Here is a 122,151-nt window from a genome sequence, read left to right as displayed (position 1 = left end):
AGACTTTCATGTTCTCTTTTTTACTTAGGATAGATTCTTTGATTTTATGGGTCATGGGATATTTATGAGACTTTTCCAATTAACCAGATTTAGTAGATCAATCCATTTTCATTTTGAGAATGTGATTCCAAGATCCATATTTTATCTAAAAATTTAGAGAATTAACAAAGAAAATTTTGAAGGTTCTCAAGTAGGATAAGATGGGTGTTCCCTAAGAAATTTTTTGTGTGTGCCAAAATTTAAGTAACACGACTTCTTAGAACACCCGACTAATCCTCAGGGCATATGCAACCCCATTCCCCCACCTCCCACCCCACCAGATAATTTTTGAGATAAATCCCTAAAGATGATTTTTAAAGGGGGATTTGAACTCAAGACCTTTGCTGTACATTTAAACCTCCCATAATAAGATTTTATAAAAGTTAGGCAACTCTCGATGAAGTCTTAATTGCTAATGAGTGCATAGATTCTATAATTTGTGTAGAGATCCATGAGTTGGTCAATAAATTTGACATGCGAAGGGTCTTACGATCAAGTTAACTGAGAGCTTCTAGACTACTTATTGGGTAGGATAGATTCTGAGTTGAAGGTTAGATGCTAAATTTAATTTTGATATAATTAATAGTTTATGTTAATTACTTTAGAGATATTTATCTCTCTGATACCAAGGTTTTAGGTGTGGGGCCTAGGGCTATAAATGGATTGAGTCTAGGTCAATCCGATAAGGATCAGATTGGACCCCAAACTGATCCAATAAGAATTGGATTGAATCCAATCAAATAAATCTGATTTGATTTGCAAAATATATATATAAATTTCATATTTGTAATCTGTTGAAGTGTCAATTTTCCTCCACTTTTAAATGTGAGATACCCTACTTGTCTTCATGACTCTCATGTAATTATAAGTATAGAACGTCTGATCTATTGGTAGTCATAGTGATCCAAATAAGTGAGGTTGACTCTTTTGCTAGCATGATTTGTCGTGGTTTGGACAATAAAGTAAAATCGTAAATCCTACCTAACACTTTAATGTCCTGTCATAATCAATCTGATCGAATGATCCAAATGATTCCATAATCCAAGGCAATCTATAGTTTACTGGTTAATCTTTTAGGATTTAGCCTTGAGTGTAATTCAACAAAGACTCTAGAAAATGGAGACAATTTATTTGTTTTGTTTTGTTTTATTCTATTTTTATTGGGCACTCTCGTAATTAACTTTCTTTTTTTGTTCTACGTAAAGGGGATCTTTTCCATCTATAATACTTAAAAACAGAAATTATGGAAAATTTAGACATACCTCTCCTTCCTTTGATGAATATTTGAGATACACCCAATATTTGCAAACTGATGACATATCCTTTGATTGTTGGTTTTCTACGGAAGATGAGCAAAAATAACCCAAATGTCCTCATTTTCCACCTCTAGTAATTGGCACTTGTTCTCTATAAAATTTGATTATCAACATGATTTTTTTTTCTTATTATTTTGACTTTTAAACCAATTAGGATAAAAATTAAAAATCTAATTAACTTTGTCAAGTTAACTAAGAGTTTACGATAATAAGTTTTTTTTAGGTAAAAAAATTAAATCTTTGAAAAAAAAAATCAAGAGTTTCTATTATAAAATTGAAGCTGAGGGTATTTGAATCATTTTCCAGCAATCTCTCATAGAGGACTATAAGTTAAAGTGTTATCTCAAATATTAACCAACATCGAATCCAGAAGTATGAAAAGCGATTTCTAGACTTGACGGTATGGAACTAAAGCCAACAGAGGGAGTAGGCATACAACGAAGCTAACAATAACATGACTACACTACATGAAACTACACTTTAAGGTACGTACTACACTTTCTGTTAGGCCTCCGCCTTCACCTTTGTTTTTTAGCAATTCTGTGACGAGACCATTCCAAGTCCCTGATCGAATGTCAGGCAATATATCGAGAAGACGGTGCTTCAAGACGGATTTTGAAATCCTCTTTAAGAGGATATCCCTATAGATCCGAAGAAAGAAAAGATCTTTGTCCCTCAGTCATTCTGTTTCCTCTCTTTCAAATCTTACTCTCACGTAAGGAACAAGATACAGTCATAACAAGAACAAAACATAAATCATCCAAAAATTTAAAAAGTTTATAATATTTTGATAGAACTGTTGTTTTCACACCAATTTTTATTAACGCCACATCAATTCCTATGTAAATCACCAAAGAATTGAACATAGTTGGTGTGGCAATAGAAACCCTAGTTTAAGTAGGAGAGAGGATTCGCTTGGTTGACCCTAATGGCTATGTTGTACACGACTTGATCGGATAATTAACCCATGAGTACAATTATTACATCAACATCATCTGCTTTAATCATTGTTGTCGGTGATTCGGTGTATCGTACTTAAAAATTAAATAGTTCTCATATAAGGTGAATGAATGACACATGGACGGACTGTTTGAAAATAGGTTATCGATGACTCGGTGTATTGGACTTTAATAATATTAAATTGTCTCATATCAGGTAAATAAATGACACGTGGTCTGCTTTGAAAATGGGGTTAGGGTTGGAGACCTGCCCCCCTACTTTCTGAAACATATTTGACTATTTGAGGCGAATATCAAGTGCCAGAGAATATTTGGTAAATTTGCTTTTTTGACTAATTTTATTAGTTAACAAATATATATATATATATATTAATGAAATGTGGCACAATCAGACTGTCTAATCATACTTTTTTAAAACAACTTTGAGTTTGATTGAAGCAATTCCCCTATAGTTTCCTCTATAAAACAAAACATGCAACGTTACGAAAGGGACGTAATAAGAATCATGATTGATGATTTGGTTGTCTTGGCTCAGTCACGAATCAACATGACTCTAACGAGTCGTCTCGATGGCTCAAATTATTATTAATTTACTTTTAAGATGAACCTTAAAGAAGAAGTAAAGAAGAAAGTAAATTGCGATAATGATGTCTAATCTCGTTCACAAATGATATTGAAATGACACGATCACAAATTATTTTTAAAATTATGATCTTGATGCAACTTTGGTATGTATATTGTCAGGTCGAACTTGGAATCTAACCCAACTCCAACTCAGGTTTTAAGTTACTTTACCTAAATCTAACCCATTTTTCATTCTTTAATGTTCAGCCCAAACCTAGTCCAAGGTACTTAATACTCAAATTATACCCTAAAATAAAATTGGTTCATATCTGTTGCAATTATCGGACATGCCTATTTGTTGCAATTATATAACAAAAATCCCTTATTTTATCAAGTTTGTTATCGAACAAATCTTTACTTTATGAATTAGGCTAGCATAACTAGATTAATAAGATTTCTAATCTTACAGAGGATCTTTAGATTCACATGGATTATCAAATTTGGATTTGAAATTCAAAATCACATACTTCTGGATGCCCTTAGTAAGAAAGAGATATAAATCATATTTTTGGATGCCATAAAATTGATGCGATTAAGATCCACTCCAAGGTATGTTGAGTAATAAATTAATGCATCAATTTGAATTTTATGACATGGATCCTTACTTCAAGGTCTGATGAAGTAACAAACTTGATAAAGTAATGTTCCCATGGAGTTGTTAGAATTCTAGGAAATTTTTGTAATAAAAATGCAATAGTTGAGTTTGCCGGGTAAATCTCTCTTCAATAAATTTGATTTGACTAATATATATATATAGGATAGCGTTCAATGGCTAACTTTTTGGCAAAACATTTTTCAAAACATGAGTTAGAAGTTTTGGAATGGGTTGATTTTTGGTGAGGATGATCTCTATGGTGAGGAGATCATCCTCACCAAAAATCAGCCCATTCCAAAACTTCTAACCCATGTTTACAAGTTAAAAAATTGTGGATCGTCCATTTTTTGTAAATTATTTTGATGGGGTTAGAATTTTTGGAATGGGCTGATTTTTGATGATGATGATCTCCTCGACCAAAAATGTTTTGCCAAAAAGTTTGCTAAAAAGTTTGCCATTGAACATGACCCATATATACATATAGGGTCCCGTTCAACAACAAACATTTTGGCAAAACATTTTTCAAAACATGGGTTAGAGGTTTTGGAATGGGCTGATTTTTGGTGAGGATGATCTCTACGGTGAGGAGACCAGTCTCACCAAAAATCAGATCATTCCAAAACTTCTAGCCCCAATTTACAAGTTGAAAAATCGTGGATCGTACATTTTTTGTAAATCATTTTTTATGGGGTTAGAAGTTTTGGAATGGGCTGATTTTTGGTGATGATGATCTCCTCACCGTAGAGATCATCCTCACCAAAAATCAGCCCATTCCAAAACCTCTAACCTATGTTTTGAAAAATGTTTTGCCAAAATGTTTGTTGCTGAACATTTCCCATATATATATATATATATATAAGTCAAGCTTGGTACAATTTTAATGTTAAAAATTATAAGTTATAGAGTAGCAAAATATACATATTGATACAAATTTTAAATATGAAATTATTTAATGAAGAATTATAAAATATATGAAATTAATACGTGTATCCAAAAAAAAAATACTACATCTAAAACTATTGTTTTTATGCGAAGTTTAAACATCCTATTATTAATTTGTTGTAGAAAATGAACCAAAAGAGATTCAACTCAAAGTAAGAATCATTTTCTTTAAAATGTTATTCCCTCCACACTCCAAAGTGTAAGAAAACTCAACTTTTAAATAAGATTCTAAAGAATTGTTCGAGGATACAATAGTCAAATCTCCATACTCTTGCAAAAGTTGGTAATTGCCCAAACAACTCAATCAAATTACTTACCAAAATGTAATAAAAAGAAGAAAGGTTTATAATCTTTGTATGTAGGAAAATTATTAAAATTATGTACTTTGAGACCATAGATTTATTTTTAGGAAAAATTACTTAAAAGTACCATGGACAAAGAATTTTTTTTCTAATTAGTCCTTGAGTTTTGGGTGGTTGCTTGATTGTTCATTTAATAAATTTTTTGTTTCTTAATGGTCCCTCAACCTCATCTCAGCTTATAATATTTTTGAAATACCCAAACTACCCATTTTTTCATCTTCTTCACTACTTAGATTTTCCAACAACGATTCCAATCATTTCGACGATTTTATTTTTATTATCGTAAACGACGAATGGAAATGATATATTTCTAATTGTGGACATTTATATGTATTTTTTTTTTTTCGACGATTTATAACAAAAAATGAAGAACACAGTTGAAATTCAAAAAAATATTATATAGTGTTAAGCTCACCATTTTTTATTTATTGTCGAGTTCAACTTGTTTATTGTCAAGCTCACCAATTTATATTGTTGAGTTTGACAATTTAAAAAAAATTGTTGAACTCGAAAACAAAAAAGGAACCCACCAGTTTTCATTTGAAACACTTTTTTTGTCATTTTGGAATGTTGCAACCCTTCGTTAGACTAACATCAACTATTTTGAACATGAGCAGATATGATTTACCTAAGATCAAAGCCCTTAAACCAAAGGCCAATTCCTTCGAGCATGATTAAATCTATTTGATAAATAATCATTTCATGGTCAAACCCCTTTGCTCTAAGATTCAGATCCAATCAGATTCCTTGCAAGCTATCCAAGTCTTGAAGGGTAGGTGGAGTCCCCCGTGGAGTGTTATTTACGTGGTCTTTGCTATAAGGAACTTGCTTCACAGATTTAACGAAGTTTCCTTCTCCCACGTCTTTGGAGAGGTCAACAGGACTACCGACATACTTGCTTCCTATCAGAACAGCTTAAATTGTACTTAATTAGATTGTGAGCTACTCTCTAATGACCTTATTTCTGTTATTTTTCACGATGCCTGTGGTGTCCCGATTATTCGGTTGTAATTGGTATGGGTCTGCCTTAACCCTATTGACCTTTTTAAAAAAAAACAAACGTTGCCTATATATTTTCAATGGAGCTCTCTTACTCCTTTCATATGTGGAATTATCTTTTAGAAGTTAATTTACAAACTTAGTAAACGTAGGATAATGCCCGTCAACTTATCAAGAAAACCATTGAGCACAAGATATAAAAGTTTTAAAAATATGATGAGACGTAATCGAATTTCTCAAGCAAGTACATCTTGTTTTTATTTTTTGGTTTGCCTAAATGTCATAATAAATTAGGTGAATCTAATGAAAATAATTAGCACACAACAAATATTGGGCCCACAAATTTATTGGTACGTGATTCATTGTATTCCATGAATTCATAAGCATACTGCTTCAAGGAACGTAGCTGTTAACATAGAGCTTAATGATGGATATATCACCTCGAGAGATCAATATTTTCGCAAAATTTCAGAATGAAAAATGGATAGAAGCTGTAAATATTACATACATAGTGATCATAGCCACCTTTTACAAAACGATTGAATCGAGTTAAATGAAGACATGGCTTTAGATAGAATTGAATGGAGGAACAAAATTTGTTCAGCGGACTTGAATGATGATGAATATTGTTTCCATAATCATGATTCATGTTTGATTACAAGCAAGATAACCATCCTTGATTTGAGCTTATGACTTGGAATAATTTCAACATTAACTACTGAAAAAAAAAAAAATCAACTACACTAGGGATTGGTGTTTGGTGATTTAGTAATCTTAGTGAGAACACGTGTCAGCATTTGGTTGCATCTTTCATGAGTGAAGCCTTCATGTGCAAATCTTACCTGCTTTTGAAAGCTAGTTCTCTTTGAAGAAGTCAATTTCTTCAAATTTTTGCTCCATGTTAGCTTCTTCACCAACTTGGTAAACTTTTGAATAAGTCAATTTAGCATAAATAGATATTTACTCTCTCTCACTCTCTCTCTCTCTCTCACACACACACACACAGACAAGTCATGTGTGGAGTGTGGAGTGTGGAGTGTGGAGTGTGGACTGTGTTTTGACTTTGAGGTAAGGCTGTCAATGGATCTGTCCGTAGCAAGGTCGATTTGGGACCAATAGACCTGAACCGGTCCGAAAAGATTTGATTTGGATGATTGTTGGGCTTTTATATTGGAGCTTGATAGTAGGACCCAAAATTGATCCGATAACTATTGTATCAAGTCTGATCGGATCAAATTCAATTTTATATACAAAATATAAATAAACTCCATCTGTTCAAATAGAATGTGTATAATATGACATACATCCTTTCTAACAATTTATCCAGACCCAATCAGATTGAGATACGGTTCATCCAAAACTAATACTTATTGGATAGGATCCTTATCAAAACCCAAATCCTTGATCCATAAGCAAAGTTATCAGATTGGATTTTGGGTCTGATCCGATCCCTATTTGGAGGTATGTGGTGGTCCGTGGTCACTTGAAAAGACGGTTAAATTGATATGATTCAGATCGGATCTTAGTATTTGGATTTGAATCCAATTAAGTAATAATTCGGATTGAGTTTGGATCTGTTCCAATCTAACTTGATGAACAACATTTATAAAACACATAATAATATTTTTCACATTATCAAATTGGTTCCGTATCGAATCAGTTCCTTCTCATGTCCCAAATACTTGATCCATAACCTAGCTACGTTAACGGATCAGATTTGGATCTGATCCTATCCATTGACAGCCCTAAAATCATGTTAATACTTAACAGAGCTAATTAAAGGCCAAAGCTACGTGCATGAGTTCTTGGAGCAGGTAAAACCAAAACTTAAAAAAACATCATAATCATTAACAAATGGAATGAGTCAGCTCAGTAATAATAACAATTAAAAATACACTGAAGTCTAGTCAGAAATTTGACCAAGTGATTAGGCTATTTTTAATAATTTTCTAGAGAACAATTTTTACTAATTCATTTTAGAAAATTAAAAATTATTTTAAAATACTTATAAATTTAATATATATTTATTCGACTCAGCACTTGTGAGTTGTTTGATGGATATTACAGTAAAGTTTTCTATTTTACAACTATGGTTTAAAACACGCCTTCGCCTACAGAATATTAGTCAGCCAAATGGGGTTGGGGAGATGAATATCACAATAACCACATAATATTCCATTTTAATAAGGAAATATTTTGTCTGATATTTTAAGAGTGTAAGACAAAATTTCCCATAACTGGATTATATAGCATGATCCCTTCAAAAAATCCAAAATAATAAATAAAACCCATTAAACAAAATGGGCCAAGAAATTGACATGGTCATTGCAATCTCTAAGTTATTCTGAGAGGATTTGGTAGGGAGAGCAGCAGTTTTGAGCCCTATAAATAGAAGCAAATACCAACCCAACATTCTCATCACTAAGAAATTTCACTTATAATCTAAAAGACACCTTGAGAGCTTCTTTGAGTTCCATCATGGTCATGGCTATAGTTCTCCTATCTTCTACACTTACCATTGCTTATCCAGGTTTCAATTTTAATTGGGGTGGTGGTGGTGGTTACGGTGGAGGGTATTTTGTATTGGAATAATGTCGTTTATTATTAGTTTTCTATCTATTTCTATGTAAGGGCATTTATGTTTATTCATACATTAGTTAATATAAATATCTGCCTAACTCTCATTATGAGACTCGACAATTCTCTTTTTACAATTCTTCTTGGTATTAGAGTCTTAGGGACCCATCGACGACTCCTTGGGTTCCTCCACTTCGATTTTAGGATCTTGAATATCTGCCAAACTCTCATTATGAGACTTGACAATTCTCTTTTTACAATTCTTCTTTTTGATCTTTCCCCGAGTTTTTATCAATATTCATGTTCTCAAGCTAATGACATTGTCATGTTAGTCCTGGAGAAGGCCATTGAGAAAGAGCCTAGGATGGCTGCCTCTTTGCTTAGGCTTCACTTTCATGACTGCTTTGAGCAGGTTTTGCAAAATTAAATTATACTTATTTTTTTATAGAGCATTTATATTGTTACACCAACTTTCTCTATAACACACCAAACAAATGAAATTAAATACGTTTTTAGGTTAAGGATAGTGATCGAGCAAGAAATCGAAAGTTGAGTGCATTAGATGATGATGATAATCGAAGCAGTTTTATTAACTTTCAAATTATGGGTTTCAGGGTTGCGACGCATCGGTGTTGTTGGACGACAGCTCAACAATAGTAAGTGAAAAGGAATCGAATCCAAACAGGAATTCTATTTGAGGATTAGAAGTTATTGATGAGATCCAGGCTAAGTTGGAAGAGGTATGCCCCTCAGGCTGTCTCTTGTGCAGACATTCTTGCACTTGCAGCCCGGGTGTAACGGCCACATCATCTGTCACCTAGAGTTAGGTGTAAGCTCGCCCCGGAGCTACCCGGGAGCACTCATGTAACAGTATGTAAGGCTCGTTATGAAGCCATGTCAGCCCCCGTACCAGGGCATATCTGTTAGCTTAGGGTACGTGTCAGCCCCGTGCCAGGGCACACTTGTTAGCTTAGTGGCATTTTCGTAATAAGGGAGTATGACCGGCCTCTACTTTTGATGTTTCCTTCTGGAAATCTAGTAAAGACTTAGCATACACTTTGTAGGAAGGGTGTCAGTGCTATCCCAATCCCCGGCCTACACCCACGTTGTTGAAGCCCTTGAAGCCCAGCTCCGTGGAGGTCTCGCGTGTCATAGGATCATCATTTGCTTGTAACGCATCTATTTGCTTTTATACCGCGTTACACCGTGTAATCAATATTATATCAACAAAGTTGCCTTCGGGCTTTATCTCGTGTTGCCTCATTTACTTGTTTGCTAGCTACGTGTGTGTGGTGTACGATCATTTTACAGGCTTGCAAGTGGATTTGACCCCCTTGCGCCGCACGACCCCGCTTCGAAAGAATAGGGCCGTGACAGTTGGTATCAGAGCAGCAGTTGTTTGAGCATAGTTGGTATTCCCCCTAGCTATTCCCCGAGATTCCATTCAGTTCACGCGAACGATGGCAAGAGGAACTACTAGTACCGCGGACCAACCCGCTCCAAACACACCACCACCACGTACAAACAAGGAACGCATCGAGGTATTGGAGGAAAGGATAGGTATGCTATCCGGTATTGTTGATGGTATTGCGCATTTAGATGATCGCCAGAGCACGCTGGAGGAAGGATCCGAGACATTCAGAGCTAGAGTGACAGCCCTCGAGGAAGATACCCGAGACAGTCTAGCTGTCTTACAGGAACAGATTACAGAACTCACTACAAAAGTAGGCCTCCTGGTCCGCGCCGTCGGTAACGAACGACCTACCAATAGTGATGCTTCTCCCTCGCGCTTGCGAGTCCCTGAGCCACGTACCTTCGATGGTGTTCGCGATGCGAAAGAGCTCGAGAATTTCCTGTTCGACATGGAGCAGTACTTCCGTGCAGCTCGTCCAGAATCCGAAGAGGTAAAAGTAACAATTGCTTCTATGTATCTTGCAGGTGGCGCCAAGCTATGGTGGCGGACAAAGTACACCGAGATGGAAAGTGGCCAATGTTCCATCGATACATGGGAGGACCTCAAGAAAGAATTGAAGCACCAGTTCTTACCAGAGAACGTGGAGTTCATTGCCCGCAGAAAGTTGAGGCAACTCCAACATACAGGTACAGTTCACGAGTACGTCAAGCAGTTTTCCGCCTTGATGCTTGATATCCGTGATATGTCAGAGAAAGACAAGCTGTTCTCATTCCAAGAAGGACTCAAGCCTTGGGTTCAGACAGAACTCCAACGGCAACGTGTGGAAGATCTCGCGTCTGCAATTGCAGCAGCCGAGCGGTTGACTGATTATACTCCCGCGGGAGGGAGCCAACAGTATGTACATCCTCAATCGAAGGGTTACTACCAGCAACCTGAGTACACAAAGAAGTCTTCGAATGGCAAGAATGGAAGGCATAGAAAGAGTTCCAGTCTGGGATCATCACGGAACTCCTCTCCTTCACAGAGCAGAAGTACCTCGCCAGTCAAGAGTCGTCACAAGCATGGATGTGTTTTGTGTGGTGGGCCTCACAAGACAGTCAAGTGCCCACAGCGAGCCAAACTGACTGCACTATTAACTTCCCAGAGTGACCCTAGTCACGAGAGTACGAGTGGGCGAGATTATGAAGATTCTCCTCACATGGGAGCCTTGCATCTTTTGAATGCAATGAAACAGACATCTGAGACTCAGAATAGCCGAAAACGGAAGGGTCTAATGTATGTCAATATTGAAGTTGGTGGGAAGACCACCCAGGCAATGGTTGATACAGGAGCTACTCACAGCTTTATTACCCCTGCAGAGGCGAAGCGTCTCAATATCCGGTTCGATAAGGGTTCAAGCCGTATGAAAGCTGTAAACTCCCAAGCCACTCCTATCCAAGGTTCGGCCAAGTCAGTGTCCGTCAAGATAGGTACATGGAAGGGTAAGCTTGATTTACTCGCAGTTCCGCTCGATGAGTTCAGAGTTGTCATTGGGATGGATTTCATGCGACAGAACAGGGTTGTACCGATGCCATTCGCCAACACCTTGGGCATGCTAGGTGAATGTCCAAGCTTTGTTCCCGTCTCCACAGGCAAGGAAGAGGGAAAGTTAATTTCAGCCATTCAGGTGAAGAAAGGGTTGAAGAAAGGTAAGCAACGGTACCTTGCTTCCTTGAGAGTTGAAGCCGAAGAAAAGGACCATAGTTCAACTCTCACACAGGTTACACAGGTTTTAGCAGAAGTTGATGATGAGATAGCGAATTTGCTTCCGAAGACACTACAGCCACGTAGGTCGAATGATCATCAGAATGAATTGCTACCTGTTGCCACACCTCTTATAGAGAGGCCTTACAGGATGAATCATCCAAGACTAGCTGAGTTGAGCAAGCAGCAGTATGGGACTTCGAGACGTTGTATCGATTATCGAGCAGTGAAGAAGATCACCATCAAGAACAAGTATCCTATCCAGCAGAGTGCCGACTTGTTTGATAAGCTTGGGACAGCCAAGTGTTTTTCAGAGTTAGGTCAGAGATCAGGTTACTGTAAGATTCAAGTTGCAGAAGAAGCCCCTCAGCCATTTAGTCAGAGTGTCAGCAAGAATTGTGATGTACCTCAGAGTGTTGTCAGCGTCAGAGATTCAAGAGTCACAGGAAAGTTATGGAACGGACCATGCAGACTACTTAGATTCCAGCTTGATTTTCCAGGCAGTGTACATCAGCAATCAGTTTGGCCAACGGAGAGATTCAGTTCTGCGTTGGAGTATTTTAGGCATCTTGCCAATGCCGATCATCCGAATTGGGCGAATTTGTTCAATTCCACCATTCAGAAGAACTCTTCCTCCAACAAGAGTACTTTTGAACTTATATCAGGCCAACAGTGTTTAACTTCTCACACTATTGTTTCAGGCTACAGGAGACACAGTCCAAGGACGTACAGGTTTGCTAAACTCTGGTTACCGTACAGGTTACATAGCATCTACTCTGTCATCCATGCAAGAAGTCTCAAGCCGTACCAAGCAGATCAAGGAGATCCCGCGCGCAGCATTCCAACACGTACCACTTCTCATTCAGCTTTTCAGCCAGAGCGTGTTGTCGACAAAGTTTTTGAAGACGTCATTTCAGCAGCAGTTCCATCCAGCAACAGCAGCAGCAGCACGTGGAGTACTTCGTCACACAGGACATGCCAGAATTTGAAGCTACACAGGAGAGTGCAGAGAACCTACAACCTTTCAAGCAGCAGATTGAAGAGTTCGCCAGGTCAATGCGACGAGGACGTCTGCAGAATAGGTGGGGGAGACTGTAACGGCCACATCATCTGTCACCTAGAGTTAGGTGTAAGCTCGCCCCGGAGCTACCCGGGAGCACTCATGTAAGTATGTAAGGCTCGTTATGAAGCCATGTCAGCCCCCGTACCAGGGCATATCTGTTAGCTTAGGGTACGTGTCAGCCCCGTGCCAGGGCACACTTGTTAGCTTAGTGGCATTTTCGTAATAAGGGAGTATGACCGGCCTCTACTTTTGATGTTTCCTTATGGAAATCTAGTAAAGACTTAGCATACACTTTGTAAGAAGAGTGTCAGTGCTATCCCAATCCCCGGCCTACACCCACGTTGTTGAAGCCCTTGAAGCCCAGCTCCGTGGAGGTCCCGCGTGTCATAGGATCATCATTTGCTTGTAACGCATCTATTTGCTTTTATACCGCGTTACACCGTGTAATCAATATTATATCAACAAAGTTGCCTTCGGGCTTTATCTCGTGTTGCCTCGTTTACTTGTTTGCTAGCTACGTGTGTGTGGTGTACGATCATTTTACAGGCTTGCAAGTGGATTTGACCCCCTTGCGCCGCACGACCCCGCTTCGAAAGAATAGGGCCGTGACACCGGGGCTCTACTGTACTGATAAGAAACATAGGAATTTAAATCCTATTCCTTGGCAATATATATAGATATATGGGTCTCAAGGGGCATATTCTAATCAAGTTGTGTTGCTATGGTTAAACAGAGTGGTGGACCTAACTGGGATCTTCCATTAGGAAGGAGAGACTCAAAGACAGCAAGCCTCAGTAGTTCCAACAGCAACATTCCTGCACCAAACTCAACTCTCCAAAACCTAATAACTTTCTTTAATAGACAAGGCCTTGATGAAGTAGACCTTGTAGCACTCTGCTGAGTTGGTCTCCCATCCCATTATATAAATTACTTCTCTTTTGAGGCAAGCAAACCCTATAATTTTCAATTCATGACCATGGTTTTAGAACTCGGCCTAGTCCAAGTCTAACCGGGTCAAGTCAGAACAGACTTTGACTCTACCAAAAGCTGGTACAAATCACCGAATCTTTCTAAAATCTCAACTGGTTTTGTAAACTCAGCCATGTCAAACGGTTTGGGAGGGTTTGACTCATCCAAGTCGGACTGCAATGGCCAGGTCTACCAGGAATCAATGGGCACCAATCCGACCCGAAAAAAAATCAGTTTTTAAAACCATGTCCATGACACTTATGCATTCAAAGTTTCAATCTTGTTTTTCTTGAAGGGAGTCACACTATTGGGGTGGCAAGATGTGTGGCCTTCAGGCAGAGACACTACAATCAGAACAGAGGTAATCAACCAGATGTGACTCTAGAGAGCACTTACTACAACGGTTTGAAATCAGTTTGCCCTAAATCGGGGGGTGATAACATCATCTCCGCCTTGGATTTCGCCTCTCCTGCCAAGTTTGACAACACCTACTTCAAGCTGATATTGTGGGGAAAAGGGCTTCTCAATTCTGATGAAGTGCTGCTAACAGGGAATGGAGGGAAGAGAATGGAACTGGTTAAGAGTTATGCAGAAGACGAGGGTCTCTTCTTCAAACAGTTTGCAAAATCAATGGTTAAAATGGGGAACATCAGCCCTCTCACTGGCTACAATGGAGAAGTTAGGAAGAATTGTTGCCAAATTAACTAATAAACTGAGCTGCTATATTGAACCCTAGTGTCAGGAATTGGGTTTCTGTTTTTTCCGTAACCAGTATCTGTAATTGGGTTTCTGAATCTCCTCATTCGTAACCTCCTTGAATGTTGATTGAGTATGTCGTTTGTACTCTTAAGAATGAATCGGGTTGTCTTATTTCCCCTATGTGTGTGTGTGTGTGTGTAGGAATAACTCTAAAAAGTCCGTTGAAGATGATTATTAGAGATTCCCGTATTAAGAATGATCTAATTTTAAAGCCCAAGTCCCCAACAAGAAGTACAATTAATGACAAAAAATAACCACTAAATATGATTAATTGTACCAAACAAGCCAAATTGCCAGGTAGAAGAGACTATTATAACAATGTTAATTCTAGAATAAGTGGGTGATGGGTCCTAACAGTTGATGAATTCTGATAATCTCTTGAGAAAAAAGTAGAAAAGAAGTAATGGCAAAACTTAAAATCTGATAGTTGATTCAGATTGAATTTAGATCGAACCGTATTTTCTTTCACTGGTTCTCTGTGTTGCTTGAGAAGAAACGGGCTGGCGTTCCCACGAGGCTTGATTAATGAAGGTGCTGTTAAGGTCCTCTACTCTCGAGTAAGCTCCTCCTCCGCTAACCTAGTTTTTTGGAAATTAAAAGATGATAACCATGTTGGGTCCGAAACTACGAGATTAGAAACCTTAATAAGCCATAATAGATTCTGAGAAATAGAGTTATTCTGTTGAAATTAACACCACTTACAGCTTCCAAACAAGCTGATAGAATTGTCATGCCTGGCAAAGCATCGAACCCACGCTGCAAATAATAAATTCAAAATAAAAAATTGTAGACAAGGTAGTCCATGATATCTGAAAGCTGCAAAAACCCAACTATACTGCTTTACACACTCATGTAATGATGATAAACATAAATCAGACAACCAACCTGGTGTTCCACTCGTGTCTTATAAACGAATCCTCCACAACAAAATAGTGTTGACATCACGATGAATCTGCTTGGTGCCGATATATGCAAGCATCACGACCAAAACAGGGAATAAACAGAATGGTACCAAGATTCCAACGAAGTCCTAACAATCAGTTGTTTCTTTATAACCTACAGAAGACATATATGATGCATCCAGCTACATCATACACAATGCAGCTTACATCCTACACAAGGCCCAAAAATTAGTGTAGGGTATATTGTTTTCTGAGAGCTGCTATTGGCCCCCCCAACTTTTACTTATTACACCCCAATTAAAAATAAAGAAATAAGTGAACGATTGAGAACAAGTAGAAGTTGGGTGCCAATAGAAGCTCTTTATATGAGCCTATTGTAAACCACTACTGAAATTATTTGAACGTGTTATAATGTTGAGATAATAATTTGAATCAAAACGTTGCAATGTTTGAATAGTGTGTTTTAATCTTTTATTGGGGTGTGATAAATAATTTAAGAAATTGGGGTCTAATAAGTAAAAGTTGGGGTGCCAATAGCAGCTCCCTATTTTTTTATTTTTTGTATGGCTAATATGAATCATGACCACATATTATATGGTCCTAATTGATGAGTTGGTAGATCATGTGTAATGTACATGGCAGTGGGGCTGCATTGCATACAATACATCTGCTAGCATCATATATTCTCCGCAATCTACTTCAGGGAATCACCTGAATATATAATAGAAAACAAATACTTAAAAGATGGTTGAATATGCATACATGCAAGAAAGTACTCCAAATGTGGCCCATCCTCTTGTAGCATCAGCTTTATTATCCTGTTTGTATTCTGCAAATTTAGAAAAACCAATTTAGGGTCTGAAGCACATCGAAATTGAGACTTAATGAAGTGGAAGACCACTTAAAAGTAGAAGATACAATAACTTTAGGAGTTAAAGATTGATTAGAAATTAGATGGCAATAAAGGAGAGACTAATATCAGCACTAGTTCCCAATTAATTATATCATCTCCCCCAACCTCGATCTTAGAAAACATGCCACAAAGACTTATTGTATGACAAGAATCTCTCTTGTAATTTCAATTAGAAGAATCAAGAACTTCGGAAATAAAAAAAATCAGTATGTGGCGATGCCAGACTTGGATGATTAACTTCAAAGACTCATCTGTACCAAGATGAGCAACAATCATCCTTGTAAAACCCTTTCTGAAGGAAATAAAATCATTGAAAAGGATCAGTAAAGCTAAGGACTTTCTGGATTTAATGAAATAAAATCTACGCCAAACACTCATCTTGCAGATACTGCTAAAATGGCTGAAGCATAATGGGGACAGAATTTATCTTCACAAACAAATTTATATAATCATACCCATATAAAATTCCTAACAAATCAATGATTTCTTAATTATATATACTTTTTTATTTTTTCAAAGATATTTAGATTATTTAGGTTAACCATCCAGCAGTAACAGTGAATAACTCATGCAGGTCATTTATCAGATCATTAGAGTTTGCTCGTGCCTACGGCACGGTCATCCTCTTTGGGAGTTAAGCGGGTAAAAGAGGAAAGACAATAAAGTTGTAGAGTTATTATTGGAAAAGGGGTAGAAGGGTAAAGTTGGAGGAGTATTATTGGATAAGGTAAGAAGAGAGAATAGGCAATAAATTTGAAGGAGTATTCTTGGAAAGGAAGGAGAGAAAAGGGAATAAAGTTGAAATTGTTCATCAAGATGTGTGCAAGATTGATTCTGAACTGCTCTTTATGGGGGATAAACATTGGGGGCAGATAACCGTTGTATTTTATTATATAAATTACATGAATAATGTAGACCTTCAGCACCATTGAGATCCCACAAAAAACTAGAACAGATCAACGAGACCAACCTTCACCAAAACTTAAAAGAATGAGAGAGAATAGTAGGGATGCTCAATTAAGGTGATGGAAAATAGAACTTACCACACATTTTAGTAAGAGTGAACTCAATGGACTCATATCCCTCCACCGGGATAGAAATGGCAACTTCGTATGGAGTATCTCGGGCCTTCTCACCTGCAAATAGTTCAAATGGAACTCCAGAAAATTGTGCACCATGGAATAGATAAATATATCAGAACATCTCATATCAACCCATACATCTCCAATCCACAAACAATACAGTTGGTGACAAAGTTGTTGGTGGGCTCCCACTTGCCCCTGAGCCTGATAACTTAACCTCTAGGCCTTTGTTTGGATTAACCTGTTACAAATAAAAAACAAGAACCAAAAATTAAAATTAATAGAAGCATATAATAAGTATATATCAACCGTAATGATGTCCAACCCAGCTGGAAAGAACAGACATATAGTTACCTTAATAACAGGTTTACCCACCAAACTGGAAACAGTAGAAATTGCAGTCATATAAAGAGAGACATGAGTCTGTTCAGTTCCAAAGCTGCAAAATTTGAAAAGTCTGAGATAAGTATGGCAACAATGATAATAGATTAATAGTAGAGTTCCTAACATTAAACCTGAATTTCTTAATCGAGAAATAGAAACCTGGAAGTTTACGTTATTCAATCAATGAAGCAAAGATAATTGCGTGAGATATCCTATACCTGAATTCATGGTGAAGCTTTTCAAAACCCAACTGAGTCATTCCATTGTAAACCTACAAATCCAAGGAAAGAAATGTATCTCAATGCCTATGAAGGTTACATTTCAAACTTGATAAAATCAGCCACAGCAACTTGAGTTCTTACCAATTCCCATGACCGGGGATGAAAGCCAACAGTGAAACCCTCAAATACCCGGGGACCTTGTTTCTCGCATGGAATGGCAAGCTCAACAAGAACCCTGGATTCAAATATTAGAAACATGAGTACATCCGTAGAACTTGAAACAAAGAATAAATTAGTTAATATAATGTAAAAGAAAATCGATTAATGATAGGTGCACGATAGAAAGCAAGATAGTTTAGGAAGATAACAAATAACTAATAAAATCGGTTGGATAATGTAACATAAAAGACTAACACTAATTGCATGATACAAAGAAAGATGGTAAAATAAAACTAACATGCAATTAATAAATCAGCACATTTTTTGAAGGTGCCGTCTTGCTTAGTTGGTAAAGTCTATGGATGGTAATACCCTAGACCTGGGTTCAATTCCCGCATCAGAGAGTTACTAATCTCACTAAAACAGGCCTATCGATTAAAATATATACAATAAAATATGTCCATTATTATTTTTTTTTAATAAGTAAATCAGTCCATTAGCATAATATGAAAGACAATAGACAAAAAGTAGTTGCATAAGGCCCTGTGGTCTGTGTTCCTCCACAGACCATAGCAACAAATTCTATTCCTAGAAAACTTTTTGACAAACAAAATTCCAGGGGAGGGGGGATGCACACTATTTTATAAGAAATCTATAAAATGTAAGTTTTGTTTATTAAATTCAAAATGAATGTATCGTAACTCCACCCGTGTGGTGTTTTACACAACATTGCCGGTTCCAAGCCCTGATAAAGGATGAGGATTGCATCAGGATATTATTTTGTAGCTTCTGCCAATCAATTTCTTGAGGTATCATGAAACTTTTTGGTGAATTTTTCTAAGTGGAGTCCTCTTCTCTGCTGTTTCTATCAAACAGAAAAATAAAATTAACGAGACCCTTAAGATTCTTTTTCCAATGATGAAATTAGTGAAATTAAAAACCCTTCTAATAGTTGTGAATATCTCAGAGAGCTTCCATTTTTGCAAGCTTTTCACCTTATTTGTAAGTATTTAACGGTCTCTCTGCAGAAAGGCTCATAAAATATTCAAATGACACGTTCTCTTAACTTCCAAAATTATGAATCTACAGCAAAATTTAAAATAATGCATTAATAGTAAAAGAAGCAGCAGTTATTCAAGATGGAACAAAAGGTTACCCCAACATTACTTGGTAAATGAAGAACCCATGATGCATAATGAAATAATAAATACACATTTAGTCTGGATCAAGAGAAAACCTGCACGTTGACTCGGATGTTACACTGCATATGCAGCCAAGTTCACCTGACAGAAGCAACCAATATATACCTAAAGTTGTGAGCTTTCAAGTTATAGAGCCTTTAGATGTGTGATTTGACTGCAAACGATACCTTAGTCTACTCTGTACCAGTAATTGAGTATGAAAATTTTTAAGTCTGGTTTAAGTTCCTAAAATTGCATTTTAATATACGGCTCTGCTTTTATACTTCAGCTTAAAAAATTGTTGATTCTATGAAATATAGAAGAGGTGGGGGAATGCACATTGTTAACAAGAAAAGAATGACATCCATAGCAAACTCAAAATTGTCAACGAAATTAAGTGAAAACCTCTTCTGCATTTGTAAAAAACAAGAAAAAGAATCATGACTCCAAAGGATTTCAGCAAATATATTGTTTTGGCTTGCAAAATGGTGTTAGTTTTGAAAGTGGAAATGGACTACTCAGCAATCATTCATGATATTTAACTCCCGAAATAATGAATCCCAGTGGAGCAAATATATCATCTTAACTACTGCAGCAATAGGAATTATAAACATAAACCATAAAAGAGAAGGCCCACACACCTTTACATGCTCCACTCAAACAATTTCCACATATAATATTTACCTGAAATTACATAAAGATGTCACAAATTTATACATAATTCAATATCAAGAAGGTCAACACACAATATTACAAAGTCAACTGTATAAATTTCTTGTCAATAAGGTAAACTGTTAAAACCCCAACCTGAGCAGTACGCCCCATTTTATCAAAGGTTTGCTCACAATTCATCAGGTCACCATTGTAAAAACCCTGGAGTTGCAGAAAATATTGAATTTCTTAAGACATTAAAACTTAAAATTCAAGTCCTAGAATGAAGAATGTCAACACATCATCATCATCATCATCATCATCATTATCACCAAGCATTTCCCAAATATTGGGATCGGCAACATGAATCACACTTTTCTAGACAAGATTCATTCATTTTTCAATCAATGTTGATAAGCCAATATAGAGAAATACATACTGTACTTTTGTATAAGTACAGTTGAAAATAGTTTAGAGTAGGACCAATCAAGACTTACTTGAACAAAGTTCACATGCCCAGAGCCAGCTACAAAATAGTTGAAAGTATCAAAACGACCAAAATCAACATATCCCTGCCCAAATATAATACATTCATACACATTGAGAATTTGATTAGATTTCAATGAACATTAACGAAAGCATTAAGTATTTGTTCATGAAGCAAAAAAAAATTGACTAGGTAGCATTTAAATCATGCATTGCTTTAAAATTGTTCTAATATGTGGTTTTCTAGGCCCTGCAAAGACACTTTGTATCCTAAAATCGAAAACCATGGCACATCAGAAGCTTGGGAACTAGGTTGGACCATCCAGTCACTACCTCTGTACCAAGATGTGACAACTCCTCATAGGCTGCTTCTGATACATGTCAGATTTTTGTTTCCGAAAAACCCACCAGAGACTAAATTTGTTTATTCTATTATTTGTTTTGTATTCTTCATATGTTATTTATATAGTTAGATGTACGCATGTTTGCTTATCAATATTTATATCAGGTCAATGACGCATAATTATCCTTTGGGTCCACTTCAAATGATGCTCTTCATTATGCACTGTCATTTAAGCAAAAGTAATCTTGTGAGGGCACATGGAGAGGAAACTACTGGATTCCCAGTTACAACTGGCCTAAATCCAAGATCAACTTTGAATTCATATTTGTTTGCTCGAGTCATATGCAACAGTGTATATTGATGTGTGTTATTTACAAATAATGTATTATTAGTTGATGAGACTATAAAGGGATTAAACACAAAAGCAGAATTACGAAAAGAGATGTGGAGTCCAAGAGCTTTAGAATAAGTATATTTAGGAACGACACCCAAGAAGAGGCACCAATAAAACTAGAAGGAAAATTTTATAAGACGTAGTAAGGCCAATCATGCTTTCTGGAGCTGAATCTGAGTGGCCAAGATTCAAGAAGTATCATGTTAATAAATAGAGTGTAACATAGATGAAGATATTGAGATGGATGAGTAGAAAGACTACAAAAGATAAGATAAGAAACGAATGCCTTCGGGAAAATGTAGGAGGGACTTCAATAGGTGATAAACTAAGAGAAAATTGACTGAGATGGTTTGGGCATATTCTACAAAGGCCGATTATATCCGCAATTAGAAGTATTCAAGTTTAAGGTCCTAAAAAAGTGAGAGAAAGACCCAAAGGAACATGGATGGAGAAAGTGAAAGCATATATTAACTCACTTTCAATAATAGAAGACTTAGCTATGGACAGAGTAAAATGGAAGAACAAGATTCGTTTAGCCAACCCAAATCTTTGGGATAAGGCTTTTTTCTTGTTGCTGTACCAAGAAAAACCAAGTACCTTATATCATATGCCACTACAGAATGAATATGAACTGCACCTAAATCACTAAGAGCAAGAACCATGGTGCTGAAAACTGAAGTTTTTGTGATTCACAAAAATAGAAAGTTGTAAAAGAATCAGAATAAGTTGAACTGATTCAATAGATAAGATTTCTGCTTTTTTCTTATCATAAGGAGTTAAGGATATCGGTTCCCTCCTTAGAAGGGAGTAGGGAAAGTAAGCACATTTCTTTTCTTTTCCAGAAAATTTAACTTCTTCCATTTCTGACTTTACATTTACTTTCCTTAGATAAAGTGAGAGAAACCCTAGTTGAAGCAACAGGTTGCCAGTGTTATTAGGATAGTTTTAAAAAAAATTCTTAAACATACTACTTAAACAGCCAAGAATAAGCAACGAAAAATAGGTGATAAATGGTGATGTGGATTACCGTCTGTGACCTACTCTCCACATCTTTGCAGAATCGAATGACTGTGTCAAAGTCCTGCAGAAAGGGAAATGCCATAATCTCTAAATCTTTTGGGCAAGAAATTAAAAGAGAAAACATATATATTTTTTTAAAAGCACATTTGCAAAACAACAATGTACATTTGTTACATATAGTGGAGGATGTCACCTTCCCATCATATTCAAAAGGATGGCCAATCCAACTAGTCTGAATTGAAGCTTAGAAGGAAACAATTCCATGGAAATTGATAATTCAGAATTCAAATTGAAGCCACTGTCACAGTCTACTAGGGTCATTACTGGCACATTTAGCTTAGAAGCAGAGGGGTAAAGGCCCACCAATCAAATCCCACATAGAAGCTCTCTTGTGCAAACATAATTGATCAAATGATTGTATCAATCTGTTTTAGGACATTATTATATAAATTGCAAATTAATGAAACACATTGGATAGTTAATAATTTGCATCTATGTAACAAAGACAAGGATACCAGTGCCAATGTCTGAAACAAAATGTTAGACACACTAACCCCAGCATAGGTGGGAACCAAAAAATGTAAGAACTCAAGTGTGGTATGAAGCATACGGAAGCCCAGAAAACGTAGGCACTGAGATTATCAAAACAATTATTCCACAGCAAATCTGACCCAATTTTTGTAGGTTCATATGTCATCGCTCCGATGAGTAAGATGAAGAAGTGTACTAATATGTGTACGAATATTTTGAATAAGATTTGTCTGAAGAAGTGTGTTAATATGTGTCTGACACATGAATAGAAGTTTCCAAAAAGAAGTGACCTAATCACAGAGCTCTAAATTGGTTAAAATTTTGGCACAAAAAAGGAGACAAAGTGTCCTAAGTTCGGACTCACTAAATGGTGAGCACCACCCATTACATGCAAAGAATTGGGTATTAGTTTGTCCTGAGTATTGTCCTTTCTTAAGCTACTCAACTAGTCGATGATGGGTGTAATCATACCAGCACTAATGCATTGGATCCCACCAGAACTCCGCAATTAAAAAAAGAGGGCTTCTATTGCTACACCAACTTTTACTAACAGCACTTACATATGAGTTGCGGTGTTGTTAGCAAAAGTTGGAGTGGTAATAGAATCTCTCTGAAAAAATTCTCAATAAATAATAATCAATGATATACAGTGTTGTAGGATACAAAATCATATATGTGACTGGTATTATCAAAGGCGTAACAATTGGAACTCGGTACCACAATCGAAGAACCCCAATGTACTTGGAGAGGGACAACTGAAAAAAAAAAAAAAATCATATAAGAGAAGACCAATTCAATGGAAATAGAAATTCCACATAATAAAAACAAACAAAATAGCAAGACTTACATACAAATAGGGTTATACCCAAAAGGTTGAAATGATACACATCCAAAGGGTTTCCCTTGCTCAGCATTTCTGCCAAATTATGTGACATTTTAATGAACCATAATAATTCAATGAGCTTAAAATATTACTAGAATTTCTACAACATTGCTTGATTTAACAGAAGATACGGATTTAAACAGAATTGAATTTTACAACATTGCTTCTCAGCTTTATTTCGAAATGGATTACAGCAACATCAATATCAAACGAATTTAATCAAATAAAAAGTTTAGGTAGAATCCAGGGTAGATGGAATCAAAATTTCACGTATTTCAGCAAAAATAAATAAAAAAATCAATCCAATAGATATACCAGTACGTATTTTTTTTTTCTGAAACAAATATAAATAAATCTTTTTAGATAATTAATTAATTTGGGGAAAAACGTACTGTAGATTCGACAGTGTACACTAGATTTAATTTGTGTTTTTTTTGGATCAAATCAAAGAGGCGAATGGAACAAGTACCTCAAGAGTTTTTCCGACTCGAAGAGGAAGAAGTTGCAGTCTTAACTGTTAGATTTTTCCTACTCGCTTCGTATTATTTGGAGGTTGGTAAAATTACAAAATTATCCCTTGGTGGAAAAAACTCTCTTACAAACCTGGACACCCAAAGACTCGGCCATTACTTGCCTCGTGTAATTATATTATTTTGGTTGAAAATTTCATTCTTGGAAAAAATGTTGTCGTTAAAAAATTGAAACAAATATTCCAAAACCTGGGCAATTCTTCTGAAACAATCAAAGTTAATTTTGGGATGTTATATTACCACTCCAATATACTGTAATCATATTTCACTCTAAATTTGAGGTGTCCCTTGGTTTTGGTAAATAATTAGAATACTTCTCCATTTTTCGAATTAATGAAATACTTTCTTGACTTCGGTCTTGCAATAAAGGCTAACAAAAAATGACCAAGACACCCTCATCTTCAATATTAGATACCTTCATTCTTTTCTCAAAAAAAAATTCCATTTTCTTCGAGGTCTAGGATAATTTTTATTTTCAACTTATTGAACCTCTCTAAATTTGTCTCCAACCATTCATCTTAGACTTATTGGCAAAAATTCCTTAACTAATTTTTATTTTTCAAAAATCTATCATCATCAACCTCTCCTAAAACCCTATTTTGTTATTAAGCTTCGATGGTGTAAAGAGTTAGACTCCTTAGATTGAAAACAAGGGTAACACATTTTATGTCATAAATTGGAGATGATAGGTTTTCTTTTTTTCTTCTTTATTTTTTCTTTTTTTCTTCTTTGGGGGGGAGAGGAAGTAGCAAACGAAGGCATTTCAATTTGATCTCAATGGGGAGCGAAGACGATAGCATTTCAATTTGATCTTGATAGGGAGCGAAGACTATGCTGCCGCACAGAAGAAAGTTTGCATATCATGTGGGGGCACGGCACCTACTCTCTTTTTACCATTTATGGTTTTAAAATGCAAAGAAGGCAAAAGATAAGTAAGTTAGTATCACAACTGATTTACTCAATAGAAGATGAGATCATGAGACCAAGCCAAAAATGGATTTGATTTTCTCTTCGTGACCGTACATGCCCCATGCAAGGGAGATACCTTTTACAAAAAAACATAAATATGTTCTATTAGGACTTCTGTCAATCTAGGATTTTCTGGTTATCAAGCATGGGAAGTGAAATACAATTTGAATATGCATCACAACCTGCATGCATAGATCCAAACGGCAAACTAACATAAACACGCTTCTCAGCTTCCCAATAGCAGAAGCTAGTAACATTCCCAAACAGGGCCTAACGCTGCGAAGAATCACTTTTGGGTTTCGATGGTCTGATGTTGGGGTTTGTGAACCACGTCGTGTAGAGAAATTGCTTATGAGGTCCCACATGGTTGCAGATTAGCCGAAGCTTCTGCCTCTCCCTCATCCATCTCAACACAATTTTCATGTGCCGTTTGCTCGTCAATCCTCTCAACCCAACTTCCTGAGAATAATTAAACCAATTTTGTCACTCAAATTCACGGTAAACGTCCATAAAATTGTGGATTTTATATAAACAAACAAAGCCTGTGAAGGTAAAAGATATAAATCAGAGCATTTACAACCTTGATTAACAACATGATTCACTGAATCAATCACAAAACTTATAATAAAGGATTATTTTCTGTCACATATCTATTATAATTTCTCGCATGTCTCCAGATATTCAGATTAGGTGCAAATTTTCCCAATTCGTGACCTACCACACATTCTTTAACAAAATAAGTAAATGTTTCTTTCAGATATGAATAGTGATTGTATATCCGACCATTATAGGTATAATGGTAGATACCCAGGACCAAGTTACGATTATTTCTTTTTCTGCCCTCATGTTGAGCTTCTTGATTTTTCCCAATAAATGATTAAGCTACAATAGGATCCAAATTCAAAGAGCTCACATGGCATAATTTACGAATATATATTCTCTGAAGAACAAAACATATTCATTAAGAGAAACAAATATCAATCAACAATAAACGAGGCATAAAATTAAGTTGACAAGAAGTCCATAGGGATGGGTCATTGTGTTCATCTTGTCAAATTGGTGCACACACCGAACTATATGAGAGAGGAGCAAACAAGTAATCATTTTTTTTCCCTTGAACTTATACACAATGATATGTAGGGGCATGACATGTTTCATCGATGTCTGGTCCAGATGTTATCTTTGTAGATGATTTTGGTAGGTTTACCTGGATTTACATTTTAAAGAACGAGTATGGTACCTTTCATTGTTTCAAAAAAAAATTCATATGTTTGCAAAAGGAAACTTTCAAGATAGAGTTCGATTTTCGGAAGACGGATGGTGAGGAGACAATCCATTGAAAGAAATTTTTCCAGAACATATTTTGCTGTCAAGCAAAAAGGGGATGACCATTGACTCATTCTTGGTAGGAGACAGTTTGGAGAGAGCGTGGGATTTTGATTTTAGGAAGGACTTTAATGATTGAGAATTGAGTAGTGTGGAGTGCCTCTTGGAGGTAGTTGATACAAGTATTACATTTTGTAAGGAAGATGATCTTAGGTTATGGGATGGTACAAGAGAAGGGGGCTTTATTGTACACTCTATATATATGGCTGAAATACCGAATTCGACTACCATGTTCCTTGCTTCCACGATTTGGGGTACAAAGGTTCCCTCCAAAATTTCAATCTTTCTTGGCAAGCATCCTTGGGTAGGTTAACCACTATGGATTAACTCATTAAAAGAGGTTTGCAAACGCCAAATTGTTGTGTTTTGTGCATGAGAAATCTAAAAACGGTTGACCATATCTTTATGCATTGTGAAATAGCGAATCGGTCGTGAGGCCATTATCTTAGCCTTTTCGGTATAGAACGTTGTTTACCGTGTACAACTTGTGGCTGTTTTGGGGGTTTTTCTTTTCGTCATTCAAATCGAATCTTGTGGAACCTATTGTCATTTGCCCTTTCTTGGAGTCTATAGAAGGAAAGGAAATAAACAGGTTTTTGAAGGAAAAGAGTCATCTTTTGAAGAGCTCAAGTTTAATGTGTTGGTTACTTTTCCATTGGGGAAAGGTTTTTCAAGAGTTTAAGGGCATTTTCTTTGAAGATTTTGTTGTTCGATGAGATTTCATTTGTAACTTGGGAGATTAGTTGCCGCTTTTGCGATTTTCTTTGTTTTTTCCCTCTTTTTTGATAAGCATTGTAATTTTGGGACTGCTCATCCATCTTTGTTAAGAAATTTTAACTTATCGAAAAAAAAGATAATCAAAATGAAAGGGAGAGGGAGGATTTCAAATTCGTGCCAACATGGGATTTCTCATGAAGAATTTTGTTCTTGAACACCTGCCCAAAATGGAGTAGCATAAAGAAAACATAGACACATATTTAACCAACAAATTCTCTCACAAATTAAGATCATAAAGGCTATAGATGTTATTAAAGAAGGGAATAACAAGTTCATAGTTTTATGTCATGTAAATTTTGAGGACACATTTTTATTTTGATGGTACTCCCAACGCACCAACAACATAAGAGAAGCACTTCTCCAACTCAGTTGGTGTTCTTTGGTCACCAACTTAAGAGAATTCTTCATTGACTCAACCATAATAAGTTTTAGAATCATCAAAGCCATGCCACACAACAAAACATCCTCCAAATCAGTTCATTTCTCATTCATACAACCTCCAAGTTCACTACTCCATTAGCAATGATAGCCAATCTTTTGAAAATTATTAAGTTCTTGAGATTCATAAATCTAATGGTGTTTATCGTTTCCCTTCTTTCTCAAAGACTCAGAGGTCGAAATGACCTGCCAAGGCAAAAAGATGATATGGAAGATTAGGACCGCTCTCTCTCAAAGAACACCCCCCCCCCCCTACATTCCTTAATAATGGATGCCTGCTTGAGCTGCAAATCCCGATGTTGAAAATAATATGTTGGGAATTTTCCTTTTTATATTCCAACACCCTTCCATTCCTTTCTTACAAAATGCCCAACAGATGCCTGGGTGTGCTCTCTTAGTAAAGGCTGAAATATACCAGCCTTGACAGACTTCTAAGACATAATCGGGCATCTTCCAGCCCATATCAACATGAAGAAGAACGAAACAACAAATATTGTGAACCAAAGGGCAATGAAGGAACAAGTGGTCCATAGATTTTCAAATCAACAATGATTATTTTCCTTGAGATAATAAGATGGCTGACAATCATGATCTTGTCTAGGGATTTAGACCATAAGAGAAAGGGTTGATAGAAACATTTATCACTCCCTTGCATAAAGATCCAACAAAAAAGGTTCCCTCTCAAACCATATCCAAGTTCACCAATCCCTTCTTAATTCAACTTGATCACATCACTTTCTAAACTACCTTTGCTTTTAGAAATTCTTTTTTAGTTCCACTCTCTTCTTCAAGCAGTAACCCATCACTTTTCATTCCACAAGAGCTTCTCATCCCTTCATAGTTTCGTTAAGCCAAAAAGCAAACATGGCAAGATAGGAAAAGTATGGGAACCCACCACCACATTCAACCATGCATCCATAGATGAAAGATGGACAGGTGCCTCGAAAGAGGAAATAAACGCAATCAAGAAAAACTGTAACTTGTGAACTTGTACCAAGCCATCCGATAAAAGTATTGTTGGGTTGAAATGGCAACACAAAATCAAACTGAAAGTCGTTGGTACAATTAAAAGTTTCAAGGCAAGACTGGTGGCAAAAGATTATACCAAATAATATGGGTTACATTACAATAAAACATGTAGTCTTGTTGTAAAACCTAAAAACATTAGATGTATTAAAGCATAGCTTCTTGGTCTTGATTAACTACATATGAAAATACGACAAACACCCTAGTATGATTTGAAAGTCTCAATGTGCTTGATTCAAAAAATTCAGTATGTTTCTCAACGAAATTGAATTTCAAAAGATACTCATTGTGCAAACTTAAGACGCTGATTATAACCTCCTTGTGGTGTGTTGCTACCCTACATACATTTTTGGTTGAGTTCCTTCTTGGAAAGTTGGGATACTCATTACACATCGAGAGAGATGATGTGGTCAAAAGAAATATCCATTATGCATGTCCCAATCAAAGGACCAAGTAGCCGATATTTTCATACAATCTCTTAAGTAAGGATACTCGTCTTTACCCATTAAGAAAAATGTCAAGATAACAAACATTGTTAGCTTGGGGAGGATTGTGAGAAGAAACTAGAGAGATTCTCCAAACTTTCTTGTGCACAGTTTCCCTGTTCAAGTTTTCACTCATTCATCAAATTTTCAATTCTTTACATACCATTATTAGAAGGTAAAGGCGCAAGATCAGTCTTCTCTCTCTGAACATTGTGTAAAACAGAATGATGTAGATGTTCTCTCATCGTATATAAGTGGGTTTCCTTTTATCATGTTCAATGGAACAAAAACCATCTACAAGACCCAAAATTCAGCCCAATCCCATTTCTTCAATCACATAAAATATTTGATGCAAAAAAAAACACCCTCACCACCTCCCACCCATGTTCACAAAGTCAGGGTACGGGTTTAAAACGGTAAGAGAAAACTTTGGAAAAAACGTTGAAAACGGGAAAAAATGATGAAAATTAAAAATTAACAAAATATATTAAAAGTTACGATATATATATATATGGGTCGGGTTCCGTAGACACATAAAGCTACTCACATTGCGACACAGTGTTTTGTCTTATATGGGCAAAAATGTTTGGAATGGGCTGATTTTTTGTGAGGATGATCTCTATGGTGAGGAGATCATCCTTGCCAAAAATCAGCTCATTATGAAACTTCTAGCCCCATGTTTACAAGTTGAAAAATTTTAGACCGTCCAATTTTTGTAAATCAATTTTGATGGGGTTAGAAGTTTTGGAATGGGATGATTTTTTGCAAGGATGATCCCCTCATCACAGAGATCATCCTCACAAAAAATCAGCCCATTCCAAACCTTTTTGCCCATATAAGACAAAAATGGTGTCGCAATGTGAGTCGCAATATGGGTCGTAGGAACGTCACCCTATATATATATATATATATATATATATATAATGAAAATTCACAAAATCAAGTTATTATCATGAAAACCCATATTTTTTACATTTATGAATCACCAAATTCTATTGTGCATCAAATCCCACATTTCAACGAGAGAGAGTGTGTGTTTAATTTTTTTTCCTATGAAAAAAAGGGGAATAAAACGATGTCTTTTGTTACAAATGAAAAAGGTCACATTTTTTAATCGTCTGAGATGCAAGACGCGAAAAAACACCATTTTTTTGTTACTATGCACCCACACACAATTCAGCCCAAACCTCTTTCTTCAATTACACAATATATTTTGTTGTGAAAAAAAAAAAAAAAAACACCATATACACAGAGTTAAATTCTTAAACCAGAGATCCTAATACAGATTAAAAAATAAGAAGATATATAAAGGACAACTGAGACCCACTCCATAGAAACCCTCAATAAACACTATGTACCTCCAAAGTCCAAACCCTACTCTACTTCTACAATCACGCAAAATCAAATCAGATTATAGAAAAAATTGATGCAGAAAAGCAACAAAACAATAAATGAGCAGAAGCCCAATTTAAAAGTAAAATCCATTCTACATCTTAAACTAGAGATTTCCAACACGGATAACAAACAACAAATCCATCTCATGAGAAACCTCGATACACACAATTTCCCCACATTTTAGCGATCACCCATTCCATAAAACTACAGAAAATTAATGGAGAAAAAACAAAAGAAGAAAATTAAGGGACATGTAAAGTACCTTGACGTGTTCCCAGGTGTCAGCAATGGAGAGAGGGCCATGTTCTTTGACGATGTCGAAGATCACTCGTGTTATGGTCTGCGTTTGCTCTGGTGGCGTCTTCAGCTCTATGGGTTTTAGTTTCGGCTTCGGTTTCTTCGCACACAGCCTCACTGCAGTGGCAAACATCCTCTCTCTCTCTCTCTCGGGGAGGGAAGGCAGAGAAAAAAATACTTGTTTGATACATCTTGCTGCTTCAAAACTATAAAGACACGCTCATAAATAGTGCCACGTGTCGTAAATGAATGACAGCGGACGACCTCATATTCTTTGGGATAAGAGGCACGGATGATGGATGGTATCACCTCGTGATCATAATGAATTAATCATATTATTGAGGTACATTTCAAAAATAAAAAGGAGTGCAACGACCTTGCATAAAAACTTGAGGGGGACATTGGTGTCTCACGACCAGGGCTATCAATGGGTAGGTTGAACCCTAACCAATAACCAAGCCCTGAACTCTAAAGGGGTCATGGTTTCAAAGTTCGGTTTGATGTCTCATCTCGTCTGTGTACAGTACGAACTTTTTAACTCGTGTAGAATGATTGATTTACTTATATTTAAATTAACGCAATTAGTTTTTTTAATAAAATACATTGTAGAACATGTTTAGTCTAAAAATAATATTTTATTGATTAATTAATATTTAAATTCTAACAAAATTAATTATTTTAATTAAAATCTACAAAAATCCTGATTGACTCTGTTGAGTTTTACTAACTAGATCAAGATTTTCAAAATATCATCCGAGATATCTCACGAGATGATGTGAATGCTAAGACACCTTGTATGTCTGTATTGTTGTTGAACGAGAGCGAGATGACTCAGGTAAATCATCTTAGTCTTGGACGAGATTTAAAATCACAAAAAGGGTAGAGCATAAGCCAATTAATCCCAATCCGTTACCTTGTTTAAGTGTGAACCACTTAAATTATTTCTCTCTTCTATTCGTAGAATATAATTTTATTAGAGTTTATCAATGCCTATGGCATGGGCAGTAAAATGGTAAAAGAGGAAGGATAGTAAGAGTTCCCCCTAATCTTATTAAGTTAGTACTAAGGGTCATTGGGTTGCTCACCTCTTGGCCACCAAAAACATGTTCCGGTGCTTCAAGGTTGAGGAGGATGAAATCCTATGGATTTTGACCAAAAAAAAAAATATATATTTTTCATTATTGAATTTCATTTGTAAGTTTTGGAGTTATGTGAAAGTTCGGTAATCATCTATTTTCAAAGCTTTGGATGTATTTCAAAAGAGAGACTGATCACTTAGCTTGGTTTATGCTGTCTTCTGATCTAATTCAATGGTCCCCCCCTTTGTATAAGAATTTGAGTCAAATTATTAAGAGAGATGCCTCTGGACAAATTTTCTTGAGTATGTAATGTTTTTTTTGTTAGTTTAATATAGCTGGTTAGGGGTTTGCCTAACCCCCCAACTTACCTTCTAAAAAAAAAATTTTATTTTTTAATTTTTTTACTTTTTTGGTTTGGATTTAAGTTTTTCGATAAAACTTTAAGGGCTGTGTGTTGGATTTCTGATATGATGTGGTAATCCATTTGAGTAAAACGACTCTTAGTAAGGTTCAAATCTTACAATGTTAGTAAGGAAGGGGTTTCACTAATCATAATGGTAGACTTGCGATTTTTTTTTTTAAGTGACGGGATGCAACAAGTACCAAGTCCGAGAAAAATAAGGATTCCTTATCCCTGGGATTGGAGTGCAATCAGTATCTTGGAGGTGTGCAACTAGTCAGTCCCATAATAATAATAATAATTTAAAAAAAAAGAGTTTTTTAGATTGGTGAGGCAATATAACATCTTTTAACAAAGTTCAACACTTATTTGTGTCTTTCTTCTTTCCTGCGCTACAAGCAAACTAGTTTGCATAAAAGCAGCGCTCGAGAGTCGAGAGAGAGCTGATCTCCATACTTAGAATCTGAAAAGAAAGATGGAGGGAGAAGACGCAGTTCGTCGAAGATCCGCAATCGCAGAGTACCGGAAGAAGCTCTTACATCACAAAGAGATAGATTCCAGAGTCAGATCAGGTCCCTACCAATCAGTATCTCATAAACCCTAGCTGTTTTCGATTTCTCCCGATTTGTTTTTTTTTTAGTTGTTTTTTTCTTTTTCTTTTTTGAAACCTTGGGTTTTTAATGTTGTCAGTTACAGTTGAAATAATTACTTGTTCATGTTGTAGATCTTACTCGTAGCGTCTTGAGAGAGATTTATTTGAGGGATTTGTTTTGGAACGAGAAATTAATTGAGTAAATATGGGGGAAATTAATTTTTAAATTTTGCGTTTATAGGTTTCAAATCACAAACCATAATTTCGAATAAAAGGTACCTAAGTCATGGGTTTCGTATAATATGGAGACTACCATTCAATATTTACATGTCGAATCACATTGATTTAATAAGGAATATAAGATAACTTAAAAATCTAACTAATAAAAAAAAAATTAGGATTATTTTTTAACCATGATTTATTCTCTAACCCCCCCCCCCCCCCCCCTTCAAAAAAATAAATAATAAATAATAAATAATAATAATATAAATAAATAAAATGTGGGTTTGCCAACTGATCCTCCCTCGGAAAAAAGTTAACTCACAATGCAGGAAGGAAAAGTGATAATCAATTTGCGCATGTTTAATACGATTGTGTAGGATGAACTTGACTGCAGGGTATGTGACTTGGAATTGCACAATATAACTCTTGTAGGGAGGAGTTGAACATACATTGTCATGTAAAATTAAAATATATTGAATCTTTGTGATATATCTAACAATAATAGACTGAGATCTATATTCAACTTGAGCATTCGAGAGTGAAACCGTGGTTGCTTCTTGGATATCCAAGAATTAGATTTCAGAAAATGAAAATAAAAAGTCACTTGGGAGTAGAATGACAATCGTTTGTACTACCTGTCCATTATGCATTAGAAAGGTTTGTGAGAGAGAAACCATGACCTCATTGAATCTGAAAATCCAAACCCAACAAACCTTTTAAGATATCAAAGGATACAAATGTACCGTAGTGTATGCATGCATAAATTGATTGACTATTTCACAACATAAGTGATATCGGGTCTAGTCATAGTGAGGTATTGAAGGGTACCCACAACACCAGGTAAGATATGATGTTTAAATAGAATCACTATCATGAACTAAGAGCTTGAAAATGACAGTGGAAAGTGGTTTAGCATCTAACATTTGCAAATTTTGCGAAAGGTTGATAGTATACTTGATTTGAGTAAGTGTGACTGTGGAAGGTGAGCATATGAATTCCACGCCAAGAACAATGCAAAATTGCAAATCAATCGATCCTTTATGTTGAAATGCTTGCCAAGATTATCTTTCTAGGTCAAGAATGGTTCAACCAATAGCTCAAATAGGATATCATGATATAATAAAACGTTATACATATTAATTCAATATAAAAAAGACTTAAGGAAAAATAGGTTTTAATGTGTCATCCTTGGAAAACTCTTGCTTAGATGGTCCCTTGTTCTATCTCTCCTCACAAGAACTAGTTACTCTTGCTCCACACTCTCTCTCTATTGTCTAGTCTAACAAGGCATCCCTACTATTTTATTTTATTTTTGAACATATTTTTTATATATATTGATGTCCTAGAAAGTTCATAATTGGATTTTATCCTGGTAAAAGTTGCGGGTGTCATCATCTATGAATCTTGCTTTTATTGTTCTTAGTGGTCGTGTATACCTTATTGTGTTATCAAGACTATTAAGTGTGCTTTTATGTTTGCCAAAATATCAAATTACCTTTCCATGTTTTCTGAATTTTATCGATATTCCTATAGTGACATAATGTTTCTATCTTTTACATGTAATTCCATTTCACAAAAATCAAATTTGCATAAATATTGAAATTTATTACTTAATTATGAAGAAGTTTGGTGTGTTAAAACAGTTGTAACATATTGCACAAATGGAATTAAAAATACAAGTGTCTATCAAACTGTCTATAATGTTGAAACCATCATATTTGACTGGCTATGAGGGGACTATTAAAGATGATTAGGTAGAGTGGGGATGTGGTTTAAGGAGAATCATGATCCACGTCTCTCATCACCAAAGGTGTTGTGGATACCAATTTGTGTAATGTAAAAGGTTTGAATGGATGAGCCCAATGCTGTAAAATTGGAGATTTGGAATGGAAGGAAAAGATATTCTGCAAATATATGAGGAAAATACTTCCAACTATAACTTGTATGGATTTCTTTGCTCGAGGTTTGGCCATGAGTGTAATAACGTTCAACTGGCTTCTTAACAACAAACCTTCAGTTAGCGCCTCTCTCTCTCTCTGATGTCTTAGGAGATGTTGAGTGTGTTTTATTTTGTTTTGTAAGAAACCATTCAGTGGTATGCACCTCAGTTTTTACCTTCTATATACTTCGCCCATTATGTGATTAAAATTAAGTAAAACTGGAAATATGCAGTGAGGGAGAATTTGAGAGCTTCAAAAAAGGAGTTCACTAAAACTGAAGATGATTTAAAGTCCCTTCAGAGTGTTGGACAGATCATAGGAGAAGTTCTCCGTCCTCTTGACAACGAGCGCTGTAAGTACTCATGCTCTTCTGTATCCACAGAATTAACTTGATATTAATATCCAAAGTTTTGTTCTGGTAGATTTTTCCTTGGTTTGGTCTGTGCCTTTTCTCTCTTTTTCATTTTTCTTGTTTAAGTCACTAAAGAATTTAGATGTACTTGGAGAACCATAATTAGCTTCTCTGTCCGAGTTGTAAGCCCTTTATCTTACTACTTTGTTTGTGATGTTTTTGGCCAGTGAAGTTGGGACCAACTGTCAACCATCTAACAAACTGATAATTGTGTTTCCAGTGATAGTTAAAGCAAGTAGCGGTCCAAGATACGTTGTTGGTTGCCGTAGTAAAGTGGATAAAGAAAAGCTGACAGCAGGAACAAGAGTTGTTCTTGATATGACAACTCTCACAATCATGCGTGCCCTTCCGCGTGAAGTAAGTGATGGTGTTTCCTGTTTTGAAGCATTAAGAAAATTGGAAAATTAAGCAGTCGATGGTGTGGGTCTAATGCCACCAACTGTAACTGGGTTTTAGTTCCTTTTGACAGAAGAGGAGAATTTGTTGGGCCTTTTGATATGTATTTGATTTGACATTGGTCTCAGGTTGATCCAGTTGTCTACAACATGCTTCACGAAGATCCTGGTAACATTAGCTACTCGGCTGTGGGCGGATTGTCCGATCAGATACGTGAACTGCGGGAATCTATTGAGCTGCCTCTTATGAATCCCGAACTCTTCCTTAGGGTAGGGATCAAACCCCCAAAGGTAACTCTTATGCCCCGTGTTATATTTTTAGAATTTATTTTTATCAGTTTATCATCAATAGCACACATTGGAGTTCTCATGTTTGCATCTACCTTTGGGTTTAAGGTGGTAAAAGAGGAAAAATAATAATGTTGGTGGGGTATTATTAAAAAGTCTTTGGGGGTAAAAGAGGAAAAATAATAAAGTTGGAGAGGTACTAATAAGAAAGGGGGGAGAGGAGGAAAGAGAATAAAGTTAGAGGGGTAATATTGGAGAAGTATAGAAGAAGAAAGATAATGAAGTTGGGGGTATTTTTGGAAAGAGGAAGAAGAGAAAAGGTAAAACCTGTCCTCGAGATATGTTGTTTATGAGGTATAAATCTTGAGAGAGAGAATAGGACCCACCATTGTGTTTTATTATATTAATGTGTTTTGACAATTAAGTTCTTACTCTCAGTTATTTGTTGCAGGGTGTTCTTCTATATGGGCCTCCTGGAACCGGCAAGACTCTATTAGCCAGAGCCATTGCCAGTAACATAGATGCCAATTTCTTAAAGGTACATATTTTATCTTGGGAAAAAGTCTGCCACTTAGAGCATTTATTCACTTAATTTTAGTAAAAAAAATGTCTTCAACTTAGGTTGTCTCAAGTGCTATAATTGATAAATACATCGGTGAAAGTGCGAGATTGATCCGTGAGATGTTTGGATATGCTCGTGATCACCAAGTAAGCCTGGATTTTTGTTGATTTTCCTTTTCATTAGTCTGATATTTTATCCAAAACATGTTCTGATATTGGGTTTTCCCTGTCAAGCCTTGTATTATTTTCATGGATGAAATTGATGCCATTGGCGGCCGTCGATTTAGTGAGGGAACAAGTGCTGATCGTGAGATACAGAGAACATTGATGGAGCTGCTTAATCAGCTTGATGGATTTGATCAACTAGGGAAGGTACACATCGTGGCTTTGTAAACCCCTTTAAATCTGGGTTACCTAATTCGCTATTAAGTTACCAAACTGGGAACCGGTTGGAAACCAGTTTGCGGTACGGTTTGCTCTTGATTCGTCAAATGCAGCAAACCTAACCAACCTCATCATTTTAAGTTAATTTTTTTACACTCCACTCCGCATATTGATAATATTCAATAAATCCCCATAAATTTTGAAATTGATAGCATGCCCCTTTGACATTTGTCTTTATTAATAGACTAATGGAAACTGACCAAATACCCTCATCTTCAACCTGTAAATAAAAAAATCCTGATTCCCCCCCTCCCCCCCAACAAATTTACCATCTTCAATAGCTTTTTTTTTTTTTTTTACCATACTCATCTCTACGACCTTCAAATACCCTCATCTCTGTCTACCCCTACGAACTAGGTTCATTCTTGACTGGCGAATCATGACCCACTAACCCAAATTCAAACTGAGCAAACCCACAAATCAGGTAACATAGGTTTAAATAATATGCCAGTTGATTATAGGCAGTTTTAGATTGTGCTAACTACTTTATTTCATTTAATTATTATTTTTTGGAAGTGTTTCATGCTGAAATGCAAGATCTCATTGTCGTGGAATGGGTGATAGGTTAAAATGATTATGGCAACAAACCGACCTGATGTCTTGGATCCAGCACTTCTCCGTCCTGGCCGACTAGACAGAAAAATTGAAATCCCATTGCCAAACGAACAATCGAGAATGGAAATCCTAAAAATCCATGCTGCTGGAATTGCCAAACATGGCGAGATTGATTATGAAGCGGTTGTAAAACTTGCAGAAGTGAGTCATGCTCTTCATCTCTAGGAGAAGCACTTAGATGTAAATCTTATTGGCTTTTTGTCACATCGGTTACCTTAACGAATATTGTTGACTTTTTCCCTCTATAGGGATTCAATGGGGCTGATCTTCGAAATGTCTGCACTGAAGCTGGGATGTTTGCTATCCGTGCTGAACGAGATTACGTCATCCATGAAGATTTTATGAAGGTAAGTCTCTAGATATAATTTGGAATAATTTTAGCAGGTTATGGGAGCTCACTTTACTATAACAGGGATTTTGGTGAATTGATCAAGGTTGCCCTAGTGGATAATATAATATATAGACAGGTTGGTTATTTTATTGATTGTTTGCTAATTTACTCTCTCTACTCAGGCGGTCCGAAAACTCAATGAAGCAAAGAAGCTCGAGTCAACTGCACATTACAACGCAGACTTCGGGAAGGATTAGTTGGAAGACAAACTTTTCGTTCCATGCTTTAAAGCCATGGATGCTGGGGCAGTGCATCTTCTTTTCCCCACCAAGAAACCTTTGATGTTGGTTTTGTGCATTAACTTCATGACATGTTTGCGGATATTTGATTAAATGATTTTTTTTTCATGTAAAACAGAAAGTATTATGTTTGAATTATTAGGGGGGAAAAATAGAGTAAAAATTCAGGAAAGAAGTTTGATGGTGGGAAAAGGTTTATGTTGTCGCCATGTCATACTGCATCTACATATGCTGATCAGAATCATACAAGTGAAGACACCCCATATTTCAGTTTCATCTCATTTTCAAAGGGTCCAACTTTTGAAGTTGCATTCACTTATTTCCCAAACAACAAATCCTTTCAAATTCTCACGTACACCACCCTAATAAATTTGGTGGTTCTCGCCTTTGATATATGTATCATATTAACAATTTCTTGATGGGATTCTTAAAAAATTCCAATCAAATTCATTCTTTTTTATAGGTAAGTTGGTGAAAGCGGCGTTTTAATGGTTTTACCACTTGTGCAGACTTTACCACCTCACTGCGGTGGGTTTACTCCTCGAGAATTGGAGAACATTGGGTTGAAATCCTATTCTTGGATTCTGCATTGCTCAACTAAATCTCTTTAACCATAATTTTTTCAATTGTATGGTGAGAATGGCAAGATCTGACCCCTGAATCCAATGGAACGGAATCTGCAAGTCTTTGTCCCAACAAAAGGGGCCATCAATTTCAAAGGTGTAATTTTTCAGATGCGCTTCAGCCTTGCCAACTTAAGCTCCCCTTAACTCCTCGGCCCTCCTATAAAAAATGTTCATGAATCTTGTAATCCATTGAATTGGGAAGTGCTTGATTTCGCCAATCATAAAATCAACGAAAATGCCCAGAGAGTCATAGAGCTGCACCAAGACGGCAATACTAATTTCTTTAGGGGAACGTGGTTGCAGTGTTGATTGCACTCCAAACTAATGCTTGTTTTTCAGGGTTTTTTTATAATTAAAAAAAAAAAAAATCCATTCTATCCCAACTTTGCATTAAAGAATATTGCACCAATATTGAAGATAAAGAACTCACTAGTAGGAGTTCCTGCAAATTTTACACCAAACCATAACCATAGCTCCTATATATTTTTACTGGTTCAGAAAAGCAATGCCATATTGCCACTTTCTGTTTTTTTTTTTTTAAGTGCAATCATAAAAATGGAGTGCTAGTGATTGTCTTTTTTTTTAAAATGCTGGAGTGCAACCAGTACTAGGTGATGTGCAACTAGTCAGTCCCAACAAATAATCAATAACACCTTTGTAGCACCAAAAACACCACCTCTCCTAAAACCTATCTTCACTCCTCAATAAACAATCCAAACATGATACATTCATCAGAGACCCACATTTGAGATTTTGCGACCATAAAAAGAAATTAAAACAAGCCCTAAATTACCTCTAATAAAGACAACCACCACTAAACAATATGATTAGAAACCAAACTACATAGCTAACCAAATTACAAATATTGCCAAAAATAACTTTGATGTGTTACAGGAGAGAGATTCATGTGATGACTTCTCTCAACATATATGTGATGATCGCTCCCATTTTGTAGCAGCAGTTGCAAAACCCACCCATGGAGACCATAGTCCCTGCATCCTTAACCAACATTTGGTCGTCAAACTGTTTCAGCATTACTTGAGACTTACAAGCACAACACTTGAGGAGGTCAGATAAGAGATACAGCCACTTATGGAAGATGCCTTGACGTCTATCATCAGATGTCCCTTATAGAAGCAGGGGTGCAATATCGAGCCGAATGTATGCCAATGCTTTCTTTATAATCATTTACTTAAATGTGTATTATATGTATTATATATGACTACAAGTGGCTTGAGGTGCCACACTTCCTTTGATGGAGGCAGTGTACTCGCAGATGACTCAAAGATGCTACAAAATGGAGAAGGAATAAGTTAGTGCAAGCTAAACAATGAACAGCAGCAAACTCAATTGTGGAATAGTAGAAGAAAATTTTACTTCAGAATTTAGGTTTCCTCCGTTATACTGAGATCCGGTCGTTCAGACACAAGATTGACAAAAATGGGTTTTGAAACCAACAAATAGGAAAGCTAATCTTGCAATACCCTTCTCATTTTTGCTGAATTTTTTCAAGATGTATTTTTTTGTTTTTACAGGGGGATAAAAACTAGAACTAGATTCTTAAAAATGATAAAGTAAGTGATATCTCCGAGTCATGACTGTTTGAATGAGACCAGTGTGAAGAAAATGTCAGGGGATCTGAATCATGAAAGATGCTTAGACTCCCTGTTATTCAAATATTTGGGACAAAGAATTAAGAGATGGGTGTAAGCTCTTACCAACAATTCACTCCTTACGATATCGTGCCCAGAACCCCTTTCTTCTAGCAGGCAACTCATTCATCAATAGAGACCTAGTTGACTTAGATCCAAGCGAAAAGTGCCGCTTCAAGAAAGGCCTCCCAAAAGAGCTCCTTGTGCTGGAACTGGGCTCCAACTTGGGACCTTTTCCATCTGTTCCGGTACTTTTCCGATGGTCAGACAAAACAGAATCACCATCATGATCACTATCCACCACACGATTTCTTGACATCCAATTACTTCTCGACTTCAAACCCGCTTCCGCTTTTAAACCCTTTCCAGACATCCTCAAGGCCTGCTTCTCTCCCGACGTACACACTGGGCAAGATGGATCATACCTATCACGTTCAGATGTCACGTTCTCCAAGCACTCTGTGTGGTACACATGCCCGCAAACCAAGACAGCAGCAACTGAGAGCTCATTAGCAGTCCATGAAGATCTCTCCGCCAAGAGTTTGGAGCACACACCACATGTTTGAAGATCAATGGAGGGAGAAGCTAAAAGCCAGCTGTTGGATCGGGTTATTTTACCACGGACAGAGTCCAAGGTCTCACTGTCTAAAGACCACCTTTCTCTTTGAGAGGAGGCCACGAGCTCAGAAAAAGTTCGCATAGACCAACCATCCGAAGACCCACATTGGGAGCCCATTGTTAAGTCATTGCTGCAAGTTGAAAGAATAAACGATTGCCTTCCTTCGGACATAGAGTTGTTAGGTGACTTCAATCCCAGGATTCGGCTATCCGATATCCCTCTCAAGGGTTGGCGCCCTGGTGAACGGTGGGCATGTCTTGAGGGGGTTGAGTCAGCAGGAATTTGGTAGCCCTGAGAGAACGAAAGGTCTGATTTGGACGAAGATAAAGATGAGGTTGAAGGTATACAAAATGAGGGTTTTGATGCCGATGGACCTGCAATTGCTGATGACTCTGTTAAATCCTTCACCTATACAATAATCAGAAGATGAAATGATGTCAAACTAAAAGCAGGAGATACAGAAATCATCTTCTAACGGAGGAGTTGTTCCAATTGGTTCAAACTCACCTCTGTAGAGAAACTGCTACCCATGGATAGATCTGTTCCAAACATGTGTAAAAATATCAGATGCAGCACACAACATGACGAGATACAATATTTGAAACTAATATAATAAACTTCATTCTTTATGTTTCATAGCAAAAGCATAATATTAAACAAAAAAGAAACAAATATAATGAGGGCATAGTAAAGAAAGCATCCAGAGGAAAAGCTCAGTCACTCATTATTTCTTTAGAAATCCGAAGGCTAAAAACCATCAGAACTATAATGATGGCAAAAAAACCAAATTTTTAGGCCAAAATACAACACCCGTAAGTTGTAACCTAAACAAGGAAATCTACATGTCATGATAGGGGATAAGGAACATATTCTATCTGAACGCTGATGTGCATCAGTATTGGGCATTTAAATCCAATATTGCAGGCTCTCAAAACCAGCCATGAACATTAAAGTAAAAAATGCTTATATTCAAGTCCAAACCTATAAAAGTTAGTGATTGTATAATGGTGAGGTGTATATATCTCAACTTGTAATGGGGGAGTTCTAAATTTAAGGCATCATATTTCACCAGAAAATTCCACTCATGATAGGAGAGCCATGAGTTCATCATTATCAAAACCTTATCCCAAATATCTAGATTCAGATTGCATGAATCATGTTCCTCCGTTAAATTCTATCAGAAGGCATCCCTCTCTATCTCTATCTATCTACACGATTGCCTCTCAGATCTCTCTCTTTCTCTCTGTCTCCTCTCCTTTCTCTTTCTTTCCTATCTTTGGAAAAATATGAGAACGGGAGGGTATACCTAATTAGAGTTTAACTTTGCTAGGTGGGAGAAAACCCTTTCTAGATTAAGCCACACATTTTTTTACTCTCCAACCAAATAGGTACTGAAAGAAATTTCCACCCCTATGAGCTAAAATGAATCATAAGACGTTGAAGGTGAGAACATGACAATATAAAAACAGGGCTTAATTACCTATAAAAAAAACCAGGGGTTAAACTAATATCATCATTGAAGCCTTATCCCAAATAAAGCACCTTGAGAATATTCACATTGAAACTACCCACCCAACTTGAGGTGGCATAAAAAAGGAGAAATTTAATTGTACAATATATCCACTGAATTCTACCATGAACCTGTCCTCCAAGAATTATTTAACATCACTAAACGATGAAGAAGATAAGATTTTTATTCTACCAAATCGTGGAAATCAATTGGTTTTTTTTTTATATTTACATTTCCCTTGTCAGAAAAATGGAAGACCTTAGATGTATGTAATAGATAAACATCTATCATTTGATAAAAGTAGACTTGACATTCCAAACATTTAAAAACCTAGAGTGCATGGAAAATACAAATGAGCCATACATTTTTCTACAAAAAATGGAGGAACTAATGAGAGAAAGTGTCAATTAATAAAAAACACTGACCTAGAGTGCCAACTCAGGACAACATAAGCTGACAACTACGAGTTAATCAATTCATCACCTGTCACAAATGCATCTATGTCAAAGCATGTTAATATGCAAGACACTCAGACCCACATTCATGCAACATAGTTTATAATTTTATATAATATATCTAGACACACACGCGTGCGCACACGCACGCAGACACACCCAACTTATTATCTATGATAATTGCTAGTCAATATATTGAAATACATAGATTCATAAGTTTCACACTGGTCAAGAGTCATAATCTGATAGATGTCCACCAATGGAAGTTCACACCTAAGAAGAATCCATGCAATATAGATGATAATATAAAACCTCTAATTGGAGAAATAAAGGAAAAAATGGCATCCTAAACATAACATTACCTGAAGAACAAATAAAACAAATGGTTATTATGTTTCCTATTTTTATTTTATTTTATTCTCTCTCAAGCAAATTAAATAGTCAACCGATGAGAAGCATGGGGCATAGTGGCCAGAGCCTCCCTCCAAAAAGGGAGAGGTTTGGAGCTCAAGCCCACTTGTTAGCCACACACATGGATTTATCCCGGCTTACTTGGTATGTGTGGTTTGTGGGGTATTGCATGTACCTGGGGGATTTGTGCGAGATATGGTGCTCTAAGAGGCCAGTTGCCTCGCCCTACTAGGCGGGACCACTGGTCCGGACAACCCCGTCATAAAAAAAAAAAGGGAGTTAAATAGCAAACCAACGAGACGACATCCTGATTTTTGCAACAAGCATCAACATCCCATGACCATGGGTTCAAAATTTGTTACAGCTTCTTTCACAATACAGCAGTACAGATTGAAACACAAGGAAACACAAAAGGTTTTCTTAGCACATCAAAACAGAGATGGATTTCACATCAAAACACAAATTAAGGTAAGGAAAATGACTGTCAGATGAGATTTACATTTCCAACTAATTTACTCATACTTCTAGGACAAGATGTTACAGTAAAAAAAAGAATAAAGAGTTTCTACTCCAAAAAACTGACCTGAAGCAGGAGTCGTTTGTTCGTGAATAGGGGACTTTTGCGATGAAGGTATTTGAAAATTCTCCAGTGGACTTCCTCCATCTGAAATATCTTCTGTTTGTACAGCCATCCGACCCTTAATCTCCAAGCCAACATTCCGATTGATTCCATGGGAATACCGATCAGGGAGATTCCCTTCTTCGCCTGCCACACGCCCTCGATTATCCCATCTGAAACTCCAAGAAGGAGAATACCCAATACTCCTATGCAAAACTTCATTGTTGGTTCTGTTCGGAAGAGTCCTGTTGCTCATAGCAACACATGAACATGCGGATCCCATGTTCGCTCATACAAATACCAAAAAAAATTTAATCCAGCTACCAAGAAACCCAAAAAACTTTCAATTTCTTATATAAACCCTCACGCCCATTAATTGTACCTGTAACGAAGTAAAGCAGATATAATTCAACAAGAAGGCAATCAAGAAGGAGAGAAACAGAAGAACAGCTAAGCACCTCATATAAACAGAAACCACCCAACTATCTGCAACTCTTCACTTATCAAATTGCTGAAAATTCTAGTTTTTGAGTTCTGAATTAAAAGCCTTGAAAGATAATCTCCCAAGTAAACAGAACCTGATATCAGGACTAAAAAGGGGGGGAGGGGGGAAATGAACCAAGTCACCCACTAAAATTAGAATAGAAACCCAAATACAAAACCAAAGCAGTTGACAAAAATCTGTACTTTTCCCAAATACCAAGAAACCAACAGAGCTTTCAATTTATTATAGAAATTCTCATGCCCATTATCCACGAAAAGGTATTCACTTCCAAAAACCAAAAACCTCATATAATCAGAAACCACCCAACTATCTTCAACCCTTCACTAATCGAATTGCAGAAAATTCTAATTTTTGAGTTCTGATTTAAAACCCTTATAAGAAAATCTCCCAAGTAAACAGAAACTGATATCAGAACTAAAAAAGGGAAATAATGAACCCAATTAGCAACTAAAATTAGAATAGAAACCCAAATACAAAACCAACTCAGTTGCTAAAAATCTGAACTTATCCCAATCAATCAAAAACAAAAAAAGGTCAAAAATCAACAACCAAAGATAAAGAACAGGATACGTTTCTAAAACTAAAATTCAATCTCCTTAATTTGTGATTATAATTCAACAAGCAGGCGATCAAGAAGGAGAGAAAACGGAAGAGCAACAAAAAAACCTCATGTAAACAGAAACCACTCGACTATCTTCAATTCGACTAATCGAATTGCAGAAAATTCTACTTTTTTGAGTTCTGTATAAAAACCCTAATAGATAATCTCCCAAGTAAACAGAAACTGATATCATCAGGATTTAAAAAGGGAAATAATGAACCAAATTAGTTACTAAAATTAGATAGAAACCCAAATACAAAACCAACTAAGTTACTAAAAATGAACTTTTCCCAACCAATCAAAAACAAAGGTCACAGGAAATGTTTCTAAAACTCAAATTCAATCTCCTTTATTTTAGAATTCCAAGATCACATCGAACCTTATTAAAAATCGAAATACAGTCAAATCTCCATTAAAGTTAAACAAAGCTAACTTCTTAACTAAGGTAAACCAATTGAAACCAGACAAGAACAAAAATCAGTAACCTTTACCTAGATTTCAATCTCATATGCTCCTTTTTTTGAGATCTTAACTGAAAGTTTAGACTAGATCCCTAAAATAAGAAGAATTGAAACAGTACTAACTTTCTAGGTCAAAATCAACCGAAATTCATGGCGGAGAAAAGCAATGACATTAGAATCCGTCATTCCTGTTCAAAGAAAGCTATAATTTTTTCTATAAAAAATAAAAAACGAAAGTTAGATAAATTCGGATAAGCAGACATGAGATATTTCGTATAAAAACAAAGAAAAACAGAAAGTGACGTGATCGAGATCCTACCTTTCTACTGTTAGGGTTTCCCAAATTCCAATCGATCGATCGAGAGAATTCTAAGAATTATTTAAACTGTGATTCAGAGAGTGTTTGTTTTCCCGGCAGTAATGGCGTCGTTAGTTTTGACGGAGTTAAAGGTGGCGTGCACTTGGGGAATTGTGCCACGTTTGAGATTCTACTTTTACTAAGCCGCCTTTTTCTCTCTCTCTCTCGATGAAACAGTAAAAAGGAATGAAATAAGGATTTCTGCAGAATGCGTAGTGAGTAGTATGCATTGCTCCCTGTTTTACATGTAATCACTTAAAGCGGGATGATTGCGAGGTCACAGAAGTGCGTATTTCTCACCAAGCGTAGGTTACAGTGTAAATGTCTATACTTTGAAGTGGGCAGGCCGCTTCAACATTTTGATGCAACCCTCTCCATTTGATTGCACGTGACATTTTTTTAAGGAGGTGTTTTAAATTTAAAGAAAAATATAAGGACATGAAATAAATTTGAAACTCCATGTGTCTTCTTATAATGATACAGTTTGCCTACTTCAAAGATTTTTCTTAGTATAGCATGTCTTCTTGGAATTTCAATTAGGTCTGCTCACATGATTGTAAGGCTTAAAATGGGTCGGATTCAAGTCAAATCTTAATATGTCTAAATTTAAATTTTTTTCAATTTGGATCCTATTAATTAAAATCATGTCCAAATCATTTTATTTTCACTAAATCCGAATTGGTCAAGTTAGAGAAAATCACATTATCGTGTTAAAGATTTGATATTAAGGAAAAAAATGATTCATTAGGTGATAAGTTGATGAATCATTTTCAACATTTACGATTAAGTTTAAAAAGAAAATTTTTTTTTTCTTTTGATTTTGAATTTTTTCATGAAACCTACAAGTTTGTGTTATTGAATTGTTAATTTAATAATTTATGTAGACCTAATAACCCTTAGTAAGATTTGAAATAGTCATGATATCGTAATTTATAAAGTAAGGTTTACATCAACAAACTTGATAAGAGAGGCTAATTTTTGTAATAAAATTATAACAGACAGGTCTGCCCGGTAAATATCTCCTTTTATTAATTGGATCCGACATGCTATGGTATTCTCCTACGGGGTTGGATGTACTACTGGAGTTATACGGATGATCCACACCATATAAAGCTATGCGAAACCCGAATCTCGAGGGAACGTGGACTGTTTACATGGTAACTGGTAAGAAGGCAATGCTGTAGTATTCTCCTAAGGAGGATAATACTACCATTGTTATGCTTTTTTTAATCAGATTATAAGGCGTTGGGTGCTCCTTATTTTCGTGGCTTACACGTATTCTGCTCTATGGATATAAAATGGGACCCACATAGCTTTTTGAGTGGTCCCAAGTTTTCCTCCTTATTAGTAACCAGTGCATCCGTGGACAATACAGATATTAATATGCCACGTGGCCTTAGGTCGCAAGTAGATATTATTGTTATAATCATCGACTTAATATCTTCTTTCACACGTACATCACCCATTGTGTTGGATTTGTTTTTTACTGCAAATTAATGAATTAGGGGTGTCATTGGAGCCGTTTCGATCCAATAACATTTTTCCAGCAAATAGGCCTTGACCAAATAAAATGAGAGAAAATAAGTAAATTATATTATATATTTTATTTAAATATATAAAATTTATTTATATTTTTTATATCAAATAAGATTTTATATTCTTTTTATTTGAATGTTATCCAATCGAATTAAAATCTCATAGTGAGATCTGATAAAAATTCCAGCCGACAAGAGTCTGATATGACTTTTGTCAGATTGTTTCCAAATTCGATCCGATCTATTGATAGTCCAAGGATCCGACTTTGAATATGAAAAAAGAGAACCACGTGGTACATTCTTGGAGGTCCACTGTACCCTGATGGACTTATACAATAAAAAATTAATTTGCTTGTTTTTTTAAGATTTTTCTAAACTCAAACACGTTTGATGGTATGAATCAAACGTACGGTTGAGATGGGATCAAGTTATGTTTATTACAAACCCGTTTGATTTGGAGATCTCTATGAAATTTTCTCTCACATTCAGCCGTTAATTTGAGAGTTCGTCAAACGTAATTTGAGGTTAGTGTTTTGCCTTTTGGGGAGATGGAATTGACGATGATGTGAACGGGTTGCCACGCAAGGAATTCAGTTTTGAAAGAAAAGGTAAAGATGTAAATTCGTAATCAAATGAGGGTGGTTGGACGATTTTCCATCTAACAACCAATGAGATAGTGACTTGTGAAAAAGACGTATAGTTTAGAATTAATTTCCCAAAAAGAAATAAAAAGATGGTGGGGTGATTTAACCCATCCCTTGATGTGTTTGGTAAATGTTTGATAGACCTGTATTTTCAAACCGATGTCTTATCCACCTTGAACTCGCTCCTTTCTAAGGTCTGTTTGTTTCCGTTGAAAATCAAATTCTATGAGTTTTTTTTTTTTTTCTTTTTTTTTTTTGAAAAATAGTAAAGCGGGAATAAGTAGCGTGTGAAAAATGAGTTCCATTGTTTGATTGCAAATAAATGGGGAGCGAAGAGTTAGAAGAGGAGAGAAAGGCAGCAGGATTGCCTATCTAGGCAATCCCTATCCCTTGCTTAAAATGGAATAGTTGACTAAGATTTTGTTTGGCTCGTGGTATCATTTCAACTATAAATAGGACTACAACTTGAGCGAACCCGAACTGTCAAATTGAACCTGATGGCTTCAACTCAACCTTGGGTTAGGTTTAGGCACAATTAGCTAGAGTTTAAGCTCGAGTTTGGACAAAAAATAAAAACACCATCGAATCATATTGGGTTTGGCCATAAGCCAGATTGTCTGAAATCGAACTTTTTTCAATATGTTTGAATCCGAACTTAATATTGTTATAATTTAGAAATATTTTTAAATATTCATGTTTCTTTCTCATTCTCAATTCACATTTCAAACATTAATTAATCACCAATATATATATATTTGCATACTACTTGTTTTTTATAAGTCATTATTATTACTAAATTATCTAGTATTAATGAGGAATGAGCCAACCCGACTTGGGTTGGGCTTGGGTTGAGTATTTTATGCCCAAAGTCAGGTTGGGCACGGGTTGATCTCTAACCCAACCAAGCAACCTTAACTACAACCATCTTTGTAATCAAGAGAAGGTTGTTATTTTCTATGATCAAGGACATAAATCTATTTTTTAAAAGAGTTTACGGGATTGATTATATGTTGCAAAGATTCCTCAACAAGGAAGTGACAGAGGTGGAGTTGGGCAAATCCCTTATTTTGGGGAAGAAAAAAGATGAGGAGGACGACAAGAGAGAATGCTGTAATTAGCATAATATAACTAGGTTGATAACCTTATGTTGTATATCTTTGCCAAATAAGAGCAAGTAGTCTTAAGATTGGGTAGCACGTCTAGAATCATAAATGGTTCGAACAAATCCAAATTCCAATCCTTTTTCATTTAGATAATTTTCAATTTGGATAAAGAATTTAGGTTCCAATAGACCCTGATCTAGTAAAATACGAGAAATTATGTAAATAATGTTATATATTTTATCCAAATTAAGGCTGACAATGGATCATATCAAACCCATAAATCCGATCAATTTCATTCTCATAAGATTGAGGCTGCATGGATGATATGGGTTCCAATGGATTCAACAGGTCCAATATGATAAAATATGAGAAGTTATGTAAACCATGTTACATATTTTATTTAAATGTATGAAGTTCATTTAAATTTTATACATCAATTGGATTTGATCCAATCTAAACTTGAACCTCAAATCCATTGTTATTGAAATGGATTTGGATCCTAATATTGAGATTAGGGCTGTCAACAGATGGATATCCGATCGGATAGTGTTATATCTGAATTTGAATCCGAAATTTTTTAGTACTATCCGAATTTGAATTCGAATCCGATCGGATATCACTAACGAATATTTGAATTCATATCCGAATAAATTATCGGATATCTGATATTATCTGATTCTCTGAAATCTACAATTCGAAAATTAAAAAAACAAATAAAATCAAATGGATTTTGAGAGAGAGAGAGATTTCGATCGGTTCGACCTATCAATGGACGTCGATGCCGAAGGTGAGCTGCTGATAGAGATTCCGACAGTGATCGCGAAGGGTTGAGATCGTGGAAAACGATGAGGGTTGATTCGGCCTTGGCAGTCACCGTTAAGCTTTTGAGAGAGAGAGAGACAGAAACTTCGACACCAATTCGACCTGTCAATGGATGCCGATGCCGAAGGTGAGCTGTTGAGAGAGAGATTTAACAGTGACTTGTGTTATCGGCTGAAGAGTGAAGACGATGAGGGTTGTCCAATTAAAGACGATGAAGCTTGAAGACAAGTACTATCGGAATCTTAAGAGATTCCGTCGGGGTTGAGATCGTTGAAAAAGATGAGGGTTGTCGGTTACTGTCGGGCTGAGATCTGTTCGATGTTCGATCGTTGAAGAACATAAGAGGCGAACTTCGACAGAACTTCATTGTTCTAACTTCTAACCTAAAGAAAAAAATGAAATAATATTTATTTATTAATATTTTCGAATCGGATATTATTGAATTCGAATTCATTTATATCCGAATTCGTATCCGAAACACTATCGAATATTGAAAATTATTCGAATCCAAATTTGATATCTGAAAATTTCGGATAATATCTGATTTTTCGAATTTGAATTCGGATTTCGGCTACCCATTGACAGGCCTAATTGAGATACAATAAAAATCTGATCCAACAAGGGTCTAATCTGATTCTCCATCCTTTTCAAATCAATTCAAAATTGATCCGATCTTAAATCGGATTTATTGATAATCATAATATATCTTCAGATCTTTTAAGATGCAAATAATCCCTACGATCGCATGTCTTAACTTATAATAATTTCCCAACATGCAACAAAATAAATCAAAAGATTCGAACAAACGACCATAGAGAGCAAACCCCAATTACTAGTTTTACTATCGAGCCAAACCACCCCCGATAACCTTATTTGGTTTCAATGGATTTCTGCCAAGTGGCAACAAATCTTATTTTATTTTATTTATTTAATAGTTTCCAGGTATCATAAAATGTACAGACCAAGTCTGAGAAGAAGTTAGGCATTATCAGGATTACCTCTTACCATATTGGATGTGAACAACTGGGCTGCCATGTACACTTTTGACGTGGATGCTCCACTGATTGGATGTTTGCATGCATAGATAAGCTGTCCTAGACAATCGTACACCTACTTTTTGACAGTCTTTTTCGAAAGGTGGGTCTTAGGGCTTTGAGAGGGGTTGTTCCCATTAAGGGGATACTGCTACAGGAGTGAAAATGTCCTCATCTAGGAAATGACTCACATTTCCAAACATCAAACAGTCCCTAAACTGTATGACATAATCTAAATAAAACTATACTTCATCTAATCTCATTGATCCCTTGTAGGGATGTCAATGGATTGGATCATACCCAAAGCCCAATCCAATTAGATAAATTACGATTTGGTTGAGAATGGGTTTAGTTAAGGTTCGATTCGATAACCAATCTGACAAGGGTCCAATTCAATTCTTATCAGATGGAAAACACCAAATTGGATAACTTTTTGGGCGAAAAGATTTAATATCAAAGCAAAGGTAAACACTTGGTACTTTGGTATATAGGCATAGAAATTGGTAGTAATACACATTAAGATACAATTACTACAAAAAAAGCATATGCTGATACATGCCACATGAGATAATTAATATTTAATACACACATACCTTCTTCTAACTAAGAAGATATACAAACATATATAAATTAAACATGTATATCACAATGATACGAATCGGGAATTGTGTAGAACTTAATTAATATATGTATGTATAAGTGAGGTATAATTCACTTGGATATACTAAATAGATTATTTTGCTCCTCAGTTGGGTATGAGCTTGAAAGGTGGCTTGACAAGAGCTGGTGCAGGATTGTAGGTTCCATAATCTTTAGTGTTAACTCTTAGAAGCCTCTCATGAACGTCAACTGCTTTGTCACGGTGCATTGACTTGCTTGATATGTCCTAACAAAATAATTATTGGATCATAAAAATTTAAAGAAAATGTGCTCTTGAGAGAGAGAGAGAGAATTGCCCATTTTAATATGTGAAGTCTATGTATACTCTAATCTTCCCATTCTTCTTTGGGATTGCCACTATATCGACAATCCACTCGACTCATAAAAAAAAAAAAAATAAAAAAAATAACAATAATTATCATATAAGATATTTATAAGAGTACTGATAATCTAACTTAGCCATGTGGCAACTCAATCGACTTACCTGACGTGACAGGCTTGGGAACTGTAGATGTACTCTCCTCAGGATACAGAACTATGGCTCCTCATAAAAAGGTGTAGTTTTGTATCTTGAGGAGAGCACATCTACGATTTGTGAGCTTGTCACATCAGGTTAGTCGATTGAGTATGCCACGTACCTAAGTCAGATTATCACGACTCTACTTATAATACCTTATTAGTTCCACTCATTTTCATTGTTGGTTTATCCATAAACATCCATTGACGACCTGCAAAATCAACTTTAATGTATAAATGGTGAATTAACATATTTCGTGTCCTTCTAATACGATTACTATAAAAAAAAAAAAAAAAAACTTTGAAAAATACAGTCTATTATAATATTAATTTGCTTGAAGAACAATTTTTACCTTCTATATTAAAACTACCAGTTTTATACTTCAAAGTGATTGCTACTTCTAAGATAAGTTAATTACTCAATATTCTTTATTATCTAGTCTCATAAATCAATGAAAAGAAATTAAAAGAAGGTTTTTTTACTCCAAATTATGGTTTAAAATCTCATCTTAAGGCAATATTTTGGATGGGGAAAAAACTACAGACAATCATGATCAAAACATTCTGAGCTATCTGAAATATTCACTAAACATTCAATGTCTCATGGTCAATATCTCGTTTCATTCTTGGCTGAAATTGGAATGTCTTGGACAAAACATTCCAATATGATCCAACTTTAAACCTTGCTCAAGGCTGGAAGACAAAAATGAAAAAAAAAATTTCTAAGGTTGAGAGTGAGGAGAGACGAGAAATTAATAATCAAAGATTACCAAATAAACCAAAGTTTCTAACCTAAAAGTTGAAGGGGTTGAAGATAATGGATTTTGTGGGTGGGGGAAAAATAAAAGGACGTTGACAAGACGTTGAAAACAGATACTTTAGTCATTGATAGATGACCATAGTCAAGGGGGTATATTGTCAGTTTGAAAATGCAGGGGTATGTCTAATATTCACCAAATATTAGAGGAGAATGCCTAAATTATCAAAAATTTTTAAAAAAATTATATTTCTTCAAATCAGAGGATGCGTGAGTAATCTTAGGTGCAAGAGATTCATAAAGACCAACCTGCAAATGAACTTGAAAAAAGTGATGCAGAGATGAGAAGGAAGAGTAGAAGGATTTGCTTTAGAACCATGTTTTAGCTACTTTGAGCAATCTTGTTCTCTCTTCTCTATCAACAAATTGAGTAAAAGAAGCTCTCTTTCTATATTCCAAAGTACATTATCTTACAAATAGTGCACTCTCTATGGCTATATGCTTTATGGATATAAAGATTCAAAAAATTTAAAAAGGTGAGAGAGACCACTTTTTTGTTGTTGGGGGCACTAAGTCTATTACGTTAGTGGATTAATATAATTAATTAATTAAAGGCTATGAGTGTGGGCCATAGTAAAAATTACTAAACTGCCCTTGTTTTTTTTTTTTAAATTGTACATAATATTGCTTTACTTACAATTGACCAAAATTGACATTGTTCTTTGAAGAACCCAATGTAGACATTCTCAATATTTAGGGTCTTAATACCATAATAGACTAAAATAACCATCAAATTGTGTGCCTCCCTCCACTGTTTCATCCAATTTAAAATTTTCTTGAAAAATTTAAAACAAAAATGATGAATATAGCTTTGTTTGAAATTAAATTTAAATAAGGAACAAACTCTGTTTGAAAACAAAGAATGATAATATCATCTTTTCGTTGCATGAGAACACTTTGCAGATTATTTGGCTAACTTTGAAAGTTCTTGAATTATTCTAAATATTTGAATAATCATCAAAGGGTACTTATGTGATTTACGTTAGTAGCCTAATTTATATAAATTCTTTATTCTAATACAATCTTAAGTGAGGCGCCCAATAGATCGAAAGGAGAACTAATAAGCCAAGAAGGTGCCAACTTGTCAAGTTGGTAAAGTCTTTAAAGTGCTTAACACAATAGACCTTGGTTCGAAACCTTAACTTGGAAGGAAAACAAAGATGCCACGATGGTTCCAACTTGCCAAGTTTGTAAAGTTTTCAAGTGTCCGATACTGAAAGCCTTGTTCAAAACCAACCTTCATCATCAAAGTCTTATCCCAAAGATTTGGGTTGAAAATTTTTGTCGAAAATAACAAAATTGACAAATTTAGCTAATATATAAGAGATCCTTAATGATACTTTAGGCACTTTGATTATTTAGCAAGTAAAGATGCTAGAATTAAACCATCTGTTTTCTTATGGTTGAAGTTATTTCAAGAATGTACATATTTATTTTCTTACAATTTTATATTTAGATGGAGAACTATTGTAAAGGAAGATGGCTAAGTTGGTAATTTATTGGGATAGATCTCTTGAATAATGTTTTTTTTTTTTAATTATTATAATAAATTTATATTTTTATCAAAAAAATATTAATTATATATAGATTATATTTGCAATTTGACTACTTTACCTAAATATTGGAAGATAAAAAAGGGTCTTAAAAGAGAGTTAATTAGTTTGGTGAGCATAAAATAGGTTTGTGGATGGATAGTGCTTTGGATTACCCTTAAAGACAAAGACAATGAACCAAATACCACTGAAAGGAAAGGAAAGGAAACTGGTGGAGAGAATAAAGAGGAGCACTACTTAGCTTTAAAAGAACAAAAAATCTTAATTTTTTGCTCTCTTTAAGATAAAGTGAAGTTAAGAGTTAGAGACAGCTCCCCTAACTCAAGCAATCAATCCTATTGTAGTTGAGTGAGATCCTGTGCTCCAAGGAGTAAGATAAGAGACTCTAGATCTCTTCCTTTGCATACCACATGGTGTAATCATTTTGGTGGATCGTTGATCTTGAGCATTTCTCATCATTGTCTTCGAATTGTTCTATGGACTTGTTCCAAAAGCATTAAGGTCCATTCCATAAATATATCTAAGGAATAAAAGAGCGATCCATTTTGAAATGTCTTTCACATCCAAGTATCAAAACTCGATTACATCGATCCTCTTTATTTTTGAATGGCGGTTATATGTATGTTCAGATGATGATGATCAGCTATAAATTACCAATCTGATTGATCTTTCATTTTTAAGTCCAGCTAAAGCTGATCCAAAGTGTTCCACATGGAACAGAGAGAGACCTGGAGTAGCTTTGTTAATGTACTCCCTTAAATTTATGATTCATATTCTAATCTTTTATAGGGGCTCCTTTATCTGTGTTGGACCACTGTCAAAGTCTAATGATCATTAGCTTATTATTGTATAGTGTACTTGGAGTCAGTTTTGGGATTGAAACCAAGTCCTAGATGGAATCTAAGTAGGGGTTGCAATTTTATCATGACTTGAAAACGACATGAAATTAATGATTTTAGATCAAACCTAATTGGTTTTGGATCTAATAGTGTCAACTCATCTAACATAATTATTAAATGGGTTAAGTTTGAGTTAGTGGCGTCAACCCGTTTAATCAGTTTTCACATGTTTAGTTGTTTTGTAATTAATGTATAATTTTAAATATATCAACAATTATTTAAAAAAATTTTTAATTACTCATTTTTAATGATAAAACTTTATTTATATTTTGTGATACTTAATTTATGTTGACAGTTATTAATTTACAATTATGTGACTTTATTTTTGATAATGATATTTTTTTTAGTAGTGTAAATAGAATTATTTTGTGATACTTAATTTATGTTGACAGATATAAATTTATCAAACAGGTTATATATGATTCAAGTCAGGTATACCTATTTATAAATGGGTTGGGTTTGGGTTTAATTTTTTAATGCAATTATAAAATGGGTCGGGTTCGGGTTTAATTATTTAATGCAATTATTAAATTCATACCTTTACCTTAACATGACATGACCCATTGCCACTCCCAGATCTAATCTAATTTTCTAATTTTCTAATGTTGTGTTGTGTCGAGTGTGAGAACACATTTTGGGACTAGGGCTGTCAATGGATCAGGTATGGGTGGTCGGATCACTTTCAGATCAATTCAATAATCCAATCTGAAACTAATATGACAATTGTCAAATTGGGTTTTTATCAAATCTCAATATTAGGATCCAAATCTGATAACAATTGGATGAGTTCCGGATCCAAATCCCATAAAGATTAATGAATACTATTGTTATTTAATTGCTTTCACATTACTGTAATGATCATTCCCTAAACCAAAAGCATGATGCAAGGAAACTAGGGGCACATATAGCTGCTAATGGGCTGGGCTCCACTAATTGGACCAGATTGTTCCAGGCCCATTACCCTATTTATTTTATATTCCCTTGTTATAATTTTACAAAAGAAATTAGGCCAAATGTAGGGGTGCCTTTTATCCTGACTAATTTTTAAAGAGCCAGCCCGATCCATCTCAGCCATCAAGGCTAAGCCGCTAGGGTATGTATGATTTTCGTTACGCCCAATCATCTGGACTACGTACATGATCTGATCCATTGATATCTCTAAGCAAACATGATCTAGGCTTCGGTCTAGTAGGGCTGTCAATGGATCGGATCAGACCTGAAATCCAATCTGAGTCCTATAACTGTAGATCTGGATCAAGGATTTGGTTTTCGATAACGATCAAATTGTGTAAGAATTTGATTTGGTGATTTATCAGATTAGTTTAAGATCAACCATCTTTCGATTCGATAGGGATCCGAACCAATAATGTGTTTGAAATATATAAATGATGCTTATTTAAATATATGATGTATATTATATTTTATAGGGTTGGGATCCGTTGACTCATAAGAATGACTCATGAAAAAAACACATGATCCTAGCCCTTTAAACACAAAATCCAATGGTTGTTATTTGTGAGTATCTTGATAACACAAATCTCGGAGATACTTATCTCGAGGATAAATCTCAATCATTGGATTTTGCATATAAAGGGTAGGGATCTAGCAATTAGATCCAAACCTGATCCGTTGAAAATCCTACGCAGTGTATAACATGACACCAACCCTTTACCTGCAGAGCCTGGAATTGGGCCTGCATTCGAAGCCCAGTATTCCCATACAAGATTTTGGGCCGAATCATCTGGAATGAATTAAGATAAGGCCAATGGGTTCGACACAAAACCCAGCACACTCTTTCTACACCAAAAAAAAATCTGATCCATTATTTCAACTTTTGATTCTAGCATGTTTATGTCCATGGACTTTATTAACAGGCCTTTTATTGGATTTCTAGCCCATGATAAAACTTATTCAAATCCAATGGTTAGAAATCACCAATTTGGCTGATTTTTGGTGCTTAGATTTACCAATGGACAGATCTTACTAGTAGTGTCAATTTGTCTTGAAAGCTATTATTTTTGGGGAATAATTTTCCCCTAACCACTAAGCTCTCACTAAATTGTTAGGTGCCTTTAACACGCACCATATTATATGATGCATTTTATCCACCTTTATACAATACATCACATCTCACTAACACAAAATATTCAATTAAATGTAACTTGTGCTCTTCACACCCACCACCAATACTTAATTCTAATACAACAAACCACCCTTACCCCTGTTTTTTAATCCAATCAACTATTAAGTGGAAACAAGAACAAAATCACAATCAAAGGCTAGTTAACATTATCACCACAACTTTATTTAATTACAAACCCATTTAAAACTACCAACTCTCCACTACATAAAACCAACAAAGAAATACCAACCCATGGGTTGCCTAAGTGGTAAGGACGAGCACATGAAGTGTGGGTTAGGCGCACGTCACGGGTTCGATTCCTCCCTTGGGTTTTTCTCATGATTTAACTGGGGGACCATGGTGGTGGGTTGTTGTAGTAGTCCTCCCGAGATTAGTCGTGGTGCTCGCAAGCTAGCCCGGACACTCGGTTAGCACACAAAAAAAACCAACAAAGAAATCCCCTCCTACCCGTGTAAACCTTTTCACCGATGGCTGACCACAAACTTTCATCATCTCCAATTACACTAGTAAATTCGTTAACTAATTTTATCATACAATCAAATTGATTGTTAGGACTGGCAATGGGTTGGATAATATCCACTTACCTGAGTTATTTGGGTATGGATTCAAATTTTTTATTTTAATAAGAATTTGGGTAAATTTATCCACAATTATTTTTACCTGAATATTTTTGAGGTCAGATATGAATATGCGTTTTACCCAATCTGAATATCTGTTTATTCAAGTTTAATATAACAAATTCACAATAAAATATATGTATAATCCAAAATTATGATTTTTTCATCATCTTCGCAATGAGGTATATACATCTGACTTGAATATCCGCTTAAAATTTAGGTACAAGTCAGATATGAATATCCTTTAAAAAGGTGAATAAATAGTTGAATATGGATATCTTTAGCATAAGTGAATAAAAAATCAAATATGGATAATCAGATATAGAGTTGGATAAGAATATGGAAATAGCTTCACCCGACCCACACCCGACCCATTGCTAGCCGTACATATCGTACGTGATGGGAGTAACATGGATTAGATTGCATTAAACAAATGTGATTATTATTAGGAATGGTTGTGGGAATAGGGGGAGTGTGTGGGTAGTTTTTTAATATTTTTAGAAGAAGTTATGGGCAACTAATATTAGGAATCTTTGTATTTAAATTATCTAAATAATTAATTTGAAGAATTATCAAAGAAAGGTTGAGAAGTCCTTAATTGGATTTGAAAGATTGGCCATCTCAAATGGGTTTAAGAAGTCTGATTTGTCTCGAATCATATCTTTCTCTATCTCATTAATTTGAGGGATCATCTAGAGAAATATCGAGAAGTCCTTAGTTCGATTTGGAGATTGACCATCTCAAATATGTCTAAGAGGTCTAATTTGTCTCTAATTATATATTTCTTTGTCTCTTTCCTTTTTTCTTATATTATTTGTGATTTTTTTGGGCTAGGTACATGATACAAACCTAAACACTAGGACAGTTAATGAATCATACTAGACCAAAAAAATCCAAGTTAATAACATCGGATTTCGATCAAGGATACAAGTTTCCGATGAGAATCCAATTTGATAACCTATCCGATTGGCTTTGCATCAAGTATGTTTCTATGCCATATCAAATGTGGGAAAGTGTATAAATTTTCCAATCTGATTCTTATAGGCTTTGTCTCATATCAAACTCAATCGGGCCCATTGATGATGCCTTCTTCTTCTTCTTTTATGAGCGAGCGAGTTTAGTGGGTAAGGTGGATTTTCAATGCAAGTCGTGACATAAATGAAGAGTCATGATTTTCTGACTCGAAAATTTTCACTTGATCTATACTCGACTGACATGGCAAGGGCACATAACCATAGATCTTTTTCTTCGGGATACACAAGGAAACGATCAACAGTTTCGTGCCCATTGCCACATCAGCCGAGTACAAACCGAGTGAAAATTTTCGAGTAAAAAAATCATTAGCGATAGATAATACTCATGGACAACATAATTTCCTTATCCCTTTCTATCATGCAATAAGACCTAAACATAGAAAAGTATAATAACTTGATTTCATCATCTTTTCTCCCTCTTTGAGATAGCATGCTTTCATTATCTCTAATTACAAATATAATTTACCTAATTATCCCTTTCTATCATGCAATCAAACCCAAACATAGAAGAGTGTGATAACTTGATTTCATCATCTTTAATTTTCTCCCTCTTTTAGATAGTGGGCATGTCACTGAATTACTATACGGCCTAAAATTCACCCACTTTTTTCCCTCCTATTATTATTTCCTTCTCTTCTCATTTTTCCTCAAATTAGCAATATATCAAGTAACGGCAATTAAAATACACATCTAGGGATAAATCCTAGAGATATATGATAAATCCTTCGGATACATGTTTATCTCAATCATTGGATTTTGTATTTTAACGATCAAGATTTTGTGTCTTTTTTTTTTTTTTCTTGATTCATGGGATATATTAAGGTATGCAAGAGTTGTCCATGAAAATAGACTTTAAAATCCTGTTTGGAAACATCAAATTTTGGTGATTATGTCCAGGTCCATTTCTGTTCAAGGGTTGTTCCACACCACTAATTGTTGGTTGCACACCAAACTTAAAACATTTTTTTTTTGGGGGGGGGGGGGGGCGGTGTTTGTAGCCTCTATTTTAACCTACTAATTGCACTTACGGTTTAAAGCTTATTTTTTTTCATGCAGTTTTGTATTCTCCACTTCGCTTGTGGTAGAGAGCTTCTTTGTAGAAAATCTTTGCGACTCTCCTACCAAATTTTTTTCTTTATCATGTTTCTTTTATAAGTCATTCAACTTTTCAAGGGAATCAAAGTATTTCTTGCAAAATGGTTCTAACATGTACAACTTTGTAAATATGGTTCCCAAAATACTAACCATTTCTTGCAAAAATTACTGAACCTATGGGCATGGTTGAGGAAGAAAAAGGATTACAACATTTTTTTAAAAATTATTTTTGGAGTGTAATCATCCAAAATGGAGTGCAAAGGTTTTTTTTCTTTTTTTTTAAATTTAGGGAGTGCAATTAATAATGGTTGGTGTGCTACTAGTTGGTCCTATTTCTAAACTATTGGTTGATCATAAATTAGGTTTCTAAGCTGTATTTTAATGTAATCATGCAACAAAATTATTAAAGCTCTCTAGTTGGCTGTTTGGTTTTGTGACACTCACTCCACTTATTTTTTACATGATTTAATTGTGGAAAATTTTGGTTGTTTATATTAATAAATGATCATTTGATTTGGTCATGTTCAACAAAGGTCGATCATGCACCCACCTAATTAGTTAAGATATTTAAGTTGAAGATTTTAAAAGAGCGAGAGAAAGATTTAAAAGAATGTTGATAGAGAAATTGAAACCAGATATGAACTTACTCCAAGACTTGACTTTGGACAAAATAGAAGAGAGAACAAAATTCATTTAGCTGACCCCAACCCTTTCGGGATAAGGCGTTGGTAATTTACATGATATTCATCGGTTGTATTCTTTTCCATCATTGTTTGACTTTCTTATATGAGGATAACGATTGATAAATTAAATCAATACTAATAAAAACGTTAAACACTAGACTATGATCGAAACGAAAGAGTTTTTCTCCTTGCACTAATTTATCGAAGAAGATAAGATACAAATGGACAAATTGGGGCATGGAAATCAACAATAATGATAAAAAATTAATCTTCAATCATTTCCTTCTAAGTTACTAAATGTGTGTTTTTTTTTTAATCTAATCATATTTCAGATGTCTTCTTTAATAAATTATTGACTATTTTATAATTTTGATAGTTGAAATGTTATTAATTTTGACTATCATAAGGGCTATTGGATTTAATTTAATTGTAATACAAATCACCGTGAGGAACCACTAAACAAACGCCTAAAAGAGTATGTTTATCAATGGATCAAGTCCATATCGAACCAGGCTCGATGTGGGACCAATCCAATAATGATTAGATCCCATCCTCTAAGGATCGGATTTTATAGAATCTCAAAATTAGGATCCAAATCCAATCCAATCCAATAATAATTAAATAGGTCTAGATCTCAAAAATCTGATATGAGATACAGAACCTAAATAATTAAACAAAATATATGATATAAGTTACATATTATCTCTATTTCTCTTATTTTATTTAATTGAGCCCCTATCATGATTAAGGGCTAGTGGAGATGGTAAGGGTGACTAGGTGTGCTCCCCAGGTCACACCTTCGAGTCTTATGCCCCTCCACTTAAAATTGGCTATATTTATATGTTAAACATGTGTTAGGGTGGTTGGTATATGCGTAAGAATGACAATGGGTCGGATAATACCCATCTACCCGACTCATTAGACCTGAATAAATTGGATATGGATAAGATTTTTCTATCCAATTAAGAATTCGGGTAATATTATTTGATACCTATTTACCCAAAAGTTTTGTACAATCGGGTATGAATATAAGTCATATCCTACCTGATTACCTGACAATCAAAGATAATTTCATAATGTATATATGTAAATAATTAGTTTTTTATTATATAATTTTTTTTATTAAAGTAATAATAACAATAATAATAATAATAATAATCAGACGAGAGGGTAAAAATTTGGGTGACCCAAGAATCAGTTAAGAAATCAGGTATGGTCATTCACTTAAAACTTGGGATAAAAATTTGGATTTTAGTATTATCCTAAAATTCAGGTATGGGTATGTATGTTTTAATTCGGGTATGAATTCGGTAGAAGTCTCACCCGATCTGTTGCCAATCCTATACGTGAAGCCCACCAAAGCAAAAAAGAGAAAGAAAAGAATTGAGCCCTTATCAGGTTGGGATATGATAGATCCAAAATCGATCTGATAGGTTATTAAATCAGTTCTAAACAAAAACAAGACTTCCAATGGATTGGATTTTGGATCTGATCTGGACATTGACAACCCTACCCGAGAAAGAGAGAAAATAAAGGATAAATATTCAATTATGTGATGCAAAAGTTAATATTTTTTACACTAGATCCCCCACTTTCTTTATGAAAACACCTCCAATTATGCCAACTTCATCCTGACCCAATTAACCAAATCCACTTTGCTGCACCATCTTCTAATACTCTCTTACAATCATTTTATCTTTGATGGATGCTTTCCACTTAGATTTGAGTGGAACATTAGTAACCTTCACAATCATGTATTTTTCATTAATATTCTTAAAATGTAAATATTTTATAATCATTAGCAATATAAGTTTACTGGAGTTTGATCAAGACTACGACAAAAGGAGAATTATTAAGAAAAGGGGGAGAAGAGGAAGACAATAAAGTTGGAGAGGTAACATTGAAAAATGATAAAAGAAGAAAGATAATAACGTTATAGGTATTTTTGTAAAGATGAAGAAGAGAAAAAGTAAGAAAGGTAAAATATATCCTTGAGATACATTGTTTATGGGTAATAAAATCTTTTGAGAAAGAGAGTGAGACCCACCGTTCTGTTTTATTGTATAGATGGGACCGATTGATTGCAGCACTTGGTATTAATAGTATTGCATCACTCAGAAGGAAAAAAAAAAAAAAAATCTTCATTGCAGTTCATGTGTATGATTGCCCTAAAGAAATATTAAACTTATTTAGTTTTCTATTAATTCTTCTTACTCTTCAAACATGTCCCAAAAAAAAAAAATGCTAAAAGATTGTGATTAGAAAACTGACCTAATAATATTCTTGATCAATCAAAGCCACACTTACGTCTAACTAGGGGGACCGGATGGGTCAAGACTGGAACCAAGGCATATAGGACTCTCCCTTGAGCACATGCAACGCCCACACATCGCACCCACTAGATAAGTGAGGGAATGCCCTCGTGGGTGGCCCCAAGGAAATATTGCTCATACTGGGTATTGAACACAGAACCTATGGATTCTCACTGCTTATTTAATTTGATATTGTCAATGATTAATTTTCAAAAAATTTAAAATATTTAGAAGGATTAAGATAAAAATAAAAAAATAAAAAACAAAAATGACTAAATTTAGGTTGGTGTGCAATTGACAAGTTGTGATATCCCGAATTTTATGAATAACTTTTTAAAATTTTAAAATATTTACCAAAATACCATTGAACAATGATGGTAATATCCTTACATTTTTGAACCAAAAGCAATATAGAGTTGCTTTTTTGAGGAATTTTACAAAGAAAAAGACATAATTTTGAAGGCTTGTGAAACCTCCAATTTATCTTTAGGGCTTATTATAAATAGAACCAAAACCCTCTCTTTAATCCTCTCCAATTCATCAACAAACCTCACCAAAACCAATATCAAACCATGGAGAATTTCAGTCCTCAAACATGTCTAAAGAAGCAACAATGAGTTGTTCAGAAAGAGAGAATCCCATGGGTTCTTGAAGCTATCAGTCTCAAATTCAATATTACTTGCATTCAAGTAATTGGTGATCTCATTGAGAGACTGCAATCTGTGGTTCAATTCTCCAATCTGAGCCTTTAAAACTGAATTTTCTGATTCAAGATTCAAGTAATGTTGAGTGATGATGTTTAGGCTTGTAAGAATCTGGTTGTTCTCATTTCTTAGTTGAGACACATGAGCTGTTAGATCATCAAAGTGTTTCTGTTTCCTCGACCTCGATCGCTTGGCGGATTCTCGATTGGATAACATTCTTTTCTGTTTCTTTTGATCAATTATAAGCTTGAGATCCTCTTCAGAACCAACAGAACCTGAAGAAATCGCCATTGTATATTTATGGAGAAAGATCAAGAACCTCAACAACAACAAAAAAACTTTCTACTTGGATTGAAGACTAGGTCGCTAGGAGAAGATTAAAGACAAAGACCCATATATTAATTTTTAAAAATTCAACATCTAATTTTATTTTTTAAACACAGAATTAAGGAGAAAAAAATGGATATTTCAGCTTGGATTGGAGAGGAGGAGAAGATTAGACACAGGACCCAAAGATTAATTATTTGAAATTTAGTTGAGAGAATAGTAGAATTCTAGATAGAATTTTCTGGTTTTGAGATAGAATTCATGAAAAAACATAGAACCAGTAGAGAAAAACAACAGAGAAAGACTGAACAAGATGGGTCCTGAGCCCCTGTGTGTAGTTTTTCATAAAACCGGCAAGAAGGATTTCACATAGAATTAAGAGATAGGAAAGATTTTTTCTTTTTTCTTTTTGAGAGAGAGAGAGAGAGACGGGGTCAATGGAACAGAGTCAAAACCCAATTGAAATGAGGGGATGAGATAAGAATTTGAAACAAAAAGAGGATTTCTGCACTAACCCAAGGATCAAAAACACAAAAAAAGAAAAAAAAAAAAAACACCAAGATCTGACAAACGGGTTTTTCAAATTATAATCTGAAAACAAGAACTAATGTTCAAATCAGAAATTCTACACCATAGCAAGAATCGAAGAAATCAGAAAGAGAGGAGAATAGCCCAAACTCCTAATAAAAAGTCTCTAGAATCTCAGATCTATCAATCAAAAGAGTGAAAGAAGAGGTAAGTAAAATCTCAAGATCTAAAGGGAATAGAAGAGATGAAGAAGAGGGTCTTAGACTTAGCAGAGGTTGGGTTTTATAGAACCAAAGAAAATGTGCGCGCGTGCGCGTGTGTGTCTGTGAGAGAGAGAGGGCATTGGAATATCCGAATATCCACCGTAGAGGTGACGCTATGGCATGGTTTTAAAACTTGGTTACGGTCTCGTCTCGTCCAGGCCCGATATTAAGTCTTATCGGATGAGTTTTTCGATACATTTGAGATTTCTCATTCAAAAAATTGAATGTGAGTCCTAAATCTCGATCAAAAGAGTGACTTTGTGAGTTGGTCTCATTTAGCTTTGATACCGAGTTAACTCGGGTGATACGTCTCAATCTCAGACAAGTTTTAAAACCATCCTCCATGGTGTATTCATTTCTTGGGAAACAATCACTCAATTATTTTTAGTAACCCATCATTATTATAAAGTTAAGGCTTAATCTCCATATTCAATATAGATTCCTGAATAAATTGGTTTTTCAATTATTCACTTTGTTTTCGTAGCCCCAACTTTCCCCTTCGGGCAGGTTATACAGCCACTCTAAAACCTGATTTATGTTATCGGGTAAATAAAAAAAATCCGAATCTTCTTATCTCAAAAAGTTGTTTCTTATTTGAAATGAAAAGATTCACATAATGAACTTCATCTCCAGAGGCCCAATTAGAACAAATGACTCTAATACTTCAAATGATTTTAGGGAGCACAAAAGTGACATGTATTCATTTGGCATCTTCACAAGATCATTCTCAATTTTAATAAGATGCAAATAGGGTGCAATCTGACATGCGCTGTACTTTTAATACATTATCTTTATAGAAAAAATTATTTATGTTACTTGGAAGACTCCTTGTATATCATTTTTCAGACCATCTAGATTGTATGAGTAAGATTTGAAATGTAAGTGTAGAAGGAAAAGTTAGTAAAAATGCGTGAAGTGTGAAGCATTCCGAGAACTGCCTGTAGGTGGGTGTTAACTTAGATTAATCAATATTTATATGTTTCGATACAAAAATAAGAAATCCAAAATAAATCAAAACTACCCTCAAAATCCTCTTTGCCCTCAACAATGTTAGAAATCAAAAGATATTCCATATAAATCTCTTGTCATTTTCCATTCTACCCTCAAAAGTACTTCACAAACTTTATAACATAATTTCTTTTTTGCCTTAAACTTATTTCAAAACCCCTCCAAACAGAAGAAGAACTAAAGAAATTTAAGCATCCGAGGTGTGGGTTAGAATAGGTTTTCTTCAAGTACTTTTGCATTCCCATATCCCTCCTCCACTCTATTTGTTTTATTTTTTATATAAATTTAGGATGTGATGAAATACTCTCCCTCACCACCGATAAGTTGAACTTCAACTTGTGCATGGAATATGCAAAGTCGTTTGATCCAAAGGGTGAGGGTTGAATCTCTTCCTACCCTTTTCATTCTACCATGCATTATGTACACACATTCCACACACACTTACCATTCATGACAGTGATGATAGAAGATTTTCCCTTTTATAGGGTGAACCACTAATGTCTATGCATTCTTTCTTGAGGCCATGTCACTAAATGAGTTCCACCAATGGAATGTCCTTAAAAATTTAGGCCAGCTTCACACTACCCTCATGCATACATTCTCATGGTGTATCAATGCTAGGGATGGTCTTCTCTATAGGATGAATCCCTTATCTCTGACACTAACATCAACACTCCTTCATAAGCCGAGGACATGGCTTCATACACGTGCACACATTCACACTGAACATGCATTTCATCTTCATCTTTATGTTCTTTCTTCCAAATATTTTTAAAATTGTCAATTTAACAAAATAATCACCTTGGGGTGGAATGAATGGGGTGCTTAACACCTTCCAAACTCTCTAACTTCTTACCTAGACTTTAGGTAAATTATGCCTTATTCATACAAAAGTCATTACAATGTCACACCATTTAAAAAAAAAATGATAACTACTCAAAATATATATATATATACGGTAACAAGATTTTTCTTAGTAAAAAATCATGTTGTTACAACATAATTACAATGTGTTTAGTAAAGATATAACTTGTTGATTTATTTTTTCAAAAATTAAAATTATCTTTTTTACCAGTATTATATTTTTAAGAGAGAGAGCTCATTTTAATCTCCAAGACATGGTTTGTATGGAAAACTTATAGAACTTTATATAATATTTATTAATTTAAAATGTAGGAAAACATTTCTACAATATAAAAATAATTTGTTTCAAATACCTACGAGTACACTTTAGATAGAATCTAATGATTTCAATTTAAATTAGTTTGATTCCTTTTAGACTCGACTCTAATTGAGTATAGAAGAAAGGGATCCAAAACCAGGTTTTTTTTTTTCTTGGGAGGGGTGGGAGGGGGATAAAAATTTGATGACGAGGCCATATATGACATTTTTTTTAAATTATTTTTCACAAAAACTCATCGTTTGAAGACATGTATAAATTACAAAGAATTAAAATGATTTATAATTTTTATATTACAAATTATTATTGGCTTGAGATCACTAGACTCATGAAAAGTGAGTAATGATATTGTTAAGAACTCATATGTTCACACAAAATCCCGATAATAAATATGTGAGATCTAACCATTAGGATAAAAGATATATCCCAATAATAATTTATGATTCTCTAAGATAATTTTCTACCCCTAGATCTCATGTGTCACAACCAGATTGTCTACCAACATATGAGTTCGCTTTTTACAAGTTTATCGATCCCACCCCATTATTATTATAACAATTGTTGTTGTTGGTGTTGTTGTAAGTATACCGAACAGATATGAATCTCAACGGATTCTAAATTTGGATAATGAACACGAATCGGATTCTAGAATCTAAACGAAGTAGGGATTGGAAAGTAGTTTTGGCATCCAGCTGGCGATGATAAATACACTGGGAGTTAGATTACAACTCAACTCCGGAGAGTATATAACTCCCAGAACGTTGACCGTCAAGTAGACTAAAGTATAACTGTTTTTATATATATATAGACAAACTTATGAAGTAAGTAAACCCCTCAAATTTGAGTTGTACCACGTGACGACTTAGAAAAGAAAACGTGGGAAAGAAGTTTCCTAGAAGGAGGGTAATTTCGTCACTAGTTGTTAGTCCATGCTGGTTATTGGTCACAACGACTACAAGGAGAAAATAATTAGGGTTTTCTGGCGATATTTTTAGGGTTTTTTTCTTCTTCTTGATGTGGTTTTGAAGTCTTCAACGAGCTTTAACTGTTCAATCGATCAATTTCTCTGGTAATTATTTCTTCAATCTTGTGTTTAATGATTTTTTAATTTAATTTCATGTATAATTTCGAGGAAATTGGAAGCTCGATGTATGTAAAGAGGGAATTCTTAGTCGTTCGTGAATTACTTGAATTCTCGTTTTGGTTCTTTAATTATCACTGTTAATAGTTAGATTAATGTTCAATCATGTTGGTTTATCTGGTTGTAATCCAAATTTGCGTTGATTACTTGTTTCTCTTTGAATTTTAAAGAATTTGATGCGGAAAAAAGTAAGATTTTATTGCCTAGATGAATGTCAGGTATCCTAACTGGACTAGACGCCCTTAGAGCTGTTAATTTTTTTTGTGAAAGATTACTGATAGCTTGTGTAATTAGTTTTTACGGTGATAATTGCCACCCTTTGATAAAAGTTTGGGCGGTTCTTGACTAAATGTGTTTTATATCGGCATTTGAGCTCTAAGAATTATTAAGATAAGGCCATAATCAACAAAAACATGATTTTTCTGGTTTTATCGTTTTTAGTGCAGTTAATCTTGTAAGTTATTAATGGTGTATACATTATTAACTTCTATTACAATTTGGGATTGATGAAGATAATTAGGGTTTTTCTATTATTAAAATGAGTAGTTGAAGATCCTAAAAGAGCTAGAGGAAGACCCAATAGAAAGTGGAGGAAGATTGTGAAAGTAGATATGAAGCCATTCTCAATGATCCAAAACTTGACTTTGGGCATAGTGGAACGGGGGAATAGGATTCATTTAGCTGAATCGCTGGGATAAGGCTTTATAAGTACTACTCACATAATGGATTTCAATTCCAATTATATGGGATTTTACTTCTGTTTTTATTTCCTTAAGTATGCTAATTATTGTATTGTAGTGAATCTTGTGACATATTTAAAAGCACACTTATAAGTATCCCGGTCAAAGGATCTTTTGTAGCATAACCACATGTTATTTCATACTAAGTTCTTGTCTAGTTGCTAAGAATGAAACCTGAAAAAAATATTTTGTTCATTAAAAACCTTTTGCCTTTTTTTCATTTAGAATTCTGCAGTGTTTTGTGTCAACTTCGAAATTATCTAAATAAATTTTCTGGGAAAAAAAAAACAACCAAAATAAAAACTGCTGTTTGGGTGATGTTGCTGGTTTAAACCTTCTCCAGATTATTTTTTTCTGGGTGTAACCATATGACCTCCACCTTTGTAGTTTCCCCTTTACACTACATTGCCCTCCCCAAGCTTGGATAAATGAGGAGGGTTGTGTCAGGTTGGCAGTCGGTGTAAAAATCCGCCACCCCATAACATGAATCTTGATGAAACCTTCCATTTCATCCATGCTAGGGTATGCCCCGAAAGTGAACAAAATTCGTTTAGCTGACCCTAAACTTTGGGATAAGGCTTTGTTGTTGTTTTTCTCAGATGTAAATATAAGGAGCTTTAATGTTAAAAACATTTTGTGGTTATAGTTAAGTAGTGAATAGTGATAACTCTATATTCTTAATCATGGTAGTCACTCCTTTATTTTATGTTCGTAAGAAAATATTTTTAGTAGTTAAATTTTCCATTTCTCCTTTCTTTTCGAGTATATGCAATACATGGGGTTTTTCATTTCTTAGAACTCAAATGGGTTTATCTAGAGATTGGGTATTTATCCAAACAGGAGAAATCTTCATTGCTATATTGGGAAACCATTGAAAGCTTTGGAGAACCTTAAAATTTTCCTATAATTCATTGACAATGTTTCTGATACCTAACAGATCTTATCTATGTGCTTAGTCATGAAAGTGTTGGGTCTAACATAATAATTCTTTGATTACTAGCTCAAATGGAGTATAGTTGATTTTAGCTACCAATGATTGTTCTGTTTTTCTTTTTTCGTATTTTTATCTTTTGGGAGCTGACCTTCTGGTTTAATTTCTTTCTCTAAGATGAATACATAGCAACATCTCTGTACCTCATTATACTTGTCTACTTCTATGCAGGAATTTTGTCGGTGGTCTCACAGTAGATTCTCAATTGGAAAAGCAAATTCAAAAGTTCTGTATTTTCTTCTATTCCAATAAAAGAGACAGCCTCCATGGCTGTACGGCTTCAGTGCTGTACATCTAAGTGGTACTTTACTAAAAGAGAATTAGAAGAACTTTCTCTGTCGGGAAAGGATGGTATTGACTTTAAGAAAGAGGCACAACTACGGAAGTTATACTGTTCATTTCTTCAGGACCTGGGCAGGAAGCTTAAAGTGTAAGCCTTTTCCTAACAAGTTATTACGTTAGTTTTAGAGAGCTTCTATTGGCACCCCAACTTTTACTTATTACTCTCCAATTTCTTAAATTATTTATCACACCTTAATTAAAGATTAAAACACGCCATTCAAACATTAAAAAAGTTTGGTTCAAGTTATTACTTTACAAAGCATTATAACACATTCACACAACTTCAACAGTTGTTTACCAAGTTTCTAGTGGCACCCCAATTTTTCCTTTATTCTCAGCCATTGACGTATTCTTTTTTTATTTTAATCGGGGTTGTAATAAGTAAAAGTTGTGGTGCCAATAGCAGCTCTCTAGTTTTATTTGGATTGTAGAAAGAGAGATTTATACTAGTTCAAATAATTTCATCTTTCTTGTGATAATCTCCTACATGCTTTGCTTGAGTCTGCGCCATTAAAAAAAAAAACATTCTGTCCTTAACTCTAGTGAGCCATATTCTTGTTGCATCGAATTCTCCCGTCTAGTGAAAAACACACTTGTTGCATCTAGTTTCTATTGCAGAAGTTGTCACAAGTGATTAATAATATACTTTCCGTTCATCTTCTTCAAGAAGTGATTACTACAGTGATATGAATCTGTTTTTAATTCATAGGACTGTTTTCATCAAGTTGTAAATCACTGAGATGCATTTCAACTTAAGTCTTCTACCTATTTCCGATACTTATTCTAAATATGCTCCTTGCTAATGTTCGACTGCCTTCTAGCTGTATAAAATGTCATACTCATTTGAAGATCCCTTTTTAAATATTTAATATTATATGTACCTTTGGGACTCTGACATAGAATGCATCTAGCCATGTCTTTCTTATCATGTTTGCTATGTGGCATAAAATTTCCGTATTCATTTCACGCTTCATCTAATTTCTTAGCAACTTAGATCTTTCATACAATCATGCAATAGACATGCTGATAAATGATTGCTTTTATTGCAGACCCCAATTAACAATAGCGACTGCAATGATGTTATGCCATCGGTTTTATCTGCGTCAGTCTCATGCAAAGAATGACTGGCAGGTATGTGTTATATACTATTATGAACTTACACTCTCTCTCATGGTTTGGGAGATTAGAATATCTACACTACACTATAGGTTCGCTAGTTGCCCTTAATGCTAGTTTATTTGGCATTTGGAAGGAAGGCTCCAAATCTACAAACATCAACAATAACAGCAAAGCCTTATCCCAAATATCTGGGGTTGGCTAAATAGATTCTATTCCTCCATTCCACATCCTCAAAAGTTTAAATTCAGAAAAAGTTTATTGCATTCAAACTTTTGAGGTTGTGAGAAACTTTTTTTTTTAAAGTTTTGGAATCTATAAGAGTTCGAATCTAACAAACTTCTTGTACACCGCATCGTACATTAGAAACTCAGTGTACAGTAAGTACTTGTAATCTGTCTTCCTTCGATTATTGACTTTATTTTCTTCATCCCAAGATCTACGAGAATTTAAAATGGGAAAAGAATAAAAAGGCCTTCTAAAAATGCCATTAATTCACTTACCATAAGGCATTGTATCATTGTTTCAATAACAAACCCATCATGACATAAAATCCAGAACTTGAAAATGTTCTTTGAGACTAGATTGGTTATTTGTTTTTGTTTTTTTCACGTGGTGAGTTTAGTACTTTTAGAATTTTAGATCTAAACACCGCTCATTCTGCAGACGATTGCGCCAGTAAGCATGTTTCTAGCTTGCAAGGCTGAAGAAACACCCCGCTTGCTGAGGGATGTTGTTGTTGTGGCTTATGAAACAATTTATATAAGTGATCCTACCACTGCTCAAAGAATCAAGCACAAGGTATGGGAAATACGATGGCTTTTTAATATGGGTGGTCGCATTCCTAATGTCTTTCGAAAAATGATTTTTATTTTTATTTTCTAGTTAAGTGTAAGGTTGTATTAATAAAAGGAGGTTGCAAAAGAGAAAACCAAAGGAGGAGGCTGAGATATAGCTCCCAACCAAAAAGACAAAGAACACCAGCAATGGCACTACATATTACACATAGAATCCCATCTAAACACAAAATCGTCAAATGAAACGCCCAAGAAGTCCTTGCTCAACTTTGACCAAAGGTAGATGAAGCCCATAATTTCCATAAAAACACCTTTGAGGACTCCTTTCTTTACCCTGGAACATCCTGTTATTTCTTCTTTCCGAAGTCCCCAAGCAATGGCCGGGGGAAGAATAGCCCGTAGGTGCCTTTTCCGGAAGGTAAATAAATTATAAGTTCACCCTTCTAAAAGTGAGAAGAACTTTTGAGGTAAAACCCAAATTATTTCAAATTGAGAAAAAAGGAGTGACCAGATTTCCCGAGAAAAGGAGCAGTGAATTAAGGTGTGATCAACAGATTCCTCATCACTCTTGTATAAGGGGCAGAAATTTATGCCTGCTTTTCATGTATAGGTTGTTTATGAGAAGCAGAAAGAACTACTCTTAATTGGGGAGAGGCTTTTACTGGCAACAATTGGGTTTGATCTCAATATCTCGCATCCCTACAAGCCACTTGTTGCAGCTTTAAAGAGATTGAACGTTTCCCATAAAGACCTTGCAAAGGTGGCATGGAATTTTGTGAATGATTGGTAAAACAGTCTTTTACTTGGTCATTGAATTTCTTGTTCATGTCCTTTCTTTGTTTATCTTTTTGAAGATATAAATTGTGTGTGTGTGTGTGTGACATGTAGGATCCGGTCCACGCTGTGCTTGCAGTACAAACCTCATTTCATTGCAGCTGGTTCCCTGTTTCTTGCGGCTAAATTTCTCCAAGTGAAGCTCCCTTCAGAGAGGGGAAAGGTTTGGTGGATGGAGTTCGATGTTTCACCTCAACAATTAGAAGGTTGGTTCTACATATCCTTCCTATTCATGTTTTTTTTTCTAGAGCTTCTATTGCCACACCAACTTTTACTAAAGGCACCCCAAGTTGATCCTAACTATCAAATCTATTGCATTGTTTTGTCTTTTGAGGATTTGAAAGATCTATTGTCATCGGAAAATGAATCCTCGTTTTGTTGCACCTAGGAAAATTAAAGAGTGTTGGTTTTTAGGATTGGGGGTGGGGATAATAATGTTTTCACAAAAAAAAAAAATTCTTGAATTTTACTTATTTCAGTTGGTGGTGTTCATGGGTTTCTTTCTCATTTGTTTTCCCATATTATTTCATCAGAGGTTATCCAGCAAATGCTCAAGTTATTGGAGCATAACAGAGGACCAGCAATACCCTCCATGCACATGAAGGCAAAACAAGCAACAGTTGCAGTCAAAAAGCCGCCTTCCACTGTTCCTCAAACAAATATTTTAGGTGGATCCATCACCACTAAAGAATCAAAGCATGGGGTTGATAGAGACATCAACAGCCAGAATCAGCCACCCTCTGAAGACACTTGTGTTACTAGACTATCTCAGACGAGTGATTGTGGAAGCTCACATAGCATTGTTGAAGATGGAGATGATAGGGCCGATGTGGGCGAGGTTCAAGCAAAGATAGTAAAATCCATTAAGATGGAAAGTTGTAAGATTGTTTGTGTTGCAGGGGGGTTTAGTAAGATCGACAAGGATCGCATTAAAGAGGCATTGAAGAGGAGGAGGAGATCGGATGGAGTTTTGAATAAGGAGGTAGAAGTAACAGCCGTGGATGATGATTCATGGATAGTGAGAGAACTGGAAAATGGAATAGAACAGGAGTATGGCTCTGAGACGAAGAAACAGAGGTGTTTGTCAGGATTTTGAATTTGAACTTGGGGAGTTACAAACAGCTACTTATTTGAATTTGAATTTGGGTGGTTCTGTTGGAGTGACCTGTGGCCGAAAATCTTGTCGAGGCAGGGAATAAGAACTTCATCAGAATTTTGTTGAATATGGGAGATTAGAACTCAAGCAGATTCTTTACACACACACGGTAACACGATTTTTCTTGTATTTAGGGTCAGATAGTCGTGTAGTTAACTCGTATTTAGTCAAAATTGTTAGATGATGTTTGCATTTATTTGTTACTTCTGATTTCTGAATGCTATTTATCAAAATAAAAGAAAAAAATTACAGAACTGAATGTTCCTTCTAACTGTTGGATTATCATTGGGTTTATGTAATAGTGTGAATTTCTTTGCTATACTTTGATTATTTCTAATCTCAAAGGACGCTTGAGCCTCTCCATCAAACATAATGATGAATTTTGAGGAAAAAACGCTTACTTCCAAAAGATCAGCAATTGTTTCTCAAGGATCAGTACAGGTTTTATAGATAATCTATTTTCTTCAAAATCATGAGTATCGACTCATCTTGGCTGTTCATTTGATTTAAGAGGGTAGTGTCTTCTTCTCACTAACCTTTATGAGCACTAATGCTACGCATATTTGGAGGGATACAGTTGGGATAGGAGTAAAAACACAAAGGCTGGTTTCCTAGAGATCAGTATCTAGTTATTAAGATTAAGAATCCATTAGTTGGGGAATCTCTAAAATTATAGTCTAATGTCAACCGTACGTCGTTTACAACTGGTAAGTTTTGCTTTTAAAAGGAAGGCAGCGTTAATGTTATGTTACTTAGGCCCACTTATCCAATTAAATATATACAATACTTTCTAGTACTTTATCATCGAAGTGGCTGTAGTTTAGTGGTTAGAATTCCACGTTGTGGCCGTGGAGACCTGGGCTCGAATCCCAGCAGCCACAGTTCATGCATTTTTACTCCGTTCATTTCCCTCCATAAACTTTTGGAAAACTAAGGGCTTCTCTGCCCTTTTTTGTCAAGATGATCTCTCTGGTGAGGTGTAAAAATCACCTCATTCCACAACTTCTAACCTGAACAAAAGTGATTTATAAAAAATGAACGGTTCAGAATTTTTCAAGTTGTAAACATAGGGTTAAAAGTTTGGGAATGAGCTGATTTTATAAGACAACACGTTAGCTTTTATGTGTATACAGAACGTGATCCTATATATATATATGGGTCAAGTTCAAGGGCCATATGAGAAAACATATGTAAAAACTTTTGTTTTTAATAAAATTTTAAAATATGGGTTAGAAATTTTGGATTGAGCTGATTTTTTGTGAGGATGATCTCTATGATGGGAAGATCACCCAAAAAAAAAAATCAGCCCAATCTGAAACTTCTAACCTCATTAAAAGTGATTTAGAATGTGGACCGTCGATTTTTTACCAATTTTTATCACTAATTTGTAAATCACTTTTGATGGATTTAGAAGTTTCTGATTGAGCTGATTTTTTGTGAGGATGATCTTTTCATCATAATGACCATCCTTGCAAAAAATTAACTCAATCCAAAACCTCTAACTCTTATTTTGAAAAACGAAAGTTTTTTCATATGTTTTCTCATATGGCCCTTGAACCGCCCCATATATATATATATATATAAAAAGAGAGAGAGAGAGATAGACTTTTGCATCTAAGATCGTAAAAATATAGGAAATTTTATCAACACGCCATAGAACTTTAAGGACCCTCCAATTTTTAGTGACACTTCTAAAAATCCAAAAATTATTGTGGGCACTCCATGTCAAAGGGCACCCCTCTCATCTCTAACAATTGCGATGACTTATGCAAATAGGTGAAGAAGAAGGGGGGAGGAGGAGGAAAAGAAACAAAAATAAAGAGTTAGAGAGATCAAAGGAGAGGGAAGAGGAGGAGGAAGAGAGGAAGAAAAAAAATAGAGGGAGATAAAGAAAAGGAGGAGGAGGAGGTGTCGGCATGTTAAATCACTGAGAAGACAAAGAGAAAAAGAAGGAAGTGTCGATTTTAGATCTATATATATATATATAGACAGACTTCTGCATCTAAGATAATAAAAGTATAATTACGTTAGAAATTACATTACAATTTTTTATTACAATTATTATATATAACAGATTTCCCTATACTTTTTGAGGGAGACGGTTCGAGGGACATCTCACAAACCAGCTGAGTAACCCATGTGTGGGCGTCGTTGGATCTGGGGGAATCAATGGCCTGGATTACCTATTCGAGTCAATTGTGAGACAGTTGGGACGAAACGAAATATTTGAGGTATTTCCAAAGACCTCCTTCTTCTTTATTTTTTCTTTTTTAAACTTAAATAAAATCTCATTATCTCTCACTATAATCCAACAAAACTGCTGAGACGAAACAAAATATGGGGTAAGGCATAGACGATGAAAATGACGATGTTGATTATGTTCTTCCTTTCTAGAACTCAGTTCCTACTCAAAATGAAACAAAATCCATAAAGATATTTTCTTCTCCCTTATTTTTCTCTTACCCACTTTGAGCTTATCCATTCAAGCCTAATGATCCATTCAGATTCTTCAATCCCTGTATGGAATCCTAATATTTTTATCCCTTATAAAGCAAGGAAATTTAAATATTAAAAAAACAGTCGAAATTTGTTTTTAGGGAAAATTATTCTAAGTCTCAAAACATGGCCTAAACCCAGTTTTTACTCAAATCTCATTTTCAAAATTGGGCAGCAAGTGATCTGAACCAGGTACAAGACTCTCTTGAGTTCTCACTCTTTCTCTCTCTCGATTGATAGCTTCACTCTCATTATTCTTCTTCTGGTTTCCATCAATTTTGAGAGAGCCAACTCTCGGCGACGGTCATCTGAATCAATGGATTTCATCATACGTCGACCTTCGTGATTGAAAAGGATGGGCTTCACTCTTTGTTTTCAGCAATGAGTGAGAGAAGAGAGTCCTCAGCCAACCATTTAAAAAAAAAAAAGCTAAAATTGCAGAAAAACAATGGTGGGCGGTGAATGGAGGAAGTTTTCTGCAAATAAATCAATTCTTTTAAAAGATTTGAGGGAGTTTTTTGAAAATACATTTCTTTTAATAACAAAACACGTTTTCCAACTGGCCGCATGTTTTATTTTAAAACAAAATCCAAGCCGTCTAATGTCGTAAATCCAACGACGCCTACACATGGGTTTCTCAGCTGGTTTGTGAGACGTCCCTCGAACCGTCCCCCTTTTTGAGATGTAACTAGTTTTTATAATCCCACATTCTTGACCCCTACAAATGTTTTCCTCTATATAATTGGGTAAGTCTCGAGAAAGTTTTTCAATATACAACAGGGTCTTCAAGTTAGATTTTATTTATGTGTTTTTTTTTTTTAAAGTAAGTTAATCTTTTATTTTTGGGTCTTGTCAACATGTGCCCTAAGGGCACATCCTAAAGTGTAATAAATACACTTTGAAAATTGAAAATTGAAATTTAAGAACCTTTTGATAAAAAAATAATTTTTAAGGACACTTTGGATTATGTATTATGCAGGTATTTTCTTTATTATATATTATTTTAAGAGGAGATGTTATTGAAATTTCGATAGAATTATAAAATTTATAAATTTATTAAATTAAAAATAATTATTTTTATAATTTTTTAAATATAAATTATATATATATATATATATATATATTAAAATTATATATATATTTAAGGTATTCTGATCATTTTTTGTGCATTCTAGGTGCATTATCAACATTAAGGATATTTTGATCATTTTATAATAATTTAATAATAAAAAATTATCAAACAAACATCAATTTTTGACATATATGATTCTGTAACAATCAAACTTCTTCTAGATATGATTTTTCAAACTCTGAACTTTTCAAGTTAGAGGTTGACTTCTGTAAAGAATAAACCCTTAATCTCTTATTTTGGGATCTTGTCATCATGTGCCCTACCGACACACTTAAAGTGCAATAAATACACTTGGGAAATTGAAATTTAAAGACATTTTGATATAATAAAAAAAAATTAAGGGTATTTTCGATACAAAATCCAATTAAAAAAAAAATGTAATTACTGTACTTTTACGTGTGACGTAAGGGCACACGTTATCAAAATCCCTTATGCTTTTTTTCTTCTTAATTCCTTTTTTTTTTTTTTTTTTTTTTGAGTCATCCGATCCCATCATGATTTGGGAAAACGATAATGCGTTAATATGTGCAATGAAATCGATGTGACACCACATAATAAGTAATGTAGCGGTCTTATGAACGTGTGTCCTAAGGGGACACGTTAAAGTGCAATTAATATATTTAAGAACTCGATTTTTGTATCGAAAATACCCTCAAGATTCTTTTTTATACCAAAAATACCCTCAAGATGCCGCTTTCTCTTGTATTTATTCCACTTCAACGTGTCACCTCAGGGAAAACGTTAACAAAACCCATTAGGCATATTATTAAAAAAATTAGGAATTACCTACCAATACAGCAACATTTATGTTGGAAGCCTTGAAGCCAACATAAACATAGTTAAGTGATATAATATATAAAAGGAAAGTGCTGGAATGACACACGGTATTTAGTGCGATTCTCACAAGTCTGACGTGGGATGGGCACATAATCATAGGTGTATTTTCTTGCGATACGAGTAAAAATCATTTACGATTATATATGCATCTCCACGTCAGAATTGTGTGAATCATAGTAAATCCTGTGTCACCCTAGCACGACTTTATATAAAAACTTCAAAGCATCATATTTTTAGGCCCAATGCAATCTTATTGTCCATGAACTTTTGATCTTCTTTTGAGAATTTTTTTTTTCAGAGCTTCTTTCAAGAGCTTGTCACGATTACTTAATTTAATATTTTATGTGTGGAATGGAAGAATGTGATTCATTTAAAGATCTCATAATTTTGGGATGATTTTAATTTGTTATATGATTGTGTAGGATATTTTTCGAAAAATCAAATTTTGACAATTTCAAAGAAATTTAGTCAAATGTCCGAATTATAAGACAACATAATCTAAATAATCGAACGTTTGAAATAACAGAGAGGGAGAAGAAAGGCCAAATTTACCTTTAATCAAGTTTCGAGGAAATATACTTGAAGTACAGGAGTTATGAATCCCATAAGATAAGGAGTATAAATATCTCTGCAGAAATAAAAGCAAATCCCTAAATGAGTGTAATCGTATAAACGGAAATCAAGAAGAAAATCTATGAAGGTCTAAGAGAGGAAACCTCTATAAATGGAGAAAGGCAAGGCACTGAAAGGTGTGTAATTTCTCTATGAAAATACCCTAATTTACTTCTTATACTAAAAATCATGACTTGGACATCGGAGTAGTGTTGTTGAAGGTACACCCAGAAGTACAAGAAGGCAAAAGTTCTTTTATCAATGAGAATCATGAGATAGTGCAAGTTTTTGCATCTACAATGATCATAGTCACAAAGTTAGAGTACGGGTTTAAATCAATAAAAAAAAATTTCAAAAAAAATATTAAAAATTATGAAATATATATAATGAAAATTCATAAAATCAAATTATTATCATCAAATCTCATATTTTTACATTTTTTAATCACCAAATTCTACTATGTATCAAATCCCACATTGAAAAAACAAATAAAGTGTGTGTATATATATATATATATATATATATATGGGTCATGTTCACCACCCTACGCTTTACCAAATGTGTTTTGTCCTACATGGGTTAGAAGTTTTGAAATAGGCTGATTTTTGGTGAGGATGATCTCTATGTGAGGAGATCATCCTTACCAAAAATCAGCCCATTCCAAAACTTCTAACCCCATAAAAAATGATTTACAAAAAATGGACGGTCCATGATTTTTCAACTTGCAAACATGGGGCTAGAAAATTCGGAATGGGCTGATTTTTGGTGAGGAGGATCTTCTAATCATAAAGATCATCCTCACAAAAAATCAACCCATTTTAAAACTTCTAACCCATGTAGGACAAAACACGTTTGGTAAAACGTAGGGTAAAGTGTAGGGTGTCGAACATTTCCATATATATATATATTCATGTCACAGGAATAAAGCGGCATTTTTTATCACAAAGGAAAAAAAGTTGTATTTTTTAATCGGCTTGATCAAAGGAAATGTAACGACACATTTTTTTTCTTCTTCAAAAAATTACCATTTTTTGTTACTATGTTTATGATGCGGTGTCTGAATCCGTAGGCCCAACTAGCAGAGACAATTAACCTCGTAGAGCACCATATCTTGTCAAAATCTCTCGGATACATGCAATACCCCACAAACCACACATGTCAGATAAATCGGGATAAATACTTGTGGGTGCTCAATGAGGGATTTTGGACTTAAGACCTCTCCTTTTGTGGAGGGAGGCCATAGCCAAGATAAAATATTGATTATGATGATTAGTTAAGATTACAAATCCTATTTTTCTATTCAATTCTATCATGCTATATGGACTTGTGAAAAATTACTCATATAAAAAACATAGAATCGCAAACCTTAAAGCATGAAATCCAATTGTTATGATATATCTTAAAGACACGTGACAAATCATTGAGATATGCATTTGTCTCAATCAGATTTAGCATTTTAACAGTTAGGATTGTGTATTTTATGAGAGAGAGAGAGATCTTTTGCAAGGATGAATAGATATTGTTGACTTAAATTCACATTACTTAATATTTTAAATTAGTAAATACTCTTACAAAAATAATTATAATCGATCGAATTTCACATTTTTACTATCTTTCAACTTGCAAAATATTGTATTGTTGAATTAATTCACCTTTCATCTTAAATAAAATTGGGTCCCCACTCTCTCTCTTTTTGAAAAAGTAAAAAAAGTAAAAGCTCTTCCTATTTTGTTCTATGATGACTTTAGAGTTCAAGTTCTTTGGCACTTCTTAGTAACTTAATTGACAAGTCATTTTAAATTCGTTTTCTTTCCTTCTTTTCTTTTCCTTCGTTGTTTATTATTATTATTTTTTTTAAAACTACTGTACCTGTTCAAATAGAGATTCTCTTCTCCTTTGCGATGACTTCAGAGCTATTCGATACTTGTCACTCATTCTTTAAACTAATGGTTACGGCTTCTCTCTCTATTTTTGTCTTTCTTTTTCTTTATTTATAATAAATTTACGACATTTACACCTTTTTCTTTTCTTTGACTTATAGGTGATTTATTAGATTTAGTTTTGGATAATATTCTTGATAAATGTAGTTATTAGTTCTGATTTTAGAAATTATTAGATTAAAAAAAAAAAAAAAAAAAAACCTAAGGATAGTAGGTGGATTCCAAGGAATGTTTTAAAAATTGGACTGATCGAAAATTTGTGAAATTATTGGAGCTTGATTCAACTTGGTTGGACAACTTGTATTTATATTATAAAAAAATTTAAGTAAAATTACTTTTATATATATATATATTAATTTAGAGTAATGATTTCCTGACTCCGCCCACGTGGCATACTTAAAATACTATCCTAAGGTGACATGTGCTAGAATCATAGATCTTTTTTGAATCGGGATACACAATTACACATATTTATGAGAATGTACAGATGTGTATCTCGATGCAAAAAATTTATGATTCTAGCACATACCACATTGGGAGAGTACTTTGAGTATGCCACATGGGGGAGTTAGCTTATCACAACAATTTAATTTATTAAAAACACGCACAAAAACAATTGGTCCAACTTTTAAAAGAAAAATATTGGAATGATGCGAAGGTGACAAAAATGATATGATAGTGCACACATAATCGTAGATACTTTTTATTTGTATCTCGCGGAAAAACATCTACGATAATATGCACGACACTACATCATTTTATCACCTTTGTGTCTCCGTTTGTGTCACCCCTGCACGACTCTTTTTAAAATTACTGGCTCCACACTTGGGATCTGATTGGACAAACATACAAAGTAAAAAAAGAAAAAAAGAGATCCACACCGCACCCAAATTCATGTGAAATCATCAAAGAATTACTGGCACAAAAAAAGAGATCCTGTTGCCACACCGCACCCAAATTCATGTGAAATCATCAAAGAATTACTGGCACATATTGGTGTGCTCTTCGTAAAAGTTGGTGTGGGGCAATAGAACCTCTCAAAAAAAACTTAAGAGAAAAAATCATGCCCATTGGCAATTATAAAACCTGATGCTGAAACTAACGGCCATTGTTCGAAGATAAAGATACTTCAACTCAAAGCCCGACTTTGTTGACTTAATGGGAAGATATTTTAAAGATAAAAAAAACGAAAACTCTTATCCGGAGCCATCCATGTACGGTGCACAATCATCCACATGGCGATGTCATGGAGGCTTTGAAATTTTGGCGGCCGACTAACCTATGGTGTCCGTCTACTCATCATTGGTAGTTGCCATGGATAACCGGATTTAGCCGGTAAACTTAAGTTATTACCTTGCTCTTATAGAAAGTCGAAAATACCCGCGAAAAGTGATTTGATATTCACTCGGCCAAGCAATGGCTGAGATTTGCTCTGCTTCTATCATGCATCAGTTTAGTATGCTTTATAATGTTGATAGTTGACGTGTCACCTTCTTACAAAGACACCTGTCCTTTGAGTAGAGTTACGTGCATCAGTATGAGCTATGTGCCAGTTGGATTAGGTTTGTCAATGGGTCCGGTCCGACCAATATGATAAGATGGGCTTGTAGGATATAAAATGGGTTGGACTTGGCCCGAAATCCGAGTGATCCAAAAACTGAATTTGAAGAGTTTGGATTCTTGGAATAGATCAAATAAAAAAATTGGTCCAACACGGTTTAAAGTCTTTTAACTCGACTCGGATCAGGTTAGATATAGATCCTTCCTTTGATCCAAAAGATGTATTATTTTGAAAATTATATTTTTAGGTTCTTTGAAATATCTCTACTACTTTCCTACAACATGTATTCTACAAAGCAGGGAAAATGCCAAACATTCCATAAGTTCTTGATGCCATCCAATTCAAATCGAGCAATTTAAATCAGATTGGATAGGTTCTGATTTTAATGAACACAAGATCTGAGTCAGATTTGGATCTAGATCTATTTAATAAAAAAAATCCAAATTTGAATAGAGATATATTCTGATTTGATCTGGATGCCACCCATTTTGTGCCCTATCGACTGGGCCTTTATTGGATCAAGGTTTTTTCTTCTTCTCCGATCTCAATATTAGGGCTCAAACCTGATCCACTAAGAATAATTTTAGATCCAACCCATATCAAATCAGTTATGGTACATAAATTATAGATGAACTTCATATATTTAAACAAAATATAATATAATTTGACATTTTATTTGACCGGATCTTTAGTAGAGTCCAAATCCTTGATCTAGATCCAAAGTTACGTGAATTATTTTACATATTTGATTGTAACAACATATGAAGCTCAACTATATTTGAACAAAATCTTAATGAAGGTATCTTTATAGTACAAGAGTTCACTCGGCACGTTGGCACGGGTATCCTCTCTCGGTATGAGGGGTAAAAGCAAAAAAAAAATGTTGAAGGAGGTATTATTATAAAAATTGATATTAAAAAAAATAAAAAATGAATTAAATAGATAAAAGAGAAAATATAATAAATTTTGAGGAGGTGAAGAATAAATTAAATAAAGTGAGTTTCAATAAACTATAAGTTGATGGAAGGGATATTATTAAAAAAATAAAATTAGAGTAAAAAATAAAAAAGAATAAGGTGGATTAAAATGATTAAAAATAAAATATAGTAAAATTAAAGGGCCATCTTATTTTAAATTAAAGGGGTAAAAATGGGAAAAAATAGAATAAGAGGAATTTTACTAAAAAAATGAGATTAAAAAGATAAAAAATGAAAAATAATAAAATAAATTTAAAAAATAGAAGAAAAAATATCATTAAATAAAAGAAGGTAAAGTGTAAAAAAAATAAAATGAATCTCATGATATTATAACTTGATAGGAGATTTAACATGTAGATGATGAGAGGTTTATGCCACTGTTCAGTTGTGTTTTGTTATATAGATATTAGGTGAATGTTTCCCATAAGATTGATTGTTAAAGATCTTAGAGATGGTCATTATAATAAACGGTCCAGATCAATCAATCCATCAGTTATCAGTTAAGATTTTGGATTTTGGGGACACCTTTTTTTATGGCCATGTTATTTGACAGTTATCATAATTTACATAAACCTCCTCCAGAAACGCCTGTCATTGACAGTTATCGTAATTTACATAAACCTCCTCCAGTCCAGAAACGCCTGTCATATATAAAATTTAGAAGTAAGGGTATATTAGTAATTGCACACAATCGTAGAAAATTCGTTTTTGTCGTTCGTAATTTATAAGTAATAACTTTTCTAAGTGCAATTCTATTTCTCATCCACAGTCCACAGATCCCTTCCACTCTTAGGCTTAGCTCTCTCTTCTGATGTTCTCTTAAAATAAAATAAAAAAAAGTTTATCTGTTTTCGTCTCTCGATCTCTCGTTCTATCGTTCTTCACTTTGATATTCGTTTAGATCGCTTTAAAGATCTGGATTTCGATTCCTTCGGATTCAAGCTTCCTCTTCTTCTTCTTCTTTCCCCTCGTGACGTGATTCCTTTCTTTCTCTGCGAATTCGTGTAATCTAGTCGAATTTCTGCTTAATTTTTTAACAATCGGGGTGAATTCTAGGTTTATTGGATCCAGATCTGTGTTTTGTATAGGAAGATCTGCATTATCATAAAATTTGTAGTAGATTAGCTGATAAAATGTTCTCAATTAGTATTTTTTGCCAGAAAATCTAACTTAGGTATCTGAAATTCATGAAAATAGAGAGATTAAAGGCTCCTGTTATTGTCTGCTATCTGTAATTCCAACAAGTTTGAGATTGGGATCCGGCGATCGAGAGCGTATAGAGGACTTCAGGTAGTCTGATTTGATACTTAAAACCTTAAATTGTGTTTCTTTTGCAACCGTTCTGAATTTCACAAAAGTTATGATCTCCGTGATTTATCTGTTTTTTTATATGCAAATCCGTTAAGAATTCATGGCTAGTTAGTTATCAGTTCTGATTTAAATAGTTCCGTTTGTTATCATCTATGTGTTCTTTGTGAATTGTGATATTTTAAATTGGACTGATTTACTGAAACGAATTCGCTGAAAATTGTGAAATTCCCATTTCATTGTACAATTAGTTTAATTTTGAAATTCTTTGTGAATTGTGATCGTTTATATTGTAGACTAATTTACCGAAACGAATTCGCTGAAAATGGTAAAATACCGTATTTAGAAATAATTTTTTACGAAACAGGAAAAATTAAGTTAAATTACAAAAAGACCCTTATCAAAATGTGCTGTTAAATAGTAAACACGAAGGGGCATTTTAGTAATTTAAAACAGTATTTTCCTATTTGGTTAAAGTAATTCCAAAAAACAAGTAATTTACCGTTTTCGGATTTTAAATGAATTTCACAAATTTTCTCCACTTTTTTTTTTGTAATTTTCCCAAAATTGTAAGTTTTACAGAAATCTATAATATTACAGAATTTGGAATCATGGAAGCACTTATTATTCTTTGTTTCTATGGATCTTTAAGGAGTTAAGATGGGAACATTACAAGGACCAGTTATTTGCCCCAGTATCCGTGCAAAACAAGTGGGAGTTTACAGTTTTCTAGTGAATGGGCCTTTAATTACATCTAGGATTCGTAGAAATGGAATCTTGGGATGCAAAGAAAGCTGCAGAGATGGCTTTAAGGTGGGAGATGTTTCTCGTCGAATCTGTAAGGGAAGGCGCAGTACAGTTCACTGTAGTTCTAATTCATCCTTAAATGATAGTGGCAGCACAGAAGAGAATTTCAACTATAATGACGAAAATTATGTGAACTCAAGCATAGTTGAAGCTGGTAAGCTTCTCTACTAATTAAATGGTGGATTGTCCGTTTGAGAGCTGCTATTGGCACCCCAACTTTTACTTATTACACCACCCCACTTAAAAAATAAAGAAAAATAAGTATATGGCTGAGAATAAGTAAAATTTGGGTGCCTATAGAAGCTCTTTTTTTTTTTTTCCGCTAGATTTCTATTTTTTGGGATTAGGATTTTACATGAGCCTTATCATAATTGTAAACAACTACTAGAATTTTTTGAAAGAGTGTTATAATGTTTTGTAATGTGGAGAATATAATTTGAGCCAAACCTTTATAATGTTTGAAGAGCGTGTTTTAATCTTTAATTTGGGTGTAATAAATAATTAAAGAAATTGGGGTGTAATAAGTAGAAGTTGGACTGCCAATTGCAGCTCTCTTTAGGTTTTAGGAGACCTTTTATATGTTCTTGTAGGTATTGATTCATGTCATTTGATCTGATATAGTTATTGTGTGACGAAATGAGGGAACCCTTTCACGATTAAGTACTATTAGATATTAGATTTATGTGGTTTGACTTTGAAGCCTACATCCATGGGACGTGATCCGATCTTCTTTATTATGAGAATCAAAAGAGAGTAGTACAAGGAAAAACACTCACGTTAACCCCAAATCTGAATCGTGAAACCCTTGTACAACCACTCTCCCTATTTCTCTCACAAGTCACACCCTAGAAGAGGAATACCCAATTGTGTCGAACCCTCCCACACATTGCTATTTATAGGTTTATAATAGATAAATTTATCCTAACCGTTAGATTAAAACCCTAACTTACGGCTGGGATAAAAGACACAAAAATGACAATATTGATATGGCTCTGCATGTTTTGTTTATGCAATTTGGCTTTAATAAAACTTCTTCAGTTCCAAACTGAAAATAAAATTGGATTCTTAATTGGCTCTTCTCAAAACAAAATTGTGTTAATGGCCATTTCTATCCTCTTAATACTATTTGGTCAATGGATTGTAACTGATAACCAAGTCTCTGAGGCTCGTTCATGTAGTTGAGGTGAAAAGTGGAGCAGATGGTTTCATGATTAAAATGCGAGATGGTAAGCATATACGATGTATTCATAACAACTCTAACGGTGGATATCTTCCGGATTACACTCCACATCCTGCTATCGTACTAAAAATGGAAGATGGAAGCGATATTCTTCTTCCAATAATTGTCTGTACGTATTTATATTTTTGAAAAATGCCTGCATTTAGCTGTTTCAGAAAGAAAAAAAAAATCAACAAGAATTTGTTTCCAGGATCTTAATTTGCCATTCCAACGATTATTGTTTTGCCATGGTTGCAGTGGAGATGCCAAGTGTCTTGCTCATGGCTGCAGTCCGCAATATCCAAACTGTATGTTTTCTAGTTCATTAATGTTATTCATGAGTAATTGCAATGGATTTTTAAGATCTTTCTCTTAATGTTATTCATTAATGTAATTAATGAGTAATAGCAATGGATTTTTAAGACATCTTTCTCTTCTTCTTTTTTTAATTTTTTTATTATCATGTTGAATGATGTCGAACTTTGTCATGGTGCCCAGGCTAGACCTACTTTATACCAAATAATCCAAGAGATGGTTGAGAAGATGGGATATGCGGTTAGTTTATGTTGATGTTTACACACTCATCATTTATAGAACGTTACCCTTTGATCGACCACATAACATCATTATCTGTATAATCTTGATTCTTGTTATGGTATGTATCAAGTTCATTATTATGTCGATGGAGTGCTGCTTTGTTTTTGTAGGTAAAACTTGTCCGAGTGACCAAGAGAGTACACGAGGCATATTTTGCTCAGTTATATCTTGAAAAGGCAAATTCATTGTTCATCCTTATGTAGCTTGACTCAGATATAATTATAGATGGAAATTCCAACTAGACATTGAGCTTATTATCTTAGAATGTGTTCATAGGTTGGTAATGAAACAGAGAGAATCAGCTTTGATCTTCGACCTTCAGATGCCATTAACATTGCAGTAAGATGCAAGGTATTTCTTTTCTACAACCTTAACTTGCACATGAATTTTCTGTTTGTGCACGATATCCTTGGAGAACCCAATAAGCTGGTGAAATCATAATCTTTATTTTAAGAAAATAATTATATAAAAGCTTAGTTCATCAAAGTGTTGGAAATATACAATATAACTAATGAAACAAGATTAGAGATAATTTTGAGACATCTGTATGAACTTGTGATGTGTGTCCAACTGAATTCTAAACAATTAAGTTTTTTTTTTTGCTTATAATTGTGTTTGAGGTGGTAGATGCTAATTATTGTGGCTCAAATACAGGTGCCTGTACAAGTTAACAAGTATTTGGCATACAATGATGGAATGAAAGTGGTCGAACCTGCAAGGATGGCTGGGCAAGCTCCTCTTTCGGATGGCTTGCTGTTCTCGGAACTAGATAGGTAGAATTATGAGGCTTTTTCACTTGTCTGTCTGTCTTTGACCAGCCGGTAGGAGATCTTTCATGGAAGAAATGAAGAATTATTAAAAAGTAATAATTATTAGAACAAAATATATTTCTATATTGTGAGGTACAGTAGGAAATTTTTTGTGGACTCCAAATAGTTTTGGGTGAGTTTAATGACTTGTGTGTTTTATTTTATTTTGTTCACCAATCTCTAGTGAGACTGCTAAAATGCCAAGTGACCAATCTGAATTAGAAGAATTTTTAAGATTTTTCTTGCAAATCATTCCTTTGTTTTAAGATATATATATTCTGATGTTAATTAGCCACGTTTACAGGCCCAATGGTAAGCCATGTGTTGAAACTAAAGAGTTTGATCTGGTCCGTAACATGCTTATTGCTGCTGTTGAAGAACGCTACAGAGATGCAGGTATGCTTTATTTTGTCGTCTATGAGACCACATTTTGTTAACATGGCTGTACTTATCATCATAATTTGATTTTTATCTCACCACGTTAGAAACTGAGCTGACATGGAGATGTCCACAGAACCATAGATGCTTTTCCAACGCTGTGTCCTGTGCAGTCACTTTAGCATTTTTGGAGGAAAAACCCTTTCCTTACTTAGATAGGGAGGAAAAAGGCCTTATTAAGCCTCATCCACTGTCAAACAGACATCAAGATGTGTAAACAAGACCAAGAAATTTGTCTTGAATCTCGAGGTCTTTTGATGGTGGATGAGACTTAGTAAAGCCTTCTTTCCTCACTATGTTAGTAAGGCTAGTCGGACTCTTTTCATTATGTTATATTTCTAAACACCAGCATGGTTTTGTCCAAGGAATTTGACAGATTGCAATTTGCTCAGACCGATTGAAGTTCTGTAAAATTAAAAAAAGTGTACATATTTTTTTCACCTTTATTTTCATAGATAACATTCACAAAAAGTGGCCCTGATTTTTGCAAGAGCTGCTATTGACACCCCAACTTTTAATTATTACACCCCAGCTTCTTAAATTATTTATTACACCCCAGTTAAAGATTAAAACACACTCTTCAAACTTTACAAAGGTTTGGTTCAAATTATAACTCTCGTTGAAACAATTTCATTAGCTAGTTTACAATTATGATTAGGCACATATAAAATTTTCAACCCAAAAAATATAAATTTAGCCACACACAAAAAAATAAAATAAAATAAAATTTGAGAGGGCTTCTATTGGCACCCCAACTTTTAATTATTCTCCACCTTTCACTTGTTTCCTTTATGTTTAATTGGGGTGTAATAAGTAAAAGTTGGGGTGCCAATAACAGCTCACTTTTTTTTTTTTTTTTTTTCCTGGTCCGCTGCCAGTTGGGTCCACTTTCTAAAACACTGATTTTCAGCTCCATTAAGTACCTGGAGCCTTGAATCGATTCTCCCACCAATTCTCATGGGTTCTGTGGAATTTCTTTAAGAGCTCCAAATATTCTACTTTTCTCTGGCTTCCTATTGAATTTCAAGGCCTATATTTGCATGGCTTTCTGATGATCTGGTACAGCTCAATGGAGGGACAAACTCACCCAACTCCGATCGAAAAAACGAAACTGGATATGATAGGTACTGCATTTTTTTTTAATCGAGAAAGTCCCATCCGATCTTTTTCTCACTAGAATCCGATTAATTTGCGCTAAAGGAATCTCTTCCTTCCTGTTTCAGTGGCCTCATGCAGGGAAAAAAAATTGTAATTAGTTATTATTCAAAGCAGACAAAGTCGGCTTCTTTTCCAAAATCCACATTGTAAACATCTCCTTCCCGATGTCCATATGTTAAAAGTTTGTGAATATTTGTATAGATTGGAGATATTTACTGTTGTATGTAAACATTAATAACTTTCTGCTTTTTATCTGTAATCCCAGAAGTGGTGATATATCACTGAAGCTGTGCTTTGTGTGCAAGCCACATATCATGAATTATCTGTATTGCAGTTCTCCAGATGGTTTTCAGACTTGTCCAGACTGAATTATCATCTCGGTCTTGGTCGCAACCAGGAAAGATTGTCAATGTGACGATCGTATCTGAGATAATTTACACGATATCAGGAAAATATTGGCCTAGTTTATGAAAACATGGCTGGGTCAACCTGGTTTGGTGTTTTTTGATATAAAATGGTTTGGTGTATTTAAAAGCATAACTTCTTAAGTTTTGTCAAACCGATGTAAACAGTGGAACTCAGTAGTTGGTGTAACCGTGTAAGCCCTTTTTTTTTTTTTTTTTGGGGAAGTTTTATTGACATGCCAAAGAACTCTAAAGGCCCTCCAATTTTTAGGGGAACCTCTAAAAATCCAAAAATTGTTGTGAGCACCCCTCTCATCTCCAACCATTCCGACAACTCTGGGAAGGAGAAGAAGAAAACCAGAGAGGGAGAGAGATTGGAGGAGTAGAAGAAGAAAATCAGAGAAAGGGAGAGAGATTGGAGGAAGAGAAAAAAACAGAGGGAGATCGGACGAGGAGGAGGAGATGAAGAAGTAAAAAGAAAAGGGAGAGAGAGATCGGAGGAGATTGGAGGAGCGAGTGAGAGGAAGAGAGATCGGAGGAGGAGGAGGGAGAGGAGGAGATTCTGGCATATTGGTTCATCACCGGAGAAGGCAAGGGCACCCTTAAAAAAATAATAGTAATAATCAACCCGGCCTGCCCTTAGAGATTGTGGCGTGTATATAAAATTTCCACTTTTTTTTTTCCCTTCTTTAGTCTAGTTTTCAGCTCTCATTTTTGCAGGAAGTGCTTCTCTAGTCTCTACAAAACCTTAAATTTAAACCCAAAAGCACTGTTGAAGCTCTCTCCAAATGCTATCGTTGAGTTTGTCTGTCGCTTGATTTTTCACTTTTGTTGTAGATTCTGAGATGGTATCCACGATCTACTCCATTCATTTCTTACTTCCCTCTTAATTAAAGGGGTGACATGTGTACCTCATGTGATTAGTCGGGTGCCCTAAGAGGCCTAGATATCCAAGGTATTGAAAAAAATGCCATACATTTGAGGTGTTGCAGTCCTGATAGATGATTAAAAAAAGGGGAAAATTTTACAATTTAGCTTCTGATTCCCCATCTGCAAAAGCTAGACGTGCTTTTTAATGATTTAATTTTTCCAATCATCCATCAAAATATCCTCATTTAATCAATTTTTTTAATAGGTTATCTTCATTTAATCAAGCTAAACCTATGAACATATTTCTTGATGGATTGAGATCATTGACTCATGAATAAATACATAATCCAACCGTCAAGATTTATCTTAGGGATGCATGGGATATTATTCAGATATATATACTTTATCTTGACCATTGGAATTCAATTTTAAATGATCACGATTTTGTTTTGTTTATGAAACATTTTTCATGAATCAACAAATCCCAACCATTTTTGTTGCCTACATTTAGCTCTACAAATATTAATCGATCCCACTATCATCTTATAATACTTCCTTTTAGTTTGATTGGAATGTGTTGGTCACATAGTACCCCCAAAAGCATACCACCACTTTAACCATAAACACATGACTCTCTTAATTTTATTGAAAATGTGGCTACATTATTCTTAGTGATAAGTGTTTTAGATGCATGTGGTTCCAAATTAATGACAAAAAAAAAAAAAAAGGGATTTCGGTTGTAATTTTCCTTGGAGAAGTGGTACTCGGGATATTTCTGCTTGGTACGCATTTTATTTGGCAACGGAGGATATAGTTTACGAATTTTAGTAGTAAATATGCGATGCAGAGTTTTATTTAAGATACACATAAGTATAAAAGAATGGGAAATTGTATATTAAACCAAAACCTTGGAATGAGTTTTTGGTAAAGAAAACATAGTTCAGAATGACAATTGTATGGCTTTGGCAAACTGAAAATCCCCACCCACCACCAGTAATCGACAAATTTTCTTGTCTTTATTCCGAGCATCGCCCACAGCCTTACCAACAGAAAGGATTCTGCAATCACAGACCAAAAAACTTAAAGATGAAAACATTTGGATTGATCCGAAATAAATAATTACAAAACTAGTTAAGCAATGTTATGGCGTTAGTAGCATACCGATTTCTTTTTCTTTTTCTTCTTGTCAAGGTAGGCTAGAAGCTCTTCTTGTCGAACAAGTGCATCCTCCAGAGCCTGCATGAACAAGACTAATTGGTTGACGAACAAAACCTTGATATATTTTCTTGTCTTTTGGAATCAATGTGCATTAGTTATACATAGTTTTAGTGGAATTGGATTTATCTCCTTTAGAATCCATATATTTGAAAGACAGAAAAGAATATGGGTTGATATGGTAAAAGCAGACATGAACACTTTTTCAATCATGGAAGAATTAGCTTTGGACAGAGTGGAATGAAGGAACAAGATTCGTATAGCTGACCCAAAATCTTTGAGATAAGGTCTCAAGGAGGAGGATTTGTAGTCAACAACAAACCAAAAATCACACACACACAGAGTTTTAGATCCCCACGTCGTAACTAGAGCAGTTATTCATTTTTGTGTGAAGGAGAAACCAACATGATTTTTTCAGTTTCAAACTAGGAAAGAGAAGAAACATATATTAAGAGGCTCGACGCTAGATACATTCAAATTTCTTTAAATTCCAAATTTAAAAGTATAGATTTCTTAAAAAGGTTTTTATTTATTGAAAAATTACCCAAAACGTGATCAACTTTTGACGAAATTCTCACTCCAGCTAACTATTCATTTTAATTCCCAAAACATGAAGAGCGAGATCGCAGATTTTTCAAAGTGACGGTCTCACTGGTTTAAAGTAGTGAGATCGCTGATTTCTTTCTTCAAAGTGACAATCCCGCAGGTTTGCAGCGATCTTGCTACTTTAAACTAGGGAGGTCGCCACTTTGAAAAACCTGTGATATTGATTTTCATGTTTTGGTAATTAAAATGAACAGTGAAACAGAATCAAAATTTCATCATATTCAGCTCACGAAATGGTAATTTACCCTTATTTATTTCTTGAAGTGCTACTTCGAGAGCATTTAAAATGTGTTCCTCTCAACCTCCTACTCATCGGCTATATTATTTTATATTAAATTATTAGATACCAAGAGAAGCAAGTGATATTACCTTCTTGGTTGCCATAAGCTCTTGTTCCAGGGCATCAACACGACTTACAGCAGTGTTGAGCATTTCCTCCTTCTCGGCTGGCATGACCGCAGGTTTCATGCTGAGAATGGACACCTTCTCTTCCAAATCACCCATCCGCTTCATGATGGACAAGAATTCAGAGTTGGAGATGGCGGGCCCAGGCAACTGGTGGGGTGCTTGGCCTTTTACCATGGTGTCAACACAGTACATGGGGCTTGCATATAGGTTGGCATCGGTGAGCTTCTTTGGCATATTACGTGCCAATCGGATCATAGTGACAATGCCCATAACAAAGGCCATGACACCGCCCAAAATAGGAGAGCTAAACCCTTCAGGAATCTTGCATGCATCATGTTCAGGGAAACCACCTGCAACTTCAAGAGTAGAATATTGATGAACTTGGAGAGGTTTCACATGGAAATTCTTGGTATGACAACTTGATTTTTTTTATTTTTTCACTCTCTCTTTAATGTTCCTCAAATTCAATTATTGAAGTAGCTGACTAAAGCACATGAGATAATTAAACAAATATCTTCAGAATCGCCCATTTGATAGTTCCCATTAGAGGAGATCCCTTATGTGAAAAATCAACCAAATGAATAACAGGTAACATCCGTTTCCTAAGACTCGGAAAAGTGAAAATTTGGCGTTCAGATTGTTGTGTTCATCTGATCATCCTGAACTAGAAGAACTCCAGAATGTCGGATGCTGATATTCTGCATGTAGGCCACATGTAGCAATAGCCCATTCGTAGATGATGATTATTGGCTAAAAGACTTGGAATCCTGATATACCCATTAATTTGTTGAAATTATGAAGGAAAATGAAGTCCCGTGAGCATTATGAGGACCCAAAGAACAAGTCAGACATTGGGAAATGCTGAAAGTCCTGAGGTCATACGAAAGATTCTAAATGACAGTCAACATAAGACTTGGCTTTGGACAGAGTGGAATGGTGAGACGGAATTCATCTAGCCAAACCCAAATCTTTGGGAAAGGGGTTTGTTGTCGTGGTTGTTGATAGTCATAGTAAGCACCATTTTGCAAATCCAAATTACAATTTAAAATAATATTATTATTACAGAAAAAAGGATATGTATTTCCATGGTAATTTATCCGAAAATCCAAATTTACATATTTTTCAACTTTTAACATATGAGATTGTCTTAGAACTCATAAAACATAGAAGCTCTATAATGTACCTTTAGAGAAAACCATGTTGTTGGATTGTATCCTTTTATTCCAGGTTGCATCCACAGCCTTGTCGACCATTGGGATGAAGTTGTCGTATTCATAGGCACTAGAGAAATTTACTAGGCTAATTTGATGAACCTGCTTTGCAGAAAGAAAATGAGGAAAGGGGGTACAACAGACAATATTAAATTCTCTCCTATCAGACATCGGGAAAAGAAAAAAAGAAGGAGAGATCAAGTATTCGAGATACCTATCCCATATAACTAATATTACCTAGGTATATCAAAAGGTACAAATATTACTCCAACTTTATGCAGATTCCCTAATATTTACATATCAAGACTCAAGAGAACTCAAAAAGACTAGGTTACTGCACAGCAGACATGTCTTGGACCAAGAGAATGGGCTTGGAAAGTATCAAGAATACAAGTTAAAAGGAAAATCTCTTTCAAGTGTGTAATAAACTGTCACGAGTAATCATTTTTTTTTTTTTTTTGAAATTTGGAAAAGATCGCCACAAAGGGATCCGTCGGAAAAAACAGCCACTAATCATACAGGCCAAAAAAAAAAAAATCTACGACTAATTCAAAAAATTGCTGAGTTTTTAGACCTGCCCCCCACCTCAACCCAATATTTTTCCAAAACTTTTCCAGATTTATCAGAATTGACCAAACTGAAGTGTTTATCAGCCCACATCATATAGTTTCAAAACTTGGTGATCCAACAATTCAAATTCAGCTAAGACAGAAACATTTTCAAAAGTGGTCAATTTGATCAGGTCATGTAGAAGCCTCAAACTGATTACACTGGCTTGCCTAGCTGTGCTGACTAAGCACCCAAGCCTTTTATAATTATCATGCAAACATTATAATAACTACCAAAAGATCCAAGAAATCCAGAATACTTACTTCTTCACGAACGGGAGAGAGTTGTGGATGCTGTATGTAATCTCTTGAAAGTTTGGGAGAGTAAGATCGCATTTCATCAGCATCGAAAACTTTCTCCATATGGGAAGAGTCAGATCCCTACATGTTGAACACGGTACCAAAAGGTTAGCCAATTCATCAGAAAAACAAAAAAAAAAATGAAAGACCTTATGTTCAAAGACAACACAGCACCTTTGGGTACACTATCTCATCCTCAGAAATGGTCTTCTCATCAATGCTTGGAGAAGTTGTGATTTTTGTTGTACATTTGGCTTCTCCATTTTGAACACTCTATTTGATTGCTAATCTGTGAGTTAAGATACAAAACCAGGAAAAAAATGAGGCAAAAAAATAAAAACATGGAGGGGAGTAATTGACCTTTAATATTTCTGGATTATTCCATGGTCCCTTATCTGAGTGCATACAGCCACCATGATCTGCACAAGTACAAGTACCTCCCAAAAATTCTGGCAACTCACTGTTATAGAAGCAGAAAGTGAAAATGACCTAAGATGTTCGAAATATAAATTTTAATCGACGAAAATTATATAAAGAAACATGGCATTAGTCATCAAACAACTCTTACCTAGCATCGATTACTTCAAGTAACTTGCTTTGGAATTTATTTCCAAGAACCTGATTGATAAAACTTATCACTTTTTAAGTGGATTTCTTTGATTAAAACAAGATAATTTAAAGGTAAGGAGAAGATTTCTGCTTACATGGATCTTTGCCGCAGTTTTGGGATCAAGGAAAGTCTTAACGGTGTTCCACAAAAGTCGAAATCCAGGACCCGCATTGATGATGAACATACGGCACAAAGTCTATGGTATAACCAACAACATTTCCATATGATTTTAGAAAAACCACACCGTCTATCCTCCAGAAGTAAACTGAGAGGTTCGAAGCATATTATATTAATATTAATTTGAAAAGGAGGAAAAATGTACCTCAGGATAATTGTCACCATCAATCTTCTGAAGGCGCACAAGAAGGTCTCTTGCCGCTTTGTTGAAGCTTTTAAGTCCCTAAGACACCAATTCAAATATTATAGTTAAAGAGGAGAGTACAGGTCCCATAAAAACCAAATAAGAGGATTTTTTAAGTCAATTAAGAGTGGTTTATTTCACAAATGTGCTTAGATATAATATTAGAAGTTTTCATTCATTTTCCCAAGTATATCCTCACATACCACTCCTTGCACATCCAGGATCGTTGTGCTTTGGTCAATGTGCTTTTTTGCAGCAATCGAACAAGCTGGGAACTTGATGACAAAGTTTCTTTCGAACTCCTGTACATGGTATTTCAGATAACGCTCCATAGTTGTGGCTTGCAACACCTTGGTAACATCAATTTTACCAAGTTGTTCAATGTAAACTGGTCGCCCATCCTTGTCTACTCCATGATGGCCTTGGGGATAGTGTTCCCGAACTTCATTGACTTCAGTGAAGTCGAAATCCTTTGTAAAAGAGTATAAGAAAAAAAACAAAAGAAATCAGTCACGTGGATGTAAATATATAATGAGAGGCCTCTACTGTAATGTGAGACAGTAGCAGAATTATAGATTACTGTCTGCCAAATTTTGTCATGAATACCTCCAAGATTGTGTCAGCGCTGAATTCCTTGCGCCACTGAATCATGTCAGCCCACATTTGCTTTGTTTTTTCAATATCAAATTTTCTGGCCTTCAAAAATCTGTATCATCAGATAATAAGTTAATAGAACAGCAGCTGGAATCACTATTAGTAAAAGTTTAATAGGAAAACTGTACGGCAGTGATGCTTTTAAAAGAAGAATAATGCTGAAGTGACCTCAAAGATTGACCTCATTTCGCACTTTCCTGACGTGGATGTGTGTACGAAATAGATGTTTTTCATCGAGATACGAATGAAAAGCATCTAAGGTTCTGTGCGCACCTCCATGTCAGGAAAGTGAGAAATTAGGTCAATCTTGAGGTCACTCCAGCATGACTCTTAAAAGAAAATTTTGTAGTGATACACAAGGTTTAAAATGTCATATCGAAGGAATGTTTCAGTCAATGAAAAAACCAGTACTGTTTTGGCTTATACATTCCCTAAATATTCAATGTTTTTTTTATGGGTAAGCTGGACTTGTACCCACAACCTCAAAGTTGCTTTGCAATGTGTCAAACCAACTAAGCTATGAGTCCAAGCCCCTACACATTCAATGTTTCAGGGTCAATGTTTTGTATTGGCCGATATATTTAACCATTACATTCTGATGAAACTTACAATTTATCTAGATACGTATGTTTGTATACATCCATGAAATCTCAAAAATATTGCCGAAAAGTATTTTTTATGATTGTTAGAACACAACTACGTTAATAGTTTCTTTCAGGAAATGAGAAATGTCACAAGTCTTATAAATGAACGTAATTATAAATGTGTGTGTGTTTGTCTTATCTATCTATATAGTTTTCCTTTCATTCTACCGAGATTTAGCCACTAAAAAGGCCAAGAAAGCCAAAAAACAGTCCAGATCAAAGTTTGCAAACATGCACTAAACACGACAATGATGATGGAACAAGGGAAAGAAAAGCACCTGAGCATCATATGATAATCATCGTGTCTTGAGGGTAGTAATTCTTCTAGGATAAGTGCCTGACGAAACGCATCAACTGCTTGTAATTCCTCTGCATCATGCACATCCTCGATCGAGACAGACATAACTTTACTACTTCTCCTACCCCTTTTTTTCAGAGAACTTCTGAACTTTGTGGAGGCATTAATTGCTTTCTTTTTCAGAGATCCAATCCTAGTCTTCCTCTCATCCTCGGAGGTTTCAAAATCAGATCTTTCAAGACCTGTAAATAAACAAAGCAAACACACCAATATAATATATCAATCAGAAAAGAAAACCGAAAATCCTCTCCTTCAAGTCTTGCTATTACTAATGCATTAAATTTCAAAGCAAGTAAGCAATTGGTGAGACAACCAAATCCCCTTAAATTCCATTAAATGACCAACTAAAAATTGCTCAAATTTTTTTTTTTTTTCAACTTTCAGACTACAAATGTTTAGACTTAATATATTAACAGCAACAAGCCCTTATATTCTGCCCTAATATTCCTTCAACTGCTTTGAAATCTCTAGACATCGACAATATTGATTTAAATTACTTTGGATTTCTTTGACTCGTTTCACTACTCTTTGCATTGTCAAGGAACATAAAGATCATACTTCTTATCACAGCTCATAGTGAAAGGAAAGAAAGAAAAATACAGAAACTATTTACTCATTTGCTGTTATTTACCAGGTCTTGAGGATCGCTCGAGGTCACTCATGACTCTTTCCTGTGAGCTCATTTTTGTGGATAGCAAAGGGCCGGAGATCAAGCACTCATATCAATGATATCAGAACAGTTCAACCTTGCCAGACGCCTACATTTTCCACAACTACATATCAGAATCCAATTTCACATTATATCAAGAAACCAAAAAAAAAAAGGTCTCCAAAAACCAAAAGGTGAAAGGCAAAGAAATCCAGAAATTTATGAAACTAAACTCTAAATTCCCAATCCCAACCACTTGGCAACAAAAAATTGGAAGATCATCGAACCCAATAGGACTAAATGCAAACAAATCCTAGCATTCCATGAAAACCAAAAACACACCAGACGAAACCATGAGATCTATGAATTCAGTAGACCTCATCTACATTGTAGAAGTCTAAATATGAAAATTAAACCACTAGACATCCTTGAAACAAACGATATACATTGGGAAAAAAGTCTTCTCATTCGATTTTTTTTTTTTCATATATTACCTTCAAAATTAAACTAAAAACCCCTAGAATTTGAATATAAAAGCACATTTCGATCATAGAGCCCCAAAAAAGACTACATTCTAGTGAAATCTATTGAGATGACACTGCAACTCAACAATCTAGAACGAAAAATAAAATCTGTCAGCATTTCAGGATAAGTGCCTCAAATTCTAAGAAAACAAACTATAATCTCTGCAGTGATAGCTGATCAAGATCAAACTCTAAAAGACCAGATCTTCTCATTCAATTTTTTCATATATTACTTTCAAAATTAAACTACAATACCTAAAATTTAAACATAGATGCCCATTTCGATCCCCAAAAAACACTAACTTTTTAGTTAAACTTATTGAGATGACACTGCAACTCAACAATCTAGAACGAAAAATAAAATCTGTCAGCATTTCAGGATAAGTGCCTCAAATTCTAAGAAAACAAACTATAATCTCTACAGTGATAGCTGCTCAAGATCAAACTCTATAAGACCAGATCTTCTCATTCAATTTTTTCATATATTACTTTCAAAATTAAACTACAATACCTAAAATTTAAAAATAAATGCCCATTTCAATCCCCAAAAAACACTAACTTTTTAGTTAAACTTATTGAGATGACACTGAAACTCAATAATCCATAAGGAATAATAACAAATCTATCAGCATTTCAGGATTAGTTTATCATATTCAAAGAAAACAAACTATATTATCTACATTGACGACTACTCGAGATCAAACCCTAAAAAATCAGAACAAAATCCACAATTCAAAACAGGAAAAAAAATTACAAGTCTCTGCAAATTCCACCTAAAACAGTTCAAAATAAACAAAACAAAACACTTAAAAATCTCAAAAATTGAAAATTAGAAAAACATAAATGTAAAAATACAAGAATCGAAGTGATCTCTGCGTGAGAGACAGAAAATTACCGATGAGAAAAATGGAAGAATTGAGAGAACGAAGGCGTATAAATCACCGAATAATCCTCTAAATAAACGGTTGGATTGAGACCACCAAACACAAAACAAACAATTTAGAGAGAGAGAGAAAAAATACAGGTGTCGAAGAGACAGAGAGATAGAGAGAGAATTTGTTTGATTTTGTTGACGAAGTCTTCTTCTTACAGCCATTCTTTCTTTTTAGTTTTCTGTTTGAAGCTATATCGAAGATATAAGAGTTGCCGAAACGCAAGCTTCTCCACATTTTAAATATTAACCCACCTGTTACTAACCGAACACCCGCCAACGTGTCTATCTAGCACTTTCCACGCCATTTAGGAGATGTAGTTTCCATGATCGCATGCACCTCAAATCGCTAATTATTGGCGCCTTAAAGCTTACTTTATTTATTGTCAGGCTTCAATGTAGAATTTATCGAAGAGTCTCAGATACTTAAGTTAGATATTCAATCGTAAAGAATCATCGAAAATTCTCTAAGGATTAGATTTTGATGATTCATATTTGAAAAAAAAAAACACATGATCCCAATCATTTAAACATGATATCCAATGGTCCAAATAAATTCATATCCCAATACATATCTCTAGATACTCAAAGATATATTTCGATTGTTGGATCTCAAGTTTATGTAGTTAGGATCATGTGTTTTTAAGTGAGTAATTTTTCATTAATCACTTAAATCTGACTCTTTAACTAATAATCATTTTTGTATCTATAGACTTACCTTTCATAACCCCTATTTGATGGTTTCATGTGGTAACTCCTTTGCCATGATCTTTTCCATATATTTTCTTATTATATTAAGGAGAAATTATTAATCATTTTTCGTTTTTGTGTCCTTAGTTATGCTCCTGCTCCAAGATTGTTATCCCATCAAGGAGAGTGTACCATAACGATGGATCCGAGGCGAGGTGTTTTGTGAGATTTATTCTCATCCTACTTGATGCAAATCTCGAGGTGGTACATGTCTATACATAATTAACCACATATTTTATTCTTATACACTAATATTGATTTTCATAGATTAATTACAACAAGGAAAGAGTTTAGATTTTATGATAATTGAGGATGATTGATCTCTAAGCTTTGCAGACTGAGAAACTTAGACCATATTTGATGAAGGATTTTCATAGACGTGAAGTAAATATTTTGTTCATATATAGCTTATTATAATGGGTTGTTGAGCGATTCTTTATAATTTTCATTGATGATCATGCGGTGTGGTGCTCCATTAAGTTTGAAGTCCAAGTTGTTCCATTATAAAGTTTTATTAAGGTATATTGGTTATAAGCATGGTGATTTGCACATACCCCTCCATGTTTTAATTTCATAAACATTTGAGATACCCTATTTTCCTAACTGATGACACGTCCCCTTAAATTAATTCTTCATAAATCAACACAAAATGACCCCTTTGCCCTTGTTTTAAATCACTAGCTAAACCCTCGATTTCTTTCTCCCAAAATTCAGTCATATTCAACTCTTGGAGAAAACTTGTAATTTATTTTTCTCGAGATTAATGATAATCTGACTCTATTTTTTGTATGTCCTCAAACTTGGCAGTTCTCGGGATCATAAATATATTATTTGTGTATCCCAAAGCAAAAGATCTATGGTTATGTGAAGGGAGCGTACAAAAAAGAAGGTCAGATTATCACCTCTATTTTCTTTATCCAAAATTGCATCATCTTCGAGTTTAGAAAAAAAACAAAACAAAAATCCTACTTGTTCTCAAGGTTTCAAGGTTGAAGGGAGAACCTCAATATTGAGGAGAAAAATCAAGGGTTTCTGTTAATGGACGAACGTGAGGGATATCATCAGTTTGAAAATAAGGCGTTTCTCAATAATTTGCAATTACGTGGTCCACGTGGACAGGTATGCCTAAATGACCAAGTCATTGAAGTAACACTATACAATTATTATTGTTATTCCTTAATTTATTTGCTTTTGTGGGATTTAATTGACTTTACTACGTTGATCTTTTATTGTCAAAAGTCAAACCATTATAGTATTAGGGATTTCACTTCAAACAACCACTTATTTAAAGGGTTGGTTTTTTCAAATTTAAGAAACTTTTTTAGTGTATTGTGATTGTGAGAACGGATTGTTTCTTGATAAGAATGGTCTCCACAATGAAAAGAATAATTCATTTTCAAATTGGATCTACCAACACGATATCTATGTAGAGGTCTTGATAGAAATATTCCAAATCACTTCAAAACATTCAACTTTTAGGGTCAATGTTTTATTCCGATTGCAACTGAAATTAAAATTCACCATTAAAATATAACAAAATTTTGAGCCATGGTTACAAATGCCATGGTCAATCTCGCACTCGCATGGTAAATAAATAAATGAATAAAGAGACCGAGTAGTCACAAATCACTTAGAATAGATTGCACTTTTATCACTTAAAAAATCTCCCTTACATTCCAATAACATGATTGTACTCCACCCAAAAAAAAAAAGAGAAGTAATTGAGACAAATTCCTCCAAATTCTGTGAAAATTTTGAGGTAGTCCCGTGGAATTAAACCTAAGTGACACCAATTGACCATATTCTTGTTTGAGAAAATTCCTCCATCTTCCCTATCTAACTGAAAAATCCCTTTTTTCTTTAAATATATATTATATATCAAAAGTCCATTATCGTCTTCAAACTCTTCAACATCTAGGGGTATTTTCATTAAACTATTTGATCCCAACTTCAATCCATCGATTTTCTAAGCCCAGCGTGGTGCACTTGGTTCTGCTAATCTAAAAATGCTCGGTCCATCTATTATTAGACTCATAGACATAAAAATAATAACAAATAAAGAAAAAGGAAAAAAATAACTACGTATTGAATATGTTTCAGCAACAAAAATTGATCAAATACATAATTAATAATCAACCTTGAAAATTTATTAAATCCAACTAGTTATATGATTTATGTACAGATCCATCTAGGATGCTCAAGGAGTATTCATAGGAGAACTGACAAAGAATAGAACAAAATATGACTCTGATGATATGTCAAGGCTGTCAGTGGATAACATCTAGATTGGATCATAGTCAATTTGAGGCTAAACCGATTGGGAGCAAAATTGATTGTTTTTATTAGATGTCTATTGAATTGGATTCAAATTGAATAAAAAATGATTTATCATATAAAATATAAATAAATTTTATATTTTATTTATCCCATCCGCTGTGATTCATACCATCTTGTTGTCTGGCATGAGTGGTTGGTGAGATATTGCATGTACCCAGGGGAATTGGGTGAGATATGTGTTTGAGTGAAAATCGTGCGAGAATGATTGACCTTTCTAACACATATTCTATCATATTGGCAATGTCTCATGGATTTATTTTCAATACGCAGTTTGAATAAACTTGATTGAATCCGTGCTCGTCAAAGAGGGATTTTAAATACCCAACTCCCTTTTTTGATAACAGGGCAGAAACCTTCTGTACGACAATCATTAGTTGCGAATGAAGACTATAGAGTGCAATGTCTAGACTATAACAAGAACATGATGAAACTCCACCCATGATGTCTTTGGCCCTCTGATTGCAAGGCTTATGCTTGCTGAACTCCTTATTACAGGTTTCATTGACACTTATTTGATCTTATAGATTATCAAATTGAATCCTTTTTGAAATACAAATCCTCAAGCAAGATTGTAAGTTATGATATCAGAACGGATGGGATATTGAATCTGATCCGATTCACTGACAAACGTGAAAGAAGCTCGTACTATACACAAGTAGAAGCTTAAAAGTCACCAATAAGGCTGATTTTTTTGGTAGGGAGACGGTGGGGGAGATCAAATTATGAAAACACCCTTCTGCACTTCTGTAAGCAATATAGAATCGAGAGATTTACTGGGCAGACGTATCTGTTGCAATTTTATTACAAAAACTCCCCTACTTTATTAGTTAGCGAAACAAACCTTACTTTATGAATCAGGCAAGCATGACTGACGTAAGATGATTCGAACTCTTATCAAGGGTCCTTGGGCCCTCATAGATTATCAATTTGACAATACAACACTGTCAGCCTTTTGGATTTCAAGGAAAAAACTCGGATTCACAAGAAAAAACACACATGAAATAAAAATTCATTTTTGAGCTTAATCGAAAGTGTTGAAAATAGATGATTACCGAAACACTCAAATTTACAACTGAAATTCAATGGTGAAAATTAATTTATTCTTTTTTATTTTTCTTCAAAATTTTCTTTTAAAAGTTTTTAGAATTTTGTCCTTTATAACCATGTGTCATTAGATCATGTTTTTTGATACCACAAATTGTTGTGGTTATGAGCCACTCCAAGGTATGTTCAGTAACAAATTAACCCATCAATTTTAATTTTAGGACATGGATCCCCACTCCAAGCTTTGCTGGGTGATAAACTCGATAAAGTAAAGTTTGGTGGGTAACGAACTTCATAAAGTAAGGTTCCCTTCGAGTTGTTAGAACTCCAAGAGAGATTTTGTAATAAAAATGCAACGGTTAGGTCTACCTAGTAAATCTATCTATAAAATTTGGCAACATAGACATACTTTCCATGTTTTGTTCAATATTAGAGCAACTCCAACTGAAAGGCAAAACTCTGAATTTCAAGATGAAGTCCACTAAGCAAGCTCCAACCAGGCTTCCTTTTGAAGCCTTAGGGCTCCAAATCACTATTCACGGCTCTATATTTAGATCCCTGTAGATTTTTGAAACCCCGGGCTCCATCACTGTTCATTCTTTATTTAAATACCAATTGCATCTTTTTTTTTTATAAATAAATATCATTTTTACCCTTATTTCTTATGTAATATGTATTTTAAATACCACTTGTGTCCTTTACTAGTTTTAAATTATTTTCCTTCATTATTCTAACAATCAAACCAAATCAATTGGACTGTAAAATAAGTAAAAGTTGGGGTGCCAATAACAACTCTATTTTCTTCTTCTTTCTTTCTTTTTTATATACAAGTGAATAGTGTTCTAGAGCCTCGAATAGTGATTTGAAGCCCAAGATAGTTGGATTTCAAAAGTGGTTCCGGGGCTTCAAACTGAAGAAGATGTCATTTTGAAGCCTATGGTTCCTGGCCTTTAAAACTGAAATTCAATGGTGAAAATTCATTAAACTGAAATTCGTACTCACTCGATCCCTGATTTTCAAATTTGGGATTATTCCCTCCACCGTGCAACTTTTGCGCGATATCTTCCAACCTTTTGAGGTTTAGACGTAAGTCAATCTCATAGGTGGGATGGGGACTAGGACTTTGCAGTTTGCATAGTTGTAGGATTGGAAACATCCAAGCACTCCCCTTCACTCGGACTCGGTTAGGTTGACTCAGAACCATGACATCGACTTAGATATCCAAGTGACATGCGTCCATTCCTAGTGTCTTGCAAATAATATCCTCCACATAGTCCGTCATTTATGCGCATCATCGGATTCACCCAAGGAAAGGTGTCACAACCCTTTCACCATCAGTATCACCTTGGCATTATGCTTGGACCAATATTAGTTAAGATATGTTCTTTAGAACATATACCAGTATCATTCGTCTCGATGAAAATTATTACGTAAGTCCAAACACTAGCTTTATCTCATAATTATATCCATAAATCATATAAGACAAAATATTATTAAGAGTTGGCCTCTTCGTGATTAAATCTCTATGCGTCCATATTACAACATTAGAGGATATATAGAATATAGCATATCAAAAGGGTGGTGAATGAAACATTCCACTAGTGATCCATTGTTATAAATATATTCTCTATTTTGCATTAAATAATAAAATCTTTACAACTCAAATTTGAATATTTTCAATAAGGAGCGATGGACATCTCCCAATTGTTGTTTTATGGCCTCAACTTGAGTTTTTTGGGGGTATCCTATAGTCGAAGTGTGCGCCCCCCACAATAAGAATTCACCGGCCTAGAATTAACTTTTTTATGGACGTCCATACAACTTATGGGGGGTATTTTTATAATTAAAATTGTGTGTTTTGCCATAGGATGCCATATATATCCCAAGTCTAAAAACCCTAAGGGTATGTTTGATTGCACATGGAAAATAGGGTGGAAAATCAATTTTCATGGAAAATGACATTTTTCAAGTGTTTGATTGCACATGGAAATGAAAATTCATTTTCCACCCCATTCAAAAAGTCCACTAAATCATGGATTTCACTTTCCCACCCATATGGGTGGGAAAATGAAATCCACCCATATTTTCCATCCTCAATTCTTCACCACCACCATTACACTAACCTCGCCGTCATCGTCATCGTCGTTGTCGTCGGCTCCGTCTCTGATCACCTTCTCTCTCTCTTCTTCTTTTTCTTCTTCTCCTTCTTCTTCATCCCTCACCTCTTCTGCCGCCGCCACCGTCGTCGTCGTCGTCATCGCCATGGTCGCCGCCGCCACCACCTTCGTCACCACCGTCACCACATCCTCCCCCCTCCCTCTTCCTCGTCATCTTCTTCCTCCTTCTCCTCTTCTTCTTTTTTCTCATATTTTTCTATGATTTTATCCAAGTGAAATCAAACAATAGAATTTGATTTTCCAACCCTACCTATTTTCCACAACTAATTTTCCATGGATTTCAAATTCCATGAAAAGTGACTTTCCATGCAATCAAACATACCCTAAGAGTTGTATTATATTTTCGCAGCTCTCATCAATAAAGAATTCTCATCGTTACCCATTGACGTAAGTAATTTTGTCGAACCACGTAAACTTTTTGTGTTATTTGTTTTCTTTGATTTTATCTTTGTAGTTTATCAATTTTGATCGGTTGAAGGAAACTTTTCAGCAACACCAATAACATGTGAGTACCACACAATTAACATATTGCCCAATTCATGGGACATTTGAAGCACACATTTTGTGACTCTTGTCCACACAATCTTGCCTATCAATATGCAAATTCGAAGGCAAATAGGGATTGTGACATTTTTACTATCTTCAAGCAAGTTTGCACCTTGTTCTTCTTCGTTTACTTCTTCTATCGATACTAATATAATATTTGGAGTGCACATTCGGCAGGCACTACACTTGATTCTCTTCTTCATTCCTTTTCTCGTTTATGCCAATAGCTTGAAGATCTAAAACTTAACTGCAAACCCAATGATAACTGTTTGATTAAGCGAAGGAATTTTTAATCTATTGAAGTGCAAATCTCGAGGAGTGTATGCCTAAAAAACCACCATAGATAGGATTTACAAGTTGAAGATGGGGAAAAAAGATTTTACCCAATAGATTGAGATGACTAATCTTGGGGGAAAAAAACATCCTTGTAATTCTCCAAAAATCATATCTTACTAATGGGTTTTGAAGGTTGAACACCCATGATTAAAAACTTTAACTCAAAATTAATCAAGTGGTTTTGAATTAGAAATTGAAGATGGGTATTTAGGTCATTTACTTTACTAAAGCATGTCGTCAGTTTGAAAACAGGCACGAGGCATCCAGTCAAGTGAGAGTGGGAAATGCCTAACTCAAAGAAACATATATAGCAGCTGGTCAGTCTGATCGTCTACTTCTACATTGGTGAGAGAGAGAGAAAATAGAACAATGGCGGCTGCTCATTCACTCTCTCATCACTATTCAACATTTTCAAAATTCCCCAAATACCCTTCAAAACCCATCATTTCTAAACCATCCTTAACCCTCAAGACCTCCTCCAAAACCCTAACACTAAGGGCAGTTCTGTCCGAAAAGTCATCAGCCGTCACCACACCATCTGCAGAGAAGTTCCAGCACTGTTTCAGGAAATCCGAAGATGGGTTTCTCTACTGCGAAGGAATCAAAGTTCAAGACGTTTTAGATTTTGTGGAGAAAAGACCATTTTACCTCTATAGTAAACCCCAAATAACGAGAAACTTCGAAGCGTATCGGGAAGCCTTGGAGGGTTTGCGGTCGATTATCGGGTACGCCATCAAAGCCAACAATAACCTGAAAATTCTCGAGCATTTGAGAGAACTCGGTTGTGGAGCGGTTCTTGTTAGCGGGAACGAGCTGAGATTGGCGCTTCGAGCCGGGTTCGATCCGACAAGGTAAAACCCTAGTGTAATTGAGGTAAAACCCTAAGTTCAGTTGTCATTTAATTTGGTTCTTAGTTGGAAATCGGGTGAGTTGACACTGAAATCCACATAGTACGAGTCATAATTTCAAAACTCGGAATTCCGTTTCGGCCTTAACGTACACGGAGTCAACTCGGCCGAGTAATTTCATTTTCGGACTAGATAAACTGTTAGCTCAGTCTATAATTATAAATTAATTAATTTAAGGTGGATTGGAAGATGGTTAGTCACAAGATGATATTTATAGTTAGAGATAATAAATATTTAAATCATTAGGAATTTTATTTCATCCAAAAATACGAAAACCCAGTTGAGTCGACTAATGTTTTCAAAATAATGGATGAGTCACATGGGATGTCAGACAAGTCAATGTGAAAGACATTTCACATAGAAAATCCCGTATGTTCATGAACTATGCCAAGATGACTCAGGGCAGTCATCGCTCTCTCGGATGAATTTTAGAACAGAGCTTCTATTGGTAAACTTTTACTTGTTACACCCCAATTAAAAATCAAGAAAATAAGTGAATGGTTGAGAATAACTAAGTTGGGGTGCCAATAGAAGTCCTCTCGTTTTTTTGCTAGATTTTTTATTTTTTTGGGGGGGGGGGATCTAGGATTTTATATGAGCCTAATCATAATTGTGAACGACTACTGAAATTGTTTTAACCAGTGTTGCAATGTTGAGATTATAGTTTGAGCCAAACCTTTGTAATGTTTGAAGAGTATGTTTTAATCTTCAATTTGGGGGGGGATAAATAATTTAAGAAATTGTGGTGTAATAAGTAAAAGTTGGGGTACCAATAGCAGTTCTATTTTAAAATCATGGTATGAATGTTAGAATGCCACATTGCCTTAGTACCATTGTGATGTGCAATGTATAAAGTGGGGGCAACCCTCTCCTTGCAAGCCTGTTTTCATGGATGAGTTAAGCCCATGGGCTTTAACATTGTATCAAAGTGGGTGTACCTCAAGGATGGGTTGGGTTAGTATCTCCAGCCCTACGTGGACGGGGAGTGCCAAGTGTCTCCAACCCTGGTGCTGAGAGGGAGTTTTAGAATAGTCCCACATTGCCTGGGTACTATGTGATGTACAATGTATAAAGTGGGGGCAACCCTCTCCTTTCAAGCTGATTTTCAAGGATGAGTTAGGCCTGTGGGATTTAACATTATAGTCCTTAATGAATCGTTTCATTCATTATATCATTTCCTACCATTGCCATATGAGTTATGGCCTATTGAGATGGGTGAGAGACTGAACATTACAAAAACAATATGAGTAAGAAAATGTTGATGTGAAAAAATAACCTGTTTACTTGCAACATTTGAGTTGTCTTTCTTTCGTGCAATTGAGCTAATTATGAGTCCGGAAGTGATCCCTTAGTCCGGGCTTGAATGTCATCATCAAGACCTTATCCCAAAAATATGGGGTTAACTGAATAAATCCTATTCATGCATTCAGTTATGTCAAATATGTCTTCTGTTATTGCAAATGTGTTAGTCCAATCAAGTATTATAATTAAAATAGCTTCTTATTGATTTTTCCTTATAATCAAGTATTAAAATTAAGAAAAAAGTGGTGTTATGTTGACTTGATTACTTAAAGTGCATTGACTAACAGTATTTTGATCTTGTAAAATAGCCTTTCAAATTGCTAATTTAACCTTCAAAATTCAAGAAAAAATGACATTGGGTTATTTATGTTATTGATTATTAAATAACACTTAATATTTACTAAATCTTTGTTCCCCAATTGTTTTTGAAGTGTGTATACTCAATTGAGAAGAAGCTTTTGTTTTTTTCTTCTTCTTTCCATTTGCAATTTGTTTAATTTTTCGATGAGATTGAAAAGTGTGGTGCAATGTTCCTTAGCATTTAATTTCGTACATTTATATTTTGAAAATCAGGTGTGTGTTCAACGGAAATGGAAAGCTATTGGATGACCTGGTACTTGCCGCCAAGGAAGGAGTTTTTGTAAATGTGGATAGTGAATTTGACTTGGAGAATATCGTGTCAGCGGCGAGAATTGCTGGGAAGAAGGTTAACATATTACTTCGGATCAATCCAGATGTAGATCCTCAGGTATGTAATTATTATCATAGTAGAAAATTCATGTAAGAAATAGAAAGACCTTTTAACTTAAAATAAGATAGAATGATTTTTGCAGAAGGTAAATGTCTAGAACCTAATTTGGTTACTTGAAGGACTAATTAGTCGAGGCAACTTTCCTTTTTTTTAATATCAAGGTCTGGGACGTTTTAAAAGGATGATAGCAATATTTTTATCCCTTAAAAAAAAAACTAGCTTAAGTATTCTCTAAATCAATTTACCGTCAAATTTACTTGAACTTGGTCCCTAGTGAGTCAAAGCCTAGTTTTGAGTTCCTAAATGTTGGTGTTGAGCTCGTTGTGCCATTATTTAATAAAATAAGATGGATGTGCTGTAAATGGAGTTATTATTATTATTTTAATTACATAGGCTAGTAATCAATATTATATAGTATTTTCTTCACTAGGGCTTTTAATTATCCACTGCGTCATAGATGTTCATATGACTTTCATCAGGTCCATCCATATGTTGCCACTGGGAACAAGAATTCCAAATTTGGGATTAGAAATGAGAAGCTGCAATGGTTCTTAGATGAAGTGAAGGCTCATCCTAACGAGCTGAAGCTTGTGGGGGCTCATTGCCATCTTGGGTCTACCATTACCAAGGTACATTAATGATTTCAGATTTGTTCATTTTTTTTCCTTGTGTTTGCCTTTTATGTCTTTAGCACATTGAATTCATGTTCATGGCCTAAACTTGAAAGGAGATTATCTTGTTAGATATAGATACTTTGAGAGCTACTCTGCATAAAAAATGTAAAGTTAATATTGTTTGCTTTTACTTATGTATTTCCACCCTTTTGTCTTTATAATAAAAACCTTTTACTGAAAAAAAAAATGCTGGTATCTTCATAGTCTTTGAAACTCCATAGAACCAATAATATACCGTTCATTGCTCAAAAGTAGGCAATCAAAGTACGTAAAAGGCACAAAAAAACTTACGTATGACCTGAGAAAGCATACCATGTGACGTGAAATGCCCATTAGATGTGATATACTCAATAATTTATTTTCGTGAGCGTAATTATATCTTTTTACCAATTTTAAAATTCTTTTTTCAGAAAACTAATCCTACAAAGTTGTCAATCTGCTAGGATGCTCAACATTGTTAACATAATCCTAAATATGAATATTTAAAGTAAAAAAATAAAAGAAATTTTGGGTTTTCCTGAACTTCTGAAATTTACTATCAAATTCAAATTTAAAATTTTAAAAATATTATTAATTTTATCATAAGATCATCAGTTTGATGCATTTTACATATTCTGTGAAACAAATGTGTAAATGGGGAATATTTTAAGAGTAGTTTTTAAAAATATAAATCCTATGCATGGAAAGGGGTATAAAGTCTAGTACATGTCTGTATTTTTCCTTCTTTTTGTGCCTTCCTTTTTCCTGTATATTTCTTTTTTACCCTGTGCTTGCGTGTGGCTTTTTTGTCTTGAAGCCATATCTCTATTTATATTGATGTTGACGTATAACTTTCTGAGCTTATGTGTCTCTGTCTTTTATTTTTTGGTGCAGGTGGACATATTCAAGGATGCTGCAGTACTTATGGTGAACTATATTGATCAAATCCGAGCTGAAGGCTTTGAAATCAAATACTTGAACATAGGAGGTGGTCTGGGAATAGATTATTATCACACTGGTGCTGTCCTTCCAACACCCATGGATCTAATTAACACTGTGAGCCAAAATTTGTCCTTAAATATATACATCTAGTATATTAATAACATGCACAATTAGTATATTTTGTGTATCCAATGAAAAGTGTATAATTTTATTAAGATGGCATTGTATCCTTTTTTGTGCATTAATACCAACTTGTATAATAAATTTCATTATGTGAGATTAAATTTTGAAATGTTAGGAAAAATAGGTATGTTAATGTTTCGTTTCTTTTGATATGTTGATGGTTGTTTTAGGTTCGGGAGTTGGTTCTCTCTCGAGATCTTAATCTCATAATAGAACCTGGAAGATCACTTATTGCTAACACTTGCTGCCTTGTTAATCGGGTCACGGGGGTGAAAACAAATGGAACAAAAAATTTTATTGTGATCGATGGAAGCATGGCAGAGCTTATCCGGCCTAGTCTTTACGGGGCTTATCAGGCAAGTTATTTGACTTTCTCTTTGTCTAGTATGCTTTTGTATTTGGAGGGAATGAGTCTCATCCCACCTTTGTTGAGTTCACATAGTTACCTTCTATTCAAAACCTTTGTGCATGTTCTTAGGCCATATCTAGTTATTTGCTCTAAATGTACCAGCTTTCCTTGTAACATTCTTGCGAATTTCTCCTTAATCATCTTGGCTTATCATTGCTTGAAATAACCAGTGGCTATGGTTTCATAGGTACCAGCACAATGAGCCTGAGAATCGACTTTGATATGAGCTCTTGTAGCAGAGAAAAAGTTCACGGCTTACTCACACCTCTCAAGCACCATATAACATCTATGCGACAATTTGAAATGGGTCTCATAATGCATGTTTCCATAGGATTCCTAGATGTTAATGGGATGAAAAAAAATGGGGTTGGGTTTTATGATCTTAGTCCTGATGAATCACTTCAGGTGTACCATTGCTCTGGCCCAAAAAGAGAAGCCCACAGATCAGGAAAAAGGCCCATTGGATAATGTGAAGAGTACTAGGAATCATCCTTTAAGTAATTTTCCCCACACCATCTATCCTCCCAAAAGCGCAATCTATCACCCTTATCCACATTAAACCTAGTACGTTTGGTAAACTCGTCAAAATCATTCTGGATTCCCCTCCACTCACAATCAGCCTAGGTGAGATGCACATTGTCGCTAAACCATCGTGGATATCTACGATGACACTTTACTTGAATAACTCTTCTCCACTGGTTAGATACTAGGATTTCAAGAGAACCATGTCTCTGGGCTTGATAAGGGCAAAATGGAGATCAGAAAGGGAAAGAGTGCTTTGATGTGCTTCCAAAAATCATCCAGCCATATACAACCATAAATGGAATGGTACTCCTCAAATGCCCAAGTCTGGGCCATACACCCCAACTTCTGAAGGATATGGCATTGGACCACCATTTTCTGAACGTAATCACATTGCTGTTAAATCTAAATGTTTGAAGTTCATTAATGTTATTATAATCCTGTGCAGTGTGATTCTTCTAGACTTCTTCCCCATTGGTATGAGCTTAACAGGAGTTCTAATGAGTTCTCTTAGTGCGATTTCAACATATTTCCAGTTATATTGCAACTATTTTGACTCACAAAATACAGTGAGATTCTATATTCAAATAACTCCCAAGATTTATCCGTGTAAAATGTTTCAACCCCTACTTCTTTATCAGAGAATTTTTGTTACAATTTCAGGCATGGGAAAAGGAATGCTAGGATAAAAAATTAGATCCCTTCCAAAAATCATTCAATCGATTGGCTTCATGCCCCCAACCTCAAACTTCTGAGTGGTACATAAGAGTCCCTATTCCTTCATTGAAGTCAACATGGAGATCCATTCCCCACAATTAAATCCTTTGGGGAAAGTATTTTTTAAATTTCAGCCCACAGAATTAAAGCTCAGACAGCACAATTAATCGACCTGTATAATTAGCCATCTTATTGATTATTCTCACCAAGCCTATCTCCAGAGGTCATCTTCCATTGATATCTATTTGACTTATTGTTGCAAGCTTCATCCAAAACCTGTACAATCCACACATCATCAGGGGACAGGCACGAAGAGTTAACATGGTGGCAAACCATGTTCCTTAAGCTGAATGGACTTCTTGTTGCCATACCAAATTTCTTCATTTTTCCTCACTAGAGACAACTTTATTTATTTCGGAAGAATTTCTTCATTTCCGGTCCTAATGAAAGCACCAGAAATGAAAAACCTAGGTTCAGATCTTGATCAGGAGTCTCTGTCTGTGTTCTAGAATATTCGATCTTCCCGTGCATCTGTCATGTTGAGCTTTAAATTTTATTTTGTAAGTTATCTCTGGAAATTTGGGGTTGCTGTGTTATATATGTTTACTAGCCTTGATTATGTGAATTTGGTGGGGCTTTTCGTGCAGCACATTGAACTGGTTTCTCCCCCGCCTGATAGTGAGATTTCCACCTTTGATGTGGTGGACCTGTATGCGAGTCTGCAGATTTCTTGGGAAAGGATAGGGAGCTTCCAACTCCATCTAAGGTATCATGTTAGGCCTTTTTTCTTATATAAAATCTTATGGCTATATTCTTTCTCTGCGTCACCAAATTCTTATTTTTCAGGGAGCAGGCTTGGTTGTCCACGATGCAGGAGCATATTGTATGAGCATGTCATCAACGTACAATCTCAAGATGCGGCCACCAGAGTTTTGGGTATGGGACTCATCCAAACTAGACATCTTTTACATTCTATTAGCACCTTTTTTTCTCTTCTAATTTTTTTTTTTTAAATAAGGCAGATTCTACTGCTGCATCAACTTTTGCTAATTCCACCCCATTCATATGTAAATTGCCAAAGAATTAGCACACGTGCTTGGGGTGGCGTTAGTAAAATTTGGTGTGGCAATATAAGCTCTCTTTTAATAATTAGGTCTATTAATGGTGAAAAACCCTCAAGTCCAAATATTTGGGTTGATTTACTTGCAATTTGGTGTGATTTCATGGAATTGCCCAATCCATAGAATCAGAGTTTGATGTTTAAAGTATAGTTGGGCTTCTGAAGTACTATGTGACAGATGCAGTCGAGAAGCATCATTTAATAAAAACAGAGCTAGGCAAAGATGGTGATGTTGAGATGGACAATTAGAAAGGCTAGGAAATTTTTTTGAAATAAACAAATTTTGGAAAATGCAGGTGTAGTTCTACTAGGTGATATACTAAGAGAAAGTCGGCTGAGATGGTTTGGACATGTTCCATGAAGGCCGATTATAATCCTAGTTAGAAAAAAAATATTCAATTTAGATGTGTCCTAAAAGAACAAGAGAAATGTGGGTGGAGATGGTGAAAGTAGATATGGACTTACACTCCATAGCAGAAGACTTAGCTTGGGATATGGTGGATTGAAGGAACAAGATTTGTTAGCTGACCCCTAATCTTTCGGATTAGGCTTTGTTGTTGTTGGTTTGATTTTTCATGCTCGAGTCAATTTTTTTGGTTTCGAAAACAATTTACGGAGAGTCTGTTTTCCAGGTGGAAGAAGATGGTTCTGTGGCGAAAATCCGGCATGGAGAGACATTTGAAGATCATATGAGGTTTTTTGAAGGTCTTTGATCATATATATATGGATTATGGACATCAATCATTTTCGTGTACTAAGGTAATGAATTGTGATTTATGCATGTCTCCGCCACATTAGAATGTTCTGTTATTCAGCGATTTCTGGTTGGCCAGTGGTTTTTTCAGCTAACTGATCTATTTGGTGATTATTTGATATATCCCTGGTAGGTGCTTCTTGACCTCGGCCTTCTCTAATATACTAAATAGAAAATGGCCTAAACGCCCTTGTCTTGACCTCAGCCTTCCCTTGAACCCCTTCTTAGGCTAACCACTAACCCCCACCAAGCAAAATATATATAAGGGCATAAGTAAAAACATAGGTAAAGACAAATCATTTTTCATAATACGGGCTAGAAGTTTCAGATTGAGCTGATTTTTTGTGGGGAGGATCTTTATGTTGAGAAGATCAACCTTCCAAAAAAATCAGCCCAATCTGAAACTTCTAAATCCATCAAAAGTGGTTTACAAATTATTATAATTTTGAATCAAAGATGGATAATTGGGAAAAATCCCTTTATTTGGATTCAAAGAAACTTTTTTGTAACACAAATTTGATGTAAAATCCTAATTTTTGAAGTTGATATTTGTTTAATGTTTTGACGAGGACAGATAATTGAATTGAATTGATTATGACTGAAGCTGAAGTAGTGTAGTTATGGGTCTGATAAAAAGCTCTTAGTTCAATATACAATTATCACATAAGAAACTAGGACAGAAGTTTTCAGATGCATGTCCAATCATCCTTTATGAAATTTGGCTAACAATAGTTGTAGGTTGGATTTAAGTTCTTCATTAACACAAGTTCTTATAACCATCGATACAATGATTTTAAGTACAGATAATATGACTCATCTGAATCTAGTGGAACTTGCACAGTAGGGCAAGAAACAATCTAAAACCAATTATTCTTTGTTAAGTAGCCATTATGACATACCAATGATTCTTGATTGCATCACCAGTCCTCCCAAGAAAAAGCCTAGCAATCATGTACTATTTGTTACCATAACATGTATGAGCAACCATAAGCCTCTCTGCTTCAAGTAATAAATTAATAGTTTTGCATCAAAATGTCTAAAACTGGAAACTAATATAGCAATAGTAGTCCCTGCGAATGCTATGCTTGATGATTTTATTTTTAGATGGGAATCTTTTTGTAACTGGTGCTGTTGATTGTTTCTTCTCCTTGTAGCTCCTTGTGAGGCTTTCTCGGCCTCCTTGTTTTCGTTTTTTCCTCTTTGCAATATATTATATTTTTCAAAAAAAAAAAAAAATAGCAATAGTAGTCCATGCTTTCTTAACAATATAGTAATAGTCCACCGCCCTTTCAGCACAACAAATGTAGGGATTGATAACCTGAATTGTATTATTCGATTCAACTCTATTTTGAGTTACACTCGCAGTCCAAATAATTAGTGGGAATATTTACATTGCTTTGCATGGGTAGTATAATTCAATATCCAATCACTTTGATTTGGGTAGCTAGATCTCTTAGGTGGGATCAATCAGAAAATTTACAATCTACACTGTCACTGATGCAGGTGTGCCATGTGGTGTAACCAGTGGCATGGATAGACAATTTAAACATGAGATAACAAATTATATCTGACAGGATCAATTGTACTTCACAACACACTAACATGAACATATAAATGAAGAAATTCAAATATATTCTCAAAGTAAGCGAGAAATTTAAAAACATATCGTATGAACTTTACAACAAAATGAGAATCTTCAGGGTCAAACCCAAGAAAGGCACCCGAGAACAAGAGGAAATCAAAATAATAATAATAATAATAATAACTTAAAGAGAAAGAAAGAAACTTCTTATAATTTTATGGGAACAAAATCCAGCATCATGAATTTAAACAACAAATCAACCACATGTTTTCAACCATATCTTTAATTCAAAAGTACAAAAATATCCACTTTAAAAATTATGATTTTACAACAGATTTGCACCAATTTTTTTTTAATAATAAATCCAGAAAAGGGGATTTTCCCTAAATTATCGATCGTCTCTTGGGAGACTTAAGGGATCCTTTCTAATTACAAATGAATGTTCAAGAATGCATGCAAATAGAAATAAAATACAGAAGGAAGAGAGAGAGAGAGAGATCCAGGTGCCATTCAAGTTTGTTCATCCTCAATCAAAGATCTCTCTCCGAATCTATCAAGTGTAATGGAATTGGATCCTATTCAAGCAATGTTGAAAATGATGGATTAAAGATGATGTTGAATTATAATATCCTGTATCATATTTAACCTATTTGGCTTCCTCTCTCAATGTGGTACAAAGGACCACTGGTGAAGATCAATGGTATTTACACAATGCAAATGTCAAAAACCTTCGACTGGTTTGGACCTCGGACAAGGTTGCAACATGATCCACCAATGGAGTATACTCCATTTTCGGAGATAACTGGTGGGGATACTTCTATGGAAATCATCTTGTGGCCAACAAATCCATCACGGCACGACGTCTTTAGCATTGTCAAGGAGAAAATTTGAAAATGAATAATAAAATGGTTTGTTTTTTTTTATTTTGAAAAAAAAAATGCGATTTTCGGTTGTATGATTGTGTAACTTTGAAACATAGTTTTTCTATTAAGAGAGATTCTCTTATATTGATTGAAAAACATTTTCCCAACAATCTGGAGGGAGATAATTTTCCTACTTTTTAATGTTGTGCTCGTCTCCAACCACAAAATCGAAGAAGATCACTCTCTATTTGACATTTTACTAGGTACAACGAAATGGTAAAATTCACTTTGGATAAGAAATTTATTTTCCATAATCATTTTCCCCCTTTACTCGTGGGGAAACCATTTCCCTGATTTCTGGTAGGTATTCTTGCAATGGTACTCGCACCCTTTGAACTAAAATGCAAACATACCTTTGACATCATCTCAGGTGCAAACAAATGTTAGAATATATTTTCTTCTAAATTCATTTTTTCACGATCATTTTTCCTACGAAAGTTTTCTCTTCAATCTAACATACCCACCAAAGAAATTATCAAAACACCCTTCAACTTTTTGTCAAAACCCCTCAACCCGACTTTTACATACCTAAAACTGATATTCTTCAATCTTATGGGGAAAATCAATTATAGAGGGGATTTCCATAAAATAAAATTGGTTCGCAAGTTGCACAATTTAAACGAAAGATCATTTTTCTTTGGAAAATAATTTTGTTTCTTAACCAAAACTATTCTAACCCCCAAAACTTAAAAACCATTTTTTTGGTGATGAAATTCATTTTCTCATGACCATTTTTGTTTTTGTGGAATTGATGTGCCCAAGAAAATGTTTTCTCTCTAGTGATAGACACTTTTGGTTCTGGCCTTTGGGTTTAGCTCTTTAAATCGCTTTAAAAGAGATTTTGCATGATTGGATGAAAATTAGAATAAGGGCTCACAATGGATCAGATGAAACATATATCCATATCCATATCCTTATCCAATTCTATATTTGGATATTAGTATCTGATTTGTTATCGACTTTTGCTAAGGATATCCATATCTGATTATATATATATGATAGAACAATTTTAATTGTGGGTTATGCATGTATATCTTATTATGAACTTATCATATTAAACTTGAATAAAAAGATATTAACATCGGATAGGACACCTATCCATGTCCTATCCATATCTAACCCTTAAAAAGTTTGGATAAAATGATTACAAATAATTATACCCGAGTTTTTACTTGATTTAAAAAATTGTACCCATACCCAAATACCTTGGGGTCAAATGAGTCGGGTAAATAGATATTATTTGACCCATTGCCAGTCCCAAGTATAATGGGTTTTTAGGAGAAAAATCAAGGTTTCTGTGCAAAAGATATTGAAAATGAGGGCATTTTGGTCAAATTGAAATCTTTGCCAAAAATCAGAATCTCCTAGTAAAACGACCTTAAACTTCTAAGGTAAATGAAAAAATATATAAATCTTAGAGATTGAAGACGATGGGTTTTAGTGGGGTCCAGGTTTTTAAAATTTTTTTACTTCGGACTGTAACGCAAGACTGAAGACAAGGGACCATTTCATCAATTTTAAAAACAAAGCGAGGTATTTCTAAGTTACACCGAAATCTGAAGGGCTACCTCAAAAAGAGCTTTTATAAACCGCAAGTTGAACATGCACGGGGCAACTCACCGGCTCACTCCCCCATCAATAACTTGGCGGGAATCCGATTAAAATCACTTTGGATTCCCGCGTTTCTCCATTATTATTATTATTTTTTTTTGAAAGGTACGTTTCTCCATTACTGTCATCTCCATCTCCCACTCCCACACCTTATTTTTTCATAGAGATACCAATTTCATCGTAATTCTCTGTACATTTGAAGAAGAAGTTTAGCCGAGCTGTAGAAGGGAAACGAATCTCTCACAAGCGATCGATCGATCGAGAAAGTCGTCTGGTTTTCTCTTCGATTTGAGTTCAGTGCATCTGAATTTGGATTTTGTTTTGTTCTCTGTGTTTTAGATGAATAGTTCGATTGATCTTCTGAGATTCTGAAAGAACTTAATATTTTATAAATTCTTTGTTTCATCTCGGTGTTCTGATCTGTTCTAATTTTAGTTTAAAGTGGATTTTTCTTTGAATGTTTGAAAGATCAGCGAGAGTCGATAAGATTACTTGTTCTATTTTGCTCTTTCAGATTCAAATAGGAACTCTTGTCTTCTAATTTTTAGTGTTTTTCTTAAATTTTAAAAAAATGCTCTAATCGCAGATTTTACTTTTTCTTTTGAAGTTTAGCTGAATTTCTAAACTTCCTCTCTTGTTCTCTCGCTATCTTGTTGTTTCAGGTCGGTAATCTCACTGTCTTCTAGACCTCTACTTCCATTTCGTGGTAATCCTAATCAGTAACTGAAATCACTCACAGAACCGGTGAGTTTACCCGTTTCTTGCTTTAACTGTAGGTTGCAATTGTCATTTTGTTCTTCAGTGGAAGATTTAATGCATCTTCGAAAGTTTTCAAGAATCGATTTGTCTTTAATTTCTGTTTTTCTTTAGCTTGAAGTTAGAAATGTTGTCTGCTGCTTCTCTGGGGGAATTTTTTTTGAAAATTTTCGATTTTGATATACTTTTCTGGAAATTTTCAACAAACAAATGATGATTTTAGAGGCTGTTTCGAGAAATTCTCTAATTAACACCTGAATTGTCATGCTGAGTTACAGTCATGTTGTGCTGCTTCAAATTTAGATCTTCAATTCGACCTTGGTTTAAGTTAGATTTATAATTATATTGGTCTCTAGCATATTAGTGTATCTCTCCCGTTTCTTTACTTCAGATCAGAACTTCATCTTTCAATTTCCAGAGGAAGGCTTCCTCTTGATTTGTGTGGATTTTCTTTTTAAACAATTGAAACATTGATGATTTGATCCTATTGTAGCTAAAATGTATGAAGATTGTATTCTTGACTACCAGTTGCGTGAGGTTAAATCAAGTGGATTCCATGGTATTAGTGTTATATTTGTTTTCTTGTAAGTTATAAATCATGCTCCATCTCTTAATTATCAATTGGGGTTGATTGTTACCAGATGTTAGATATATGTTTGGATGCAAGTGAACTGCAATTGGATTTTTCTATATTGATTCGACTACAATAATGATATCTAAGGTTACCTATCAAAGAAAAATGAAATTTAGGGTTACAGAAGTTCATTGATATAATCTCTAT

The 122,151-nt window shown here is 34.9% G+C and overlaps 10 protein-coding genes, 1 non-coding gene and 2 pseudogenes across 31 annotated transcripts in view; 7 read left to right on the top strand and 6 right to left on the bottom strand.

The window, feature by feature from the left end:
• The first annotated feature begins 8,384 nt into the window (after window positions 1-8,384).
• Window positions 8,385-14,310, top strand: LOC147403631 (peroxidase 9-like; annotated as a pseudogene). The gene is made up of 5 exons (XR_015177540.1): window positions 8,385-8,825; window positions 9,028-9,205; window positions 9,538-9,552; window positions 13,367-13,538; window positions 13,898-14,310. The product of XR_015177540.1 is annotated as a peroxidase 9-like (transcript).
• A 292-nt stretch (window positions 14,311-14,602) lies between these two features.
• Window positions 14,603-24,081, bottom strand: LOC147403630 (G-protein coupled receptor). Of its 2 annotated transcripts, XM_086439276.1 has the most exons (18): window positions 23,981-24,074; window positions 23,476-23,544; window positions 23,292-23,383; window positions 22,291-22,329; window positions 22,105-22,158; window positions 20,352-20,426; window positions 20,011-20,076; window positions 19,845-19,887; window positions 19,260-19,305; window positions 18,005-18,098; window positions 17,861-17,913; window positions 17,613-17,697; window positions 17,397-17,499; window positions 17,220-17,312; window positions 16,026-16,092; window positions 15,247-15,313; window positions 15,064-15,117; window positions 14,603-14,939 (listed from the first exon to the last, which is right to left on the bottom strand). In XM_086439276.1, the coding sequence occupies exons 2-18, from the start codon at window positions 23,540-23,542 to the stop codon at window positions 14,805-14,807; spliced, it is 1,233 nt and encodes a 410-aa protein (XP_086295402.1). In that variant the 5' UTR covers window positions 23,543-23,544; window positions 23,981-24,074; the 3' UTR covers window positions 14,603-14,804. The 2 variants fall into 2 exon arrangements, with proteins under 2 accessions (XP_086295402.1, XP_086295403.1); XM_086439277.1 differs by lacking the exons at window positions 14,603-14,939; window positions 15,064-15,117; window positions 15,247-15,313 and adding an exon at window positions 15,350-15,473 and having other exon boundaries at window positions 23,981-24,081.
• Window positions 24,082-25,018: 937 nt separating this feature from the next.
• LOC147403629 (thiamine-phosphate synthase) lies at window positions 25,019-30,994 on the bottom strand. Its single transcript, XM_086439274.1, has 2 exons — window positions 30,780-30,994; window positions 25,019-25,469 (listed from the first exon to the last, which is right to left on the bottom strand). Exons 1-2 carry the CDS (start codon window positions 30,945-30,947, stop codon window positions 25,281-25,283), a joined length of 357 nt encoding a protein of 118 aa, XP_086295400.1. The 5' UTR covers window positions 30,948-30,994; the 3' UTR covers window positions 25,019-25,280.
• A 1,664-nt stretch (window positions 30,995-32,658) lies between these two features.
• On the top strand, window positions 32,659-38,673 carry LOC147403628 (26S proteasome regulatory subunit S10B homolog B). The gene is made up of 10 exons (XM_086439273.1): window positions 32,659-32,865; window positions 35,280-35,399; window positions 35,680-35,816; window positions 35,984-36,145; window positions 36,594-36,680; window positions 36,764-36,850; window positions 36,938-37,075; window positions 37,712-37,903; window positions 38,011-38,109; window positions 38,276-38,673. The coding sequence occupies exons 1-10, from the start codon at window positions 32,769-32,771 to the stop codon at window positions 38,348-38,350; spliced, it is 1,194 nt and encodes a 397-aa protein (XP_086295399.1). The 5' UTR covers window positions 32,659-32,768; the 3' UTR covers window positions 38,351-38,673.
• A 999-nt stretch (window positions 38,674-39,672) lies between these two features.
• Window positions 39,673-46,356, bottom strand: LOC147403627 (uncharacterized). 6 transcript variants are annotated; one of them, XM_086439271.1, is made up of 6 exons: window positions 46,171-46,356; window positions 45,975-46,065; window positions 44,249-44,666; window positions 41,797-41,828; window positions 40,737-41,697; window positions 39,673-40,308 (listed from the first exon to the last, which is right to left on the bottom strand). In XM_086439271.1, exons 3-5 carry the CDS (start codon window positions 44,565-44,567, stop codon window positions 40,744-40,746), a joined length of 1,305 nt encoding a protein of 434 aa, XP_086295397.1. In that variant the 5' UTR covers window positions 44,568-44,666; window positions 45,975-46,065; window positions 46,171-46,356; the 3' UTR covers window positions 39,673-40,308; window positions 40,737-40,743. The 6 variants fall into 6 exon arrangements, with proteins under 6 accessions (XP_086295397.1, XP_086295393.1, XP_086295396.1 ...); XM_086439267.1 differs by having other exon boundaries at window positions 45,882-46,065; window positions 46,171-46,355; XM_086439270.1 differs by lacking the exon at window positions 45,975-46,065.
• A 5,547-nt stretch (window positions 46,357-51,903) lies between these two features.
• On the bottom strand, window positions 51,904-53,830 carry LOC147403626 (protein CASPARIAN STRIP INTEGRITY FACTOR 1-like). Its single transcript, XM_086437675.1, has 3 exons — window positions 53,590-53,830; window positions 52,680-52,735; window positions 51,904-52,233 (listed from the first exon to the last, which is right to left on the bottom strand). The coding sequence occupies exons 1-3, from the start codon at window positions 53,657-53,659 to the stop codon at window positions 52,093-52,095; spliced, it is 267 nt and encodes an 88-aa protein (XP_086293801.1). The 5' UTR covers window positions 53,660-53,830; the 3' UTR covers window positions 51,904-52,092.
• A 10,445-nt stretch (window positions 53,831-64,275) lies between these two features.
• LOC147403625 (bZIP transcription factor 44 pseudogene) lies at window positions 64,276-64,671 on the bottom strand (annotated as a pseudogene).
• A 3,917-nt stretch (window positions 64,672-68,588) lies between these two features.
• LOC147403624 (cyclin-T1-3-like) lies at window positions 68,589-75,122 on the top strand. Its single transcript, XM_086439265.1, has 7 exons — window positions 68,589-68,755; window positions 70,730-70,988; window positions 71,950-72,031; window positions 72,683-72,817; window positions 73,424-73,599; window positions 73,702-73,853; window positions 74,181-75,122. The coding sequence occupies exons 2-7, from the start codon at window positions 70,825-70,827 to the stop codon at window positions 74,741-74,743; spliced, it is 1,272 nt and encodes a 423-aa protein (XP_086295391.1). The 5' UTR covers window positions 68,589-68,755; window positions 70,730-70,824; the 3' UTR covers window positions 74,744-75,122.
• A 490-nt stretch (window positions 75,123-75,612) lies between these two features.
• Window positions 75,613-75,684, top strand: TRNAH-GUG (transfer RNA histidin (anticodon GUG)). Its single transcript has one exon. It is a non-coding gene; the product is annotated as a tRNA-His (tRNA).
• Window positions 75,685-85,113: 9,429 nt separating this feature from the next.
• LOC147403622 (bifunctional nuclease 2-like) lies at window positions 85,114-91,022 on the top strand. 7 transcript variants are annotated; one of them, XR_015177538.1, is made up of 12 exons: window positions 85,115-85,648; window positions 86,319-86,627; window positions 87,652-87,822; window positions 87,951-88,000; window positions 88,191-88,247; window positions 88,400-88,465; window positions 88,566-88,640; window positions 88,944-89,062; window positions 89,403-89,494; window positions 90,602-90,660; window positions 90,760-90,840; window positions 90,960-91,022. XR_015177538.1 is itself a non-coding variant. In XM_086439262.1 (11 exons), the coding sequence occupies exons 2-10, from the start codon at window positions 86,327-86,329 to the stop codon at window positions 90,655-90,657; spliced, it is 987 nt and encodes a 328-aa protein (XP_086295388.1). In that variant the 5' UTR covers window positions 85,115-85,648; window positions 86,319-86,326; the 3' UTR covers window positions 90,658-90,660; window positions 90,760-91,022. The 7 variants fall into 7 exon arrangements, 4 of the variants coding, with proteins under 4 accessions (XP_086295390.1, XP_086295388.1, XP_086295389.1 ...); XR_015177539.1 differs by having other exon boundaries at window positions 90,737-90,840; XR_015177537.1 differs by having other exon boundaries at window positions 90,602-90,840.
• Window positions 91,023-92,841: 1,819 nt separating this feature from the next.
• On the bottom strand, window positions 92,842-101,152 carry LOC147403621 (phosphatidylinositol/phosphatidylcholine transfer protein SFH12-like). 6 transcript variants are annotated; one of them, XM_086439256.1, is made up of 15 exons: window positions 101,012-101,152; window positions 99,575-99,701; window positions 98,864-99,125; window positions 97,894-97,993; window positions 97,491-97,757; window positions 97,249-97,326; window positions 97,021-97,122; window positions 96,885-96,934; window positions 96,677-96,776; window positions 96,491-96,589; window positions 96,281-96,397; window positions 95,381-95,510; window positions 94,159-94,553; window positions 93,130-93,204; window positions 92,842-93,047 (listed from the first exon to the last, which is right to left on the bottom strand). In XM_086439256.1, the coding sequence occupies exons 2-15, from the start codon at window positions 99,624-99,626 to the stop codon at window positions 93,033-93,035; spliced, it is 1,842 nt and encodes a 613-aa protein (XP_086295382.1). In that variant the 5' UTR covers window positions 99,627-99,701; window positions 101,012-101,152; the 3' UTR covers window positions 92,842-93,032. The 6 variants fall into 6 exon arrangements, with proteins under 6 accessions (XP_086295382.1, XP_086295380.1, XP_086295384.1 ...); XM_086439254.1 differs by having other exon boundaries at window positions 92,842-93,026; XM_086439258.1 differs by having other exon boundaries at window positions 92,842-93,026; window positions 94,159-94,547.
• Window positions 101,153-108,513: 7,361 nt separating this feature from the next.
• Window positions 108,514-116,593, top strand: LOC147403620 (diaminopimelate decarboxylase 2, chloroplastic-like). Of its 3 annotated transcripts, XM_086439252.1 has the most exons (8): window positions 108,515-109,088; window positions 111,021-111,195; window positions 111,678-111,827; window positions 112,746-112,907; window positions 113,147-113,332; window positions 115,272-115,390; window positions 115,471-115,560; window positions 116,377-116,593. In XM_086439252.1, the coding sequence occupies exons 1-7, from the start codon at window positions 108,607-108,609 to the stop codon at window positions 115,511-115,513; spliced, it is 1,317 nt and encodes a 438-aa protein (XP_086295378.1). In that variant the 5' UTR covers window positions 108,515-108,606; the 3' UTR covers window positions 115,514-115,560; window positions 116,377-116,593. The 3 variants fall into 3 exon arrangements, with proteins under 3 accessions (XP_086295379.1, XP_086295378.1, XP_086295377.1); XM_086439253.1 differs by lacking the exons at window positions 115,272-115,390; window positions 115,471-115,560; window positions 116,377-116,593 and adding an exon at window positions 113,573-115,243 and having other exon boundaries at window positions 108,514-109,088; XM_086439251.1 differs by lacking the exons at window positions 108,515-109,088; window positions 111,021-111,195; window positions 111,678-111,827; window positions 112,746-112,907; window positions 113,147-113,332 and having other exon boundaries at window positions 115,317-115,390.
• Window positions 116,594-120,694: 4,101 nt separating this feature from the next.
• LOC147403619 (putative bifunctional dihydrofolate reductase-thymidylate synthase) overlaps window positions 120,695-122,151 on the top strand; it is a 7,353-nt gene continuing 5,896 nt past the window's right edge. The window contains exons 1-2 of the mRNA XM_086439249.1: window positions 120,695-120,906; window positions 121,277-121,358. The gene's annotated coding sequence lies outside the window, so the exon portion shown is untranslated. The remainder of the gene's footprint in view (window positions 120,907-121,276; window positions 121,359-122,151) is intronic.

Source organism: Akebia trifoliata, chromosome 4, assembly GCF_017979445.1.
Source record: "Akebia trifoliata isolate Shusen 1 chromosome 4, ASM1797944v1, whole genome shotgun sequence".
Classification (NCBI taxonomy): domain Eukaryota; kingdom Viridiplantae; phylum Streptophyta; class Magnoliopsida; order Ranunculales; family Lardizabalaceae; genus Akebia; species Akebia trifoliata.
The sequence above is the reverse complement of the archived record's forward strand: the minus strand, read 5'-3'. Positions and strand labels throughout refer to the sequence as shown.

What these genes read in the sequence shown, in the direction of transcription:
- LOC147403624 (XM_086439265.1), top strand. Translation starts at nt 70,825, where the DNA reads ATGGCTGTACGGCTTCAGTGCTGTACATCTAAGTGGTACTTTACTAAA. An exon ending in CTGGGCAGGAAGCTTAAAGT is followed by an intron (nt 70,989 to 71,949) that starts GTAAGCCTTTTC and finishes CTTTTATTGCAG; the next exon opens with ACCCCAATTAACAATAGCGA. An exon ending in TTCACCTCAACAATTAGAAG is followed by an intron (nt 73,854 to 74,180) that starts GTTGGTTCTACA and finishes TTATTTCATCAG; the next exon opens with AGGTTATCCAGCAAATGCTC.
- LOC147403627 (XM_086439271.1), bottom strand. Translation starts at nt 44,567, where the DNA reads ATGGGATCCGCATGTTCATGTGTTGCTATGAGCAACAGGACTCTTCCG. An exon ending in ACAAACGACTCCTGCTTCAG is followed by an intron (nt 41,829 to 44,248) that starts GTCAGTTTTTTG and finishes TGTTTGGAACAG; the next exon opens with ATCTATCCATGGGTAGCAGT. An exon ending in GTAGCAGTTTCTCTACAGAG is followed by an intron (nt 41,698 to 41,796) that starts GTGAGTTTGAAC and finishes ATTATTGTATAG; the next exon opens with GTGAAGGATTTAACAGAGTC.
- LOC147403626 (XM_086437675.1), bottom strand. Translation starts at nt 53,659, where the DNA reads ATGGTTCTAAAGCAAATCCTTCTACTCTTCCTTCTCATCTCTGCATCA. An exon ending in TTTTTCAAGTTCATTTGCAG is followed by an intron (nt 52,736 to 53,589) that starts GTTGGTCTTTAT and finishes TTGATTTTGCAG; the next exon opens with GTCGTCAATGGATGTTTATG. An exon ending in AAATGAGTGGAACTAATAAG is followed by an intron (nt 52,234 to 52,679) that starts GTATTATAAGTA and finishes TTATTTTGTTAG; the next exon opens with GACATATCAAGCAAGTCAAT.
- LOC147403622 (XM_086439262.1), top strand. Translation starts at nt 86,327, where the DNA reads ATGGGAACATTACAAGGACCAGTTATTTGCCCCAGTATCCGTGCAAAA. An exon ending in TCTTCTTCCAATAATTGTCT is followed by an intron (nt 87,823 to 87,950) that starts GTACGTATTTAT and finishes CCATGGTTGCAG; the next exon opens with TGGAGATGCCAAGTGTCTTG. An exon ending in CAGTCCGCAATATCCAAACT is followed by an intron (nt 88,001 to 88,190) that starts GTATGTTTTCTA and finishes CATGGTGCCCAG; the next exon opens with GCTAGACCTACTTTATACCA.
- LOC147403629 (XM_086439274.1), bottom strand. Translation starts at nt 30,947, where the DNA reads ATGTTTGCCACTGCAGTGAGGCTGTGTGCGAAGAAACCGAAGCCGAAA. An exon ending in ACACCTGGGAACACGTCAAG is followed by an intron (nt 25,470 to 30,779) that starts GTACTTTACATG and finishes AATTATTCTCAG; the next exon opens with GAAGTTGGGTTGAGAGGATT.
- LOC147403628 (XM_086439273.1), top strand. Translation starts at nt 32,769, where the DNA reads ATGGAGGGAGAAGACGCAGTTCGTCGAAGATCCGCAATCGCAGAGTAC. An exon ending in GATATGCTCGTGATCACCAA is followed by an intron (nt 36,851 to 36,937) that starts GTAAGCCTGGAT and finishes TTCCCTGTCAAG; the next exon opens with CCTTGTATTATTTTCATGGA. An exon ending in GATTTGATCAACTAGGGAAG is followed by an intron (nt 37,076 to 37,711) that starts GTACACATCGTG and finishes AATGGGTGATAG; the next exon opens with GTTAAAATGATTATGGCAAC.
- LOC147403621 (XM_086439254.1), bottom strand. Translation starts at nt 99,626, where the DNA reads ATGAGCTCACAGGAAAGAGTCATGAGTGACCTCGAGCGATCCTCAAGA. An exon ending in ATGGTGACAATTATCCTGAG is followed by an intron (nt 97,123 to 97,248) that starts GTACATTTTTCC and finishes GTTATACCATAG; the next exon opens with ACTTTGTGCCGTATGTTCAT. An exon ending in ATGAGATAGTGTACCCAAAG is followed by an intron (nt 96,398 to 96,490) that starts GTGCTGTGTTGT and finishes TTCAACATGTAG; the next exon opens with GGATCTGACTCTTCCCATAT.
- LOC147403620 (XM_086439252.1), top strand. Translation starts at nt 108,607, where the DNA reads ATGGCGGCTGCTCATTCACTCTCTCATCACTATTCAACATTTTCAAAA. An exon ending in GCCGGGTTCGATCCGACAAG is followed by an intron (nt 109,089 to 111,020) that starts GTAAAACCCTAG and finishes TTTGAAAATCAG; the next exon opens with GTGTGTGTTCAACGGAAATG. An exon ending in AGCTTCCAACTCCATCTAAG is followed by an intron (nt 115,391 to 115,470) that starts GTATCATGTTAG and finishes CTTATTTTTCAG; the next exon opens with GGAGCAGGCTTGGTTGTCCA.
- LOC147403630 (XM_086439276.1), bottom strand. Translation starts at nt 23,542, where the DNA reads ATGCTGAGCAAGGGAAACCCTTTGGATGTGTATCATTTCAACCTTTTG. An exon ending in GGGTATAACCCTATTTGTAT is followed by an intron (nt 23,384 to 23,475) that starts GTAAGTCTTGCT and finishes TTTTTTTTTCAG; the next exon opens with TTGTCCCTCTCCAAGTACAT. An exon ending in AGACACGAGTGGAACACCAG is followed by an intron (nt 15,118 to 15,246) that starts GTTGGTTGTCTG and finishes TATTATTTGCAG; the next exon opens with CGTGGGTTCGATGCTTTGCC.